Source organism: Anolis sagrei, chromosome 1 (assembly GCF_037176765.1).
Source record: "Anolis sagrei isolate rAnoSag1 chromosome 1, rAnoSag1.mat, whole genome shotgun sequence".
NCBI lineage: Eukaryota > Metazoa > Chordata > Lepidosauria > Squamata > Dactyloidae > Anolis > Anolis sagrei.
The window spans coordinates 83,052,568-83,196,746 of NC_090021.1; the positions used below are offsets into that span (position 1 = coordinate 83,052,568).

The 144,179-nt window shown below is 39.6% G+C and overlaps 2 protein-coding genes across 4 annotated transcripts in view; one reads left to right on the top strand and one right to left on the bottom strand.

The window, feature by feature from the left end:
* Window positions 1-6,159: 6,159 nt before the first annotated feature.
* L3MBTL3 (L3MBTL histone methyl-lysine binding protein 3) lies at window positions 6,160-96,834 on the bottom strand. 3 transcript variants are annotated; one of them, XM_067466774.1, is made up of 23 exons: window positions 96,658-96,834; window positions 82,050-82,135; window positions 70,356-70,467; window positions 58,706-58,817; window positions 56,148-56,331; window positions 51,713-51,845; window positions 51,190-51,274; window positions 49,945-50,036; window positions 49,182-49,286; window positions 47,762-47,897; window positions 45,752-45,843; window positions 42,833-42,984; window positions 40,737-40,813; window positions 33,747-33,832; window positions 31,436-31,546; window positions 29,308-29,422; window positions 28,634-28,736; window positions 19,408-19,557; window positions 17,029-17,160; window positions 12,204-12,295; window positions 10,792-10,955; window positions 8,736-8,798; window positions 6,160-6,965 (listed from the first exon to the last, which is right to left on the bottom strand). In XM_067466774.1, exons 3-23 carry the CDS (start codon window positions 70,455-70,457, stop codon window positions 6,822-6,824), a joined length of 2,430 nt encoding a protein of 809 aa, XP_067322875.1. In that variant the 5' UTR covers window positions 70,458-70,467; window positions 82,050-82,135; window positions 96,658-96,834; the 3' UTR covers window positions 6,160-6,821. The 3 variants fall into 3 exon arrangements, with proteins under 3 accessions (XP_067322875.1, XP_067322876.1, XP_067322873.1); XM_067466775.1 differs by lacking the exon at window positions 82,050-82,135 and having other exon boundaries at window positions 56,148-56,298; XM_067466772.1 differs by lacking the exon at window positions 82,050-82,135 and having other exon boundaries at window positions 96,658-96,833.
* Window positions 96,835-140,078: 43,244 nt separating this feature from the next.
* Window positions 140,079-144,179, top strand: part of TMEM244 (transmembrane protein 244) — an 18,685-nt gene continuing 14,584 nt past the window's right edge. Inside the window, exons 1-2 of the mRNA XM_060755063.2 lie at window positions 140,079-140,229; window positions 143,445-143,530. Coding sequence (XP_060611046.2) covers window positions 140,197-140,229; window positions 143,445-143,530 — 119 coding nt within the window. The 5' untranslated portion in view covers window positions 140,079-140,196. The remainder of the gene's footprint in view (window positions 140,230-143,444; window positions 143,531-144,179) is intronic.

Below are 144,179 nucleotides of genomic sequence, written 5' to 3' on the forward strand. Positions count from 1 at the left end.
GTGTTGGATGTATGTGGAGGTATGGGAGATATGGCTCCTTTAAGGAGTAATGATTGGACCTCTTCCCATAAAGTCTGGGAGGGTTGTGTAAGGATGACTTTTCCCACTGGTGGATATTCGTTAAATTCAATCGCATATCCTCTGTCGACTATATCCAGGACCCAGGTGTCAGATGTGATGGACTGCCACTGTGGGAGAAAAGAATGTAATCTGTCAAGGTAGGTGATTGGTTGTGTGGGGGAAGGGGGGGGGGAAGGGGAGAGGTTATGCTAAAAGCGGCGTTTGTTGTTGTTAGAGGGCCTGGTACCACGGTACTGACCTCTAGACGGAAGTGAGGGGCGTCTTGTGGATGCTGCCGGCATAAATGGCCTCTGTCGTCCTCTGTAGAAAGAGTTGTTGTATGGTCTGTTGTAAAATTGGGGGCGATAGTAATAGGAGCCCCAACGTTGTCTTTGATAAGTGTACGGTTGTTGGTCATATTTGTACACTGTTTGTTTCATCTTATGAGAGTGCTCCAATTGTGAGTCAGTCTCAGGGTTAAACAGGCCTGCTTCGTCCATTGGGAGGTTCTCAATGAGAGAGCGTTGAGCCTGTGTAAGAATTGCTGCCCTAAGCCATGCATGGCGGCGAAGGGCTACTGATCCTGCAATAAGTTTTCCAGAAGTATCAGCTGTGTTTTTTGCTAGGTCTTTTTGTAATTTTGCCAATAGAAGGGCTTCCCCATGGAAGGCTTTAGCCAATGGTTGTTCTGCTGGTGGTAGCAGGTCTAGGTATGGGGATATTTTGTTCCAGAGGTAAGTTTGGTATACACTCATATAAACCCCATAATGGGCCATGCGTGCGAAAAGGCATGCTGAGGAATAGAATTTTTTGGCCATAGAGTCTAGTTTTCTCCCTTCCTTGTCAGAAGGGGATGATTGGTTTATTTGTACTGGCTTTGGTTGAGCATCAGTTACCACAGAGTTTGCCTTGGGCATCTTAGAGAGCCATGAGGCTGTGGATAAATCAATACGGTATAAGTTCTCTGCTCTCTTAGGAGTTGCTGGAACCAGGGCTGGTGCAACTCCTGTATTCTTTAGGATTTTCAACAAATATGGAAGAGTGGGCAACACAGTGGATGCAGGTGTTTGTTGTTCAGTGGAGGTGAAGCATGGATCTGTCACAGTGTCTGTGGGCTCAGGAGTGGTGAGGTTTAAGGATCTGGCAAGCCTTATCAATAGTGCTGAGAATTTTTTAAAATCCTCTAAATGTTGAGGGGAAGGATCAGGATCTGGTTGAGGGTCTTGGATGACTGGTGTGTCATCTGTAGCATCCAGTTCAATGGTTTCTGGGTCTAGTTGGGGGGGCATGATTGGATCCAGAGGGAAGGTTTGGGATTCCAAGTCTGCTTGGGGATCCGGAGGGCGAGAGAGTGTAGCTGAGGGAGGGTTACGTGGGGGTTGGGGAAAATTTGGATCCAAGGGGAGGGGAGAGTGGGGTCCTCTGAAGGTATCAGGAGGATGGGGGTAGTAATAGGGATAAAAGGGGAAAGGAGGAGGAGGAGGAGGGTAAAGGTGGTAAGGGTAGCCATGAGGAGGATAAGGCTGTTGGTGCTCTAAAGGCACAGAGCGTGCCTTCTTGGGAGGGGGAAGAGAGGAAGCTTCGGAACGGCGCGGAGCCGGAGAAGGAGAGCGGCGGCGGCGTCCGGCCGCGTGCGCCGAGGTGTTGGGCTGTGCGGGCGAAGGGGATTCGCTCGGATCCGGGGATTGAGGAGGGCTGGGGGAGGGGGGAGGAGAGGCTTGAGAAGGAGGAAGGGGAGGAGGTGAGGTGGAGAGATCCTCCGGAGGCTGCGTCTCAAGCTCCAAGTGTGGAGCTAAAAGCTCCAAAGGAGGGAGGTGGGAGGGGTTTTCCATTTGTAGCATGCTGGGGAGCGGTTCCTGCAGATGCAGAGCGGAACCGGGAAGGAAAGGCACAGTTTGCAACATAGGAGGACTCAAGGGCTGTGTGCCAGTGAGTTGCCGTCCCTTTTTTTGTTTGTTAGCTTTTTCCTTTGTTTTGGAAGACCTCGTGGTCTGTTTTGTTGTTTTAGATTTTTTTCTCGGCGGCTCCTCAATGGGAGCGTCTGCCTGATCTTTGCTCCGCCTATCCCCAGCGTGTGGGGAGGAAGGCTGGGAGGTCTCCTGTATCGGGGAAGATTGGGAAGGAGTGGGAGCCATTTGCGGGGCCAGGGCCCGCTCATAAAGCAGCGCTTTGAGCCTCGCATCCCTGCTCTTGCGCGCTCTGGAGGTGAAGGTTTGGCAAATCTCGCATGTTTGGAGATTGTGGGTTTCTCCTAGGCAAAGGAGACATTTAGAGTGCCTGTCTGCCTCGGGGAGAGTAGCCCCGCAGGCAGAGCAATTTTTAAAAGACAGGGAAGACATGCTAGCCTGAGAGAGTCGTCAGCCGGTCCGAGTCAGGTAAGGAGAGTTTGGAAGGTCAATAAACAGTCCTGGTAAGAAGCCAAAGAAGTCCGATCGCAGAGAGAAAGTCCTAAGATGCTGCCTGTTTGGCGCGGAAAAAGGAACTACCTCTCAGACGCACGCCACGGCCTATATACCGGGGGGGGGGGGGGGGCGGGGGATGGGCGGGGCTTGGGTTGTGTTCAAATAATCATTTTTAAATCATTAAAATCTCTAGAAAGTTCCGGATTGCTGCGCATGCGCGGAGGGATAACCCATAAGTGTGCATTTCACGGAGGACACGAAGAATAAATAAGATTTTACTCCTTCCATGTTCTGCCCCACAGGCATACACTCAGCAAGGTTCATAATCTAACTCCCTTCTTAGTACAAAACTTCTGCTAATCTAGTTGAAAGTAAATGACATTGAGACCAATGATACTAATATGTATATTGTATGCAGGACTAATTTTTGATACTGCAAAATTCTTGATGAAAGTTTTTTACTTTTAAAAAATGCAATATAATACAGTTAAATTGTGTCTATTTTGACAAGTTTAGAACATTTACTATGAAGAGCATGATACCATACATGATTGTGTTAACTGGTTTATACAGAAAAATTGGATGGAAGTGAATAACAGGATCAAGATTTTAGATGCATGATAAAAGATGAGAAATAACAGAACGCCTTAGAAAGAGATCCATAGACTATTTCCATTTGTAAGATTCACTAGCAGGTAATGGATATTATTTTAAGTAATTATTTTGCATTGTATGAAGCAAAGAAGGCCTTTTGAGGAATTTCCCGTGACTTTAGTATTAAATCATGCATTAATGTAATAATCCCATTTTCTCCAGAGTTGCAAAAGTTTCTGAGAAAGAAAGTCCTATTCAAAGGATTCAGAATGGAATTGAATTCTACATATATGGTTTTTAAACTGTCTTGCTGACCTATTTGAATTAGGTTCCATCTCAACCTCCAGCTTTTTACGAATTCAGTTTTTAACACAAAGGGACATTTACAAGAAAATGGCTGAGATTTTGGAAGCATGTACCTAAATCATACAGACTTTGAACTTGGTGAACAATAATTAGTCTTATTCTACCAAAGTCTGAAATAGCACAATGTCTTTCGGAAATGTGCATATAAGCAATTCTGCCTGGTTGTTAAAAGCAGTAAATGGCCTGATACTTAGCTTAATTGGGATATTTTCAGAAGCACATTGAAAAATGGCTCTGTAACTCATCCTAAGCAGAATCTGTGTGGTTTATATTCACTGAAAGGGGAAACGTAATTGTTCATTCTTTAAGTATTTAGAAAAGCAGCATGGGCTTTTGAATAGGGATGCATGGAATTCCTAATAAATTATTGTCAAGTGTAGGCAAAACATCCAAATTATAGAGCCACCACGCACCATTTTAGTGTTTATCTGGTTGAAAATTTCCCCTTATGAACAGGCATGAAGATGGCTGCCATATGTTTATTCTGGCCAGATATTTTTGGAGAAGATTCCCTTTTGATTTGCTGTTGTGAATGTGGAGGTATGTAAAGAGCTAACTATTTGTTGGCCATATTCAGTCCTTTGCGTAACAGTATCTGTAAAACAAGACACAAGTGATGGTGGTTGTTAAATTATTGTAAACATAAGGAAGAAGACATGTTTAGAAGGAAACTCATCCAGTAGAAACAACTGAACTATGCTTAGCAGCTGGGAAACCTATTTCAGTTTTCCAATAAGAAGCCTCTTTTTTCAGCTTGCACTCATGTTCTCATTACTTGGTTTTAAAAAAGCTGTTATTTCTGAGTTCAGCTCTGCCTCTACTGACCTTTCCAAAGGTTGTTATTGCCACTTGTTCCCTAGCAGGCTAAAATCATTAAAGATAATAGTCAATTTGTAAATAATGTTATTTACAAATTTCTATTTACAAATAGAAAAATTGTAGGAGAGACCGTAAGTAAGTAAAAGGCAAAATGGTTGTCTAAAGGTGTTTCCTGCACACTGAAAATATCCTCTTCAGGTAGTTTTTGATGTAATCTAATGAGGTAGAGGTCTTTGTAGATTGCTTTGCTACAGTGCTCCATATTCCAAATCTAATTCAAAGGGTTGAAGGACCATCTTAGAGGAAATGGTGCTGGAAGAGGCAGAAGGAGGGTGTGTTAAAGAACTCACTCTTCCTTCTTCCAACAGGACAATTTTAAGCAGAACTCTATTCAAGGATTGATGAATGCCACCCATAGGTTCTTGATAACATGTTGTTTCCAGATAAAAACATCAAAAATAAAGAGGATGAGGTGGGGTAGTCTTGTCTTGATACTGTCAATCTTAGCTGAAAATTCCTACCAAAGTTTTATGAGGATGATATTGTAATATTCCTTTTGAGTAACACAAGAAATGCCAAGAATTGTATTTCTCTTTGCTTTCCGAAAGCAGGTTAATGTATTAATGTCAGTATCATAAATAAAATATCAATTTCATTTCAATGAATTTGAGTGTTCTCTGTATTAGGAGGTGAAACAGGCTCAACAAAATGATTGCTCTGGGGCCTTGGTTGCTCTCCTGGCCTACTTTCATGTCTTTGGCACTCCATTCCCCATAAGGCTGAACATTAGGCTTCCCTTTTTGGAATCCCACATCTGAGAAGTGAAATGTCAACTACTTCTTTCAGTGAAAATGAAAAGAAATGGAAAATAGTAATAATATACCAATAATATACCAATACCAAGGTAAAAGGAAGAGGGGCCGACCAAGGGCAAGATGGATGGATGGCATCCTTGAAGTGACTGGACTGACCTTGAAGGAGCTGGGGGTGGAGACGGCCGACAGGGAGCTCTGGCGTGGGCTGGTCCATGAGGTCACGAAGAGTCGGAGACGACTGAACGAATGAACAACAACAACATACCAATACGATGACTGTTGAAAATTCCCTTGGAACCAATTCCTGGCTTATCAGACATCATAGGTTTGGTTTATCTTTTCAATAGTTTATATCTCTCCAACTGTTGTGTGATCGGAATATGACTAAAGAAGTCTATGCTCCACATCTGTTGCTACAAATGACATTCAGAAAATACCATAATTGTTTTAGCAAGGGTTATCCAAGGTGTTTCAGTTTTCTAACTATATAAACACACAAGAAAGCAACAGTTTCTTCATTGCAGCATGGGCTGGTTCTTCAGTTTGTAAATAGGTGCCATGTGGGCTGAATTGTATCCTTGGCAAACGCCACACTAGTCACAGGTAGTGCCTAAACCAGTGTTCCATATGTGCATGTTATTCCTGTCCCCAGAAGGCAGCTTTAAAGTCTCAGGGGTGCTACCAACATGTTTGTGGGAAGAAAAGAAAAGTGACTATGCAAGCAGTGAGTCAATTAAGTTGCTTTGCCAAATCTCCAGTAGATCTAAATCAATAAACAGAATGCTAAGTGAACATCAGTGGCTGTGATCCTGTATTTCTAGATGTAGCAATGATAAAAGAGCTCCGTTGCTTTAGCTACATCTTTCAATGCTGCTGACCCAAACTGATTTCAAACAAGGCAGCTTGCTGACAAAAAGGTTAAAATTATTGAGAATGTACTATATATTCAACAGATGTATGCATTCCCCATGAAACTCATTCTTTTTCAAACTGAAAGGTGAAGATACTCCTTCTTTCATACATTCACTTTTAATTTTCTTCTGTTTTAACAAACTGGGTCTACTATAATGCAACATAAAATAGTTGTTACCTAAGACATTAAATTTCATTTTTGGTAGTTTGTTTAATAATTCCATAGTAAATATGCTGGTGGAGGTATGCATTCAGATTTTTTTAACCATGCAAAATAAAAAATACAAAATGATAGCATTAATTTCTGGAAATGTTTTTTGTACAATAGTAATAATCAGACTCATAGTCCATAGCAAAGTCTTCACTTTGAGATGCTGTGCAAAATGTAACAGTTAACAATCTCCATTAACTAACTACAGCCCACTAATTTTTAAATTGTGAACAAATTATTATGAAAATGGAAAAATGATACAAAGGAATTCATTAAACTGAATTAAGTAAATTAACAAAGTATACATTCTGTGACATCTTAGAAAAAACTAGTATTTCCGTAATTTTAACGTGTTACCTTAGTGGTTTCCCAATCAAATTAAGGATGGCTAGCTGTAGAAAATTAGAGCCATCAGGTTTGGTAAACATTAACTACACTCTGTTTCATGAGCATCTTACTAAAAGTTTAAGCACTTCTCAGAAGTGTTCAGATTGCCAGGTTCTTGGAGAATATCAACATTTCACCCATTCCAACTTCTTTCCTGTCCCTGGAGAGTTCTGTAATGATCCCTTTTGTATCTCTGTGCTTTGAAAAAATCATGAACTGCAGTGAAGAGGGGCCTGTCCCATATCCACTTCTCCATCAGAGTTCATTATGAGAGTTCTTGTCAGCTGCCTTGAACATGAGAATTGAGTTGAAGATTTTTAGTGCTGGTCCCAGTTTAATGCTCATTATTTTGACTATATCTGCTTGGGTCATTAGCAAGAAAGCTTCTCCATCAATTTGCTAAAGAAGGAAAGAAAGAAAGTAAGAAAGAAAGAAAGAAGAAAGAGGACTATTAATATTTTAAAGCATTTAAGAATATACAAACTCCATCTTAATGACTGAAGGAGAGCCAAAATGGCAAGCTTGAACTCAAGATTATTTTAATTACAGAACATTTTAGATCCAAATCTCTCTGGTGTACAGCAATCTAACAACTGTAAAAATGGTATCATGCAAATGTTTTTGACTAACTGTCACACAGCTGGACATAGGGCCCTATCACATGACATTGTTATAGTGCTATACTTAACTGCCACGTCTAACATTCGGTGAGATTCTGGTGTCTGGGTTTTGTGATGCACTGAGCCCCTTTGGATGACAAGTTGTAATTGGTCCTCTCTAAACTACAAATCCCAGAGTTCCATATGAAGTTGCCATGGCAGTTAAAGTGGAATATAATAGTGTAGTGTGATTAGACCCAAAGTCTACATTTTCCACCCATGTAATATGCATTTAAACCAAATGTCAAGGATTTCCCTCTCCCTTTATGAGGTCTTTTATGTGTAGTATGTTGTGTGTAAGTGACAGCTGTTACTTGTTTCCATGTCATGAGAAATGGCCTATTTGTTCTTCTCAAACCAATGAAGTTATTTAATGCCTTTAAGTTCTGGTGATGTTGGCAGAAAATACTGTTCTCCTAAAAATACTCTTGTCAAGTACAGGTTATTGCCTATAAAGCAACTAAGCCCTATATGCTTCAGGTCCAACCTATCTTCGAGACCGCATATCTCCTTCTATGGTGGGAGCCTTGAGATCTGCTGGGGAGGCCCTTCTCTCGCTCCCACCACCGTCACAGGTGCTGTTGGTGGGGATGAGAGAGAAGTCCTTCTCGATGGTAGCTCCCCGGTTCTGGAATGCCCTCTCTAAGGTTAGATAAGCCCCAAATCTCCAAACCTTCCATTTGAACCTAAAAACATGGTTATTTACCCAGGCCTTTGACCTGGAGTAATGTACTATGGTCATGTGATGACATCAACCATTGCTATTTGGCACTTTAGTTCATGTTTGAAGAAACCCAGTGACCCACAGGTATGACTGTGTTTATATTTTTTTTAAAAAAAAATTTTTATCAATTGGTGCTGTCCATGGTTTGTATTCAGTCAAATTGTGCATTGTTTTGATGATATGTAATTCTATTTTATGTGTGGCACCTTGAGTGCTTTGTCAGCCATCCCGAGTCCCTTCAGGGAGATGGTGGCGGGATACAAATAAAGTTTTATTTATTATTATTATTTGTCAAACTCTGAAAGCATTCCTTTCTCTTTTGCCATCAAGATAAGTAGTGCAAAAACAAGTGCATTCCTAGCCTTTTCCTTGTACCAATCAATTGTTGCCTTTGGAATGCAATCTCTTCTCTTTTTTTTCTAGGAATCATAGAGATGCACTTTCCTGTCAAAATACTCCAAATGTATGATAATTGAATCACTTTTCTATCTATTTCTAAGATGGAAGAAAGAGAGAATTCAGTTCTAGTTCAATTTCAAGATAGCAAAAATTTTATGTTCTGTTCTGTTTCACTAAAAATAACCCTTGATTGGGTTTGCTAGAAATCAGGCTAGGAAAACAGCTTCAGAAAAAAGGTTCAAAGAAATACTGGTTTTAATGTGCTCAAAACAAAATCCCTACTCGGGATGGCAGTATCTTTCCCGTGTCAAATAAGCCCAAGAGATTACACTTTGTACATTAAAAAACTGAACGCTAGCCATCAAAGAATTAATTAATGATACTCACTTCATCTTTGAACACCTTGCCATGTTCCTCGCAGCCAGGCAAACTTCGTATGAACTCTGAAACCTGTTAATCAATTTTGACAATTTTTTTTTTAAAAAGCACAACTGACACAATTCTGCAATCCATTTTGCTCAGGATTTTCCTGAGACTAAGACAAAATGAATAAATTACCAGATATTTACCAGAAATGGCAACTATACTATACCACGAGATAAGCAAACTCATCTAAAGCTCAACACAGATTAATTCTCATGTTTTTTATTCCATCTTAAATCAGAAGTATGTTTCTCATTCTTTCCATATGGATTGACCTTCCATCCATGGAATTTTATTTGAGAAAAGCAGGTTGACTGTAGAGGCAGCTACCTCTACACTATTGGTGAGACACACTCAACCCCTGGAGAGAAAGAATACAGGCCTGATTCATTGCTCTTGTTTCACACCTCTAATTGCCAGGCTTATATTGGGAACATACCAGCAATACCTGTTTCACATCTTGAAAGGCTGCCTGAGGATGATATGAAAACTGCCTTTGCTTTCTATTTTGAGACTCAAACTGTCCACCTAACAAATTACTACAGTATGGTACGTGTATCTTGGGCTGTATATCAGTGGGGTCTCTTACTGGAGACATTGTTTTGAGATGTCACTTCTGGCTTTGTTCTTTGGATCTTTCAGCTGAAGTTAGGGCCACAATTGAGGATCTTCTGTTGGATGCCATCAGAGAGAAACTGGAGCATACCCAAAAAATGGGAACCACTACCAAGAAATATGGTCTCCAACTATTTTCACATCAGTACAAGCATGTTAGTCCCATCATTTTGCTTCAGCCTAGCAGCCTTCACTTAAGAAACAGTTTTCACAGGGTTCTTCCAGATATTCCAAATCCTCTAACAAGTACTGCTCTTTCCACATGAAAAAGAAATCAGATTTAGAGCAGTATCTTTGACTGTATTCCTCATTCCCAATAATATTTCATCCCCGTCTGTTTCAGTTTCTTTACATTGGGATTTAGTAACTTCAAGTTTGTTGACCCTAAGCATTGTGGCAGGCTGAGGAGAAACATGCCTAACATTTCCATTTGTCATACATAATGTCATAAAAAAGACATCACTTTGATTTATGACAGCATTCAACTTTTAAAAAATAACTTGTATTTCTGTCTAGTTGGAACTTAATTATACTTTGTACCAATTTATTCCTTCTGACACTGAAGTCAGATCCATTTATTTGCAGGTTCCAGAATTTGGACTGGGTTGTAACTTTCTGATGATCAACCAGAAGCCACAATCTCGCATGTGTGTACAGATCCAGTGGTTTTGTAAAGCAATTTCCCGTTAGTTGGTCACTGAGAATTTCATATATTCAAGTATTCCTTCTGTATTTAGGATAAATGCATGCAATGGGGAATCAAGACTGCATGGTCTACTCAGCTACCTGCTACCATCCAGAGTAAAACTTATGAAACAGAATATGTAACACTGCCTAAACAGGATCCTGACAAAATCCTATAGCAGTTGCTACATCTGTCTTTCTCAATATGCCCCATCACAAGAATAGGGGTAGACACATCATAACTCTCTCTTCAATAGCTAGAAAATGCTGTGCTGAGAGGTGAATTTCTGTAAGGATTTTGTAGGGAAACACTGGAAGATATAATTTTTATTCCTCCTAATGCCAGACTTTGGCCAATATCAAACATGGACATTATCAAATAGCAATGAAAACATGCAAGAACAATTCATCAACATAATTAATTAGTAGAATCCAATTGTAGACTTTTTTGTTTTTTGAACAGTGTCCAACAGAAGTAAGAACGGGCAATTTTCTCTTTCTGCTACATTCAACATCTCTGAAACCTGTTCTGGAAAGTTGGGAAACCTTTGCAACCTGTATTCAGGGATCTATAAGGGACTTTATGGAGAAGAGAGACATGCTGATGCTGTAGGGTCAGTACAACATTGAGTTCAGGCCATTCTACATGTTACATATTAATGGAAGTATGTCTAAAAAGGCTGAATGTTTTTTGCAGCCTAGTTCTGTTCACAAAACACACCTCATCTGTGCTCCACGTGGAAACTTTACTGGCGGGAATTCCAGCCACAGATGGAAGAAGCTTGCTCTGTTGTTCCCAACGCAAAGGAAAGGATGAGTTTGTCAACTTGGAAGACAAAATTACTGCTTGAGAATGGGAACCTCTGTTATTGAAATTCTTGGCATCTGTAAACAAAAACAATCCCAAAATAAACAAATTTTAAATGCCGTACAGAAATATTGCTGGCCACACCTGTAAAACAAGTTTGTACTTTCAGTTTAAAATGATTAGCTTCTGCAATTTTTTTAGCCAATAGTGCCCATTTAAGGAAGCCAAACATCCACACTCTCTAGTTTTTCTTTCTTCTATACAGAATTTATTTCTAATTAATTGTAATCCATTTATATCCCACCCTTTATTTCATTACTGAACTCAAGGTGGCAAAACATTTGGTGACTGTAGACTATTAATGTTTGACAAATCACCCATAACTTGTGTATTTTATTATATCGTGATTTGTAAACTACCATTACAATGTATTGCAATGTATGAATAATTATACTTTTCATATTTTGATATTTATTTATTATATTTATTTATACCCTGCTTTATCTCCCCAAAGGGGACTCAAAGCAGCTTGACATAAAAGCATTAGTATACAATTTAAAATATATAAATATACAAACATTAAAACAGAATCAAACACAAACAACACTTAAAAATTCAGTTAAAATCCATCAAAACATATTCAAAGTTGAAATAAGTGGAAGAAAGGCACCAAATATTAGACCAACTGCTTGTTGCAACTAGAGTACAGTGGGTACTTGGTGTCCACTGGGGTTTGGTTTCAGGACCCACAGTGGATAGCAAAATCTATGGATACGCAAAGCCCATTATATTCAGTGGTGTAGTGAAATGATGTCCCTTATCTAAAATGACAAAAACTTAAATGAGTGCTGGAGAGAGTTTGTGAAATAGCGGAAGGCTACAGCAGGGTATGTCTACACATTGGTGTAGTGCTTGGCTTACACCAAAATCAAGTTTTGCTTTTTAGATCCTCCAGTGGTTCGATCCCCAAATACTTTGGGCCGTGGTTGGTTGATTCTATGGATACAGAACCTGTAGATATTGACAGCCGGCTACAAACCTACTGAATCAACAAAACTGAAGCGGTTCAACAGATCTACTCTACTATTTGGGACCCATAACTGGATTTGGGTTGGGTTTCTATGTTTTTCTCTATGTACACAGCCACACTGAAGTACTGAAGTTAGCCATTTCTGCGTTATTCTAGGACTGCAATGTATGTGCTTAATTCAGGTAGCCTCTGACTGACTGTACCTACTAATGAGAGATTTTCTAAATGTTAGTTAAAACCCAGATTTTTTAGGTCCTCCCCCACAAAAAACCCCCACCAAACAAAACATAGCTACCTTTGGTTTCATTTAGAGATGGTTCTTCACTTTCCATCTTTCTTCTTTCATATCCATCTTTCCTAGCAAATTGCTTAGTTGTTGGGCTTCCCCTAAAAGAATACAGGAGTTTCACATTTTAATTAATTAAATAACAATTTTTCTTCTTTATTTCCAGTATTTCTATCCTGTCCTTCTTAACCCCCTGAGGGGGACTTAGGACAGCTTACATTTGGCAACAATTTGATGCCACTTGATAATAATGTGAATACAAAATCTTTCCTATTATTTCTCATATAACTATTCTATTTTAGAGGTACCCTCAACAGGTTGCTTTCATCCCTCAAAGAAATGTATAGAACCCCTATCATGCTACAAACATACAAATAGTTGCTGAACTGTTTTTAGGGCTAGAAAACAAGGCTCTGTGTCTGCTATGGCTGCTAAATGTCACAGTACCATTCTTTTTCAAAGTCATGTAATTAAACAAATACAAGTGCACAGTAATCTGCCATGCTCCATCACTTACAGTATCTGCCTACACACCATGCTATCCACCTATCTATCTAAGAGGAGAAAACTCTGATGATATTGGTCTGTGATTGTTCAAACACTTCTCCAAAGTGAACTCAAAGAAAAGAGTGTCTAGAGACTAGAATTGCTGCCACTTGCTGCCATCAATCATGATTCCCTTTATTTTCAGTGCTTCCTTAAGATTCTGATATATGTCCCCTACAAAGCCAAACAAGCAAAGAAACAAATGCATTGGTACACAACCTAAAAGGAAAATGACCCACTGGGAGCTCTGTGTCCTTCACGTATACTACAGAAAAGCATTAAGTAAATGCACAGAGAGAGCAGAAATTGCCTAATCCATCTCAATGGCAGGGAAGGCAGTCTTACTGCTACTGGTGTCAGACTAATGATATCAAGGCTGCTCATCAATCTTGCTTATGTGAGATTCACAATGAATAGGGAAAAGGATGAACTCAACAAAATGGGACAGAGCTGGGAGTATTTTCAGTACTTGATGCTATTCATTTCACCAACACTTTCATCAAGTTTCACTCTGTCATTTAAAGATTTATATCCTTGGGAAAAATATTGTGTTCCACCCTGTTACTGAAAAGCTACTAAGAAAATATTATCATGATGAGGAAACTAAAGTGAGGCCCACAATACATCTGGCCAAAGATCTGGCACTCCTCTGATTATACAACAGGAACCTAAATGGGATAAGCCAAAGCAGCTTAAGGAATAGATGAAAGAAAGAGGACTACATACTGAACTATCTGTCAGAATTAGAATAATGCTGCCCTTTCCCCTCTCTGCTTACGCAGAAAACTCACTTCCCTCTTACAGACCTTCTCCACCATGGCCATTTAGTGGCCAGGAGAGTGGGGTTGACCTTCAAACATGCACCCAGCTATGTCCTTACAGATACTTCATAATGAAAGCATCCTCCAGGATCCCACATCCCCACCCCAGGAATCCCAACAGTCCTGAAGGATGATTATTGTGTGCTTGGCTATAGGAACATATCTGGATGCTCACTGGGTGCCCCCAACATCCCTGGGTGAAGAAATTACCATGTTGGGGGGAGCCTACAGGACAAAGATTAGTCTCAATGTAGGGCAGTGGTCCCCAGGTGTTTTGGCTTACAACTCTCAGAAATCCCAGCCGGTTTACCAGGTGTTAGGATTTCTGGGAGTTGAAAGCCAAAACAACTGGGGACCCACAGGTTGAGTACTACTGATGTAGGGTGTTTCTTGCATGGTGGAGACATAGATTACCTCCTCCCACCATGACTACAAATGACTATATACAGTTCTAAGGTGTATTTATACCTATGTGTATTACTAACAGAATGCCAGTCAAAGGCCAGACTCTCATTAGTGATATAAGCTCATATATGTCTCCTTTTGGATGGAGCCCAAAATGGTACTCTAGCCCTCTGCACATCATCCAAAACTTTGCTCCACTGCAGCTGTGAATTCTTGCAGCTTTTTACTGTTGGGGAAGGAGAGAGAATGGAAGCTCATCCAATGTTGCTCATGAGGAACAATAAGGTGCACTCCATTAGTGAGCTCCTCCCATTTCCTTCCCCCAATGAGCTGAGACAAGCTGATTTTTCATTATTTGGTTTCCCTTCTTACTTCCTCATCTTTTATGTTGTAAGCAGCAGCTGCTGCTGCCATCCTTCCTGGGGCTTGACAACTGTAAAAGTGGGATAAGTGGATGAGGCCGTCAGACAGAGTTAGAGGACAGTCCCTTGCGCCCCATTAAAGGGAGGTAGACACTCTGCAGGTAGAACATTACACTTTAGGGAAACTAGCATGTCTCCCACCTCGGTATCTTTCTGTCAACAGCCAAAGCATTTGTCTCATGGAAAACACTAAATAAGCCACTACGATAAAGCCTACCAAAGGAAAGAATGAAAATGGGGAAGAAATTTTAACTTTATAATGGGGCCTAAAAATACAACACTTTCAGTAAGAATTTTTGCAGTTAATACAATTCCACTGATAATCAAGGAAAATTCAAATCTTTTTTCCTGGTTATTTTGTTGTCTTTTAAAGGTATACATTAATATTGGAAAGTAAGCTTTTAGATGTCCTAATTATGGTAGAAAAAACAACTGATCTTGATTTTAAGCAATGTAAGTGATTCTTAGCCTCCTGGTGGTGCAGCAGGTTAAACCGCTAACCTGCTGAACTTGATAACCGGAAGGTTGGCGGTTTGAATCCATGGAGCAGGATGAGCTCTTGCTATTAGACCCAGCTTCTGCCAACCTAGCAGTTTGAAAACTTGCAAATGTGAGTAGAACAATAGGTACCGCTTTGGCGGGAAGGTAATGGCGCTCCATGCAGTCATGCTGGCCACATGATCTTGGAGGAGTCTATGGAAGACGCCAGCTCTTCAGCTTAGAAATGGAGATGAGCATCACCCCCCCCCCCCCCCCCAGAGTTGGACATGACTAGACTAAATGTCAGGGGAAGTCTTAACCTTTACTTCTTAAGTGATTCTTAATTAAATAAGAAGTTGCAACCATTCAAACACTACTGTACCAAATGCATGAAATTAACTTTCCCAATCATTGGAATGCATGGCAAACAAATGGTGATCTATCTAGAAATTATTCATGTTATCAAGATTTGCCACTTTTGGAAAAACTTTGGCTCACTTCATCAGATGCAGAAGAGTTATCTCAGAATGGGACATTTACTTGAAAAGTAAATGGAGAAATGCTTAAAAAATAATAATCAAAGTTTCTCAAACTCAGTTCCTAACAGCTGGTAAACTGGCTAGGATTTCGGGGAGCTGAAGTCCAAAAGACCTGGAGGAGCACAGTTTGAGAAACACTGGCTTAAATCAACTAACACAGACTGTAAGTTACCTTAAGACAGGGATCCTCAAACTTTTTAAACAGAGGGCCAGGTCAATCCCTCAAACTGTTGGAGGGCCGGATTATAATTTGGAAAAAAAAACCATGAATGAATTCCTATGCACACTGCACATGTCTTTTTGTAATGCAAAAAACACTTAAGAACAATACAACAATTAAAATGAAGAACAATTTTAACCAATATAAACTTATTAGTATTTTAATGGGAAGTGTAGGCCTGCTTTTGGCTGATGAGATAGGATTGTTGTTGCTTTCAAGTCGTTTCAGACTTAGGTTGACTCTAAATGAGGGCCAGGTAAATAACCTTGGAGGGCCGTATTCAGCCCTCGGGCCTTAGTTTGAATACCCCTGCCTTAAGGCAACTAAACAGAGAAGAATAACGTAACATCACTCAACAGACCATCAATACATTTACTGCAGTTTGTGCAAGGAAAATGTTGATTTTTTAAAAATTACACTACATGGATTAGTCAGCTCAATACTACAATAACGTCTTTGTTGAAACAGAACAACCATTAAGGTTTTGACACATTTAAAATAATTGTTACAGCCTGTACCTTTTTCCATTGCAATTGTAATTTCTTTCCACCTCAGTTTACAATCCCCATCCACCCAAGCATCTGTATATAAATCTGCCAACCTGAGATGACTTTTCATTCATACAATGAAGCAGCACACTAGAAAAAACCATGCTGAATCAAAGACCTACTTTAATCCAGAATTCTTGACAAATAACTACACTTTGAACACTATTGATTAGAAACACTGCAAAACACTGAGAAAATCTATCCTCCTTCCAGAGGATTGCAACATATTATTTACATGGGTCTTCAGGGAATTTAAGCAAAGGATGATGTGTGCATCATTTATATGGCATAATGAATGTAACATTTAAGGGGCCTGAACAAAATACTTAATTCAGAGTAACAGAAGACTTTTCACTGTTTCTCAAACTGTGGGAGCTGATGTCCTCCTCCTCCTCCTCCTCCAACAACAACAACATTATTTATATTCTGCTCTATCTCCCCGGAGGGACTCAGGGCGGATTCCAAACATAAAAGGCAAACATTCAATGCCTGAATACAACAATAATACATCCATAACAACAAAATTTAACAACCCAACATATAAACACAACTAAAAATTAAATAAAAATGCATCTAGTTATTGCAGACATAAGACAAAAACATCAAATATTGAACAAATATTTCAATATTTGGGGGCAGCCACAGAGAAGGCTCATTTCCACCAGCCATGCTTCAGACAGGGGTGGGACCAAGAGGAGGCCTCCTCTGATGACCGCAGTGTCCGAATTGGTCTATAGTGGGAGATGCAGTTTGTCAAATAGTTCAAAACATTTGGAGCAGCACAGTTTGAGAAACCGAAGTTATGAAGATTAGAACAAGAATATTCTACGTTTTAAAATATATGAAACATTACCTGTAGTTCTTTTCTTTGGCATCACATATTAGAGGCTTTTTGCAAATAAGGTTCCCATCTGTGTCTTCTTTTTTTGATGAATGGAGATGAGCTGAAGATTTTGGGCCAATGGAACTAGGACAATTTGTATTACTGTTCAAAAATAACATGACAAATATTTTAAGTCCTATTTTAACTTAAAACCAACTACTGTACAGAAGAACTCTGAGGAAAATGTTGTGTAGTGTTTATTTTTTACTATCCTTAGAGAACAAGAGCTTTTAACTCTTTAGAAAACACTGTTATGTTTAATTAGCACAAATCCAGATATTTCTTTTGGAAATTATTAACTCAACGAATTCAGACAATTCAGAACGTTGGGTGTAAATTACAATTGCGGCATGTGTCTCAATTGTGACTAAGCATATGAATCAGTTACCTAATCATAACTTTTTTGTATTCACAATCACTAGTCAGTCACAATTTTGATACTATTGTTGCAATAGTAACTCACCAATTTACCAGACATCCAAAGCATAGGGAGTAGAATGATCAGATATTTCTATGTAGAGGTTGGGCCAGAAGTTACTTAGTTAAGTATGATAAGCTAATACAGGATTTTGTTCCCATTTGCTAGAAAGGAGTCTTCTTGACTACAAGGTCTACTCTTTATTCCCTTTGGAATAATTAGCCTGTCATCCACATCTTTAGTATAAATGGAGGATTAGACTAGTACACACAGAGAGATAAAGAATTGTTGTCATAATGTGCCTTCACATAGAATCATAGAATCTAAGAGTTGGAAGAGACCTCATGGGCCATCCAGTCCAACCCCCTGCCAAGAAGCAGGAACATCGCATTCAAATAACCCCCAACAGATGGCCATCCAGCCTCTGTTTAAATTGGTGAGTTACATGATCTCTGACTTATAGCAATTCTATCATATATATTTTTCTTGGCAAGATTTATCAATAAGAGGTTTGCCATTGCCTTCCTGTAAGGGAGAGAGAATGTGATCTACCCAAAGACAGCCAGTAGGTTTCCATGACTGAGTGGGGATTCAAATCCTGGTTCCCCATTGTCCTTGTCTAACACTCCAACCATTCCTTGTGTTCCCATTCCTTCTAGGAGTACTTGTAACTTAGATATGGCTGCCTTGGGCAATTTGTGAGGGTTGGTTAATGGTGGCTTTTACCCACCCTTCCCTAATCAACAAGGCAAGGTGATGTGTGCCTTCAAGTCATTTCTGAGTTATGGTGACCTAAGGCAACAGTCAGGAATTTGAACTGTGATTGGGGACTGGTCAAACACTCAATGCACTGTACCACACTGGTTCTTTCTCCCAGTATACTGGCTGGAAGAAAGTGGTAGATAGGAAGAAAAGAACAGAAGGGAATTTAGGAAAAACAGCCTCTTCCCAAGATGTAATTCTGTCATAGGATACTCCAGTCACAAGTAGAGCTGCAATAAAACTACTAATTATACTTCCATTCAAAGAAACTTTTAAAAAAGGGGCAACTTTAGGTTAATTAATTTTAAATTGTAATGTAGACGTGGCTTCTGTGGATTACAATGAAACCTTTCTGGAATGTGCATGCTTTCCATAGCAAACTAAGTTTAAGAAATTGGTCATTAAATGTTGATGTTTACAACTATTACACTAATCAAGTAAAAGATCCCTTCTTTGCATATAATCAAGCATGCAAAGGTATCTGTCTTTGCAACTACATAAATAACATATTGGCTGGCTTTTCATGTAAAACGCATTTCAATCAACTGATCTCCTTATTTTTAACAAAGAATAATGACTATTTAAGGCTATTCCTAACACTCTATCAGCTTTTGTTGATAAGGTTCTTCAGCAGTACAAAAAGGGAAGATGTTTTGCAAACTGAAGTATTCATTCTAAACAATAGATGATTTCTAAAAAGTACATGAATCATTGGCACACCTGTGGTTAGCAAAGGACATCTACATAGCTCATGTTTCTGGGCAAGAAGCCCCATTGTTTAGGGGAGCTGAATGAATGGTAATTGTCAATTCCGCACATGTGCAACTGCAGGGACTTTGAAGTATCCCCATACAGAAAAGCACGTGCCATAGTTATAAGCTGCTCAAAAGAAAAGAAATCCTACTAGGTATTCCCAAATCCTTGGCTGCACGTGCTCAAAATATCTCTCTAGAGTCCAGTCATTTGCCATTAATTCAAAAGAGCTTGAAAGTGTATTAAATTCTAAAGAATGAAATACATTTTAAGAACAAGAATACACAAATTAAAAACAAAATCAATCATAGTCCCCTTAAATGCACAATACCCTAAATAGGCTTGCCCACTGATCCTTCAGGCACAACAAGCTGTATAATGATGCACATCTGTAATTCTGTTAGGGACATAATTACTTGATTAGAGGAGAAGCTGATGTTTCATTTCCTTCTGGCTTTCTGTTCCAATGTGTAGGCGGATTATTCAGAGGCATTTCTCCACTTAAACGGTCTGAAAAGATACGTTCTCTGTTCAGATTTATCTCAGAATATGGGCAGCTGATAGCACTGAAACAATGAAACAAGATAAGATACACAAGGAGACAATATTAGATACTGAAAGAATGTCCTAGCCTGACTAAACACGATAACGATAACAACAACAACAACAACTTTATTCTTATATCCTGCTACCATCTCCCCAAAGGGACTCGTGGTGGCTTACATGGGGACCAAGGCCAACAAAAACAGAATAATATATAACACAATTAAAATACATTACATTTCAATAATTAAAACAATACATTTGAACAGTAGTCCAGTGCTTCTGATGAGAGACCAGCAATTATTTCCCCCCCATGGATTGGGGACTGGCCAATTGAGTAAAACTGTTTTTCTTGCTCTCCTGGAAACTGGTTGCCGGTCCACCTCCAAGCAAAATTCAAAGTTCCGGTCTTGGCCTATTAAATCCTATATGGTTCCAGCCCAGCTTACTTGTTCGATCATATTTCCCTCTATGTCCCATCTCACAGTTTAAGATCATCCGGGGAGGCCCTGCTCTTGGTCCTGCCAGCCTCGCAAATGCATTTGTGGGGACAAGAGACAGGGCCTTCTCGGTGATGGCCTCCCGCCCAGTGAGATAAGGTTGACTCCATCCCTCCTCTCTTTCAGGAAGAAATTGAAATCACCAGGCTTTTGGACAACAGGCATAACAGCTCTTTGGATATAGAACTGGACTGGAATGGTTATATGGCTGATAATAATGTTTTTAAACTGTTTTAATTAAGGTTTTATCTATTGTTTTTAAATTGTTGTTATGTTGTTGTATTTACTATATTTTGCGGCATCAAATTGTTGCTGATTGTAAGCTGTCCTGAGTCCCCCTCCGGGAGTTGAGAAGGACAGGATAGAAATGCCGGAAATTGCTAGAGATGGGCAGCCAATGGCTCAGGGACCTCACTTTGAGTAGCAATCAACCTGGAATTTGGTACTAACCATGAACACACACAAGTAAAACTTTGTAGTAGCATTTTATTAATAGAATAGTGTCAACTAAATCTAAGTGAACAAGTTTCTCACTGATCAAATTAACTGGGATTCATAATATAAAAACAATTAGTTTATTTTTTCTAATTCGGAAGATATACAGTTGTTCTAGAAATGCTTAGTGCACAAATAGTTTCTTTAGTTCCATTGCTAAGAGAAATTACAAAGTGTATTCTGTGATAAAAGCCAAACTCCCCTTTGTCAGCTATACAATAAGAACACTCCAAAAGTGCACTACAAAGTATGCCTTTTAGATAGTATGCCAACCGTAATGAAATTATATATTGCAACACACTACGGAAATAGCTCAGTGAATGAAGTAGATGCATTCCTAGGCTTTGTTTTTTTAAACAGAGGCAGAAATAACATAGGAAAAATATTCCTACCCACTAAAAAGGAGTTCAACGTGTTTAAAAAAGCTTTGTATTCAGAACTTAACATATGCTAGATAAGTAAAAACAGTTTGAACTTTCTATAGACCACTTGAAGGCTTCTTTCCAAAATGCATCAAGAGAGCTCTGCCTCGCTTTTTTCTTTGATCATTCAGCACAGCAGTGCAGCACTCTAAAGCAATGAGCACAGCTCTCCTCACCATACAGCTTTCATCCGTCAGGATCCTTTTGTGTTTAAACCTTTTATGCTCAAACAGGAAATCACCTGAATTTTATTTCACTAGCCTAAATTTGTCTGTATGATTTAAATTTTGATGGCCAAACTTACAAATCTACACTGTTTTCCCATATCTGCTGGAAAAAGCTTATCTGCTCTCCATGTCTCTTTTGCCATCTGGTTCATGCCTTTAGGAAAGCACACACTGCTACAGTAGAATCCTCCTTTTTCACAGATCACACAGGTATGTGTGGAGTAAACTGAGGTTCTGGAATGTCAAAAGCCTTGTTTACTACAGACACATTTGTTATGTACAACCAGATACTGAAAGTCACTTGCCTTGCGTGGGGAGATTGGGGCTGTCAAACACATTCCTACTGGGTTGTTAGTACAGCTGCTGCTTAGGAAAAAAGAAGAAGGAGCTCTTTCTTGCTAACAAGGTAGCAGTGCTTTCCACCTGCAGCAAGTGTTCATTATTTTTCCTTAGCTTGTTTTCCCCCTTATTGGCTTGCAGATGTTGTTCTCTAACATCCTTCCTGATGTTGCTATCAAACTACCAGTAAGATGGCAGAAAAGGAGGACAAGATATATGCAGAACACGAAGGGTGGCTGTGAAGACTGGCTGGCTTTTTTCTTCCCATTGATCAAGAGCTCTGCTGTGAAGTCTTGGCTCTGCCTTCTCCTCTCCTTTGCTTTAGTTCCCCGTTTTCCTATAGTGTAGTTACCTTTCTTTGTATTAGCATGTGGGTGGAGCATAACACATCCCTCAGAGGCCTGGCTCAGTTGGTTTATTTCATTTCCTATATAGAGCTCCCTTGCTGGGCTCTTTTTTCTATAGTGAAGAGGCCTGGACATTGTCTGGAAATCCTAGGCCTAGCAATCCAACAGGCATTCTTAGCACTACTCCTATTACTGCTACTGCTGTTGCCTTAGCAGTATTTATACCAACAGTCCAAAGGATAATTGAAGCTTTTGGTTAGCTTAAGCATCACAGAAGAGAAGATTAAGGCAGTTTTTAACCCTTGCTTTGGCACCAGAGTCAAAAGTGACTTTAAAGACCCCAGAAAGATGCCTGCAAACAGCGAATTCTCATTTTGTAATGTATTGCTTTAAGTTATCCTATTGTTTTAAATCCCGGGTGGAGTTAACCCTTTATTCATCTTGTTTCAGTAAACTCATTTGGTTATCCTTTCACCTTGCCTCAAAGTGCCTCTGTCTGCTAAGGGTTTTAATCTTAACAGAAGGTATCAGATAGCCCCCTAATAAAGTCAGACAATATAGTTTTCCCCAAAGGCTCGGGCATTCCATCACATCTGTTAATGGGATGCATTATTATTCTGTGCCCCAAACCCTTTCTAAAAAGGAGCAAAAAGTATTGTTAACTGAAGCACATCTGTAATTGTTGTAATTCAATATTCCTTATTTCCACAAGGCAGAATTCTTGCATTATGTGATGTTTCACTGCTTCCTCATGTTCACTGTAGAAAAGGATGAATCTGTTAGGAGAACAGTGCATTCTGCCCCACTGTGAGCACCTGTTCCTGTCCTACAGGATGCAGTTCAAAAACTCACAGAACTTTAGTTTGAGAAAAGGCAACCAACTCCATGTTTCACTCCATGCAAAAAAATATTTTAACTTTTTCTGTACTGCCCTTTCAGCAGCATTTTCAAGCATTAGGGTGTGATTGGCTGACAAGGACGCTGCTCTTCTCTACCTGTCTCACCTTTCATCCTGACAGCTATCCTGTTGTGATATCAAGTTGAGCATGAGATTAAAACGCAGAAGACATATTCACGCTGCTTGCACAGTTATAGTGAAATAAGAGTAGGAAGAGTTGAACAGTCTAAAGGACTAGGGAACATTTCCCTGCAAAAGTTAAGTTACTTTATACTTTCAATATTAATGCTAGCTTTCATAGGACACTTTACTGGTGCAACGTTGGATGGAATCTGGCTTCCCTGGAGGAACTGAAAACATTTTCTTGAAAGTATGTGATAGCTTACATTTAAGAATGTATGTGGGGGGAGAAGGGGATGAAAGAAGTTATATTTTTTAAAGTACAACAATTATTATAAATGAAAATAACTTAATTAGGAACTGAAATTGGCATCCTACTTCACATACTTCCCAGGTGCCACACAATTTATTTAAAATTACCTTTTCAAATTTTGACAGGAACACAGACATATTACCATCAATGGAGTGCACAAAATGAAGTTCATAACCACTCCACCAGACACAAGAGAAAAGTATATTAAAACGAGTCTCTTTTTTCTTGTCAATAGGCTGAACACTTGCTGTGAAATAGAATTACGTTTTTCCTTTTTATTTTATCTATTTTTTGTCCATGGCCTGTCTTTCTATAATAAAATGTAAAGAAAAAAAGAACTCCGCAGATTTCACCTGCTGTTTCTTTTTCAGAATTGTAGCTATCTTTTCATGTACTATTCTACATTTATCAGTCATTGTGACTGATTGCTTTTAATAACACAAACCAAACTGTACTTTGAGAGGAGCATTAAGATACTAAAATGACAAATGTAAGGAAGGCACTTTCTTCCTGACTTGTCAGCCCAGTCTACTTTACTTACCATATATAATCATGTCTAAGTTGAGAAATTATTTGACAAAAAATTATCCGCAATGCTAAAATTTGAAGGTAGTGGCAAGAAGAACATCCACTCCGTTGTCTCTTCCTTGACCAAAATGGAGAAGAAAGGCAGCCCTCCCTACTTCACCTTGCTTTTTGGCTCATGCAATGTTCATCAATGTTCAACAATCTGGGGAATGGGTTGTTGTAGATTTTTTGGGCTGGCCACGTTCTAGAAGCATTTTCTCTTGATGTTTTGCCTGCATCTGTGGCAAACATCCTCAGAGGTTGTGAGGTCTGTTAGAAACTAGGAAAATTGGGTTTATATATCTGTGGAAAGTCCAGAGTGGGAGAAAGTCTGTTGGAGGTAGGTGTGAATGTTTCAATTGGCCACCTTGATTAGTATTTGATGGCTTGACAGTTCTTAGGTGTGGCTTGTTACTGCCTGGGAGAATGTTTTGTTGAGGGGTGATTAGGTGTTACTGATTGTTTCTTGTCTGAAATTCCCCTGTGCTTAAGTTTAGTTGTTAGCAAAAAAAAAAATTGGCTGCACAGTTACAAACCCATATTGGGCTCACTACACACTACATCAAGGACTCTGTTAACTATTAGAGTTAACAAATGACATTCTCCTGTTTTTCATTATCTTCTTGTACTAAACAGATATGCCCATTATTGCCATTCGTATACAGTATGTTATTTCATTAGAACTCTTGATTCCAGTATTAAAAGACAACCCAGATATAATGGGGCAAAATTTGGCACAGATAATAGCTAATTTACTGCAGTATCTAATTTCTTTAAATACTATTGCAACTAGGCTTAGCATATAATATAATATTAGCTCAGTGATACAAAGAAAATTAATCCGACTTTTGAAATTAAAACAATTAAAATATTAAGTACTCTGGATTTCAAATTTGTAAGAATTTGAATAATATTTTACCCTGTAACTAAAATCTGATAATTAGGGGGATTAAATGTGATATAAGTAAGTGGAATAAATTAACATGATATGTTAAGTAGAATACATTAAACTCATCTGTCATCCCAGGTGAAGACAGCAGCAGGGGATTCCTGCACTGGCATGAGATGGGATAAGGTGACTCTTAGAATTCTTCCCAACTCTATTATTCTAAGAACTTATTAGTTAACGTATCCTTTAATTAATAACATTGCTATAGATTTGAAATAATTAAGGGCTGAATCTTTCTTTCCACTAACCTAGTCAATTCTTCTCTCTACTAACCCAGGACTTTTCATCTTGTATTAAATAAAGATGTCCACTATCTCCAGTCCTATACATTATTTCTTGGTTCCAGAATTAAGAGATAACTCAGATGAAATGGGGGCAAATAATTGAGCCACCATCATGTTCTCTAATTTTTACACAAATCTTGACCAGAGTTAACCTCAAGTTTCTCGCACTCTGGAAACAAGCACACTTCGCTGTGCTTTCTTCCCTTGTTGGTGAGCCCTGGCAGGTTTATGTGGCAGCATTTTAAATTTTTCCTCATTCAAAAGTGTTAGTGTGCTAGGGGAATTGTGGGAAATGAAATGGTGGCTAGAGTCTGCTTCCTGGTGCTGTTTAGGTGACTGAGCTGAAGAAAAAGAAAGCTGAGGAGACCCAATGCAGATGACAAGAGTGCCATGCCAGAGGTATATGTTATCTCAGTCCTTAGCTTCAGCCTATGACATGAGACAACTTCAACAACTTCTCAAATATCGTAGTCCATAATGTTGTGGTGCCAATGCAAATATGTTGTGCTGGCAGTTCTGACAAACTAAGCTGCAGTTTTTTGAGTTACACATTGTAGTCAGCATCCAACTAGACACCTGCATTATTGGAAGAAGCCTGTCTAGAGGGAGACAATTTTTTCCTCTCTAAACAGTTCTTGCACGCTAACAATAGGATGCTCCCCTTCTTTCCTTCCTTTTTAGTTCCATGTAAAACATGACTCTGGAACAGGCATGGGCAAACTTCAGCCCTCCAGGTGTTTTGGACTTCAATTCCCACAATTCGGAATAGTGGGAGTTGGAGTCCATAAAAACCTGGAGGGTCGAAGTTTGCCCATGCCTGCTTTGGAGAGTTCCTCATTTTCCTGGAACAGATAGTGAGACTGGCAGGGCCTTTCCCTAGATATGCTGACAGACCTCTTTCATTAGTGAGAGCACTGAAGCGGATCCCAGACTGTAATTCTAACAGCGCGATCTTATACTTATTTACATAGAAGTAAACACAGCATTTAAAGATGCTCCTGGTTTAGAAACAAAGGCTGAAAGGATTAAGTGGTACAGTCTGTATCAAAATTACAATATATGCTACACAAAAAAGGGTTCAACCAATTAAAAAAGAAACAACTGCATCCATACACAACTTGTGTTCATTTGAATAAGTTCCACACAGAAAAGAAATCCCCAGTGGACTGTGCAGTTTTATTCACATTCTGTCTTAATATTTCAACACTTGCAACTTAACTTTGCCCCACTTTTTCGTGAAACATCACACAAAAGCACAATATAGAAAAGGACGGTGCATGGATCTTTGAGTGCAGAAAGGTGCTACAGTTAGAAAGTCAACTTTTTATAACACCCAGAACACTATTTCTTACATAAGTGCACAAGACACTGAGCGATTCATTTGTATCTCAGTCTGAAACACCTTTTTGCCACTGCAGAATCCTGAAGCCTTAAGATTTACATTTTAAAAGATGCTCATTTTAACCCTGTCATAATTAATCACTGGAGGTTTCATTCAGCTCAAACAATATGCCAACACAAAATGACCAAGCTACCTGCTCTCAGACATTTTTTTCTAACAAGCTAAATGCACTGTCAAAATAAAATTCCACAAACCACATTTAAGTACAATTTCAGCTGAGATGAAAGAATCAGTGGACTGAAACCTGACATAGATAATTACAAGAAGTTCCCGGGTTACAAACACCTGAGTTACAAATGACTCACAGTTAAGAATGGGAGTGAGACAACAGGAAATGAGAAAAAACTATCCCTCAAAAGGAAAATTCACTCCTGAAAGAGTTATCATGGGGAAATGGTATCTGCACTGAAGTTTTATCACCAATCCTTGTTTCCACAAGGCACAAGGGTTTAACCCCTTGCTCCAATGGGGCTCCATGAAGAGATAATAAGACTATTCTTAATAAGTAAATTACTATTTTTTGTAGATATCTACTAGGCTTATTTTTGTTAGGCTAATTAAGAACAGTCTATATCAAGAGATAATAATAAGGACTATTCTTAATAAGCCTAGCCAAACTAAGCCTAGCAAAAATCTACAAAAATTAGTACTCTACAGTAAAGATTAAACAGAGGCAATTCAATAACTGGTCAGTTGGGAGAAATTTTTGTTTGTTATATGTGACTCCATATAAAGATGGAGGCTACAGCAGATGAGAGCCTCTACTTCCATTTCTGTGAGGCAGGACAAGTTTTATTAAACTGCCAACACCCATAGGATTAATAATACCTCCAAGCGTGTAGATATGAGATCAGGTCTGCATTTGTGGAGAAGGATAATTCCTACGTGTCCCTGATAAAGAAATTAGTCTTGAACGCTGAAGGGAGAATAAAACTGTAAACACTGTAGAGTAACAGAGGGTGTGTTTTTAATAGCTTTCTATATCTGGGATTTTGTTGTTCACAGGCATTTTTAGAAAGAGGATGGAGAAAGCTTGCTATAGTGGCCTTAGTAAAAATATATACATTGGGTTGCTGTGAGTTTTCCGGGCTGCATGGCCCTATTCCAAAAGCATTCTCACCTGACATTTTGCCCACATGTATGGCAGGCATCCTCAGAGGTTGTGCGGTCTGTTGGAAACTAGGCTAATGAGGTTAATATATCTGTGGAATGTCCAGGGTGGGAGAAAGAACTCTTGTCTGTTTGAGGCAAGTGTGAATGTTGCAATTTGCCACCTTGATTAGCATTGAACAACCTTGCAGCTTCAAGGCCTGGCTGCTTCCTGTCAGGGGGAATCCTTTGTTGGGACGTGTTAGCTGGCCTTGATTGTTTCTTGTCTGGAATTCCCCTGTTTTCTGAGTATTGTTCTTTATTTACTGTCCTGATTTTAGAGTTTTTTAATACTGGTAGCCAGATTTTGTTCATTTTTATGGTTTCCTCCTTTCTGTTGAAATTGTCCACATGCTTGTGGGTTTCAATGGCTTCTCTGTATAGTATGACATGGTGTTTGTTAGAGTGGTACAGCATTTCTGTGTTCTTGAACAATATACAATGTTTAGAATTTTTTTGTGCAACTAAAATTCAAGGACAAACGAACTACAGTGGCATTAGTAGATATACTCATGGTTCCCAATCTGTGGTCCATGGACTACCAGTGGTCCGCAAGAACTCACTACATTACTACACCGTTTCAACAAGAGCGATTGGTCTTGCAAAACCCTCTTATGGTGCAGAGGCTTATTAAATAAGGTTTTCTATGGGCGAGCAGATGTCGACTAATGGATGGCATATGTTCTGTATCAGAAACTAAAGCTGATGTGGTCTATCCATGCAATTTTCTGAATCAGTACCCCAAATAGCCAAACCAAATCTAAAGTTGTCTAAAAACCGATTTGTAACCCTTTTGGTACTAATGTTGGAGAGTGGTCCCTGGCCAAAGTGGTCCCTGGTCAACAAAAGATTGGGAACCACTGAGATATACACATATATATTCTAGACACATTGTCTAGAATTGAGCTACATAAGTAACCTTTAAAGCTATTCACACCATGGAAGCTACAGATAGTTTGTTTTGTTTGAAGTGCTCACCCCCTAAATATTTAGGTATCCCATTCTTTTTCTTCCTCACAGCAGCCTCTTTTCTTATAAGTATCAATTAAATGAAGTCAATGTGGCAGTCTAACTGGGCAATACATACCTGTGGTGGCCCATGTGCCTGGCTCTTTTTATATGTCCAATTCCTTTGCAACCTGCTGTAGGGCATATTCCTTGTTCTAAAGCTTCTACTAATTCCAAGGGACCTGTTCAAATAAAATGAGAGGTAAAACATACAGCTATTTTACATTATTGAGAACAGAAGACATATGTGTCACACTGAGTCAAACAAAAATAAAATGGTAGTTGTATCAGACCTATTATCTATTTCTGAGCAACTGAGATCAAGTATACTTACATACTAAGAAGTGTTTTTTTCCCCAGCAAATGCATATCCATTAAATTGTAATGACTAGTATTATTTCGTACAGTAGTTTTCTGATATTTAGGAATCTAGATGCAGTTCTTTTCAGAGGCTATTAAATGTTTATCACTTCTTCTATTTTCTGCTCTTTATATCTTTTTCTATTTTGCACATCCAAAACACACACATTCACATGGACATAGAGCTAGATGACGGCTAGTCGAGACTACTTGTGATTGCCAACATTTCTCAACAAGCTCTTCAGAGATGCTGCAAACATTCACTCTATGAACTAGTAACCAATATAGATCTGCTGTGCCACATCAACCAGCCAATGCAGAGACACCATATAAACAAAATTGCAATTTATTATTTTCTTCTTCTATTTTTTACTATGTAACAATGCATCTTACTGAGAGGAGGCTGAAGAGGATGTCCAGTTTTTCCACACCAGCCTGCAGGATGGATATCAGGGCTGTCGGCATCAATCCAGTAATCATAAATACTATCCCAGCCATCGAAGTGAATCTGGAGCAGAAAGGAATAGCATGCTAAGTGTTATTTCCATGTTATGTCTAAGAGTCTCTGCTTTAGTTAGGAGAGCGGGAGATAAAAAGCTGATGGAAAAGGAGCAGGGGGCTAATGGTACTAATAAAAAAGAATGTGGACTCCTGCTTAGTTGGACCGGCATGCAGGATGAAACTCATTGTGCTATCTCAACAAAGCATAAACACCAAATGATGCAAACCGAGCTGGAAGCTCCATCTGTGATAATTACAACTCCTCTTATGCTATCTTTATTGAAATAAAAAAATCAAATTTATACTAATGAAAACTAATTAATTAAAGCCTTCATTCATAAGTACACACTGAATCCAGAAAAGTTCCTGAGCAACTAGACCTCAGAATTTATACGGCAGTGATTCTCAACCTGTGGGTCTCCAGATGTTTTGGCCTTCAACTCTCAGAAATCCTAACAGCTGGTAAACTGGCTGGGATTTTTGGGAGTTGTAGGCCAAAATACCTGGGGACCCACAGGCTGAGAACCACTGCCTAATGGGAAAAGATGCTCAACTTTTTATATAAGTGGACATATGCTCTTAAAGGTTATAATAACTTCTCTGAAATGGGTGATCTGAAGATTACGATATAAATATATCAAAAACAAAGTATCAAATATTTTGATCCTGAAAGTGCTGTATTGTGCGTGCTACACAACTATTAACCACCTAGTAAATACTCTGTAAGCTAAAGAGCTTTGTAATCAATAGGTGGAATATGAAAAGATAATTTTTCATTACTTGAGGCACCTAGATCTGAATTTCAAAATCTCTTCTTACTCCTGAAGGCTTGTCACCATATGGGGCAATGCAAAGGCTGGAGACTGCTACCTCTACCTCTCAGCAGTGGTAGAAAGGGGGCACTTTATCGCAGGATCAGAGGTTTTAACCCTTTCTCTATGGAAACTGATATGGGAGAAGGAAGGCAAGTCAAGTGAATGTGTGTGTGTGTTTGTAGGAAAAGAGACAAGGATGCATGTTTGTGCACAGACATGAAAAAGATAAACAGAAAGTGTCAGCACATGTAGCCTACAGATTTGCCCGCTCCCTCCCTGATATGAAGCCATGCATTGAAGAAGCAACAACTGCTGACAAAGTTCCCCTTGATGACATAAAACTGCTGTAGCTCTGGTTTCAGTTTATTAAATAATATGCTAATTCTCAGCGTCTTCTATCAAAGCACAGCTGGAGATTACAGTAGAAAGACAGAATCTGAGCTGACAGTTACCATATCAGTTGAAAGATTGTAATGGACACAGAGACAACAACTTATGTTTGGATTAACTAGGAGATAAAAAATAAAGTTCCCAAGAAAGAGCGGAGCCCCAACTGCGCTTCCCGTGATTTGTCCTGCTTTACAGATAAGAACAGTCTTGTGATAAAATAAATTTTCTTTCCATTGCAAGCATATTCATTATTATAATAAACGAAGAAAACCGTGCCTAGTAGAATTCCTTGGTAGAACTATTTTTGCCCATTCCAAGTGAAGCATTATATATAAAAACATTGCCTCTTAGTCATGATTTCAAAGAAGTTTATAAAAAAAATAAAACACACAACTCCAAACATAAAACAAGCAAGTGTGAAGTACTATTAAAACCTGAGAGGTGAAAAGACTTAATGTTGTAAAATACTTTAAAATACCTTATGTGCTTCCTAGCTTCAGATTTAGTATTTATCAGTATTTAGAGGAAGATAATGTGGGTCCACCTTAAAAGACTAACATTACTATTTCTCAGCTAACAGAATGGAACTGAATTTAGAAGTGCTTCTTAATTTAACACTATTTAATCCACATGGCATGACATTTTAGGTAGATTTTATCTTTTCAAAGGACTGTGTACCAGAAGAGTTCATGTATGATCAAGGACTCTTGTGCTTGCAGGTTTGTTCATTCAATTTAACAGAAGGGTAGTGGTTCGGTATATATCGATTCCTGTTTTAAAAGGCAGATAAAGAAGAAAAAGCAAATCTCAATTACTTTAATTCTGTGGTCATCAGTATCTGCTATGGTGGCTACCCTGATTAATACAGGATTCCTCTTGTCAACTACTTCAAGTTTCATATTCTTCTGAAATCCATGACATGGTTTCTACAACAGAAAAAGATAATTTTAGTTTGTTTTATGGTTTTGGATACCACCTTTCTCCTCAGAAGCAACTAAGAAAACACAATGAAAATAACACATACTCTACCCTATGTACACCAGTGTTTTCCCCCCCACAAACAGCATATGGGTTTCCCTAATGCTGTAAAGCAGGCCTGCACAACCTGCAGCCTTCCAGGTGTTTTCGATTTCAGCTCCCAGAATCCCTGAGTATTGGAACAGCAGGCTAGGGCTTCTGGGAGTTGGAGGCCCAAACATCTGGAGGACTGCAGGTTGTGCAGGCCTGCTGTAAAGGATGCATAATGCCTTATCAGCAATATAATTCTGTAAGTAATGTGTTGAGATCATGCGAACTCTATGTCTCTCCTTGAAGGGGATACATAATATGTATGCCTATATGAGTGTATATGTTAAAATAGCCTAAAACCCGAACAGAGAGCTTGTTAATTCTCCCATCATAAACATCATGGGATTATAAAATTGAAAAATACCTAACTGCAGTGATGATGCTAATTCTGTTTGGACTTTACTGTTGATCAGCAATTGTGAGCCCAAGTAATCCAAGGGTAATGAAAAGGATCTCCAAAGAGATACAATTTTAGTGGGCAGACTGCAGGGAAAAGCTCAATCCATTAGTCTAAATAAGCTTGTCCACTTCACAGCACCTTCCCAATGCCAATGCTGCTAAAACATATCCCAATTAGAGGACAAAAAAGGAGGCAAGTGCATTTTTGTGGGTGGTAAGAATGAACTTCTTCATCAGAGGTTTTGTTAACTGTACTTGAAGAAAGATAAACCTTGTTGCTTTGGATGACTGGAACGGAATATGGATTACGAGATTGGTTTATGATTCCACGATGAGACGGCGCGGATGATTTAGTGTAATTGTATTATTGTTGTATTATTGATAGTTATGTTGATACTTTGTTGTGATATTGCCTTATTGTAAACTGTTTTTTATATGTTGTACACTGCCGTGAGTCGCCCTAGGGCTGAGAACGGCGGTCAACAAATGCAGTAAATAAATAAATAAATAAATAAATTTACTATAAGCAGAAGATATGATACAGAAGTCCATCATGCAATTTAAAAAAACTTGTCATCATATTTTAAAATGTAAACACAAAATTTGTCGTAAATAATAACTATGAAAATATTTGACAAAATGTATGTAAGTATGCTAGTACTGCAATGCATTTCTGAACTGTTACAGCTTGATATATGAGGTGGAGTACAGTGTCATTTGGCTCTAACCCAGGTCTGGGCAACCTTCAGTCATGCAGGTGTTTTGGACTTCAACTCCCACAATCCCTAACAGCCTGCTGTTAGGAATTGTAAGAGTTAAAGACCAAAATACCTGCAGGGCCAAAGTTTGCCCAGGCCTGCTTTAACCAAACAATAAGCTGAAATGCTTCCAAATGACATGTTTTGGGGATACAACTTCTTTGCCATCCCTGTGTGAGGAGGACGAGGGAGAAGTAAGTTAGAAGCCAGTTGGGTCCTGAAGTCTGGACTCAGGTCACAACTTAAGATCCTGGCAGACTGTATAGCTTCATCCTTCCTTCCTTAGGCAAAGGAGGAGCAGAATAATTAAGATAAAGCTTCAAGACCATGATGGCCATCCTCCCAACCATCTCTTTTGAGGGAGTTTCCCAAAGGCATAACTGACTGGTCTATGTTGAAAGGAGACTGTTGGGCTTTGATATGATGTTTTTTAATATTCTAGTAGTCCATTACTTTGGGTATCTACAGTTCCCTTATGCATTCTCTTTTCTCCTTATATGGTTTATAAGAGACCAATATGAGTGAAAGAGAAGGAAAATGAAAATCAATCACGTTTAAATACAGTATTCCACTCTTCCTTTCAAGAAACAGCAATCGAAGAAAGGGAATGAGTTATGTATAAAAGCAAGCATTTCATTCCTGGTTCAATTGCTCATGTTTATGTTTGCATAAGCAACTGAAGAAACAGATGGCTCTCATCAGGGGATGGATTTGGCTGGAAGGACTACAGCTGTTGACCCCTAAAATAAATACCATGAAAGATATATCTGACGTGATGGCATACAAATGCAGCAATAGGCAAATGAGCAGCCATCAGACCTAAGTCCAGACGGGAAAGGGAAGGTACTGATCACAGGGTCTGCATCAATGGTAGCTAATCAACCACGGATATGTTTCTTACCACTTTAAAAGCCCGGGCAGGTGCAGGCAAAGAACTGGTTTCTTCCAAATATTTCTCCCATGAAAAATGCTTGGGATGTGGATAATCTAAAAGGTAGAATCATATATGCAATAGACATATCATCCAACATGTATTTCCCAGAAGTAGCTGTGTTAGTCTCTTGCAGCATAAAAAGGATGAAAAGAGGGGGAGGAGGGGTAATGGTAGCAGCATCTTTCTGGTCTTTAGTTTTGCATGAGTGTTTTTAGATATAAACCCAAGCTCATGCAAAAATAAAAACCGAGGCTTCAAGGTCTAACTACATTCTACATCCAGAGCTAGTTATTACTGTAATTTCAAAACAACAGTAAGTGTGATTTGTATTCTTCTCTTCCCATATAAAGTAACAGGGTATGTGATTCTACTTGTGGCAAGAGCAACAGGTACCAAGACCCATCCCTTGGGACTCTGATACCTCATACTTCCATTTTCTTTTCTGAATAGTAGATGTATGAAGATGGTAGACTACCAGCAAGTATTTGTCTTGTAAAACAGTTGCCCAGGGGCACTCTGTAGTCGGAGCAGGAGAAGCATCAGCACCTGAAAAGGTGAGATGAGACAGATCCCCCTCCTCAGACCAAACTACTGTGTCTTGGTGCAGCTGCACTCAAAAACATACACACTGAGTGAGGATGGGCCTTAGAAAGCACATATGTCCTCACATTGGGTGTGTGTGTGGGGGGACGGGGGACACTAAGGTTTGCTATCTCTTCTACATTGGGTGTCAACAAGAAGTAGGAAAAGTAGGAGGCCTTATAATAAATATAGGCAGAGCAAAATATAGTTCACTCCAAAACCTCCAAAAAAAATAATGAGGCTGAACCCATTATTATAAGACTTATGGAGTCAAATTATCACAGAAATCATCATCATCATCATCATCATCATCATCATCATCATCATCTTTAATTACTTATTAATCGCTCTCCATCCGAGATGCTCCAGGCAATTTACACTGCAGAAGTTATACAGGATAAAACACATACATACAAATATTAAAATTAACATGGGTCAAATGCTCTAGTAAAAAGCCAGGTCTTAAGTGCTAGGATTCCCATGGTGAATTTTGACAAGCAAAAAACCAATACCCAAAGGCATGATCTTAACATTTTACACAGCTATATACTGTATATAGTCGAGTGTAAGTCAAGTTTTTCAACCCCTTTTTTTAGGCTGAAACAGCCCTCCTCGGCTTACATTTGAATAAAGGTTATTTATTATTTTACTCTATTTATTATTGTTACTATTACATTTATTATTTAACTCTACTATTGTTATTACATGTATTATTTAACTTTTATTATTATTATATTTATTATTTTTCTCTATTTATTATTATTAAATTTATTATTTTATCTATTTTATTATTATTAAATTTATTATTTTACTCTATTATTTTTATTGTTTTTGTTACATTTATTATTTTACTCTCATTACGATTTTCTAATATGTAAGCACATTTACACTGAAGAAGGTGAGAATAATGGTTTAATCAGAGTTGGACAGTCTTCTCTTAAATTACAGTTTTATGTAAATATTCAAAAACATTTTATCTTACTGATGCCTCAATTAATGTAATTTTATTGGTATTTTTGAAATTTACCTGTAGCTGTTATATTTTCCACCCTCGGCTTATACTCAAGTCAACAGGTTTTCCCAGTTTTTTTGTGGTAAAAATAGGTGCCTCATCTTACATTTGGGTCAGCTTATAGGAGTATATGGTACTCATTTCCAATGATTAAGAGTTATGTATTGATTTTAAATTTAGACAACTGCTTGCCCTGCCAGCAATCTAAGACCCCATCTACACTGCCATATAAAATCCAGATTTTCTGCTTTTAATTGGATTATATGGCAGTGTAGACTCATATAATCCCGTTCTAAGCAGATCATGGGGACATGAGAGAAGCCTCCTCGCAGGATTGCAAGACATCCGGGCGTCCCCTGGGCAACGTCTTCGTAGACGGCCGATTCTCTCAACCCAGAAGCAACCAGAGACGACTTGAAGCATGCAAACAAGGAAGCAAAACAACCAACGGTCCTTTTCAGGACCAACCATGACAATAATCGCAATCAACATCGAAGGCATGTCAGCTGCCAAAGAACAACTGCTCTATGAACTGTGCCGAGATAAGAAATGTGACGTGCTGTGTGTCCAAGAAACACACAGGGATGAACGACAGAAACGACCCAAAGTTCCAGGAATGATCCTAGTAGCGGAAAGACCACATGCGCAGTATGGAAGTGCTGTCTTTGTCAAACCAGGCCTCCAAGTCAGCAGTGCCCACAACACTGAAGAAAACAATATCGAGGTGATAACAGTAGAGCTTAATAACATCACCATCACCTCTGTGTACAAGCCCCCAAATGAAGATTTCTGCTTCTCTTCCCCCGAGAACTTTGACAGGCACCAAAGGGCGGTAGTAATTGGTGACTTCAACAGCCATAGCCATGTATGGGGCTATGCCCAAGAGGACAGAAATGGAGAGGCTGTCCTGTCCTGGTCTGAACTGCACAAACTATCACTCATCCATGATAGCAAGCTCCCACCATCCTACAACAGCGGGAGATGGCACCGAGGTTATAACCCAGACCTCTTATTTGTGAGCGACAGCATCATACAGCAATGCACCAAATCAGTGGGACCACCAATCCCAAACACACAGCACCGACCAATAATATGCCAACTGTTCCCAACAATAAGGCCTCAGGAAGTTCGGTTTAAACGAAGATACAACTTCAGAAAGGCAGATTGGACTAAATTCTCAGACATGTTAGACGACATGATCACATCGGTCGCGCCAATCCCTGAGGAATACGAACATTTTATTGAAATAGTGAAAACCTGCTCACGGGCCTCTATACCGAGAGGCTGCAGAACCCACTACCTCCAGGGCATTACTCCTGAAACAGCTGCCTTGTTGGAAAACTATTACAGGCTCCACAACGAAGACCCATTTAGTGAGCAGACTCTTCAGGCAGCGCAGAGCATTGTGTCCTCCATCTCTGAAGCCAAGAAAGAACAGTGGATCAAGTTGATCACAGAGGTCGACATGGGCAGGAGCAGCCAGAAGGCGTGGAGGCTGCTGAGACGGCTGAGCAACGATCCCTCACAAACTAATACCCATGCCAACATAAAGGCAGATCAGACAGCACACCAACTCTTGAAGAATGGGAAACCCAACCTTGCCACCAAAGTAGGAAAGAAACCAATAGCCAGACAACCAGAGATTGAGAACAACAACCTCCATGAACCCTTTACATCTACTGAATTGGACATGGCTCTCAACAAATGTAAGAATGGCAAAGCAGCTGGCTTGGATGATCTACGGATGGAACAAATCAAGAACTTTGGTCCAAAAGCAAGGTGCTGGCTGCTGGAGCTGATGAACAACTGCACTGCATCCTGTCAGATCCCCAAAATCTGGAGGAAAGCAAGAGTCATCGCCATCTTGAAGCCAGGCAAAGACCGTAATGACCCAAAAAGCTACAGACCAATCTCCCTGTTGTGCCACCTCTACAAAGTTCTGGAGAGACTTATTTTGCATAGAATTATGGAAAATATAGACCCCTGTCTGATCCCACAGCAAGCTGGCTTCAGAAAAGGCAAAAGCTGCACATCGCAAGTGCTGAACCTGACCCAGCACATAGAAGATGGCTTTGAAAGGCAGCAGATCACAGGAGCTGTCTTCATAGACTTGTCAGCAGCCTATGATACTGTGAACCACCGCCTCCTCCTGAGAAAAATGTATAATATCACAAAGGACTACCACCTCACCCGCCTCATAGGAAACCTGCTACAAAACAGGAGCTTCTTTGTTGAGTTCCAGGGCCAGAGAAGCAGATGGCGGAAACAGAAGAACGGCCTGCCTCAGGGGAGCGTGCTCGCTCCATCCATGTTCAACATCTACACAAATGACCAGCCACTGCCAGAAGGGACAGAGAGTTTCATCTATGCTGATGATCGTGCCACTACCACTCAAGCAGGGAGCTTTGAGATGGTAGAACAGAAGCTCTCCGAAGCTCTAGGTGCTCTTACTGCCTATTACAGGGAAAACCAGCTGATCCCTAATCCATCTAAAACACAGACATGCGCCTTTCACCTTAAGAACAGACAAGCATCCCGAGCCCTGAGGATTACCTGGGAAGGAATCCCACTGGAGCATTGCAGCGCACCCAAATACCTGGGAGTCACTTTGGACCGCGCTCTGACCTACAAGAAGCACTGCCTGAACATCAAACAAAAAGTGGGCGCTAGAAACAACATCATACGAAAGCTGACTGGCACAACCTGGGGATCACAACCAGACACAGTGAAGACATCTGCCCTTGCGTTATGCTACTCTGCTGCTGAGTATGCATGCCCAGTGTGGAACACATCTCATCACACTAAAACAGTGGATGTGGCTCTTAATGAGACATGCCGCATTATCACGGGATGTCTGCGCCCCACACCACTGGAGAAATTACACTGCTTAGCCGGTATTGCACCATCTGACATCCGCCGGGAAGTAGCAGCCAATAGTGAAAGGACCAAGGCAGAGACATCTCCAGCTCATCCCGTTTGGGTATCAGCCAGCACGTCAACGACTTAAATCAAGACATAGTTTTCTTAGATCTACAGAGACACTCGCTGGAACACCCCAGCAAGCGAGAGTCCAAAAGTGGCAGGCCCAAACCCAGCACCTCAATTCATGGGTGATACCAGATGAGAGACTCCCCCCTGGGCACTCAGAAGACTGGGCGACTTGGAAGGCGCTGAACAGATTGCGCTCTGGCACCACGAGATGCAGAGCCAATCTTAAGAAATGGGGCTACAGGGTGGAATCCTCGGCATGCGAGTGCGGAGAAGAACAAACCACTGACCACCTGCTGCAATGCAACCTGAGCCCTGCCACATGCACGATGGAGGACCTTCTTGCGGCAACCCCAGAGGCACTCCAAGTGGCCAGATACTGGTCAAAGGACATTTAACCAAATACCAAATTTACAAAATCTGTGTGGTTTTTTTGTTTCTTTCTTTTTTTTCTTTTTAATCTCTGTGTTTGTTTTGCTCTGTTAGAATTGTAATACAATGGTTGCTGATGACACGATAAATAAATAGCAGATCATGTGGATTATCTGTGTTTATAATCTGAATTGTATGGCAGTATAGAAGAGGCCTTGCTAAAATCACTCTGAACATAATTTTCCATATTGTACAGAGACACCATTGCTTTGTATCATGGAGATAAAACACTATCAATGTTAGGAAGCCAATCTGAACCTTTCCTGTTTATAAATCCCTTCTGTTAAAATATAACAGCCTTCAAGTCTCTTTTGGGTGACTCATACTATGGCAGAGAATTAAACCATTGCTTTGTGTGGGCTATTTTATTGAGTTTGCTACCAAGAACTACAATTAATTCACTGACAGGTTAAATATTTATGGCACATTAAAGGTTGTCCTATGAGCATATTTGCATGCCCCAGTTTCATCCCACGAAGTATTACTCATGATTTCCACATATTATTGCTTTCCATTTCCTGGTTATTGCTCCTTTCCATGATGATTTTTTTCCATGATAATCTTTACCATTTATTCACTTATCTTTCTTCATGTGATCTCATTCATCTACATGCAGCACATAGCTAAAATTAAATGCCACCTATTGAGCAATCCTAAATTCCTTGATAATGCTTTCATAAAATCTTATTTGCTAGCTGGCATAAGATATTATTTGCTCCCTTCAACCATCACAACCTCATTCTTAAATTAAGACATGAAACATGCTCTTTGGCATCTCATTATGGTGCCAATAAGAAATCTCATTATAGTTTCTTAATTTTTACAGTTATTTATCAAAACACTCCTTTATCACTGAATCTCATGGTGGTCTAGAAGTAAAATGTAAGTAATTTACAATACTTTCTGGTTTAAAACATTACATTAATTTAAACACAATACATTAGAAGAGTTTATAAGGTTAAACCATGTGTACATGTACAATTTGAAAAGCAAATGAAGTCCTGTTATAATTTGGCATGCGAAATAAATCAAATCTGGTAAGCATTTGGACTTTGAATGTGAATGGGGTGCCATAGCAAAAAAGGTCCTCTTCCACGTCTTCCCACAATGTGTTGCTCCTGTTGCTCTGACGAACAGGTAAATGTAAGATGGGTACATATAGGGAGAGGCTTTCCTTCAAATATCAAGGTCCCAAGCCATTTAGGACACTGAGGCCCCTTCTACACTGCCATACAAAATCCAGATTTTCTGCTTTAAACGGGATTATAATCCAGTTCAAAGCAGATAATGTGGATTATTTGTTTTGATAATATGGATTGTATGACAGTGCAGAAGGGGCCTGAATATCATCACTGTTTGAATTCAAACTGGAAGACAAATGTCAGCCAGTGAAGTTCCTTTAAAACCAGTATTCAGTGCTGGTCAAATAATAATCTCGTCAGCAATCTAGTAATCTAGTCAGTTTCTGCATTTTGCACAAGCTGCAGATTTAAAATAATCTACAAGGGTACATAGAGTACAATACAGAAATCTAGATAGGAAGTTACCAGTGTTTGGGGGGGGGGGGAGGGTGTGTGTGGCCACAGTGGCTATCCCTGTCCAGGGAAGGCTACAGCTGGTGAACCAACTGAAACCTACGTAAAGGATTCTGTGCTATGGCTGACTTGGGTATCCCGTGACAAAGATAGATGTAATAATTCACCCAAATTGAGGAAACAGGAGTGCAATCCTACTCAGGCTATAAAATTGCCCAAGCCCCAACCCAAGAATCACGAATGCACCTGTCTTACCGGAATTGACCTTCATCCAGGGTTTTAAAGCATTCAGTCACACAGCCCAGCTGGCTCAGAAAAGACCCAGAGCTTGGTTTAATGACCATACTGATGAGACTGCATTTTAAAATTTCTAGTACCTTATAATTATTTTAATACAAAAAAGTGTACCTGGAGGGGTTATAAGTGTCTTCCTGTGTTCCTTGCACCATCCAACTGGATGAATATGGGGACTAGCTGCTTCACACCTGCAAATAAAATATTTTGTAAAGATTATTGGGTTTTCAAAATGTCCTAGGCACTACTATGGCCATAACTCCAAAAATACATTCTTAAGGTTGATGCCTATAAAGTGCACCTCCATGTTTAACTAAAAGGGAAGAACTTTTAACTATTGAAGGGTGGATGGTGAATGTTTACCTTTCCAACAGTAGAGTTTTAGCAACAGGAAAAATACTGATAAAGGGTCATCTACACTGTACAATAAATACAGTATGATAACACCAACTGCCATGGTTCAGTGCTATTGAAGATGGGATTTGTAGTTTTGTGAAGCACTAGCACTTTCTGCAGAGAATGCTAAAAAGCCTATTACTATTATTAATTTATTTGTATCCTGCAGTTATCTCTGTGATTGAGACACAAAGAGGCTCCGTAAAACTACAACTTCCATGATCCTCTTCACTGAGTCATGGCAGTTAAAGTTGTGTCAAACTATGTGAATTAATTCTACAGTGTACGTTTACCTTAGTTTTAAACCTGGATCAATCTTAATTGTAACTTGTATTTCATCTAAAGCATCCTATGGTCAATGGGACATACATGAACAGCTGGGTTGCCTGCTAAAAGGAAACAAGCTACAGTATGTAATGCCTTCTCGAAGTGAATTCATTTGACTAAATATAGGACAGACCTTAAACATTCTAATCCTTATTCTTGCTTTGGCTGTATTAAAATTATGTTTACTCAGTACAGGCATCTGAATAGATATTTACAAGCTTGGGTAGAGATTACATTGCTATTTGTTGTTATTGTTTTGTTGAAGATATTTTCAGGAAAGTGAAAATAACTCTATGGAGAGGCAGGGAATAATTATTTTAAAAGTACAGTAATAAAATATGCATGCTAAAATATTAAAATACCCCACACGACCCCAATAAAAGTCCCAATAATGTTACTAGGAATGCTTAATGAACTGTAGTTTGAAGACGATAATATAATATCTAGTTCTTAACTTTTTTCTTCTCAGAATTAGCAACAATACCAAGAGCCAACACATTTTCCTACAGAATGCTTAAAACTGGGAATAATTACTTAAATAGCAGTACCCTAAAAGTTAAATTTAAAAATAATAGGCAACAATCATACAATGGCAAAAATAATAATAATAATTTCAATCTGTGTATCTTCTCCATTGCTCTGTTGCCACTTTCATTTATTTTTGCTCAGTAAAACCAGTCAATGCACAAATCATCTTATAGCCCCATCTAGTGTTCAGATGTAAAACTCACAATCAACACATACCTTATGCTAAATTACTGTAAAATGACAACCCACTCCTTCCCCCAAGTTAACACTGCAGCTTGTTATACAGTATTTTATGTGATTTATATTTACTCATTGGACATGTATCTCTTATGAGTAAAAACCAAGCATATAACACACATTTCCAAACTAAGCATGAAGTGAACGGGAGATGGAGAAAATGGGGTTTCTAGTTTTCCTTTTAGCCAATCTTGCACTTCCCTGCTGGCTTCAGAGGAAGGTGCTTCATTGCCTCCATAATCAGCCTAGAAATGCTATGTAGGGCTCCTGGGAGGAAATCCTGTGCATGGAATTTGTGCTGACATAATGATTAGGAGAGTGGTTAAATACCAAACTACTTAAATTAACTTGTTACGTGCCTTCTTATTCATTTCTGAATTATGGTGACCTGAAGGTAACTCCATCACAGGATTTTATTGCCAAGATTTTATTGCCTTCGTCTTTGGATGAGAAAGTGTGACTTGATCCAACACCGGCTTCCTTGCTGTATTTTCTTTCCCAGTCATGCAAACCTGCCCTCAATTTATTCGTAAGTCCAACTTATACACAGCTATATACTGTATATATATGGCACTCATAGCTCCCCTAGCAACCACTCGCCCCTTAAGAAAAGTCTTCCCTCACCCTTGAACACCAACGTCTAGGCTTGAAATGTCAGCCTAGTTCTGTTGCCCAATTTAGGCACAGCATGCAGACAAAGAAGTTATTTTCAAAAGCCATACCAATAGTCATAGCTTTCATCCCAATTGTCAAAATGAACCAGGAAACGGCTGTCCACGATGTCAGTTACCGTAGCAACACATATGAACGCAGGGTTTTTTCTGTCTACGGCTTCCAGCTTCATTCCCACCCGGAATCCTGATGGAATCACCGTCTAATCAAATAAAGGTTTTAAAAAGTAATTGTGAGATCATTTTATTTAACTGCATGGAGTAATGTGACATCAGACATCATCTTTAAAATGCAGATTTAGAATAAATTAAATATCATAAATTCTGCTATTTATAACATCAGGTTGCTTACCAGTGTTCATGGTATTAAAAAAACAAGTTCCACAACATTTTGGAAATACTACAATTATGTTCATCACTAAACAAAGATGAAAGAAATGTCCTGACTAGTTTAAAAGGTAAAGGTTTCTCCTTGACATTAAGACCACTCATGTCCAACTCTGGGTGTATGTGTGTGTGTGTGCTCATCTCCATTTCTAAGCCAAAGACACCTCCAAAGTCATATGGCCGGCATGACTGCATGGAGTGCCATTACCCTCCCACTGGAGCGGTACCTATTGATCTACTCACATTTATTATGTTTTCAGACTGCTAGGTTGGCAGAAGCTGGGGCTAACAGCAGGAGCTCACTCCGCTCCCCAGATTCAAACCACCGACCTTCTGGTCAGCATGTTCAGCTGCTAACCGTTTTATCCTGCCATGTCACTGGGGTCAGTTTAGTAAACTCCTAACTAGTTTAGTAAGCCATAAAAATATACCTTGCCTAGTATAGTATGCCATAAAAATGAGATGTTCTGCCTAGCTGTATAGTACTAAGAAAATAGACAGGACCACAGAAACCATCTGGATACTACAGGAAGAGGTTGCTCTTTGGGTGCATATACCCCAAGCATGGGCAAACATCAGCCCTACAGGTGTTTTGGACTTCAACTCCTACAACTCCTAACAGCCAGTATGCTCACTGGGATTTCTAGGAGTTGAAGTCCAAAACACCTGGAGGGCAAAAGCTTGTCCATGCTTGATCTACAATGTAGATTGACACTACTTTGTACTGCCATGACTCAATGCTATATAATCCTGGGATTGGTAGTTTGGTGAGGCACCAGCACTCTTTGGTAGAGAAGGTGGAAAAGTTCATAAAACTACAACTCACTTGATTCTATAACGTTGAGCCATGGCAAACTACATCCTTAGTTACTGCTACCTTGGACCTGTTTCACCTGCAGGACCCTGTTCTTTATAAAACCGTAGTCCTGGCTCAACAGAAACTGTCCATCATTCTGCAGAAAACTTACTGACCAGAAGGCTGGCAGTTCAAAGCTGCAGGTCAGGGTGAGCTCCCACTGTTAGCCCTAGCTTCTGTCAACCTAGCAGTTCAAAAACATGCAAAATGTGAGTAGATCAATAGGTACCACCTTGGTGGGAAGGTAAAAGGCATCCCATGCAGCCATGCTGGCAACACGATCAGGAGATGTCTACGGACAACAGACTCCTCAGCATGGAAAAGTAACAAGAGCACCTCCTCATGGCTGGAGTTGAGCACCGTCTCCAGACGCTGGAGATGAAAAGGGAGAAGCCTTGCATTTGTCTGTCATTGTTATTCACTGTATAAAAGGCATTGAATATTTGCCTATGCATGTGTATAATGTAATCTGAGTCCCCTCGGGGAAATAGAGTGGAATATAAATAAAGTGCATTATTATTATTATTATTATTATTATTATTATTATTATTACTATTATTATTATTATTAGAGTTTGTTTTTCATAGGAAAGAGGTGGTGAATAGATTCAGGGAGCAGCCATCAGAGTCAAACAGGGCAGTGGGAAATTTGAAGAGAAGAGACAATGACAAAGCCATGAAACAGGTGAGGTGGAGCGGGAATGGTCTATTGTGACTCCATCTCACTATAAATATGCCCTATTCCACAACCTGCAGATATGTGTAGTGCCTAAAGGTGGATCGTTAGGGCAGAATAAATATTCTATTGGTGTACCACCCGACAATTGGCAGATAAAGTGGTGTCAAAGTGTATTAATTCTACAGTGAAAATAGTATGCCAATAGTCTCAATAGTCCCCCTTTCTGAGATTAGCTAGGGTAGGCTCAGAGCTTATGTTTATTAACAAGGAGAAGAAGCAGTAGCAGCAGGCGTAATTCTAATATTCTATGTGATATAACTGCACTATAATAAACAGCAATACTCAGTAGATGTGCCACCATTCCTCATTTAGGGAATTATTTCCCATGTTTTAGCTCTGAGGAGCATGGTATGGTGGTTTAAGCTCTGGATTATGACTGGAGACAAGAGTTTGAATCTCCACTTGGCCACAAAAAGGCTGTTCTATGACTATGTACAGGAACTCCTGGTGGCGCAGCAGATTAAACCACTGAACTGCTGAATTTGTTGATTGAAAAGTTGGCAGTTCAAATCTGGGGAGCGGGATGAGCTCCTGCTATTAGGCCCAGCTTCTGCCAACCTAGCTGTTCCAAAACATGCACGTGTGAGTATATCAATACTCACATTTGTAGATCAGCGGAAAGGTAATGACGCTCCATGCAGTCATGCTGGCCACATGACCTTGGAGGTGTCTACAGACAACACCAGCTCTTTGGCTTAGAAATGGCGATGAGCACCACCCCCTAGAGGCGGATACGACTGGACGTAATGTCAAGGGAAAACCTTGACCTATGACTTTGGACATTCCAGGCTAAGAAGTAGGCAGTGGCAAACTCTTTTCTAAACAAATTTTGCCAAGAAAACCTTGTTACAGAGTTGCTGTAAATCAGAAACAACTTAGAGGCACACAACAAGAAGTTGAGATTTATTTTAACTAAGATCAAGGACAACAGCAAATTATAAGAAAGCTACTGACAATAAAGTAGCCAAGTACAGCGAAAGAAAACTTACTGTGTTTTGGTTTTCAAATAAGGATTTAGGAGCAGCTTGAGCCTTGCATTTCTTCAGGTATGCAGGCCAATTAAATTCATCTTCTTTATATCCTGAAGAAGCCCGTGAAAGAAAAAGAAAGAAGATAAAATATTCATTAATTCTGAGATGAAGTTATGTCAACTGCAGCCACCTCTGTTAAAACTCATTTTCACTATCTGCCAAATCATCCATTGCCAGTATAAGCTGGAAAAACTTCCTAAAAAAAACTTCCTGTTTTTGGAAACTTAATTGTCAGCAGTATTCTAATTTAGAATGCAAGAACAGTAATTAACTAACAGCTTCTCCTAAAGCGGTCCAGAGGTACAGATACTAAAACTAAACCATCTGCTTCTCTTCAAAAGCTTACAAGTATCCATTTTCTAGTAGACACAGAATATCTGCAGACAACATACACTTATGAATTGTATTTAACTCTTGCAACCAACAAAACAAAGGTATTTTATTGATCAGCCTATTGCCTTATCAACACATATACAATATAAACACAACATACAGTGCAACCAACAAGACGCAGTGTTTGGGAAGAAAAAATAGGCCAAAATCCTTCAAACAACTTATCAAGTTTGGTTTGTAGTCCTAATACAAAGAGGCCATTTAATTATTTTATTATGTCATTATAATCATCATAAAGAAATCAGAAGAGGCTGGAACCAAGTAGCACCATTATGAGTTTTTGGGGATATCAATTCACTTCCACAAATGTGCTGAAGCTGTATGCTATAAAGCACACAGGTATCTCTTTGAACACTACAACCACCAGTAGCGCATGATGTAAATAAGGAAATGCTTCATTCCAGTGGTGGAATCCCTGTTTGTAACTGCAAAAATGGTTCTCATGAAAGAAGAACTGACTAATATAAAGAAAATAAATAGGAAGAGAGGCTGTATGAATACATGGTTGATTAACACCAAAGCAGAGTTTGATGAAAGAAACACAGCAAAACATGTCCAAGGTGAAAGGTGGCCAAGACAGATGAAGTCATTCCTCCTCAGGCCCATGAGCCCTCTTGGGTTGCTTCTACATTGTACAATTAACAAAGTTTGACACCATTTTAACAGCCATGGCTCAATGCTATGGAATCCTGAGATTTGTAGTTTAATGAGAGAGTGAAAGCTATAAAAACTTGCAAAACTACAGTTCCCGTGATTCCATTGCATCGAGCCATGGTAATTAAAGTGGCTTAAAACTGCATTAATTCTACAATGTAAATGCGCCCTTGGACAAGGCGGGCTGTTCCACAGAGGTCAATAACAAAAGGGGATAATTACTCCAACTGAGTTGAGAACATGTGTTTCTATAGTGTAAAACAATAACAATAATACTGTCTCCTGTAAAAAAAAAACCCCAAAAAAACCCCGAGAACACATTTTTAAAAACAGAAAACTCATACAATCAGCAATAAGCACTAAGCCATTATTAAAACTAGGAATAACAATAATTAACAACATTAAAAAAATTTTAAGAGATAACTCAAAAATAAGTGTTGTGCTCTGTTTCCTAAAAGTAGGGAGAAGTAGTGATAGACTGAACCTCCAAAGGAAGCGAGTTCCACTGTTTTGGAGTTACATGAGAAAAAAGTCCTCTCATAGTTCGCTGTGAGTAATGATGTCTTCAAAAGGGATTTCTAGCTGGTATTAACAGCATGACAGGTTCATAACCCCTTAGATGGCTAGGCCCAAATCCATTTAGGGCTTTAAAAGATAAAACGATATCAGCATGAAATGCTTCTATCCCAGGAAAAAGACAGGGTACAAATAAAATACCATTAAAATAAAATATTGATTGTAGATGAATGCAGACCTTGCAATACTGGAATAACAGTGTTCCCATGGTTTGAACTATTCAGCAGTTTACCTGCTATATTTTTAACATGCTCTTTGTGGATGGTCTAGATGTAATCAAGGCATGGATAACCATTTTCAAATGTACTCATGCTACCATGATTTTTTTAAAACAGAACATATTACCTTTTGGTGGATGAAGCTTGTGCCCTGTTTTCTCACACCATCCCACTGGGTGAATGTCAGAAGAGTCAGCATTCAGCCAAAAATCATAACAATCTGGGTATTCATCAAAGTGAAGTCTAATTCTGTAACCAAGTGTCTAATAACAAAGAGGGAAGCAAAGCACAGCAAAGTGAAGCATAGACATGAGTCAACGTAGACTAAGAAGCAGACTTACGTATAAACACAAAATTTTAATCTGTGTTATAGATGGGATCAGAACTAAGAAATTCTAGATATACTACTACAGTTTATCACACAGTGACAACTTCTTTCATTATTGAGAAAAGGGAATCAATGAAAGGCATGCTGTTTAGGTAAGAGAAAACAGCAAGGCCATGGTGTAGTACGTATTCAGATGTGTCCACCAGTCACCCCATAAATATTTTTCAGCTAAATATGGACATACAATTTAAAAGAACTCTTTACTGAATGATATGTTGGGGGACGGGAGAACCTGAAACAGCCATTTTTTTTTCCTGAACAGGCCATGAAATGACCAGAAGTAACACGCCAATAATCTGGAGATGTGGTTCTCCAGATACTGGGGCATACGGATCCCCCGTTTTAGACTTTACAGTATTTCTTTCAGGTATAATTGTCCCAATATGGATCTGTCTTTCTTTTTCACAACAGAAGAGCCATTAAGTGATGCTGAATGACAGTGAGAAAAGGGTAAAAGCTAATTACAGAAGACACAGTTGAAATTATCAAATATACTATCATAAATGTGGTAATGGCCACCAATTTAAATGTCCTTAAAAAAGGATATTAATCAAATTAAAAGAAAACAATGCTACCCATCTTAACAGAATTGGAGGGAGGTCACCTCTGAATGCAAACAGGTAGCCAACAGGAGAGCTTTTGGCCTCATGTGCTTCTTGTGAGCCTTTTAAGGGTATCTCTTTGGCCACTATTAGAAACAGCAAATTGGTGTAGCTAAGTCTCTGTTCTTGTCTTGCAAGGCTTTGTTCTTTCTTGCAAGGCATTTATCTTCCCTCAATCACACTCTCAATTGCTTGATAGGGAACTTTCCTTAACTATCATCACTATCATCATCATAATCATCATCATTATCTATTTATTTATATAGCTCAATCACTGTACATGGCATTTTACAAATAAAAGGACAACAAAACTGTTCTCTGCTCTCAGATTACGAATTGAATTAAGCCACAATACAAAAAGGAAAGGAAATAGCAGCGTGGAAGGGACGAAGGCACATACTGCTTCTTCTTTTTTCCCTTTGAGACCACAGCTGTGGCAGTTGGAATGGAGGGTCTTTCATCTGGGCCTAGGCATGTTGAAATTGCACCTCCTTCTCTTTCTGAGTTCAATACAAATTAGAATTTACCTCTATTTAAGACTAATGTTCGGTACTTACCTCAGCCACTGTAAGGACACAATACATTGACTGGTGCTCCGGATCCACCCCTTCCAGCTTCATTCCCACTTTGAATCCATTTTTGTTGTAAGGGAGGGATTGATACTAGAAGGAAAATACCAGTTTTGTCATTTCAACATGAACACAGAAAGATGGGTGGATATTCCAATATGAATTGCAAAGCTTGAATAGAGTCTTTACTTATGTATTTAAAGCCAGCCATAAGTATACACATCTGGAGAACTAAAAGGTGGGGAATACGTATTGGAATTATGTAACATTTAAAAATATGGTGGGATGACATATCTTTTCGAGGAACAGATTGCAAACAGGTCTCTAGTTTTCTGCAAGATCTTACTAGTCCCTGGAAAATTTACAATGAATGAATGCTGACAAAACTTCTCCCTTTACAACATTGTGAAAGTTGAAGTCCAAAACACCTGGAGGGTCTAAGTTTATCCATGTCTGGGTTAAAAAAATGCAGTCCAATGGATTCTGCCTCATATGGGAACAGCTGTCAAGTTCCATAAGGAAGATAAGTATTAAGTTCATTTTTAACCACACCTTCTATTTAGAGGTCAGCAGAACTCATGAGGCTCTCCAGATGTTGCTGGACTTCAACATTCTTTACCACTGCTATGCTTAGTACAATGGACCGGGTTGGCAATAAAACAATATATATGATTCAATGATTAAGTGCCACAATACATGATTTAAGTTTCCTGTAAGAAGCAGTCTGTTAGGATTTCAAAAAATATTGTACCTCCTTAAAAATCTTAAGCGGTGCTGCTATTGCCTTCTCTTCTTCCAAATATGAAGGCCAACTCCATGCTTTCTTAGCCTTTGACATTAACGCTGGAATTATAAATTAAATGACTTAAATAAATCAGGAAACATCACAGCTTTGCATGTTATTTAAGCAAAATATTTTAGTATACAAAGAAACTGGCTGGGTGACTTTGAACAAGTCACACACACAGCCAGAGAAGAAGGCAATGGCTAGCCTCTTCTGAACAAGTAATGCCAAGAAAAGTGTGTGAAAGGTTCACATAGGTAAAAAATAGGAACTCTCAATGGCCCAATGGGTTAAACCCTTGTGCCGGCAGGACTGCTGACTGAAAGGTTGGTGGTTCGAATCCAGGGCGTGGGGTGTTAGCTCCTGTCTGTTAGCCCCAGCTTCTCATTTGGGGACATAAGAGAAGCCTCCCACGGGATGGTAAAACATCCAGGTGTCCCCTGGGCAATGTCCTTGCAGATGGCCCATTTCTCTCACACCAGAAGCGACTTTTAGTTTTTCAAGTTGCTCCTGACATGAAAAAAAGGTTTTAAATGACTTGAAAACAAGAACAGCAACAGCTGCACCAATAATTTCATTAGTCTTGTTTATCATTGATTTTAGTGCTGCTGCATTAAAGGTAACTATACTATCTCTGGCTTGCCGATCATAACAGAGCACTAGTTAGTTGACCAGCAATTCCTAATGTTTTTCCTTCAAGAAACTATTTTGCTATTAATGCAGTATATCAACTCTGCTACTTCATGTATCTCCTTTTTTATTTAATTTCTTGTTATATACATTTTTCTTATTTTCTGCCATGTGGCTTAGATTTGAAGTTACCCACCCGCCCCCCGCATACACACCAAAGGGACACAAAGCAAGGTCTCCTTGTTGCTTTTGAAATATATGCTTTCAAAATTTATCTGTATGACCTTAACATGTGCTAAAATAAATTCTTGCTTGCATTCAAAAGAGTTAATTATCATAATCTCATTTATATGTCAACTTTAAAGTTCCCCTGTGGAATAGCATAACAAAACCAAAGCATAAAGGAAGTTATTCAGTCAAATGATAAAAAAGGAAGTACATGAAGAACAATGTTTTGCAGACTTTCATTTTACAAATTACAAAGACCTTGCTGTACACAGCACTATCATTTGCTTTCATGAGATAAGTAATGAGCCTCTGAGAAAGTGATGAAAACTGGGAGAGGGTCAAATACAAACTTACTCTCTTTTAGAACGGCCATGTCTCTTTTCCTCTTCCGCGTGGCTCTCTGGGAGACTCTTAGTACCCTCCCTTCAGGGTTCTCCTCCTAAATTGCAAAATTAAAGCGTAAATAATATTTAAATAACTTCATAAAGACAATTTTACTGCACTTTTAAAAACTGTTCATTACTTAAAGGTTTGACTCAAATAATCTGTAAAACCTCCAAGGTACTCTGTGCATGTTTATTTTGAAGTAAATCTCTACGGGTGTACATCTACGAGAACTATTTTAAAGGGTTCAGCCTTAATAATCCATGTGCTTACACAAAAGCTGTACGGAGTAAATATAACAATAATGATATGGTTCCTGAAATGAGCAGTTTTGACAAAGACCAATCATTCAATATTTCCAAAACACATATGTTTTTAAAATTTGGAACTTTTAGACAAGTCTATGCAAGTAAGCGGTTGTTTTTTAATTTTATTTTAAGGTAGCAACTGCAAATAATTTGACCTGTAACACCATTAGATTCATCATACTAACTGTTTCCTTGTCCTTTTTGTTTCTGTCTTCTATACATTCCAATTTGGGAGGCAATTTGATTTTCCTTTTTTGAGCATTCTTAGAAGAGTCTTCATCATTGAATTCTGATATGTCTTTGTCTTCCTTTTGCTCTCTAGAAAGAGAAAAACCATGTCATCAATTTATTCCACTGTCAAAAATAAAAAAGCAGTGACATTCAAGAAAAAAATTAAATAAAAGCCAAGATTAATCATTACAAGTACTACAAATGCCAATATGTGATATCGTATATAATAGGGGAGACAGACTCTAGATTGGGATCTACTAGTAGATCTCTGGGTAACCCTCTACCACAAATCTGTCAATTCCTGTGAGAAAACACAGAAAGAAAAATGTTAGCAGAACCTGATTATGCCTGTTTAAAATTTTGCTTTGCTTTTTCTCTTCAAAAGCAACTCTTGCAGTGTTCTAAGACTTTGGGGGACCCTGAAGGAAAAATAAAACTTAGCTAAAAAATATTTATGATCTTAAATGCAACTATAACAATAACTTGACACAGTGTAAAACTACAGAAACACCAAAAAATCAGAGGTTAAGAAAAATCCCTTTAAAACTAATTGCAAAAAGCAAAACAAAACACAGGAGGTGTATGAGCATGCAAGAAGGATTCACTGGTGAAGATTTGTGCTGTATTTGTTATCAAAACCATCCTGTACTGATATGAATCAACAGGCTCAGTTTCTACTGTAAATTCAATATTTGTTCTGTAGTAATATGCATATAATTAGTTGCTGTAACAATTAAATGCAATATGCTAGAGTCAACCCAAGAAAATATCCTGAAATGTTTTGAGATGAGGCTTGCACACACAGCATAAACCTGTTTGCTTTGAAAGAGAAATATTTGGTTTGCTTTACATACATACAAACAAAGGCAATAATCACAATCAATCCCTCATTTGAATATTACTGTACACACTTAGGCCCACTTAAAATTTTATATTTGATTATTCATTTAATATCTGCCATGGTTCTTTCCCATCGAGGGATCCAAAGCAGCTTACAAAATCTGTATATATAATAAAGAAGAGTGTTTGTTTGTATCGGACAGAGGAAATGCGGCGGGAGGAATATGTGGCAGCGTTCTGATTGGCTGCCGCTGTGGTGCTATTTGCATATGGTCTCTGATTGGCCAGCTTCAATAGGAGCCCCTGGTGGAGAAGAGGGTTCATGGCAGAAACGGGGCATGACAGAAGGAAATTTGCATATGGACTCTGATTGGCCAGCCTCAAATCCAACATTCCGAGATGAGAAAGAGAGGAAAGGAAAGGCCGGGGGCTGGGTCAGAACACTCCCAATACAGACCGAAATAGGCACACAGAGCCCCCATCACCCACTCTACATCCTACTGCAGTTTGGGGGAGGATGAACCATGGATGATGGGACTTGCAGTACCACCACTCACATTCTGAGACCGCTGTTAACCTCATCCAATGACTGATCAGGACCAAACTTCACACAGAGACCTCTCATGACCCACTGTACATCCTGGTGTGGTTTGGCCGGGGATGGACCGTGGATTATGGGACTTGCAGTACCATTGCTCAATTCTTCAGACCACTGCAACCCTCATCCAATTACCGATAAATACCAAACTTGGCATACTGAGTCTCCATGACGCACTCTACATCCAGGTGCAGTTTGAAGGAGGATGCACCATGAACGATGGGACTTACAATACCTAAACTCCTTCCTAAGACCATTACAACTGCCAACGATGATGGATCAGGACCACAATTTACACTGAGAGCCTGCATGACCCACTCTACATCCTGGTGCGGTTTGGAAGAATTTGGCAATGGATGATGGGACTTGCAATCATTTCACTCACTTCCTGAGATCACTGCGACCCTCGCCAATGACTGATCAAGACCAAACTTGGCAAACAGAGTCCCCATGACCCACTCTACATCCTGGTGCACTTTCGAGGAGGACAGACCATGGATGATGGGACCTCCACTCCCTTCCCAAGACTGCTGCAACCCTCATCTAATGTCCAAACAAAACCAAACTTGGCACACAGAGCCCCCATGACCCACTCTACATCCTAATATGGTTTGGAGTAGGGCATGCCATGGATGATGGGACTTGAAGTACCTCTACTCGCTTTCCAAGACTGCTGCGACCCTCAGCAATGACTGAACAACACCAAACTTGGCACATAGACCTCTCATGACCCACTTTATGCCCTGGTGTCATTTGGAAAAATTTGGAGATGGATGATGGGACTTGCAGTACCTTCACTCACTTCCTGAAACCACTGCGACCCTCATCCAATGACTGATAAAGACCAAATTTGGCACACTGAGCCCCCATGACCCACTCTATATCCTGCTGCTGTTTGGAGGAGGGTGGACCATGGATGATGGGACTTCAAGTTCCTTCACTCACTTCCTGAAAACAATGCAGCCATTATCCAATGACCAATAAAGACCAAATTTGGCATACAGAGCCCCCATGACCCACTCTACATCCTGCTGCAGGTTGAAGGAGGATGGACTTTGGATGATGGGACTTGCAGTATCTTCACTCACTTCCTGAAAACAATGCAGCCGTTATCCAATGACCAATAAAGACCAATTTTGGCATACAGAACCGCCATTACCCACTTTCTCTAATAACCCGGGCAGCGCCGGGTCCCCAAGCTAGTATAAAATAAAATGTAGTAAAATATGTACTTCTTGGTGGCTGCCCTTCAACTCTGGAACTCCCTGCCCAGGTAAGCCAGAATGGCCCCTTCCCTGCTGTCCTTCCGATGGCAGGCTAAAACCTTTTTATTCAGCCAGGCATTTAAAGATGTAGATGTTTAAGTCAGGGGGTACTATGGTTTCATTTGCTTTTAACATTTTAATTTAAATTGTTTATTTAAATATTAATGATGTTTAATATTGTTTTAATATTTGTATATTGTATATTTTCAGTTGTATTGTAATACTTCTAATTGTAAGCTGCTTTGAGTCTTGGTATGGAGAGAGAAGGCAGGATATAAATAAACATAATAATAATAATAATAATAATAATAATATATTGTTTTAAACAATTAAAAGCATGTGGAAATACACTTAAAACATAAAGGAAAATTAGATTGTACTACTCTGCCATAATTAAAATAAGTAAAATGAACAGACCTTAACCTACTGGCAGAAAGACAACAGGGAGCTGCCTAATAAGACTTAGCATGGAAAAGTGATCCACAATCTAGGAGTTTCTTTTCTTTCTGTTACTCAGAAATGGACTGGTAACTAAAGCAGCTATTTCAATAGGGACAGTGTGTGGTGTATGCTGGATCAGCCCCATTATTGGTCAAAAAGGCATCCCCTTAGCTGCTGTGAAGGAAGGAGGGAATCCCAATTGTCCAAAGCACTAAACCTTACCATTCTCTTTTGCCCTGTGTGTCACAGTGGTCTACAGCCCCAGTGCATGTCCTACCTGCAGCAATGTTGGCCATGGTGCTGGGGTGATGAGGGATGAGTGAAGGAATTGCCCCTCTTCTCCCCCCTTTTACCCCAGGTCACTCCAGTTAACATCACTGCAATGTTTGACTGGTAGGACCCTTCTTGCGGCCAGAGATTGCCATGGCATGGAGGGCAGAAGGGGCTGCCTGAGCCTGAGAAACACAGGATGGTAGTCGGAACATTTGCAACTGATTCTATTACAGAACTGAGCCAACTGTTCAGACAGGCAAATAGTTATGCAATGATCCGAATTTTGGGCCAAAAATTGGATTATCCCTTTAGTTTACATGAAGCAAATGCTCATTAAAGTGGCCTTGTTCTACATTACCCTGGATCGGCTCTGTGCGGTATTTATTTGTTTAGTTATTTATACTTTATTGACCGACCTGGCTACAATTCATCCTAAGTTGTCAGTGTAGATTTGTCCAAAGCTGTGGACCTGAGAGCCTAGCATAGCCTGAATCTCACTTCCTGAACACATTGTTGACCAGAAGCAAGTACTGGTAATGGCTGGGAAACATTATTTCCGGGGGGGGGGGGGGGGGGGGGCAAACATCAATACTATGTGATGCATATCACAAAGGTCCAGTGATGTAAATCATTGTATTTTCTTCCTCTCTAGAGAGTAAGGCTAAAACAGTGATAAATAGGCTATAAAAATAAAATATGGGTTGCAATTTTAAGCTCAGCTGATTTCACCATGAAAGGAACTCTTTTTTTCCTTATGGCCTTAATATTCTCTTATATTGCACTAATAATTGAACTTGCTGTCATATTATTTTCAGCATATTTATTTATTTATTTATTTATTTATTTAAAACATTTATATTTCGCCCTTCTCACCTTGCAGGGGACTCAGGGCGGAGCACATCATATATATGGCAAACATTCAATGCTGGGACATAAAACCATAAATATAATATATATAGCAACTATGCTTACCTGTTTTTAATTTGATGGGTACACTTAGGGCTACAAGCTTTGTCCCCAGCTGCATACTCCACTGTAGTTCCAGAATTAAAACAATTTTCATAGAAATGAAGTCCATCTACCTCCTTCAGTTTTGACGACACATCTGTCTTCTCTGAGAAGGCTACATAGTGGAAAGAGCAGTGGGTCTTTGGGACTGTGTATAAGTGAAAAATATCAGACATTGTTGTACATCATGTGTAACAAGCAAAATGTGCCAGTACATGCTATATATTTTCCAAGCTTTTCTAAACTCACTTATGCTCATTTTTACTGCTATGAAAAAAGGCTCAAGGGCTTTGCAGCAGCTATTGATACAGTTAAAGCAGTGTTATTGGCTTTAGCTGAGACAGTTCACTCAACAGCATTACAGCTGTTTTTACCACTTACATTTATTATTTTTATACAGTGGTTTACTATTTTTATAACAGCGGAGTACCCAATAGTATATGGCTAGTTAAATAGCCACCAGACTGGTAATAGCTCAATGGACTGTAAGTATACTATTTTAATTTTTATGTCTTAAGGTTTATGTTTTTTAACTGTTCTAATTGCTGTTTTGTATTTTATGATGCGGCATCAAATTGTTGCCAATTTGAAGCTGCCCTGAGTCCCCCTAGGGGTTGAGAAGGGTAGGGTAAAAGTGTTCGAAATAAATAATAAAATAATAATCAATTTGTGAACAGGATTAGCATGAAAGGTATCGGGCTGGATTCAGACCAGTGATCAAAGTTCAACACCAGAGTTTCCACTGGAGCACGAAGAGATATTCCTAGTGATTTCATTTCCCCCTTAAACCTTCTTGCGTCCTCCTACCCAAAAAAGATGCTCCATAAAGTTGCCAGATCTTCCCAAACAGTGTGCAGGGGACTATAGCAGAGATATATTTTAATAGAGGTTTTTTTTTCTTGGAGCTTGGCTAACTAAATGACCTAACACCGAAATATCAGAGGAAAACTTTGGAACACTAACATTTAGTTTTCAAGACAGCAATTAGATCTAAAGTACTTTCTATAGTTACACTAATATGTGGTCATGACTCAGGTTTACCAAATGACCATATACTGGAGAGACCAGAATTTTAATCGAACTCTAGAGCTGTTCTCTTAGGCCCCTTCCACAAAGCTGTATAAACTCTACATTGAACTGGATTACATGACAGTGTGGACTCAGATAATCCTGTTAAAAGCAGATATTGTGGATTATCTGCCTTGATATTTTGGGTTATATGTCTGGGTGGAAGTGCCTTTAGGCTTAATTCATACTTCCAAGAAGGCTAGGGCATTTTTTGTTGAAATTTCATAATACACACGAACCTAAATACTCTAAAACAGTGGTTCTCACCCTGTGGATCCCCAGGTACCTACAACTCCCAGAAATCCCAGCCAGTTTACCAGTTGTTAGGATTTCTGGCAATTGAAGGCCAAAACATCTGGGGACCCACAGGTTGAGAACCACTGCTCTAAAGGCACCAGATTCTATCTGACATTGGATAGGAAGTAAAGTCTGGTTAGTCCTTGGATGGCATATCACCAAGGAATACCAGTTGCTACTGGCCATCTGTCAGAGGAAAGAACTGAACTACTTCTAGAAACTACTACCTGCCTAATAAAACCCTGTGAAATTCATGTATATGTTGACTTGAAGACATATATATATATGCCCACAGAGTCCACATTCCCTATCTTACACATTGATTCTGTTTAATATTTCTTATTTTCTATACTGTTGTTTGTTTTCTTGTACAGACACAGTGCTAAAAATAAGGTAAAGGTTTCCCCTTGACATTAAGTCTAGTTGTGTCCAACTCTGGGGGTGGTGCTCATCTCCATTTCTGAGCTGGCGTTGTCTGTAGACGCTGGGGTTAACAACCTGAGCTCACCCTGTTCCTTGGCAAGCATCCTCAGAGGTTGTGAGCTCTGTTGGAAACTATACAAGTGGGATTTATATATCTGTCCAGGGTGGGAGAAAAAACTCTTCTCTGCTTGAGGAGAGCATGAATGTTGCAATTGACCACCTTGATTAGCATTTTATTGCCTTGTAGCTTCAGAGTCTGGCTGATTGCTGCATGGGGGACTCCTTTGAAGCCATTGAAATCCACAAGCATGTGGACAATTTCAACGGAAAGGGGGAATCCATGAAAATGAACAAAATCTAGCTCCCAGGATTTTTTTTAAAAAAAAAACCTCTAAAATCAGGACAGTAAATAAAGAGCAACACTCAAAAAACAGGGGGATTCAATCAGGGCCAGCGAACACCAGGCAGCATTCAGCCAGGCTTTGAAGCTACAAGGCACTTAAATGCTAATCAAGGTGGCCAATTACAACATTCACGCTCGTGGGAAATTTGAATTCTGGTCTTCTGGCATCCTGTCCAACACAAATCACTACACCATGCTGACTTTCCGAATTGACTTACACATGACTAGAATTAATGGAGATTAAATAAATTCTGTTCTCTCTTACACAACTAGTTAACTTTGCTATAACTATGAGATAATTGCACAAAAATAATTAAATCAACTCCCTGACCTTCTTGAGCAGTTGGCACCATCCAGGTTGTGGTAGCTGTTGCCTTTTTAACATTTTCCATCTCTGTTTCATCAGTGATCACTTCCAGGGCACCAAATTCATTCACACGAAACTGATTTTTTTAAAAAGAAAACGTAAAAATTTCAAAAAATTATGTCTTCAATGTACCCAAATTGAGTTTTTCATATGTTATACATACATTGTGCATCTAATTCCTACTTACAGCAGTACTTACCACATGCTTTTTACAAGAAATCCTAACATTTTCCATACATTTCTCTTACTGTGATATGTGTCATATCTATACACAGAATACATTCTGAACTCGGAAATAGTTGGCCAGTCACCATTTTTAGCAAAGCCTATAATACACTTTCATGAAGCTGTTTCTTTCCATCTGTTGACATTCCTGTCTGTTTATACATGAAAGGGTGCAGCTGAGGGTCATTTCACTGTGAAATACATTGGGAACCAAGAAAATGTTTTGAAAGGCTCAATAAAGTGCCTGGTCTTCCAATGCCTACTCAATACTGATGTGTAGGGAAGTATATGAATACAGAGAAAGAAAAACCAGGTACAATTAAATGGCAATAATTTAGGTAAAATAAAATGTACAAAGGAAATAACGTAGCACACCACTACCATCTAGTGGTCATTATGAAAACACAACCACGAAATTCCAGCAAAAATACGGTATGTTTGAAGGTGAACATTAAGTGTGGATTCTAAATGGAGAAAATAGCAAAAGCCACATAAATCCTTTTGTATCAGAATTCCAATGTTCATACACAATGGACATTATGTAAGATTGGATGTAACAAGCACATTTGGAAATAATCAGTCAGCATAACAAATACATGGAAACATGTAAATAAATGCTTTTGCAAAGTTAGTGCTTTTAAAATTTTCCACACCTTGATGTGGAGTCAAGTCATCCATCCATCATTGTTTTGAGTTGTCTGCATAGATCCTTGTCTATCTTCCCTTCTCAATGAGGCTTATATTCTAAGCTAGCCCATTTGCAGTGACATACCCTCGTAAAGTATTGTATATCTATCCAGAAACTATAATGCAATGAAAAACATATCCTAATGCATTTTGGCAATTAATAATAATAATAATAATAATAATAATAATAATAAACTTTATTCTTATATCCCCCCTCATCTCCCTGAAGGGACTCTGGGCAGTTTACATGGGTACCAAGCCCCATATAAACAAAATTAAAAATTGGCACCAAAATACATTGCTTTACAATAAATTAAACACATAAAGAAAAAACATACAAAACATCATAAAAACATAAACTCATCAACAATAATAACCAGTAGTCAAGCACAGTGGGCATGTTCAGAGCTGAAACGCTGGGGCAAGGGCTTGTGCAATATACTACAAGGGTGGGCTGATAATAAAGTGCAAAAGCAGATATTAAGTTAGGGCTAGAAGGGCCAAGTCGATTGTTGAACCAACTAATCAAAGGTACAATGGAACAACCAAGTTTTCAGGTCTTTCCGGAAGGTAGACAGAGTGGGCTCTAATCTCTCTGGGGAGGGAGTTCCTGAGCCTGGGGGCCACCATCAAGAAGGCCCTCTCCTAGTATTTATAACCCTTTTGATTTCTGAGTATACTGTACTTCTGAGTAAACTTCAGATTTCTACTTCGTAACAGAGGGGGAGAGAGTCGTGCTTGCTTGTGAATTATTTCCAGTCAAACACAAACTAAAATATCAGAAAATAATGACAAATTATATTCTTCAATACTTCATAAATCCAGCTTTCTCTCATCTCACTAACTTCTGTGTCCCCACTTTTTCTTCTGGGTTTATATAGGCTCAAACTGCAGTAAGAGCAAAGAGAGGGAAGCATGCTAGAGCCCAAACTTAATCAAAAGAGTAGGCATTGCTCACCAAACTCCCTATTTCCAGTAGAGCACAATTCAAAGTGACGGCTTTAGCCTATAAAGCCCTAAACGGCTCCAGCCCAGCTTACCTGTCTGAACATATCTCTCGCTATGAACCATCTCAGAAGTGATTGTCTGGGGAGGCCCTGCTCTCAATCTCACTCCCCTCGCAAGCGCGACTTATGAGGATGAAAGACAGGACCTTCTTAGTGGTGGCTCCTTGGCTATGGAACTCCGTCCCCAGGAAAATTAGATCAGCTCCCTCCTTCCTGACCTTCAGGAAGAAAGTTAAAACCTAGTTGTGGGACCATTTGCACAATGATTGTATTTTTATATGTATTCTAGGCACTGAATTGTGCCTTTGCTTTGAGCCACCCTGAGTCCTCTTCAGGGTGAGAAGGGCAGGATATAAATGTAGTAAATAAATAAATATTTTATGAAAGGAGGAGAGGAGCAGGTGTAAACAAAAACACAGGAACTATGGTTTATTTAAAATAAAGTGGCAGGGCAGAGTAAATGAAACAGGCCTGACAGATACACTTATTACCTCTCTAAGCAGGGCATCGGAACCAATAATTGAGTGAGACATAGGGGAACATGTAGTTCTCAGGTATTGCATAGAGAAGATAACAGCCCAAATACAGCTATAAGCCTTCAATCTCAGTCACACTTCCTTAGCTGCGGAGATGTTCCTACAAGAAAGCTATGTAGATGTTGCAGTGTGTCAGAGCAGAAAGCTGCCCCTATATTCTCCTGCACTGCAAATGCTGTGTCCAACTAGGCATTTCTGTTAGATATCTGATTGCTTTAGAATGTCATTACAATGGTGTCGCTTTTTTGCACCACTCTATTAGCAAATGATTAGGATAAGCTTCCTATCCCTAATCGAGCTTTTTCTGGTTTGGTTCTCCCCAGTTTTTTCTTTCTGTTATTGTCCTGATGATCAAAAGATTTCTTAAAACTGACTTTCTTACCTCACCACCACACTCAAAGGTTTTGTGTTTCTATTGCTATTTACTATCTATTTCTATTACATACACCTGCTCATTCATGGGCATAAATGTTCTTAACCACATCACTCTACGCAGCTGATGAAAGAAATGTAGTAAACTCAGACTACAAGAGCTTATGCTACACACATCTTTCTCTTGGGGTGCATCTACAGTGTAGAACGAATAAATACCATGGGAGTTGTAGTTTTACAATAGTGGTTCCCAAGCTGTCGTCCCTGGACCACCAGTGGTCTGCAAGAACGAAAACATGGTCTGTGGCCTCACCATTATTACACTGTTGCCTTGAACGACACGGAAGTGAGAGTGACTTGTCTTGTGAAACCCTCTTATACTGCTGAAACAATGGGGATGGCAGGAAGGGAGAGGCTGACTACCCACGAAAGATTACTACTACCACATCAGCTCTAGATTATTAAACATGGTTTTCTGTGGGCAAGCAGATGGCGACTACTGGATGGCATATGTTCCGTATAGGAAATTAGAGCTGATGTGGTCTATCCAATGCAATTTTCTGAATTAGCATCCCAAATAACCAAGCCGACTCTAAAGTTGACCAAAAACTGATTTGTAACCCTAATGGTACTAATGTTGGAGAGTGATCCCTGGTCAAAGTGGTCCCTGGTCCAAAGAAAAAAAGTTGGGAATCACTGTTTTACAAGGTCATTAGCCTTCTCTGTGCAAGACTACTGGTGCCTTACCAAATTACAACTTTCAAAATTTCCTAGCAGTGCACTATGGCAGTTAAAGTGGTGTCAGATTGCATTAATTCTACAATACAGAAGTAGCCTCAGTTGCCAAGTGCATGCTGATCCAGGCTTAACCAGACTAACACTGGTATGTATGAATTCTACTTAAATTCTAAGTGTATTTCTTTTACATTTGGTGCTGTTTGTTGGGGGGTTTTTTCTGGAAAATAAAAAAAAATCCAAAGAGCACAAAGCATATTTGCCCCACATTAGACAATGTTACAGGATAATAAATTGTAAATGATATTGCATTAACGTTAAGATTTTCAAAACAGAAATGTGGAATAATTTAAGTTTAATGGTAGATTTGTCTGTGGTTACCCTGCCATACCATTAATTTTCCCATGTGTTCTTTCTAAAACTTCCTGGCTGTGTCTATTTTTGCAATGATTTTTAAAATTAGCGCATTGGCTTGTTTGGATGTAATAGCCAAATACTAGACCAATTTGTAATTCTACTTTGACAATATAGCACTTGAGAAAACACAAGACCTAAAATATTTCATATACTGCCATTCTGCCAGGAAGCAATTTTAAATTACTACAGCTTGTCCAATTTGAAGGAAGCACTTGAATCTGAAGGTGATAGAGATTGTGTACACCCGTTAAAGTGATTCAAAAACCCAGGGCATTTCACATTTATATATGCTCTTCAGCTTTGAAGATATCAACTCTTCCAAGTCCTCAACACAGTGCAAAGCAATTGTAAAGCACTGAAGTGTTTCTGATTTGAACAGGCTGCCAAATAGAAAAGTTCCAAGGCTTGAAAACCTTTGTTAGTGTCCAGTTCTCTACCAAACTGTAAGTCAGTCTGCTTCACTATTTTCTATTTTATGTTCACCTCGTTGTACATTTGATTAATAATTTGAATCAAAGAGCAGCATGCAATGTTACAAACAAACCTGGATAATGAACAGGTTTGGAAGAACTGCAATTGTATTGCAGACAAGCAGCAAACTGGAAAAATTGCTCAAGGCAATGTATAAAATTGCTTACTATAAATAACACAACCTTCAATATTAAAAACAAGAAATGTAATCTGCATTCCTGTTGGAAAATTTTGGAAGAAAAAATTAAAGAACACTGTTTCAGTGAATCTATTTACTAATAAGAAAACGCTACAATGAAAAAACCCTTTTTTCAATATTGAAGGTGCTTTTAATGTATTTTGGGTGCTGAAAAATGTTATCCTATGAATTTCATAACTAATTGTAATACAAATTTCATTAAGTCACATCTGACAACACAGAAATATTAAAACATATTGTTAAAAAACATGTGATAGAGCAAGTCTGAGGTCATTTCTGAATTTAGGATGCCAGATTCCTATAAAACCAACATACATTTTTCAAAAAAGTTTTTATGACCCTCAGTTCTGCAGGCCAGTGTAAGCATTATGGATGGCTCTTTTCTATGCTGCTTATTTTCTTAGGACTGGGAAGAAACTGCCTATCAAACAAAGAGTGGTTAGTGACATGGGCTCTATGGATTTCTTGGATATCCTAGAATATGTGCCTTGGTGGCCATATTGCAACTATGTGTAATCACATCTCCCTGTTTTATTTTTATGCTTAATTCCTTCATTGTAGGTTTTCTGCTGTTACTAACCATGATGTGTTTGTACCCATTTCAAGGCATTGAATGTTTGCCTTTTTAATGTGTAAACCACCCTGAGTCCCTCTGGGGAGAGAAAGCGGTCTAGAAGAAATAAAGTTTTATTATGATTATCCAAAGTAATCTTTTCTAGAAAAAATAACTGACCAAGCCGGGATTCAAATCACACAGGCTACCTTTGGCATCTTTTCCTTTTTATGATTCCACTGAACATTTCCAGGGCATATTTCAAAGGGTGGTTAGAGGATTCATTGCAGGAGCACCTTCTCTCCCCCCCCCCCCCCATGCTTTCTTTAAATGAAGAACTCAAGAATGTTACAGGTAAAGTTCTCATAAATTCTTAACAAAGAAGCCACTGACATCATTAAGAGATTATTTGATGGAGAAAACACACTTCCCTGAGCATTTCAGGTAAGAAAAAAGATAGCAAAAGCAAAGGAGCAAGGTAATACATGCAGTCCCCAAGTTACAAACAAGATAGGTTCTCTAGGTTTGTTTTTAAGTTGGATTCGTGTGTAAGTCGGAATAGGTACTTTTTAAATGTGTGTGGGAGGGGGGGGGGAGTTTTAGATCCTTCCCATGGGGAAGGGTCAGCTCCCCTGCTTGTTTTGCTGTCTCTTTCCCTTTTCCAGGAGATTTCACGTCACTTTCTGCCTCTGAGATAATGGGATTTTGAAAAAATTGGCTTGTTGAGGAAATAAGGATTGGTGAGAAAGCTTCAGCTGAGCCACAGTTTTCCCATGATAACTCTCCCAGGTGTGAATGAATGTCCCTTCCTAGAGTGGATTTCTCTCACTCCCTGTTGTCTCACCCCTGTTATTAACTATGAGTTGTGTGTTAGTTGGATGTTTGTAACTCGGGAACTGTCCATATAGAGGTAATATTGTCTCTACCCCACGCTTTTTTAAGACTGTATGGATAAGTCCAGGGCAATTGCATAATATTTATAGCTTTGTCCATATCTTGCTACTTTGCATCTGTTACTGAAGGTCAAATATGGATCTGACTGTAAGATACAGTATGTAGTAGCTATTTTTTCTTCCTCAGCTATTAGTAGTTCCTGGCTCTTGGCAAATGGATGTCAGATACATTGCACTAGAAGCTGTCATTTGTGGAAACATATTAAACTAGCACACAATGAGCCTATTAGAGAAAGGAAGCCTGAGAATCCACAATTATAGCTGTCCTGTGAAATCAGTACACACACACACACACACATATCTCATATAGGAAAGCCCTAAAATTTGTTTTCAAATCACTTGCAAGCAACCAAACAGAAACTGTTTTATTCTCATATGCTTCTCACCACAGTATTTTTGGTTGCCATGGTGTGTTTGAAGATAATTCTAAACTCCTGATCTTTTTTACATCTTTGAGTTATTTAAGGCTTGACATGATTTCCATGTCTGCTTTTCTCCACCACTGATTGTGAAAAACATTGCAAACACATACTCTTGCCAGCACAATCACAACCAACATGGGGATAATGAAAAGACAGAATTGCTACTATTTCTCATTCAAGATGGTTGCATGAGGAAATCTTGGCTCCTGGAACGAACTAGAATCAGCTCAAGTCCATAGGAAGTCAGTTACAGCACCTTCCGTGCAATGCAATCAAGATAAATGACACTGCACTCCACACAACTTTTATTAGAATTATAGTCCTTGCCTTGGCTATCTAGGCTGCTTAAACTTATAATCAAAATGATGAGTAGCCTTTTTTGAAGTAGCAGGCCTCTCTCAAATCTCACTATTTAAAAGAGGGAGAATTCAATGGCCTGTAAGGTACTTTTCCCCTTGCCAAACATCCTGTCTAATCAAGACCTGAGGGTGGCCTTGGTCTAACCTGGTTCACAAGGAGGCCACTGCTCTGCTTTTGTCACTTTCTTTCTGTTTGAATAAGGTTGCCACTCTTTTTCCTTCTCCTCTTAGAGATGTGTGTGGGAAGCAGTTTCAGTGCCAGATTTAGCGTATCTTTCAAAAAGCCAAAGACCTTCCAAAAATGCAGGCAACATAACACCAGCCTTTGACATATTTCAGGTCATTACTGTTAAAATTTCTAAGAAGTATGGGCTCGCTGGAAAAAAGAGGGGGATTTGCATAAGGCCCAAATCCTACACTTTACTATCCTTGATATATCCATGGAAGAACTTGGAGATAAATCTGACATGTCTCATAGCTTAATGTCCTTGAATTCTTTCCAATTTTGGCTGAGCTTATCATGTGGAAGGTTTAGCACAGGAACAAGATGCTGTTCCTTGCTTTGAATCATGTAATCAATCAACCAAGAGGGCATAGTTTGAAGGCTGTTCTGTACAGCTTGCCTGTTAGCAGTGCTTTGCAAACCTGATACATTCCAGACACAGAAAAGACTACAGATACACTGTCTCACTTCCAGGAAGAAATGTTTTATACACTGCCCCCCAACACAAACTGCAATCTGAACCTGTTTCCAAAAAAACACTGGACACTTTGGAATATTCTACAATATAGGAAGCATTGAACTCTGTTTCACAATTCACATTTTGTTCCTGTTCATTTGCGATCATTGGGTCTTTCCCCTTTGCAGCACACTATGGGAGGCTGGGCAGATGGGACTGTAGCCTTGAATGAAGCCTCGCGTCCCAAACTATGAGCATCCACTTATCAGCAAGACCCTGGCTTTGCTACCCTTGGGGCTTACTTGATGCTCTGAGGGCTACAGATGTGTGGCAATAGGTCTCTCATCCACAGCTAGATTTGAGAAACCAAATCACATTCTCTGTTTTAGTTAGACTGAGACAACAACTGCCCACAATCAGCTGGTCCCTCCAGATCAACAGAACCAGAGAAAGTGTCTGATACAAAACGTAGGTCTGCGACCCAACACTCTTACTCTTCTTCTCCTATATGATGTTTAACATCTTTGCTTGATTAAAAAAAAAAACAGTGGAAGTTCAAAAGCTGGCATGAAGTGCACAATTTTTTTATTTCGCTGTTTGGTCAACATGGCTATCGCTGAATATATTTGATATAGTAACAAAGGGATCAGATGAGCTCTGCCAGTGGATGTGGATTACACCTGCTGTCCAGAAATTAGTTGCCATCATTGCACCTTATTTATTTATTTAAAACATTTATATTCCGCCCTTCTTACCCCGAAGGAGACTCAGCACAGCATATATATGGCAAACATTCAATGCCAGGACAAGAATTCATATACGCATACATAAACATTAAAAACATTTACCATTATTTTCCGGCCTATAAGACAACTGGGTGTATAAAACAACCCCGAACTTTTCCAGTTAAAATATAGAGTTTGGAATATAAGACCACCCCTCTTCCAACGCACACCGAATAAAAATTTTAAAAGCATCAGATTTGATTTCAATATGGTAATTTTCCTATTACTGTACCTCCTTCTCTGCCTCTCAGATCTCGCACATGCGCACCTGCACCGCTTCACTACAGTCGTCAGGAGCGAGATCTGAGAGGCTGGGAAGGAAGTACAGTAATAGAATACAAGGGCAGCCCAGACAGGTAAAAGAGATGTGTTTTTCTGGGCCCAGAGCCACTCTATCTGCAGCTTGCTCTGCCCTTCACTTACACCTTCCTGGTGAGGCACCCCTTCACCTCCCCATTTGGACCGCATTAGGTCCACGAATCCTGATGAATGGATTTTCTTCTACTGTACTTGTACAGCATCACCCTTAATACTTTCATACAGTCGCTGCATACGGCAGGGACGCGGCCACTACCATTTTTGAGCTCCCCCCCCCCCCTCCACCATATGAGGCAACCACAGATTCTCCAATCCGGATTGGAAGTTTCAGCACCTGCTCTATAAGACGACTACCTGTGTATAAGATGACTCCCGGCGTAAAAGACGACCCCTGACTTTTGAGAAGATTTTCTTGGGTTAAAAAGTAGTCTTATATGCAAGAAAATACGGTTTCTCAATATTAAAATACACCATTTAAAACCGCCCTGGTCATCTGCATCGAACCTAACTGGCCTGGTAACCTTTCCGATTGCTGCTTTACTGCCCTTGAATTCCTAAGAGGTGATTCCCCCCCCCCCCCATGCTTATAAGATTACAATGTATGCAAAGTCTAGGAAATGACCTCATAGTGCTCTGTCTCTCCCTGTTCAGTATTAGGCTTATTGTTTTAGGATTAGTACATTGTCTTGGATGGGGTCTGTTTTCCAAGCTGATGTTCATCCTCATCCAGGTTGAAGATGCTAATCTTCCCTTTAGTTTCAGTTTATAATAATAATAATAATCATCATCATCATCATCATCATCTTTATTTATATTCCATCCTATCTCCCTGAAGGGACTCAGGGCGAATTCCAGACATAAAAGGCAAACATTTAATGATGCCTGAACATAACAACAATACACCCATAATAGCGAAAATTAACAGCCCAACATATAAAAGTAAATTATAACTTAACAACTAGAATTACATAAAAATGCAAACTATTATATCAGATATTAAACAAAACATCAACATCAAACAGAAGCATCAATTTCCCAAAGCAAACAGAGTTCCTTGGGGGAAAATTAGACTGATCATTGCTCAATATATCTATTGAGGTAATGGGGTGAACAGGACACAAAATTTTGAACTCGGAAACATATATCTATCTGTGGCCATATCATTGTCTATTAAGTGAGAACCTGTGCTTCATCAACTGGATGGGGATCATATCTTGATCTCAAGTAATATATTAGTATCAATGTGACTGACTGATGGGTTGTTATGGGGGAAGCTGCATATCATGGCTGTATCATGGCATGGAAAGAATTATTATTTCACTGTGCATACAGTATCTAATGTCACTAATGCTGCCCTGAGTCGCATTCGAGCTGAAAAGGGTGGGATACAAGTGTGATAAATAAATAAATAAATAAACAAACAAACAAACAAACAAATAAATGCTGTTAGGGCTGGTTCAGGCCTTCTGCTTTTTTTTTTGCTGTCCACAATGCAGCTTTTTCTGAGCTTTTGTAGACATTCTTGGCTTGATATTCTCAAGTAGGAAAGTCAATATAGCCAGGAGGGCAGCAGGACAGTAGACATTTTCTTAAAGAAGCTAAAGGTTGTTTGGTGCAGAACTCATTTTCTTCCATCAGCCTGTATTTTTCTACTCTGGCAGAGTTTCTCTTTTAGACCAGGGCTGTGGCATTTGCATGACATGTACTGCAACCCTCCCATTTGGCTGAAGTTTGTGCTATCTACCTCTTGTATCACCTGGGGTACTAAGGCAGATGAGCTGACATTGGAGATGCTACCACAGGCAGAAATGAGGTTGGTGACAGCTGACAATGGGGTGTGTTCAGTAGCAGAACACATTTTAGTATTTTCTCTGGGTCAGAAAAAAACCTTTCTCCAAGGCTTTTAACTGTTTTTTTTTTTTTTTGTTTTCAACTTCTAGCTTTATCATAAAGTTTTACTGCTGATTTTACAACACCTTTTTCTGCTTTTGTTATTTTATTGCTGTTTACTACTTCATTATTAATGTTCTGTTACCTTTTACTGAATTCATTTTGTAATTGTTATATTATTTTCTCCAGGCCAATATGTATGTCTGAAAATCTTTTTAATAAAAACAAATATTTATCTTTATGCAATATTAGATTGTCATTCTTTCCAGACGAGTGGGATGGAAAAATTTCCAGTGGTATATTTTGCCATAGTTTATTTTTCCACATTATAATACACACACTTATGTTTGTGCAAAATTCTCAAGAGTTGTTATAATGCCATCAGTTGTGTTAGATGAGCTCAATTTAAGACAGTTCTAGTTATTCTTCTAAGGACATGGAATATACAATGGGGAACTGAGAAATGAAATATTCTACTGGGTTGTTGTAGGTTTTTTCGGGCTGTATGGCCATGTTCTAGAGGCATTTTCTCCTGACGTTTCGGCTGCATCTATGGCAAGCATCCTCAGAGGTAGTGAGGATGCTTGCCATAGATGCAAGTGAAATGTCAGGAGAGAATGCCTCTAGAACATGGCCATATAGCCCGAAAAAACCTACAACAACCCAGTGATTCTGGCCATGAAAGCCTTTGACAATACATTGAAATATTCTACTACCATAATCTCCACATAACGCTTTTAATGTGTTTGAATGTAAACATTTAAACCACCTGTAGTAAATCAGGTAACATTATTTATAACACTGTAGAATGTTCCTACTTTTTCCAGTTGTATTTTTTTTCTGGAAAACCCATACCACTGGTTCTCTCTCTAGGCTAAGTTACTTTTTTGAACTGCAAAGCCAACAATGCTGGTTGGATACTCTGGGAGTTGTAGAAAGTCCTAGTCTCTGCTTTAATGATTAAATTGCCAATTAAAAACATATTTAAAAATACAAAAATATTACCTTTAGATCACTTCCAGGTAGGGTACCAATCCCATCCTTCCAGTCCATTACACTAAACACGTCAAAATCTTGTCCACTTCCACTTGAAGCTGGTTCAGTCATGGTGATTATACTGTAAAATAAGAAGCATAAGGAAAATGTTTTCACTAATCCAATTGCACATTACGATGCTTCTTCTTCACCACTATACTTTCCATGGTTTTCACAATACTTGCCTGCCCCTCAATAATTATAATGCTTTGTATCATAATCAAGAGTTTGGAGATGCCTTGTTAGAAGAAAATCTCACTGCAATTGAGCTCTCCAGAGCCCATTAGAGTGCATGCTGAGCAGAGTGGCGATTGGGGGTGAAGGGAAGAAATGTGATTTATTGTTGAAACCACAAAGTTTGTCTTGTTACAAGGGTCTCAAGATAGAGCACAGGTGGGGATGTCTCTCTACTAGTATAATCACTTCATACATCATTTTACCACCATATTAATTTGTATGTGTACCAGTGTTTTCCAAACTGGTCATTTTCAGATGTTTTGGGACTAGTCCCAAATAAACTAGATCTACTGAATTTATAGTATTTACCTAAGTCAGCAGGAGATTCAATAGGTAAATCTCCACTGGAACTTGCTGCTGCATTTAAACCTTGGCCTACCAAGTACATCAGTCTTTGTAACAACAACAAAAGGTTTAAAGGCGCTGTTATCACCTCAAGATTAGTGGACAGTTTATAGCACCATTATACAAACAAAACTGCCAGACACTTATTTTTGGAACTGCTTCAGGTGATACACAGCGTTGTTGAGATCCTAGGCATATATAAAATCCAACTATTTCCCAGATCTGTGTCCATCCTTAAATTAAACATAAGGGATTCTTGTAAGTTTGAAACAGAAGTAAAGAACAAAATAGCAGTTACTTATGAACTTTATTTGGGACAAACTAAAACATCTAAAAAACACAATTTTGGGAAAAGCTGGAATACAGGTTTGCAGCAATCTCTGCTATGTGCTGTTCAAGATTTCGATTGCACCAATGAGTGTGAAAGCAAAGAAAATAATCCCTGGTTCACATTTTTTGAAAAATGATGCTAGGCACTACTCAAATCTGTCTTCAAGTGAAGTATATCTGGTACAACATATAAAATTAATTTGCAGCTCAGTTCATACGCAACTGCTATATCGTTCTGTACTCCTGTTTCATACTTAACAAGGATCACTTATGTTTAATTTAAGGATGAAGACAGATCTGGGTAATTGTAGGATTCTATATCTGGCTGGGATTTCAACAACTCAGTGTATTCATCTAAAGCAATTCCACAAATAAGTACCTGGCAATTTTGTTTGTATAATGCTGTTCTGAACTGTCCAATAATTCTCAAGTGATAATGAAGAGCTTAAAAAATATGGTGCTTTCAGAATAATGGCATGTGGCTGGCTACTACATCCGGCCAATTTAATGCTTTTAGGATGCTACTGCTTTTGAATTCGTGAAACAAGTATTAGCAAAACAACAGAACATGTGAAGAATGTTAATATTTCCTGGTGTATATTATGAAACAGTAAACAAATCTCCATCTTATTTTTCTGCATAATCAGCAGGTTATACAATTGCTTTATTTATAGCAAACTAAGATTTGCTGCCTATTTAACACTATTATAAATTATATGTGCTGTAAGCAGAAGCCATTACTATGAACAAGTTTCATCAACCTTTCATTTGGGTGTATTCTGCTGGATTTATTTTAGCTATGAAAACTTTTTTTGGGGGGGGGGGGGAAGAAATATACCTTCACTTGATATTATGACGATAATTTAAAGTGAAAATATTTTTAAATATATATTTTTTCACAAGTCCCCCTGATCAGGACCACAATCTGGCCCCAAGGCAAGTACTGGCTTGAACAAACATAATATGAAAAACCACTGGACTAGAACTTTCCAAACTGTGTCACAACATGCTAGTGTGTCGACTGCAGTGTGTACGTGGGTCACATAAATGTAAAGAGAAACTTCTGAGTTTATGTGAAATAAGCAATAAAACACATATTTTAAAGAATATAAAAAAGGGTTTCATGAGAGCTATTGTGTTCCCATACATTTAATTATTACAATTTATGTACATGTCCATATCTTTTATAAGGGGTTTGAATTCCTGTGTCACAAAATGATGCATGTCTCTGGGGCAGACCAAACATTAAAAAGAGTGAGGTAGTTGCTCTCTCAGTTCACTTTCTAATTAGCTTGGAAAGTTACTTTTTGAAACCATCTGCTATTTATTTATGCATTATTAAGTCTTTTTCCACATATGTTGCAATTGATGTTGTAAAACAATTTAGTTCCTTTACATTGTTTGCTTCTTTTTTAAAAAGAAAAACAAACCTTAAAGTTTGCTAAACAAATGCTTCAGAAATTGGAAACTTTCAGCATAAACAAACCTTCCAACATTTCATAGAACATGTGTGGCTGAGCAGTATCAGTGTGGTATATCTAGCAAAGGGTAAAAAACACACATGCTAGAAGAAGATGCAACAGCTGTCTTTTGCACGGGTCTAGTAGGGGAGGCGGGATCCTACAACATTGATCCCATCAACGTTGCCATATAATGAAGCTTGAACTGTATTATAGGGCTTTAGCACAGCGGGTTAAATCGCCAGCTGCAGAAAATCTTGCCGGTCGAAAGGTTGACATTTCAAGCCTGGTTGGAGTCAGCCCAGCTTCTGCTCATTAGCAGTTCAAAAACAGCAATGTGAGTACATAATTAGGTACCTCTTTGGTGGGGAGGTAATAAAGGCGCTATGCGGACATGCTAGCAATTCAATTGGGAGAGCATCTAAGGACAACAAAGCTCCTTGGCATGGAAGATGAAGCATCAGTACCCCCACCCCCCAATCCGAACCCGATGGCTAGAGTCGAGCACAGCCTCCAGATGTCCAAGATGGAAAAGCTGAGAAGCCTTTACCTCTGTTTATGTACTGCCTGTCTTTGCTAATTGTATGACGGCATTGAATGTTTGCCATATATGTGTACTGTAATTCCCCTCGGGGAGACAGAGCGGAATATAAATAAAGCATATTATTATTATTGTTGTCAGTGTAGACTCATATAATGCAAACTGAACTGCATTGAACTGGATTAGATTTACACTGCCATATAATCCAATTCAATCTGCATTATAATGGCTATGTAGATGGGTCCTAAAACTAATTTAAACTGGATTAAAACCACTTGATTTAAATGGCATTATCATCTACAACAATTTGTTACAGTTTTATATTGTTTTTATATTGCTTTCAATTGTGTTGTTATTTGTTTTATCTGATGTTTTAATTGGTTAAAGTGTTTTATGTGTGTGTTTTAATTATAATCTTGGGCGTGTCCCTTGTAAGCCACCCGAGTCCCCTAGGTATAAAAATAAAGTTGTTGTTATTATTATTATTATTATTATTATTATTATTATTAAACTGTCATGGTTCTATGCTATTAACTTGTGGAATATATAGTTTTGTATGCTCATATTCACAATTTATAACCAGCCTGAAATTTTCATCTAACATATTAGTTATTACCGGGCCCTCTTTTAAGAACAGTTTGTAACACAACCTGACAACATTGGCCCACTAACCAACTAGGCACTACTTTTTAAGTTCCTGTTTCAGTGCTACTGCATTTTCCCAGCATTCAGAAAACAGTATATTATTGCCAGGATAAGTCAATTCTTCGTTCTTACAGAAGGTCCACTGCAATATCAAGTGCTGTAATAGAGCATCTAGTCAGTAGTGTCAATAATACAGCTGAGCAAAATTCCTATTTGGATATACTATTATCATCTTCCCAACAGCATGACTAAACCTGCCAAAAGAAAATGAACTGGCACAGGAATTCAGTAATCTGAAGGTAAAATGGGAAGAAAGCTCTCTCATATATCTTCCCATGGCACACTTTCTTTCTTTCTCTCTCTCTCTCTCACACACATATATATACAAAGAGAATTCATTTTTAGACTCTTCATGGCTAAACTAAAAGGCATCATAAAAGAGGTAGACTATGCTAGGTATTCACCAGCTCAAGGAAGCGAGCACTTATCTAGCTTTTTTTAAAAGATAAGAGATGAAAGAGTAACATAGCTAAACTATGACATCAGAGCTATCACTCCAACCTGTTATTCTTGATTATGACTTGTAGGACTATCCCAAAACGCTAAAATGATATAGGAGAAAACTTGGAACTAAGCATAAGGGTGCTTCCACCTAACCACATAGCCCAGACTGTCAAGGCAGATAATCCACAATATCTGCTTTGAACTGGACTATCTGAGTCCACACTACCATATAATCCAGTTCAATGTGGATTTTATACAGCTGTGTGGAAGAGGCCTAGATCATGAGTGGTCAAACTATGGTTCAAGAACCCGCATGCAGCTCTTTGATATACAATGTGTGGCTCACAGAAACAGGTTGTTGAGCTCCTTCTTGCATTACACGTCCTATAAAAGGTAAATGGAACTAAAAGAAAACCTTTCAAATTTTATAATTGTTTACCAGGTAGAAAGAGAGAGTCACATGGGATAAAATGTATTTTTAATGTTCATGATGTGTACAACTGAGTATGGGATTAAAGAAATTTTGGGATTAGCAACTATTATAGATGAATTGAGCTGCAGAATCAGCAATAATACAAATTGGGACTGGTAATATTAGTTTAGCTTGCATTTACATGATTGTGTGGTTTGTGGCTGGATCTACACTACCATATAATGCAGTTTCAAATAGCAGATTAACTGCATTGAATTGGATTATGACTCCACACTGCCAATTAACCTGTATTTCGAAACTGCACTATATGGCAGGGTAGACTCAGCTTGTATTGCTGGCAGCAAATTTAGGCCCCATATACACTGCTATCTAATGCAATTTCAGAATGGAAATTAACTGCATTGAACTGGATGGCAGTCTAGACTCATATAATCCAGTTCAGTGCAGTTCAATCTGTATTATATTCATCTACACTGACCATATAATGCAGTTCAAACTGCACTATATGGCAGTATAGATGAGGTGTTAGTGGGGATTAGTGGTTTCATTTCTTTAGAAGTGCCTGTATTTTTGTGAGATGGTATCTGATTAAAATATTCCTAATTTCATTAACATTTTTCTCCATATGCCGACCACACATATACTAAGACAAATATCATTTAAACATCTCTGGTTTCATCTATTTTGAAATTTGGCAATCACATTTAATATTAATGAAATGCAAAATGGCATGTTTTTCTTAGGGCCCTTCTACACTGCCATAAAATCCAGATTATCATATCAGATAAACCACATTATCTGCTTTGAACTGGATTATCTAAGTGTACATTGTCATATAATCCAGTTCAAAGTAGATAAGCTGGATTTTATACAGCTGAGTAGAATTGCTCTATAGTAAATATAGTTAAAGCACTAATTAAATAGAATTTTGAAAACAATTCTGTGATTACTGAAAGCAAAACACCCTAGATTGATGTAACAGGTATCTAGCAACTATTTGCCTAGAGCAGAAAGTTGTCTCTATCTTTATTCTTGCCATCTTGCAGTCATGTGAATCCCCAAATTTTGGGTTTCACTTTTTAAGATTAATTCGACCGAAGAATGAAACATCTGCTTTCACAGTGAGCATGCAGTTCTGCAATTGAATGCCCATATCAGATGCAAAGACATGCTTTTTCAGATGTAAATTGTGTCATTACATATTTTTAATTCATATTTATCCACCTATTGGATTTATTGGGTCCTAGAATACAATCTAAACAGGCTTGTTTCCAATATTGTTTCCTATACAGAACAATAGAATGTAGAAATGTACGATATATGTTATAGCCAAACACATGAAAGCTGATATTTCTTTTTTTTAAGTTAACACATTGTCAGAAAAATAATTGCCTTGACTAAACCTTCACATATATCTTCTCTTGGAGCTCACTGTATTTGACAAAGGGGAAAAAACTCTTTTTGTGGGCTTGAATACAGAGAAGATGAAAGAATGTGGAGATTTAGATCTAAGCGCTCCTGTTACACACATAGGAAGAAAAACTAGCTAATGAAAGAAGTGCCTATAAATAGCAAATAACATAAAATATTTTTCAAAGAGTGTAGATACTATTGAGATAAAACCACATACTGCAATCATATACTCAAGATGTGTGTGATGGCACAGTCAATGGAACACGTAAGATTTCAGCCTACACATATTGTATAAAATAATTAAACCATTTTGTTCCTTAAGTACAGTAATGCACAGCTTTCCCAGAAATGTTCTGTGCTGTTATATGAACAGTCATGAAAAAATTATAGGCAATACTGTTAAGCTTCAATGGAAATAGTAAAAGCAGAGTATTTTCAGCTTTGGGAGGATATGGGACTTTAGGACTGTGTTTTACAATATGGTATTAAGAACTGAGAACCTGATTTCACCTTCATTCAAACTGTTAGTAGCTATCAAATAAAAAATAGCAATCACAAATATATGTTCATCAGACAATGTTAGGTAATTACTGGAAAGTGTGAAACAGACATCAAATTTCAAGCCTACAGAGAATTCTTGTATTATTATTATTATTATTATTATTTTGCATCACCTTAAACAATATTTCAATGGATGCAATTTGTGCGTTCAGCTGTGAAAATTCCATTCCTGTATTTTAGACAGAAATCCTGGGTGTTTCTGCAATGATAATCAATAACTAATACAAGCTATTAGCAGGAAAGAGGGTCCATTCTTATTTTGGTCTTCTGCCCAAACCTCACCGACCACAATCAATGTTAAATTAATTTTATGGGAGAAGGGGAGGATACATCCAGAAATTATTTCTAGAAGAGTCCAACTTGGAAAGTATAACAGCCCCAACTGGAAGAATGAGAAGACTCTACTTAGATGGATGAACCAGGATAATCTATTTAGATTAAACTGTAAATCATTCTAATCAGTGCAAGAGCCAGGCAGATAAATAGGTAGTACTGTTGCTATCCACAAAAATAATTGGATCTTTTTACCGTTACAACCACAGGATTCCACTTCATCTGCCTTGCCTGCATCCTATGGAAACCAAAGGCACACTGACACTATCACAAATATAGTTGCCATGGCAATATCCTATGGAATCCTAGGATTTGTATTAAATGAGGTCCTAGAGCTCTATAGCAGGGAATTCTAAACTGCTAATGCCAGAATCCCATGAGATGTTGTCATAGCAGTTAAACAACAACAACAACAACAACAACAACAACTTAATTTTTGTATCCCGTCTCCATCTCCCAGAAGGACAAGCCCAATCAACATAGTTAACATAGGGTTGTTTTAGGTTTTCGGGCCATATAGCCATGTTCTAGAAGCATTCTTTTCTGACATTTCACCTGCATTTATACCAGGCATCCTCAGAGGTTGTGAGGATGCCTGCCATAGATGCAGGTGAAATGTCAGGAGAAAATGCTTCTAGAACATGGCCATACAGCCCGAAAAACCTACAAAAATCCAGTGATTCCAGCCATGAAAGCCTTCGACAATACATAGTTAACATAGTTAATAAAGTTCATAAAACAACATCATAAAATAATATAAAAAGCAACATCATAACAAAGTATAAAGTTGAATAGAATAATAGAGTTGGAAGAGACCACATGGCCCATTAGCCTAACCCCCCGCCATGCAGGAAAACCACAATCAAAACACCCTCGGCAGGTAGTCATCCAGCCTCTGTTTAAAAGCCTCCAAATAAGGAGTCTCCTCCATACTCTGAGGCAGAGAGTTCCACTGCTGAACAGCTCTTACAGTCCAGAAGTTCTTCCTAATGTTTAGGTGGAATCTCCTTTCCTGTAAATTGAACCCATTGCTCTGCATTCTCGTTTCCAGGGCAGCAGAACACAAGCCTGCTCCCTCTTCCTTATGACAGCCTTTCAAATGTTTAAACTTGGCTAATATGTCTCCTCTCAACCTTCTCGTCTGCAGGCTAAACATTACTTTAACAGATTTAGCCCTAGATTTCATGATAGCTAAGATAGTACTATCCAAGAGTGTGTGTTTGGTTCAGAGCATGTTTCCAGCTCCATTTTATCTCTGGGGGAAACCAACATGTCTATTTTTTTGTCACAGTCACATCATCACATGCTTAAATATATCATTATTATCTATACCAGTGGTTACCAACCTTTTTTTGACCAGGGACCACTTTGATCAGGGACCACTCTCCAACATTCGTACCAAAAGGGTTACAAATCGGTTTTTGGTCAATTTTAGATTCGGTTTGGTTAATTGGGCTGCTTATTCAGAAAATTGCATTGGATAGAGCACATCAGCTCTAGTTTCTGATACAAAACATGCCATCCAGTGGTCACAATCTGCTCGCCCACAAAAAAATCATATTTAATAAGCCTCGGGACTATAAGAGGGTTTTACGAGATCAGTCACTCTTGTTGCAATACTGTAGTAACAGTGAGGCTACGGACCATATTTTAGTTCTTACGGACCACGGTCCATGGACCACAGGTTGGGAACCACTGCTCTACACAAATCATAGTTTGGGTTTATGTTGCTACAAGTTCTACAAAAGTAATCTCTTACATTATATCAATGATTTGCAGCTGAGTAGTTTCTAGATAGCTTTGTCAGTTTCTAATGTTGTGTTTGGTCCCATCTACACTGCCATATAATCCAGTTTCATAATGCAATTTAACTGCATTGGACTGCATTATATGAGTCCACACTACCATATAATGCAGTTAAACTGAATTATGAAACTGAATTATGAAACTGTGTAGGGGGGGGGGGGTCTTGGTCAAATATTCCTACCAATGTCTTGGAACACTTATTTAGAGCTTACTTTGCAACTAACACATTATTAATTTGGTACATTTTAATAACTAAGTTTGTAAACATTTGAATAACCTTAATCCTCACTTTATCTCTCTGGTTCTCAACTGCCTAACATTACACATTAAGGACGTAAATAATATTCACAAATTTTCTCATTCTTGACAAGAAGACATGATAACACATCAGGAATCTCACATACTGAATCATTTCTCTCATTTTGAGATTTTCTGTGGAAAATTTGTTTAAACAAATGAAAACATTTTTGCACAAAAACAAGTCTCCCACACAAAAAGTCTTACTGAAAGTCCTGAAACTTGAAAAAAAATATCAAAATGTGCAAAGGCACTCATGATACATGCTGCTATGTGCTATGCATTATATTTTATTAACACACACACAGTCAGACATACTATGATCTTCACAGCTCTTATCTTGTGATTTTAAACATTTACAATCCATCACCAACAAAGGCGAAAGTGTGTTATAACCAATAACACCAGATATAAAAGTCTAGTCACGTCCGACTCTGGGGGGTGGTGCTCATCTCCATTTCTAAACCGAAGAGCAGGCATTGTCCATAGACACCTCCAAGGTCATGTGGCCAGCATGACTGCAAGGAACACCTTTACCTTCCCACCAGAGTGGTACCTATTGATCTACTCACGTTTACATATTTTCGAACTGCTATGTTGACAGAAGCTGGGCCTAACAGCAGGAGCTCACCCTGCCTCCCCCTCCCCCCCCGCCAGATTTGAATCGCTGACCTTTTGGCCAGCAAGTTCAGTAGCTGAGTGATTTAACCTGCTGCACCACTGGGGACTCCTTAACACCAGATATACTGTATACCAAATCCAGATGCCTTCATATGCTGAAATATAACCATATAACACTGCCCACTTAATTTTTTTCAATATTTCATCATATAGCTATATATAGTGTGGGATTAATGGATTCAAAACTTGAATGACATTTTATTTTCTTTATATGCCGCCCTATTATTAACTCTCTAAACCTGACTTTTGTGGTTTTAAATTTTAGAGTATTGATATACTTAAATACTTTTCCATATATGGTGCTCGTACCACTCAAAATACCATAATGTGTCAAGAGTCAAACAACAGCTATAACTGCCCCAACAGTTAAAATTTGATGATGGCTTAAAACTCAAAGGGATACTAAACACAAAACTTGGAATTTAATTTAAAACACAATCTAATATATGTCTATTCGGAGCTAAGTTTTGATGAGTTCTAAGTTGCATGGTATAGATTTGGATCTAAAGACTGCCATTTATTTATAAGCAAGCTCCCCTAAACGCCACAGGCCTACATTTTTGCAAAGAACCACGTTGTACACAGAATCCATTATTGTGGTTGACACAGCCAACAGAGAAGTTATACCTCACAGATGTAAACTATTTTATCTCAGGATATATCAACACTGAAGGTTGCTCCACTTTATTCTGGTACTATTTTGACTCTTTGCTTTACAAACACATTTATCTTTCATATAGTCTCCCTTGCACAAATGCCATTTATTATATATATATATTCACTGCATCCATACGCTATACGTTTTTGTTAGATGAGGAAATTTATTTAGAATTGCTCAGGCTGACATTGATAGTTTTCCTTCTGATTGGCTTGAACCAAATAAATGTTTGACTGGTAGTACTTGCAATTGTTAACATTTTTCATACCAAATTCCATGTATAATGTAACAAAAAGAGCAATTTCCCCAAAACAGAAGATGTTTGCCTATCGATTCTGATACCACATAAGTCTAAACCTAAAGCCTACTTAAGATTAATTCATAAATATGCATTCTGGAGAAAAATATAGTGAAATTCAGTGTCTGTGTGTTCACATGATTGATGGATCAGGCCCAAAACCTTACTACAATCCTTGCTTGTGGCCATTTAGATAACATGATAGGTTTAGTGACAGTTATCAAGCATGCAAATCTGTAGAGGAAGATAGAGAATAAAACTTTAAATTACAGTACAGATATACAGATGTACTCCTTCAGAATACACACAAGGCTGAATTAAGATTTTTAAATTAGGATTACAGGAGGTCCTCGAGTTACAAACATGTGATTTACATATGACTCCTAGTGACAAACAGGAATAAAAACAGCAGAAAGTAAGTGGAAATCTACCCCCCCCCCCCCCGAAGGAAAATTCAATCCTATGAGAGTTGTTCATGGGAAAAAGTGTCTCCATTGAAGCTTTATTGCCAATCCTTGTTTCTATGATAAACCAGTATTTTCAAAATCCAAGTGTCACAGGAACGTGAACAGGGGCACAGACAGCAAAACAAATATTACAGGGTGTTAACACTTCCCTATGCTATGGGCCCCCTTGATAGCACAGTGGGTTAAACCATTGAGCTGCTGAACTTGTTGACCGAATCCGGGGAGCAGAGTGAACTCCCACTGTTAGGCCCAGCTTCTGCCAACCTAGCAGTTCAAAAACATCCAAATGTGAGTAGATCAATATGTACCAATTCTACAGGAAGGGAACGGTGCTCCATGCAGTCATGCCGGCCACACAACCTAGGAGGTGTCTTTGGACAACGCCAACACTTTGACTTAGAAATGGAGATGAGCACCATTCCCCAGAGTTGGGCACAATTAGACTTAATGTCAGGGGAACTCTTTACCTTTATCTATGCTATACAAAACTAAAAAAATGGCTGGAGTTACACTTTAAAAAAACTGAACCTTTTCCATACAAATTCAATTTAAGAAGAAACTTACAGTACCTATCTTGTTCTTAACCTGGAAACTGCCTGTATAATAAAAAATATGACCTACTGCAACTATTGTAGAAAAGGACACATCAGCATACCTGCAAAACTAGGAGTGTGTGGAGAGGGATATCCCCAGAAAGGAACAGCAGCAAGTTCTGAGAGAATGCCAAATCTAGTCCTTTTCCTGTAAACCACAAAGCAACCTCAAATCACTCATTTACATTTCTATTCTAGGTAGAAACACCTCATAGTACAAAAAACATCTCACAGTACAAAAATCCTGCTTATGCCCATTTGGAGAGAGCGTTTCAGGAGAAAGTATGGGCTGCCCGGTAGGGCCACAGAACATACACAATCCCCGTTTACCTGTAATAAAAAGCGCAACATAATAAAGAGTCCATAATAGCACACAAGGCATTCCTTTGAGGACACATTTTTCTGTTCCATCAATATTTTACAGTGCATGATAAAAGACATCAAATTGAGAAATTAAAGTTATGATTGCAAAACAGTTTTGAGAGATCCACTCATTTCAGGCGGAAACCTACCGTATTCAGTTCAATTAATGTATGCAGGCAGAACGCCATTCTCTCCAATAAAGGAATCCATACACCCCATACTCAGACAACTCGGTGCCCTATTCACATGCACGCAAACAAATTAAGTTTCCCTAGACGAGTGGTTCCCAACCTCTGATCTTCCAGGTGTTTTGGACTTCAGCTCCCACAATTCCGAACATCTGGTAAACTGACTGGTATTTCTGTGAGTAGAAATCCAAAACAACTGGAGGACCAAAGGTTGGGTGGGAACCACTGCCCTAGACATATACACTGATCCATAACTTCCCACACATAAACAAACCCTGCCTACTAATTTCAGGTTGTACTGATTTTTCCTGGCTATGGCCCCATCTACACTGACCATATAATGCAGTTTCAAACTCTACTGGGCATGTTCCTTGATGCTTCTCTAGACCAGTGGTTCCGAAACTGTATTCCTAAAATGCCACAGTCATCATAGGGATTCCACGAAAAATCTTTTTTTTTAAAAAAAAGCCCATGCCAGAACATGAAGATTTTATTGAACTTCAATGTACCTTTGCATTCAAAACAAAATTTGAATCTCTTTATTTCCAAACCTACTCCATTATACAAAACACCAAGGAATAGGAGTAGATGAAAGAAGGAAGACCTCTGCGGGTTCACAATGCTGAGGGACAGTTAGGCTTCCACAGGAAAACCAAAAACAGAGGTCCCTTATACACTGCCATATAAAATCCAGATTATCTGCTTTGAACTAGATTATATGGTAGTGTAGACTCATATAATCCAGTTCAAAGCACATAATGTCAATTATCTGATTTGATAATCTGGATTATACAGCTGTGTAGAAGGGCCTAAATTAGGGTTTCATGGGGGGTGAATCTTATCAAAAAAGTTTATGAACCTCAGAGGATGCTTGCCGTAAATGTGGGCGAAACAAGGCAATTAAATGATAATGCTAATCAAGGTAGACAATTTCAACATTTACGCTTGCCTCAAGCAGACAAGAGTTTTTTCTCCCACCCTGGACAGATATATAAACCCCACTTGCATAGTTTCCAGCAGACCTCATAACCTCTGAAAATGCATGCTATAGATGTGGGTGAAACGTCAGGAGGGAATGCTTCTGGAACATGGCCATACAGCCTGGAAAACTCATAGCAACCCAGTTATGAACCATTGCTGTAGATGACGGCTTCTTAAACTTTTCCACTTACGTGAACCCAGGTATATAGACATATAAAAGAGGTATAAAATATAACATTAACTGATAACAAATTAGCAACAGGTTTATTTTCCTTTTTTGAGAAGTGAGATGCCTGGTTCAGTTGCACTGTCTGAATCATTATAATCCAGTCTTGGATGTACAAACACAATTGTTGGCCAATTTTATACAGAATTGCTTTCCTTTGTTTTATTCTTTTGGTAATGATTTCTGGATCAAAGAAGGAAAGTGGAAGAGCAGGATAAATTCAGTCACAGTGCACAAGAGGGCTACAATGGTTGGTTCGTGATTTTTCTCCCCCCCCCCCCCCCCCGCCCAATGTAGCAAATCAATTGCCATAAGAAATTTGCCCCAATCTAAGGAAAGAGCTGAACATAGATTTTGTCTGTAAACATATTGATTTGGTTACAATAAATTTTCAGTGTAGTCCAGCTACCTGGAAATTCAGTGAAACACAGCAAACTACCAGATCCCTCAAGCAATTGGCAGACCCACTCAAGGAGCTTTTCTCAGCAGGTCACTTCTGCGATTGCTATATCATTCAGTTCAAAGTGTGGTGGAGTCTCCTCCTTTGGGGGTTATAAATCAGGGGTTGGATAGTCATCTGTCAGGTGTGCTTTGACTGTGTATTCCTGGATGGTAAGGGATGGCATGGGCGTCTCTACACAGGGCACACGGGCGTGGTCAGAAACATTGTGAAATGCTCCTGTGCATCATGTAAATGCCACCAGAGCAGATTTTCGACCACTTTGGGATATATGGCCCATGTAGATGTGTCCCATGATTCTATGGGTACATCTACAATGTAGAATGACTGCAGTTTGGTACTTTAACTACCATGGGCCAATATTATGGAATCTTGGGAGTTATAGTTTGGTGAAGCGCTGGCACTCTTTAGTCTTCTCTTTTACAGAGAAGACTTAAGTAAAACTACATGTCCAATGATTTCATAGTATTGAACCATGGCAGTTACAGTGGTATCAAACTGAAATTCTACAGTGTAGATGTGCTTCTGTACTATTAGCACTGTGAGCAGTGCAATAAGAGTCTATAAATTAATATGACGACGACTCAGACTGGCCCTGGAATATGATCTGGCTCATGTGATTTTAACTGATGTTTTAATGCTATGTTTTGATTGGTTTGGTTCTAATGCTTTTGTTTATTTACCAATGTATGTGTATATGTGGTATCGAATTGATGCCTTTGTAAGGCCACCCTGAGTTCCCTTCAGGGTTGAGAAAGGTGGGATATAAGTGTGGTAAATAAATAAATAAAATAGTATTGGAATTAACTATTTTAAAAAGGAATTGAGGAAAATTCTCCAACCCAAATTAAGAGTAGCAATCCTTGCCAGATTATAAATTACACTGTCGCATCTCCTCTGGTCATGGGTTACTTTCTGCCATATTGGTTTGACATCCAGTTTAGTCTGATATATCTACATACTTTTCCTATGTACTACTTACTCACAAGTAAATTGCAGGAATAAATTTAAAAGTAATAATTTTAAGATTGACATCATTTCCCGTATTTGAGATTAACATCATTACCTGTATTACTTCAGTGGTCACAGACTTGCTCTTCACAAGTATTAAAATATCCAAAATACACATTTATTAGGACCACCAGCAGGCACAAAAACCATTTTGTTTGCTTTAGAAATACACTGACTTCTTTGTCAAGCAAAGTACCATAGGTCTCTATGCTGTTTGTTTGAGATGTTACAGGGAGGTCTTAATTCAGAAATATTAAATGAGATAGTGTATTGTTTATCCTTTTCCTGACTTCATTTATCACCTGTTTTGATAATTGATGATGATTTAGTGGAAATAAATTCTCACTATCAATCAGAAACCTGTTTTGTCAACATGCACCAGGAGAGGTTGTTCAATTAAGCTGAAGAACAGCTTACGCACCAGACCCTTAGATACAGCACAACAAACACTACAGGACACTCGATTCTTTTTCCTAAAAAAAGATCAAAACTTCAAATGTATAGTTCAGTATCAAAGTGATTAAATGAAGCTGACTTTAAAATGACAACTCTGCTATAAATACCAACTAAATACATCTCCAAACCTCCAAACATATATGTCACAAATAGATGGAAAAGCTTTTTTAATGCTATTTGCTTGATTTATTTAACAGTGTATCATAGAAAGCAACTGATACAGTGCCCATTGAAGACCATCCGTATTCCTAAGTACTGGCAACAACTAAGATGAACAAAGATGTGTCCACTAAAAAACAAAGGGGAAAAAATCGCTTTATTATATATCTTCAGCACTGGGAATTTTTTTTTTCTTACCGGTCTATGAAATACTCTCTCTCTACCAACTGCACAAGAATTTCAAGAAGGCTGATAAATGGAAGAACTAGAACTTTCAAACTGCTAGGCGCATTTACAGAAGCTGTACATGTATTGGTGTGGGTTTTTCCTTTCCCCACACTATCAAGAATGGCAAAACAATCAAAGCAAAACATGTCAAGCATTATTTATTTACAAAATTATTTATGCTTCCCCGTTAGTGTCCTGGAAGCCCCTATAGTTGTTCTCAATCTGTGGGTCCCCCCCCCCCAGGTGTTTTGGTCTACAACTCCCAGAAACCCCAGCCAGTTTACCAGCTGTTCAGATTTCTGGGAGTTGAAGGCCATTACTTCTGGGGACCCACATGTTGAGAACCACCTTTTACCAATAATCTCAGGTTGCGAACCACTGCCCTATAGAAACCAATAATTCATCATTTTAAAATAGGGAGGGTGGGAGGATCACATATCCTTCCAGATGTTCTTGGATTGTGACTCCCTGAATTCTTGACCACTGGCTACTCACTGGATGACTTGCAGTCCCACAATATTTGGTATAGTGCCTGACTCCTGCTCATGCCTTGAAACAATGCTATAAGAAACAAGAACTCAAGGGAAACAGAAAACTATTTTGAAAAAGTATCAGAGTAAAGGAGGGAGAGTTCAAAACTTTATCAAAATAAATAACATTCAAAATAATTCAAATGCTGAGCACAGCAAAATAGTTTTAGCAGCCTGACTGAACTAAAAAATATGGCCAATCACCTCCCTAAGGTAATGGCAGGGAGAAGCAGAAAACAGCTTTAACATCCAGGAAACACAACTGTTCAAAATCTCAATAGACTTCTTGACGCAGCCAAGTCCCATAGTTAGGATGCTGAAACAGAAAAAGCTTTGGCACATGTGACCACTAAACTAGATATTTGGTTGTGGGAAATAAAATAAGCCTCTGAAGCAGAACGTAAACTATAGGCACTTTTGCACAGGATGAATTCCAGGTATCCCAAGTGTGTAGTTTTTCATAGGAAAGAACAGCATCATGGATCAGACTTTGAGAAAAGGCACAGGATTGGTATGATATGGTCAAGAAAGTGCACAACAGAAAGCAATTTGACCACTAAATTTTATTTTATCTGCAGTTTCTAAAGACTCTTCAAGAATTGGTCATAGCAGAAACTAAGGGCCCTTCCAGACAGCCTCATAACAAGGAAGTGCAGCAAAAATCGTGGTACCTAACAGCAAGTCCAAACACAGAGCTTGTCAGTCCTGGTAAACGCTCTCCTGGCATCCTGACACATTAGTTTATAGATTTCAGAAATCTGCAAGATGGATGGGGGACATCTGCTGGAAATTTACTTTTAATTTTTTTAATTGACTCTCTTGAGATCTGCTGGACTGTATAAGCCCTGATGTGGATATCTGAATGTGCACACACAAGCAGATTTCTTGTCATTAGATCTCACCCTCCTGCTACCTTTACCTTTTCCCTTGTGAACCCCGTTTCCCTTTGGGGTCAGTTGCCTGCCATGCTGGTGCCAACTATATAAATTCAAGCTTTTTTCATAAATGTGAGAACAAAGAAATGCTTTCAGAGAGTTCTCATGGGAATTGTTTTCCATTTGTGCTTCCATTTAGCCACCTGTGTGTCCATAGCTCCATTTGTTTACAGCCCTCATCAGCTGTTTTGGGATTTTAAAATGCACACATGCGCTGGAGCAGTCCACACTGGTGTATAGGAACAAAGTCACATCCTTTATTTGAGTGCAGAGATATCTAGTGATGTGAATATGCACATTTTCCAGCCAAAATTTGATTTCAAGCACATCTTTTAACATGTGTTTTTCAGCCGTTAATGCAATCCAGCACACATTTTTGGCAAACATCATTTGACCCCCACCCCCCTTTATCCTGGTTTCTTCCGCATTTTAGGGCCTATGTGGAAGAGCAATTAGTAAGGTGGCTAAGGCAAAAATCACTCTGGACAGATCCACCTTCTGCAGGGGGGTGTATTTGATGCAGTGGCCAAAGCTAGGCAAAGGTTCTTCAGGCAATAGCAGCCCCTTGAGTCACCAGAAGAACTATCAGGGTTGCAGAAAATCTGAACTTTCAATGGAAATGCAACCACATCCAAACAGGCCACACTAACAACCCCAGATTAGTTGTCTATTGGGAAACAGTATTTAAACTGATGCTCAACTTCTCAGCCCGCATCCAGTTAATGAATGTCCACACTAAAATTCAAAGACTTCAACAGATTTCCTTGATATCAACATAAACACAAAAGACAGAACTAGATATATTGTACTAGAGCCCCCGGTGGCGCAGTGTGTTAAAGCACTGAGCTGCTGAGCTTGTTGATCGAAAGGTCGCAGGTTTGATTCCGGGGAGCGGCGTGAGCTTCTGCTATTAGCCCTAGCTTCTGCCAACCTAGGTAAAGGTAAAGGTAAAGGTAGTCCCCTGACATTAAGTCCAGTCATGTCTGACTCTAGCAGTTCGAAAACATGCAAATGTGAGTAGATCAATAGGTACCGCTCCGACGGGAAGGTAACGGTGCTCCATGCAGTCATGCCGGCCACATGACCTTGGAGGTGTCTACGGACAACGCTGGCTCTTCGGCTTAGAAATGGAGATGAGCACCACACCCCAGAGTCAGACATGACTGGACTTAATGTCAGGGGACTACCTTTACCTTTACTACAGAATAGCAATGGCACACAAGCCCCAAACTCCAGCCTTTCTTCATGTAAGTGATTAAAAAGAATAGGAAAAGGAGTCCACAAAATCTGAAGACACCAAATGGCAAAAATGCTAAACCACAGATCCCCAGGCGCAGGTTCCAGGAGAGCTTCATCAGCAAGACTGAGGCCTCATCTAGACAGCCATATAAATCCAGATTATCTGCTTTGAACTGGATTATATGGCAGTGTAGACTAATATAATCTTGTTTAAACCAGATTCTGGTTTTTATCTGGCAGTCTATATAGGGCCTGATGTAACATCATGTGCAACATAAATTACTGAGTATGTTCAAGTGCAATCATGCTCTCATTTCCTTTTCTGCTCACAGTTACCATCTGTTTTCACTATTTTATTCAAAAGATAGAAATAACCAAAATTCTGTAAAAGATAATCATATTCTGTTCAATTTAACACCAAAACAGGTCTGAACTTCAAAGAGAAAAAGACTATGGGCTTTATCACACAAACTGCTAATGTGCAATTACTGGCCAGCAAAGAACTAGGGCTGTCCAAACACGGAAAAAATTGTTTCTAAACTCGATTCGTTTTTAGGGGTTTTTTGCGTTTCATTATTTAAAAGAATTCCGAAACTTTCCTTTAAAAAAGTTCAATATTTACGAAATTTCGGAAATCATAAAACAATTACGAAACAATTACGAATCGATTACGAATCAATTCGTTAATGGCGGCCGCGATCGCGCAATACGCTAAAAAAACTTCTGAAGCTTCCCTCTCCCTCTGTTGTTGACTGTTGGTGTGATAATTATATTTTTTTTCACTGAGAAAACAAACAGCAACCCTAAAACTTGCACCAGACATGCGGAAATAATAACGAAATATTTACGAATCAATAACGAATCAATAACGACTCAATAACGAAACAATTTCGAAACAATTACAAAACGAATTGGAAAAATTTGTTTCGTTTTTTAGTTGCTCCTGAATGGTTCAATATCGCTTCGTTATTTTAAAAAAAACACGAATTTTTAACGAATTACGAAATTACGAAATGAAACCGCCCAGCCCTACAAAGAACATATTCAGTTTTTCCCTAGTAGGCTCTTTGCAGTCAAGATGTTTTGAGAAGACTGGCTTGTAAAGTCACCTCCTGTTACAAGGTTCTGCAACGTCCTTAAAGACACCAAGAACCTTCATTACTATTCTAAAATACAATATCCCCTTACTCACTAAAAGCAAATACACTATGCTTATGTAATAATGGCAGTAAGGAGCAATTTCACTGTCACGCAACAAGCTTCAAAGAGGACTCAATCCCATATGCAAACAGTTTATTGGACTCTCCCTCCATCAATGCCCTAGCTGTCTCCCTCACCACCTCGCTGTCCTAAGAACTTCTGCATTCCAATACAGATATTGATACACTCAGAATACAATCCGAATATGTTCTCTTTCCAAACACAAGTCTTTTTCAAAGTCCTTGCCCAGTTTAAAGGGGAAAGTAGCTGATGAATTCCATGTATCTTACAATTATTTGAGTAAGCACAATCTAGGCTGGGACTACAATGAGAGGTGACATATATATTTGGTGAGTTGGGTAGGGAAAAGGGTATTTTGCCATCTGAGCTCCTTGTAATATCTAGATAAGTATTTATGACATTTCCTCCTCTATCCACCAAGCTAATTGTTACCTGGTTACCTGAATCTTCTCCACACACACCGTATATGCATAAGCCAGGTATTTCAGCCCTTTTTTAAGGCTGAAAAAGCCCCCCTCGGCTTATACTCGAGTCAATGTTATTATCCTGTTATTATTATTACAATTATTATTATTATTATTATTATTATTATTATTATTAGGTTAAGGTAAATGTTTTCCCCTGACATTAAGTCCAGTTGTGTCCGACTCTGGGGGCTGGTGCTCTGCTCATCTCCATTTCTAAGCCAAAGAGCCAGTGTTGTCCATAGACACCTCCAAGGTCATGTGGCCGGCATGACTGCATGGAGCACCATTATTATTATTATTATTACATTTACATTATTTTACTCTATTATTATTAGATTTATTCTTTTACCACTATTATTACATTTATTATTTTATTACTATTATATTTCCATTATTTTAATCTATTATTACTTTTATTACTTTTATTATTTTACTCTATTATTATTGGATGGATACGTAAGCACATTTACATTGAAGGTTAGAATAATGGTTTGATCAGAGTTGGACAGTCTTAGTTTAAATTACAGTTTTATGTAAATATTTAATCTACTGATGCTTCAATTAATGAAATTTAATTGGTATCTATTATTATTTTGAAATTTACCAGTGGTTGCTGCATTTCCCACCCTCAGCTTATACTTGCGTCAATACATTTTCCCAGTTTTTTGTGGCAAAATTAGGTGCCTTGACTTATATTTGGGTCGGCTTATACTCAAATATATACAGTATTTACTCCTAGATTGCAAAACACACACAAACGCAACCTTTTTCAAGTCTGCAAATGTATTCTCATATTATTTCAGGAATCATTCAAAACCTGTGGTTTTTAATCCCACAAATCATGCTGGAGGGCTTTCAAACTTTTGACATCCACAGAGTAAAAAAGGCCAAGCCCAACTGCACACTGTATTATTCAAAATGAACTTTATAGCCTTTAGAATTTAAATGACCCTTCTTCCACTTTATGAATGCCGACCTTGATACAAGCTAGCAAACAATCAATTCCATGTTAGAAGAAGCTTCAGTAAGGCACAACAGGTGCTTGGCCAAATCCTTTAGTTATATCTCTTCAGAGGAACTGCTGTCTATTTAAACACAACCAAATAACACTGCCTTCAAACAAAAGACTAAAAAGAAAAGTGAAACTGACCAATCTAAGGTTAGTGTTGAACTGAAATGGAAACAGAATGAACAAAATCATGCAACATTCATAGCTATCAGATTGTTCAATATGTTGAATACTAACAAGAAAAAGTTGAATCTCTTAATATTCAGTGTATCTCCATTCTTTCCTTTCTGTTTTCACATTTCATATGTATAAGAAAATGATGAGACTAAGGCTGAAGGGGAAACAGAGGCATGTCTTAAAATCACAGCACACATTCAGCATCCCTTCGCCAGAATTCTGAAATTCAAAACCCTCCAAAATCTGAAACCATCCACATATGATTGAGATAATTAAAGTTTTCATTTAAGTTTTCATTGTCGGTTATTTTTGTCTGTTATTAAGTTTATGGAGCCCCTGGTGGCGCAGTGGGTTAACGCGCGGGGCTGCTGAGCTTGTGACTAAAAGGTTGCAGGTTCGAAGCCGGGGAGCAGCATGAGCTTCCACTGTCAGCCCCAGCTTCTGCCAACCTAGCAGTTCGAAAACATGCAAATTTGAGTAGAGCAATAGGTACCGCTCTGGCGGGAAGGTAACGGCGCTCCATGCAGTCATGGCAGCCACATGACCTTGGAGGAGTCTATGGACAATGCCAGCTCTTCAGCTTAGAAATGGAGATGAGCACCACACCCCAGAGTTGGACACGACTGGACTTCATGTCAGGGGAAAACCTTTACCTATTAAGTTTAAAGTTAGGTTGCTTTTATATTGCTTGATGTGCGTGTTTTGGTGTAATTTGTTTGTATGTTTTTCCTTTTTGGCATTGAATGTTTGCCTCCCTCCTCTCCTTCAAAAAGCTTTTAAAAACAAATATATGCAATTTAGTTTATGGAGAGAAGGAGGATCAAGTACATCTATTTGCACCATACCTAGCTGCTAGCATCCACCCAGATAACCTGCTGTTTTCCATCTCTCCAACAATTTTAACCTAATTTTTTGAGATTTTAAATGATATTTTAAGGATTTAATATGTTAGTAATTATGTGGATTACATTATGTTTTATTTCACTTAGGTAAAAGGTAAAGGTTTCCCCTTGACATTAAGTGTAGTCGTGTCCGACTCCGGGGTGGTGGTGCTCATCTCCATTTCTAAGACGAAGAGCTGGTGTTGTCTGTAGACGCCTCCAAAGGTGATGTGGCCGGCATGGCTGCATGGGGTGTCGCTACCTTTCCACCGAAGCGGTACCTAATGATCTACTCACATTTGCATGTTTTTGAACTGCTGGGTTGGCAGAAGCTGGGGCTAACAGTGGGAGCTCACCCCACTCCCTGGATTCGAACCACCGACCTTTCGGCCAGCAAGTTCAGCAGCTCAGTGGTTTAACCTGCTGTGCCACCGGGGGTTCCTTATGTTGGTCCATAATTTACTCAGTTGTTCTTGATTAGTTTATTGATTTGTTTATATATCACTCTCGGTATTGAATGTTTGCCATTGTGTATTTTGTTGTGAGCCACCCTGATTCCCTTCGGGGAGATAGAGTGGGCTTTAAATAAAGTTTTGTTTCATTTCGTATCTGTTGGAAACCGCCCTGAGTCCCTTTGGGGAGATAGGGCAGTCTACAAATAAATTATTATTATTATTATTTATATAGATTGTATTAATTTTAACTCAGCTGATTTTAAGTTTTTTAAGGTCTGAATATGTTGCAAGGCATTGAATACTTGCCATATGTAAGCCCTCTTGAATCCCATTGGTGGGTAGAGAAAGGCGGGGTATAAATAGAGTAAATCAATAGTTCCTGGATGAGGCTGGGGCAAATTTTGGCCCTCCGGGTGTTTTGGACTTCAATACCCACAGTTCTTAATAGCTGGAATTGTGGGAGCTGAAGTCCAAAACACCTGGAGGGAGGGCCTAAGTTTGCCCATGCCTGCTCGACCCTGAAGTCATTGCAAATAGCTGCAAATAAACTTGAAAAGAGGAGGGCGCACGGTGTGAACTTTCCTCCCCAGGGTGGATGCCTCCCTTCCACCAGTAGGGGTCCCTCCTTGGCCAGTTTTGGAGTATTATACACCATGTCGATTGCACTTGAAAGTTTCCTGGAGAAATACTCAATAATATCCTTTGGATATGTTTTTAAAAAAACCCTTGCAATTATTTAAAAAGAAACCAGGAAAAGCGGGGGGGGGGGGGGGTCGGGATTGGAGAAGCGTCGCTGCTCTTTACAGGAAACTTTACAGGAAAGCACCCTGAATGTAAACCGTGCTCTAGGCGTCAGGGACCTCTCCACTTTGCCTTTTTTTTTTGGGGGGGGGGGTGAAATAACCCCTATTCTTTCTGGAGTCTCCCGGAGAGGGCGGGTAGGAGAGAAAGGTGCCTCCTCCTCCTCCTCCTCTGCCTTGCGAGAAAAAGCGAGAAGCCGGCTGTTGGGCGAAAAGGAAGTTGCATAATGAAAGAAAGAGAGAGGAGCCTCTTCTTGTTGTTGTTTATTCGCGGCATCCCGTTTTTTCAGCCCAGGAAGCGAGCTCACAACAAACCCTGACAAACTCCCACTATCACAAGAAGGTGGGTTCCTTTAGGAAGGGGAAACCGTGCTAATGGGCGGCCCCTTGGACGCATTTTAACGCGCCTCTCCAGAATTACACTAGAGAGACAAAGAAGGCGTCTCTCTCTCTCTGTTTTCCAAGCCTGGTGAAAGAATTATAGAATCAGAGTTGGAAGAGACCTCGTGAGCCATCCACTCCAACCCCATCCTGCCAAGAAGCAGGAAAATTGCAATCAAAGCACCCCCGGCAGATGGCCATCCAGCCTCTGTTTAAAAGCTTCCAAAGAAGAAGCCTCCACCGCACTTCTGGGGAAAAGTCCCCTTTGGGAGAGGGCTGTGTTGTCCCAACTTTGTGAAGGGACCCCTTTCCAGCTTCTTCCTTTCTTCCTGGACACATTGACCCTCTCAAAGATATGGATCTGGGGTCTTCCAGAATCCTATTGGGTCGCTTTGGGAAAGGGCTCCCTTTGGAGAGAGTCCTCGCTCTTCCCAAACTTGAGTGAAGGAAACCCTTCGAGAGTCTCTCCCCCCCCCCCCGAACATATTTGAGCCTGTGCCTCTCCAGCCTCCTCTCTAGGGGAGGAAATACAATAAGAAAGGACAGTGGCATCAAACTACAAAGAAAGAGATTCCATCTGAACATGAGAAAGAACTTCCTGACTGTGAAAGCCGTCCAGCAGTGGAACTCTCTGCCCCGGAATGTGGAAGCTTTTAAGCAGAGGCTGGATGGCCATCTGTCGGGTATGCTTTGAATGCTGTTTTCCTGCTTCTTGGCAGCGGGTTGGACTGGATGGCCCATGAGGTTCTCTTCCAACTTTACGATTCTAAGCAGGGAAGCGGAAAGATTCTGGAAGGTGGTCCCCCTTTTTGGAGACGGCTCCCTTTCCCAACTTTTTTCTCCCCCAACTGTCGCGCGTGGCTTTTCCCCGTCCTCCCTCCGCCTGAGTGTGGGGGGGTGGGGAGGCTTGAAGGGCTGCCTTCCACCCAAACCCACGCTCCTGAGATAGAGATACAGATATATGCACGCAGCAGGAAGGCCTGGCTTGGTTTCCAGGCGCGCTCCGTCCGCACCCGCGGCGAGCGCCTTCTTCCCCCCTTCTCCTTCTCCCTCCCCTCCAAAAGGAGAACAAGTGTCGCCCAAAACGCACTGTAAACCATTGTTGGAGTGGCCTGCCTCGTGGGGGAGGGGCACTTCTGTGGGCTTCACACGAGAGAGGGAAAGAGAGGCGGAAAAAGAAGAAAAAGAGAGAGAAAGAAACCCCTTTGCGCGCGCACGCACATCTCCAGGAAAGAAGAGAAAAAGGAAAGGAGGAGGAGGAAGGAGTTGCTGCTGCCAGGCTTTGCAAGCTTTGCGAGCCGCGCTTTCTCCTCCGCTCCGCGCCCACCGAGGGGGTCTGCCTCTACTTTAGAATGGAGAGCCAGAGGGAGCCCAGGGAGGGAATCCATGCCGGGGAATCCGGGGGGAGAGAGAGAGAGAGAGAGTGCCGAGGAGCGCCTCCCGTCTCGGCGCGCGCGCGCTCGCGCGTGTGTGCAAAGTTTGCCCAAAATGGCGGAATTGGGGGGAGCTCCGTATGATCCTGGTGTGTGTGTGTGTGTGCGTGTCCGTATATAATAATAATAAATGGGCAAGGCATTGGAGGGAGGCACACACAAGGCACCGAGGGAGAAAGGCAACGTAGGGAAAAGGAAAGGAAAGAAGGAAAAGAAAGAAAGAAGGCGCTTGTTTGGAAATGCAAGAGAGCAATAATCCCCGGCAAGCGCAGCAGCGGCGGCGGCGGCGCACAGGCCTTTTTTCCCCCTCTTTCTCCTCCTCCTCCTCCTTTCCCAAAACGCAAACGCATGCAACCGGTACAAGGGAAGGGGAGAAAGTCCACCTCCCTTCGGCCTTCCCTTGGCTTCCTTGCCCGCACCCCCCTTTTTCTTCCTTTCCACCCAAACCCAACGCCCCCCAGCCTTGCCTGCCGCAGCAGAGACCCCAAACGACACAAGGCTCTGGCTTAGCTGCGCCTTCCTGTCTCCCCCCTCCCCCCCCCAAAAAACGCCTCCTTAGAAGTGTCAAAGGAAATCAAAGGAAAAGAGGCGTTTTTCTAGTCTTTTCTCCCTCCCCCTCCCCCATTGAGGGGTTTTGGGGGGTCTGGGAAAGGGAAAGAGAAGAGGCTGAGGAATGAATGCGCCCCCCAGCCTTGCCTCCCTCCCCCAGCCCCCCCAAACCCCTCCTTTGGGGGTCTGAGCGCCGCTCAAAGCCCTCTTTTCCGCCTCTCTTTTGTTCCTCCTCTTTTGCCGCTTCCTCCCCCGCCACGACCCACCCGCGGGGCCACTTTCTCCCTCCACTTGGGCAGAGGTTGTGGAGGAATGCAGGCCCCTCTTTCCTCGTCCTTCCCAGCCTCCCTTTCCCCCTCCTTTTCTTCCCACCCAAAGGCGGTGCGCGCTCGCTCGCTCTCCCTTGCTCGCTTTCTCCCTTTCTTTTTCCCCCTCCAACTTTCATCCCTTTCCAACCCACCCTCCCCACCTCCCTCAAAAGGTCGCCCCCCTACCCTTCCCCCAGGCGGTTCCTTACCCACCCCAAAATCTCTCTTTCTCTTTCTTTCTGTCTTTCTCTCCGTCTTTCTTTTTTCCTCTATTTTCCTCCGTCTCTCGAGTAAGTCCTGACAAATATGGTCCAGGGCTGCGGGCGCCACTGAGCATGCGCCCGCGGAGTCAGGGCTGGGAAAAGGGGAAACTGCTGCTTTCTGCTGCTGCTGCTGGAGACGGAGGCTGGGCGCTGCTTGCTTTGGCCTCTCCGCGGCAAGAGGCGCCCAGGGTCTCCCGCCTGCCTTCCTTCCTGCCTGCCTTCCTCTTGCCTTCTTTTCTGTGCCTCGGCCTGGCATCCCAAGCCAGAGCGCCCCTTCTCCCATCTTCAGGGAGCACCTCCGCCAACGCGGAGAGAATAATAAAAGGAGGCAAGGGCCAGGCTTGGGGGTCTCTGATATCCTTAGCGACCCCCTCTTCTCCCTCTTTCTTTCTGCATTCTTGTTATTAGTACTAGTCACTTCCAGGGAATGAAAAGGATGGGCACGTCTACACTCTCCGCTTTGGTCAGTTCTGAACCTGCATAGGTGGAAGTGATTTGGGTGTGAACACCAGCCTTTCTACACTGGCCATTCAAGGCAGTTTCAAACCAGCATTGGAGAAAGTGGTTTTGTTGCAAAGTTGATGATGACATAGGAACCCTGAACGGTTCTGGCCTTGCTTACCTATCTGAAGGTATCACCTGCTATGAACCATCCTGAAGTCTAAGATCGAGGGGAGAGGCCCTGCTCTCAGTTCCACCATCCTCGCAAGCACGAATTGTGGAGACAAGAGACAGGGCTTTCCCAGTGGTGGCCCCTTGCCTGTGGGACTCTCTACCCCAGGGATCCTCAAACTAAGGCCCAAGGGTCGAATATGGCCCTCCAAGGTCCTTTACTCAGCCCTCGCTCAGGGTCAACCTAAGTCTGAAACGACTTGAAAGCATGCAACTGCAACAATCCTATCTCATCAGCCAAAAGCAGGCCCACATTTCCCACTGAAATATATTTGTTAAAATTGTTCTCATTTTATTGTTTTTAAGTGTTTTTTTGCACTACAAATAAGATATGTGTAGTGTGCATAGGCATTCATTCATACTTTTTTCAAATTACAATCCGGCCCTCCAACAGTTTGTGGGACTGTGACCTGGCCCTCTGTTTAAAAAGTTTGAGGACCCCTGCTCTACCAAGTGACATTAGACTGGCCCCCTCCCTCTTGTCCTTTCGAATGGCAAGAGGGAGGGGGCTAATTTCATGTAACACAAGCTTTACTGGATACTGCTCCATTTTGAAATCCACTTTGGTTTAATTTTTAAGCCCATATATCAGGGTGAGGGTAGTGTCGTACTTCTAATGGTGTGGCTGCAGCTCCCACGCATCCTATCTAGCAGATGCAAAGATGAGAGATCATGGGTGTTTCAGTCCACCAGTGTCTGTAGGGCTTCCTGTTCTCCATGCCTACCTTTGAGCCAAAGAACCCTTCCTCTCTCCCATTGTATATTCTGACATCATCTCAGATCTTTCTTACATGCCTGCCTTTGAACACAGTGAGCATACTAGGCCTTTCTTGTTGGTGACACCACACATTTGTCAGCCAGAGTAAATCGGGCCTATCTTTGGAAGAGCCCCTAAATATGCATTTAATTATTATTTATTTATTTATTTATTTATTTTATTTATTTTATTTCAGGCACTTCTACCCTGCCCTTCTCAACTCCCTAGGGGGGGGACTCAGGGCAGCTTACAACCGGCACAATTCGATGCCAACAATTCAACAGATAAAATACATAACAGCAATAACCGCAGTAGTTAAAACATTCAAATTAATGCAATAACAACTAAAAGCCAGTCTAGTGGCCAACGTTCACGGGGTTCTAAAATCCTTAAGTCCATTCAGCATTACCATAGTCCTTTCCAGATTCTGGTCGTCATTACCTTCCACTACCTTTCCACTATCTGCAAAGGTAGTGAACACACAAAAATACTGTGGAACTTTCAAATCCAGACTGACAAAGTTTTGGAACACAATACACCAGACATCACGATTGTGGAAAAGAAAAAAAAGCTTGCATTATTGATGTCTCCATACTGGATGACAGTCGCATTGAGGAAAAACAACAGGAAAAACTCAGCCATTATCAGGACCTCAAACTGCAAAGGCTGTGCCATACACCAGTACAGGCCTTTCCAGTGGTCATCGGCACAATGGGTGCTATGACAAAAGACCTTAGTCGGCATTTGGAAACAATAAACATTGACAAAATCACGATCTGTCAACTGCAAAAGGCCACCTTACTTGGATCTGCGCGCATAAATAAAAAATGTATCACACAGTCCCTGACGCTTGGGAAGTGTTCGACTTGTGATTTTGTGATATGAAATCCAGTATATATATCTTGTTTGCTGTGACATACTGTATTTTTGTGTCAACAAAATAATAATACACTTCATTTATATTCCGGTTTATCTCCCCGACATACAATGCACAGTTAAGGTAAAGGCCTTCCCTTTTTTCCATCTTCAGCGTCTGGAGGCGATGCTCAACTTCTGGCCATGGGGAGGTGCTCTTGTTCCATTTTCGATGCCGAAGGAACCTGCTGTCATGGAAAATGAAAGGACATCTGTGATCATTTGCCGGCATATTTGCATGGGGTGCCCTTTTACCTTCCCGCCGAGGTGATATCTTTTGATGTACTAGCATTTCATGCATTTGAACTGCTAGGTTGGCAGGAGCTAGGACTGACAGTCAGAAGCTCACCCCAACTCTCAGCTCCGAACTGTTGACCTTCTGTTCAGCAGCCTTTTCTGCAGCTAGCGACTTTAACCACTGTGCTACCACGGCCCTTTTTTATTCTCAAGGGCCTGAGCCCATCAATTTTATGAGCCTGTACTGGGGAAAATCATTCTAATGTGTGATTTATGGCACTTTCATGCAGTTTTATGAATGTTGTAAGCCACTTGAGAGGTTATCCCTGTCATTTTTATAACATCTTTATTAAACAACAAAGAAAAATATATAAAATTATATAAAGAAAAATTGCATAAACACAAACTACATTATAAAACGATTGCTATAAAAAATGTCTGCTACAGACAAAAGACAATTACAAAAACTAAACTACACACAAACAACAAAAAGGAGAAAGAAAAAAAAGAACATGTTTACCAGTAACCCGTTGATGGTTATAATTGATTCTTTATTCTATTTTGTTATAACGTAAACATGCTTCTGCTTGTTTATTAATATCTACTATTGTCAAGTGCTAGTACCGATAACCTCCCCCAATAATTTCGCAAAAATATTATTGGTTGTCAATCCTGTTTAAAAATCTTTAATATTTTCTTTAATCAAAGCCATCAATTTGTCAATTTCTTCCAAGTCATAAGATTTCAAAAGCCAGTCTTGTGACAAAATGGTTGTGTATTTCCACATCTGAGCATACAGCAGTCTAACAGGTATAGCCATATATCGAAATATTCTTCCATATCTTTTGTCACATTGATCCTCCTTTAGTCCCTTCCAGCATGAAGAGTTCTGGTTTCAACTGAATTTTAAGTTTCAAAATGTCATTCGTTTGATCCCATACATCAATAAAAATATTTTTGCTTTATCATATATCCACTGCATGGACTATTACCCTCCAAGCAAATGCACATACAGGAAATACTCCCATATAAATAATACATTATAACAAAGAATAACTTAAGTACCCTAAACGCACCAAATTGTAGCTGATCCTGAAAGCTAAGCAGGTCCAGGCATGGTGCATATTTGGATGGGAAACTGCTGATGAATAGCAGGTGCTTATAGCTATATTTCAAACGAAGGACTGGATGGCCCATGAGGTCTCTTCCAACTCTATTTTAAATTGGAGCCCCCAGTGGCGCAAAGGATTAAACCCTTGTGCCGGCAGGACTGGTGACTGAAAGGTCGGTGGTTCGAATTTGGAGAGCGGTTGAGCTTCCATCTGTCAGCTCCAGCTTCTCATGTGGGGACATGAGAAAAGCCTCTCACAGGATGGTAAAACTTTTCATTTATATTTTTAAACTATTAGTTGTAAGATAATAACATACATTTCCAAGATTTTAGTCATTTCTCAGTACATTTGCACAGCAACCTACTTTCTGCAGCCAACACACTAATGTGTCACAACACACCGTTTGGGAAGTTCTGGATTAGATTGGTAACCCTGGCTCCTGCTCCAGGCAAGACTTCCTCTTAAAAAAACTATGAAATTAATGGGGTCACAGATGCACAGGTGTAATAAAAGATAACAAATTAAATGTGTTTAGTTAATGAAGCCATATTAAATCATTTTTTAGCCTTTCCCTTCATTTGTTATGTTAGAATGAAGTTTCTTTGGTTAGACAGTGCATTCATTTCTTCTGCATTTTACCACATGTTAACCAACGTCAGGAATGAACACGTTAAACAGAATTCTCTGCCACTAAACACCCTGCATGTTAGCAGCTTTAAACCCACCTTTTATAGTTTTATCTGCTAAAATCACACTTGCTTTCCAAGGACATATTTTCTGTGTAAGCCCTTAACCACTGCACTCTAACCTTGCAACACTTTTTCACCCAGTACTACAGAGTCCAGTAGCATCTAACTACAGCAGCTTATTTACAGCTAGCATATACACAAGGGAAAAGCGGCATTCCCGAAAAGCAGTAGAAAATGTGCTATCCAATAGCAGTAGTCCATATATACAGAGTTCAATAGTCCATAAAAGCAAGGTACATGGAATCCAGGAAATCAAGATCATAGGCATGAATCCATAAGCATGAAAACAGTAGCTTTTCCAAGGCAAAACTCTTAACAAGATCATAGGCAAACACAGGAGATAAGATTCACAAGCATTAGAGCTGATCCAGGAACTTGCTTCTAGGACAACGTTATCTGCTCTGGAGATTCTAAAAAAACATCACTTAATTTAAGCTCAGGCCCTACCTAGAAGGTCTGAGGTCATCTCTTTTACACCTCAGTTTGGAAGACTTCTCACGGAATTTCATGGACTTCTCAGAGTCTTCTGACCATCTAATTAATCTATCCTTCACTCATTCTGTCTGGAGGCCCAGTCTGATCTCATGGGTAAACTCCTCATCCCTTGAAGGCCAATTCCCATGAGAAAAGGAATCTCATACATTCTCTGTAACTGCCAGCCCTTCTCTCTGATCTAAGGCCTGCACTTCAGCCTGTGTTTCAGCCGGATCACACACAGACTCGGCGAAAAAACCATCATCCCCCCGCCCTCCATCCTCTGAGGATTGCCCAGCATCCTGCTACTATCCTGCTCCAACATTAAAATGCAACTATTTTGTTGCTTTCTTCTCAGTCTGAAGTCACTACAAAATGAACCCCCTTCACAGTTCCAATTTTATATAATGAATGTGTCTTGTGAAATCCCACCAATTCACACCCTAATCATGAAACAAAATACAATATACTGTACTTAAAAAAAAGTTCACCAGACATCGCATATACATGCCGAACACTTTCAATGACAAATTAAAAAAACAAAAATTTACAGAAAATAGTAATATGTATGTTCAGCTCAGAAAAATGATTCTGTAAATTAGTACTCATATTGCAATGGAAATAGCTGGTTTTTACAGGTATAAGTACATATATTCTACACATTATAACTTCTATAAAAGGCTTGAGGAATATTTGACCCTGCATATACTTCAGATGACAACTCCCACATTTCTTATCATTGCCCATATTGGCGGGGGCTTCTGGGAAATGGAGTCTAGAATATCTGACATTCATAAACTCATCCTGGGAACTCTAGGATTGTAGAACCTCTGCTTCAGAAGCTTGGTTTATAGGAGTCTGGAAATGAGTGTGGTATACTCTCACATCAGCGCACATCAATGATGTATGTTCATTGATACTCTACAAATGAAAAACTGGAAATAATGTGTGAGTTCTTCAGTGTTTTATAAAACCAGTCTGGGGCAGAGGTTGGGCTTGATTGAAAAAATGTTCAATTCTAGGCGTCAGATTACATGAATTATTGATTGAGAGAACATATTTTATTTGTGTGTGAATTTCATAGGATTTTCTTAAACAAGAAATATTCCAAGGTTGTTTTGTGAGTTCCTTACTCTAAGATATAGCTCACAGCATTTATTGGTGGTCTCCCACCCAAGTACTAACCAGGGCTGACACTGCGTAACTTCCAAGCTATGATAGGAATTTTTACTTTTTATTTACGCAAGTATTTAGTTTTATTTTTTGCTACAGGAGCTTCTCACTGCTAAAGTAGAAGTTATTGCTATTGTTATTCACTGAGCTGGAGTTAATAGCCATGTAAACACATTTAAAAGGATTTAAATAGTGTTATTATCAACAAAATTACTGGACGGGTGTGTTTATAGGTTGAGTGATTGAAGACACAGATGCAGATGGAATTACACGAGGAATCTGAAAGGGTTAACAGCCTGAACAATTAATCAGGGTTTCAGGTTTCAATTGGTAGTCTTCTATACTTGCTTTAGGCAATTTTCAAAGAGGTAGCATTGAAGATTTTTGCAACATAAAAAGTCAGAAAAGTGGGGGAGGAAACATGGGACAGCACCTTTAAGACATAGAAGATTACTGCACAAGGTTTTAAGAGTTTGTTGTGTTATTGCAAATCCATCTTCACAGAGAGCTGGAACACATCTGGTTAGCCCCTCTTGTAATTGCGTGATCCTGCAGAAAGTAATTTCATTCAGCTGTCAGCTTAATGCACCAGTTCGTAGAAATCTCCTTCCAACCTGTACATTGTCTGTCATTGACCATGCTCCCACTTTCTCCCAGAAGAACTGCGTGATTCCGAGATTTGAGGTTTTCTTTTGAGGGGTCACCATTTTATGGTATTTCAGCTGTGCGGTAATGCCTTTCTTGGTTTTCCAAGGTCCTCTTCAACTGCTTCTGATTTATTACTTCACTGTCAACACTGGAAGAAATTGTTTTCTGCAGGCTATTAATGAGTGATCCCTGTATATAGAAAGGGACAACGATTTGAAAACTGGTTTGAAATGAGATTGAGATGGCATTGTATAAGCAGAAGCATCTCTACTTATGGTTTGGAAGTTGGTAAAATGACCTCAAACCTCATGTAATCATCTCTTAACGGGTTTTTATTTTTTCTTGAGCTTTTTGGATATAAACCTATTTCTTCAGATAGTGAATGCCATCTCATGTCCCCAGATTGCATAAACCTGGGGAGTATGGGCGAACAAATTGAAATTGAATCCAGACAAGACAGAGGTACTCCTGGTCAGTCGCAAGGCCGAACAGGGTATAGGGTTACAGCCTGTGTTGGATGGGGCCGCACTCCCCTTGAAGGCGCAGGTTCGCAGCTTGGGTGTGACCCTGGACTCATCGCTGAGCCTGGAACCCCAGGTTTCGGCGGTGACTAGGGGAGCATTTGCACAGCTAAAGATTGTGCGCCAGCTGCGCCCGTACCTTGGGAAGTCTGACTTGGCCACGGTAGTCCACGCTCTGGTTACATCCCGTTTAGACTACTGCAACGCTCTCTACGTGGGGTTGCCTTTGAAGACAGCTCGGAAGCTCCAACTAGTCCAACATTCAGCAGCCATGATTTTAACAGGAGCGGAGCGCAGGGAGCATACAACCCCCCTGTTGCGCCAACTCCACTGGCTACCGATCTGCTACCGGGCTGAATTCAAAGTGCTGGCGTTGGCCTTTAAAGCCCTAAACGGTTCCGGCCCAAGCTACCTATCCGACCGCATCTCTGCCTATGAACCCATCAGGACTTTGAGATCTTCCGGGGAGACCCTGCTCTCGATCCCGCCTGCTTCTCAAGCTCGGCTGGCGGGGACAAGAGATAGGGCCTTCTTGGTGGTGGCTCCTCAGCTGTGGAACGCCCTTCCTACGGACATTAGACTAGCACCATCTCTAATGGTATTCTGAAAAAAAGTGAAGACCTGGCTGTTTGAGCAGGCATTCCAATAATTAGTGCAATGATTGGTTAATGAACACTGGAATGGAACAATGGATGATGAATCTGGAACATGTTTTTGATGACGAGACGACAGTGAATGGGTATTGTAGTAACTGTTTATTAATTGTGTAATGTGTTAGGTTGTTAACTGTTTCTATACTGTAGCACTGAATTTTTGCTGTTCGTATTTGTTGTGAACCGCTGTGAGTCACCTTTGGGCTGAGAACAGCGGTATATAAGTAAGGTAAATAAATAAAAATAAATAAATATGGGATCACTTTGTAAACAGTTGTGCATTAAGAAATGTCATTAAGAAATGCAATTAAGAAATGCCATTAAGAAATTTTTGCAGGGAAGAGTACAAAGGCCAACCATTCCATCAACCACCTTTGTCCATATTGTTGGCCTCTGTAACCCAGTGTACTGCCTCAGAAAATGTGGGTTTGGAATGGTAGGGGTAGATCTCTAACTTAGCGTTAGGGTACTCAGTCTACTCTTCTCGAGTAAAAGACCATAAGGGCCTTTGCTTATACCTCGACTTATATGAGATCTCTCTCCGTAGAAGGGGCTCTTACTGGGTACGATACCCCGAAATATTCCCTCTGTTGTCCACACAACAAAAAAGAAAGAGAAAAAAAAGGGGGGAGGGGGAGGGGGGGAGCGCACAGAGATTTCCCCTTACAGTATATATTGAGGAGGAGGGGGGGGGATGAATAGGTTTTGTTCGATGAAGAGGGGTGAGGGAAGACTATATATTTTCATCTCTTTCTGTTTTTATTATGACCTTTCCTTCTTTGGATTCTCTTTGTAATTATTCCTGTTTTCGGTTTCCCTCTCTGTGTTGCATTCTCCTCTAAGGTCTCTCTCCTTTATTCTTTGTCGCCTAAAACTCTTCGAGATTTGCTCTGTTAAGGAGTAGACATTCTTTATAAATTATAAATTATATATTATATTATTCATTGTAGATCTTCTTTATCTAGCCTCCCTCTTGCCCATCCCTTTCACCCTGGTTTCCCTCCCCTTCCCTCTTATGTCCCTAAAATTACAAATTTTTCAGTTTGTTATGATATATTATAACTTAACATACAGAGAACTAAACAAAGCATAAAAGTCCTTCAGAAATTTCGTGGTTATACAGTCTGTCAGAGAAACACTGCGACACACATTTTAAGAGACTGCAAAATGTGTCTTACTTTACTTCCTGTTTATTTGTCCTTTCTCTCGTCTCTCTCTTCCTCGTTCCGTCCTCATTCCTTTTCTCCCTCCTCCTTGGATCTTCCTGGGGTGTCTTTCTTTCTCGTTTTTCCCTCCTAAATGTCCGATTAGCTGGTTCTTACTAGTCTTTCCTTCTTCTTCTTTTTCTTGTTTCCTCTTGTTCACTACCCTCCCGCCAGATACCGCGCTCTTCTGCGTGATTTGCGGGCTTGCACGTCCTCTCGCGTCCCTCTCGTGTTCCACCTCGTCTTCTCGCGCGATTTTGTCGTCCCTCACCAACTCTCATGCGCACGTCGGGCCTTAGAGCGTAAAGGACGCGCTGCTCAGCTGCCGGTGCGGTTTGTGTTGATCTCTCCAATTTACTCTGGCTTAATTGGGAGGCTTATTTGCGAAGATTGAGTAGGTAATTTTCTTATTAACTTTCTCATTAAGTCCAATGCTCTCCAGCGGCTTCTTCTGTTATTGCGTTCTCAGCTCCTCGGGGAGGGGGAGGGGGAGGGAGGCTCGAGGCTCGAGGAGTCCAAAGAGTAAAGTAAAGTAAAGTGGAGAAGTACTAAACTCCAAACTGTCGGTCCCGGTCAAGCAGTCTTTCAAAGTCTTCCAAATCTTCCAAGTCTCCCAAATAAACCCAAGTCTGCCCAAGTAATCATCCAGGGATATTCAGAAAATCAAGGGAACCGTCCCAGGTTCGATACTTTAATATCTTGATACCTCGGACCTCGGATCTCGTTGAGTTCTTACTGGTCGATATTCTTTGTTCTTATTCCTCTTTTGTAGATGCTCCCATTGTTCCGTGTCTTGTAGTGCCAGATGTAGAATGGGTAGTTTTGTACTCACAGTACTCCCAGTACTATATAGTTTGTCCCATCAGTGCAAAAATGTGGATGACGCCAAAGTGCCGGAGCCTGCTTATTCAGCGGCCGGCTCGCAATTTCGGCGGCCCGCTACCCTGCGAGGGTCACTGCCGGATCTTACAGCCCCCCACCCTTGAGGGGTGAGAGGGTTTAGACCGTCGGCTGACACCTCTGTGGGTTTGCGCCCTTCCCAGCCTCCATCCACTGGGTAGGGGGGAGCCTATAGCTCACCAGGACCAGCCAGAAAGCTGAGGTTTGAGGAGCTCTCAAAACCTCCGTCTTGCTGCCATGAAACCACACCGGAATTACAGACTCTTCTGACAAGGCAAGAAAACAGACTAGGGACTGCCACCTAAGGAAAATAAAGATGACAACCCCCAGAAATAAGGGAGATAGAGGAGAAAAAGGAGATAAAGACAAAGATAAAGAAGGGGAAAAGAAATTAACACAACAACCTGCAGTCACAAACAAAAACTTCAGTATCAGAAGAATCCATGATGAAAGAAATACTAAAGGGAATTCAAGGAATTTCTGCAAAGCAAGATGCTCACCAAGAGGATTTGAAAAAACTATCTGAGAAACAAGACGCACACCAAGAAGAACTTAAGAAACTGAGAAAGGAGATGACAGAAGAATTAAACACGATGAAAAAAGAAATCCACATGATCCAACAAGAAATGAAAGATCTTAAGAAGGAAAAGCAGGACATGGCTCGTAAACAAGAACAATGTGAAAAAAAATTGGAGGAACTGGCAGGCAAGAGCACATTACTAGAACGGCAGCAGGAGAGATTAGAAGCGAATGAACTTGAATTCCAGCTGAGATATAGAAATATCGTAGAGGAACCGCAAGAAGATATAAGAAAAATTGTGATAGAATTAACAGCGAAATTAATGGAACGCCCAGAGGAGGAGCTGGAAAACCAGATTGACCGAGTACACCGCATCTCCACCAACTACGCAAAGAGGAATAAAGTAGATAGAGATGTCATAGTCCATCTCACGAAGAAAACGACCAGAGATGGTATCCTCAAAAAGAACAATCAGGGCCAAGCTCTATATAAAGGGAAAAGAATAGCCATTTTGAAGGAAGTACCCTCTTCTATCCTCCTAAAGAGAAAGAAATACCTCTTCTTGACGGAGGAATTAAAGAAATTAAACATAAGATTTCGCTGGGAGAGATCAGAAGGGGTAATGGTATCATACGGAGGAGAACGCTTCTGGCTGACATCGGAGGAAAAAGCGCAAGATTTCTACAAGAGATTAAAAAAGGAAACAGAGAACCATTCATTTGAAGACCATAAACAAGGAGTCAAAAGGGCAAGACTATCATCGCCAGGAGGAACATCATACAATAAAGAGCTGAAGGGTTGGGATCCGGATGCAAAAGAAGGGAAGAACATGGAGAAGGACATCGATAGAAATAATGATGGAGTGGAACATTAAATGCTTATCAAATAACATCAATGGTATAAACTCCCCCAATAAGAGAAAGAAGCTATTTAACAACCTAAAGAAAGGAGACTATGATATAATCTCGCTCCAAGAGACTCACATTTCCCAGAAACACATGGCACACCTCACCCAGAAAGGTTTCAAAACATTTGTCTCCTCAGCTCCTGAGAAAAAAAGAGGAGTAGCGACTTATGTGAGAGAATCTATAATAGCTAACCAGGCATTTAAAGATACAGAGGGTAGAATATTAGGGGTCACCGTGGAAAAAGGAGGGATAAATCTACTTATTTGTAATGTGTATGTGCCAAATGAGGCAAAAAGCAAATTTGTAAATAAACTAAAAGGTTTTTTGATGGAACAGGAGTATGATGACCTCATTCTTTTGGGGGATTTCAACGGTGTCCTAGATACGATTCTGGACAAAAGCGCAAGAGATAATAACACGAAGAAAGATAAAGGAGGAAAAATCCCAGCTAGCCTTCTCAAACTGCAAGAGGACCTAGGTCTACAGGACGTATGGAGAACGCACAATAAAGGCGTGAGGGACTATACATACTTCTCGGACAGGCATAAGAGATGGACGAGAATCGATATGGTCTGGGCCACTAAAACACTACTGGGGAGGGTCAGCAAAATTAGAATTCTACCACGTTATCATTCTGACCACTGCCCTATAGAAATGATAATAAACCATAAAAAAGACAGAAAAAGATGGAGGTTAAGTGAACATCTATTGAGATCTGAGGAGGATATCAAGATGAATAAAGACCTACTCGCAGAATTTTTCCGATTAAACGATACGGAGAACATGGCAAAGGATATCATATGGGACACCAGCAAAGCATATATGAGAGGCCTATTCATACAGCAAAATAATAGGAAATACAAACAGAAAAAGCAGAAAGAGAAAGACCTAAATGACAAAATAGAAAACTTAGAGAAAGAGCTTAAAAAACAACCTAGGAAAGAGAAAATCAAACTAGAGCTACAGATGTTGACTAAACAAAAAGAACACCTAGAATTGGAACAAATGGCAAGAAACCTAGCCTTCGTAAAACAAGATCACTTCCAGAACGGGAACAAAGCTGGTAAATGGTTATCGAAGAAAATCAAAAAGAAAAAATGCGAGCAGAACATCACCCAAATTGTAGACGGAGATAAGGTATACACAAAAAATGAAGAGATAATCACTCAGTTCCACAAATTCTATAAGAAACTGTATAGAAAAGAACCGATAAGTAGAGAAAAATTAACGAATATCTGAGTAAACAAAAAATAGCAAGACTGTCGGACCTACAAAGAGAAGCCCTAAATAAAGACATCACGGCTGAGGAGATAGAGCAGGTAATAAAGAAACTTAATCCCAGAAAGGCACCAGGACCGGATGGGTTGACCATGGTTTACTATAAGAAATTAAAAGATATCATAATACCGCAATTGAAAAGTATAATGAATGAAATCCTACAATCTGGAAGAATGCCAAACACTTGGAAGGAGGCCAGCATAGCAATGATCCATAAAGAACACACAGATCCCTTCAATGTTAAGAACTACAGGCCGATTTCGCTGCTAAACAGCGATTACAAAATCTTTACATCAATTTTAGCAGACCGACTAAAAACGCTGTTAACATCATGGATCAAAGAGGAGCAAACGGTAAACGATAAAAACAATAAGGAGAAATTGCAGAACATCTCAGGAATTAAAATAACAGGGGAAACCAAATATCTAGGGACAACAATAGCAACAAACAACGCCCATTTAGTAAAAAACAATTACGAAAAGAAATGGAAAGAAATAAAGAAGAAAATTAACTCCTGGAACTCGTTAAATCTTTCCTTACTAGGCAGGATTGCCACAATAAAAATGAATGTTCTACCAGATGTCTTATTCCTGTTTCAATCATTACCGGTTCTAAAATCAAAAACCCTTCTTAAAAACTGGCAGAAAGAAATCTCCAAATTTATTTGGAAAGGTAAAAAACAACGAATAAACCACAAAAACATGATTGATGACAGGAAAAGGGGGGGCTTGTCTCTCCCCGACTTACAACTCTACTATGAAGCAGCATCACTAAGGTGGATAAAGGATTGGGTGACCCTGAACAAACGCAAAATACTAACCCTGGAGGGTTTTGACTTACACCAAGGCTGGCATGGCTACTTATGGAGAGGCAAAGCAGAAAAGGAGAAGTGTTTCAAAAACCACCCAAGCAGAGCTGCACTTTTAAAAGTCTGGGATAGATACAAAGACAGACTCTATAGCAGAACTCCCCTCTGGTTCTCCCCTAATGAAGCCCAACATCTGAGAGATCTGCCCAGAGAAAAATGGCTTACCTACGCCCAGCTTCTGAAAAAAGATTCTCAAGAAATGAAATTAAAATCCCAGGAAGAACTTAAACAACTTGACAAATCCATCTCCTGGTTTCAATATCAGCAAATAGAGAATTATAGAATTGACGCTAAAAAGGGATTCCAGGCACAAGAAACCTTCTGGGATAAAATAATAAAGCTCGAGACCAAGTTGATTAAAAGAACATATCAACAATTGCTGACTTGGGCAACGGAAACAGAACAAGTCAAACAAAATATGACCCAGTGGTCTAGAGATATAGGTAGACCGATAAATATGTCAGAGTGGGAAGAGGTCTGGCGCCAAAAAATTAAATACACATATTCAACTGAGATGAAAGAAAACTGGTATAAGTCATTTTATAGATGGTACTACACACCCGACAGGATATCTAAGTTTAGCAAAGGGAAGGTCAAAAATACATGTTGGAAATGTGGGAGAAACAAAGGAAGCTACATTCACACATGGTGGAAATGTAGAAAAATAAAAATTTTCTGGCAAGAAGTCAATAAAGCGATACAGGCAATATTAGGGGAAAAAATAAAACTTAAACCAGAAGCGATGTTACTGGGAATCATAGACCCCCTCCAAAATAAGAATTCAGACAAACTGTTCTTCTATTTCACCACCGCGGCCAGAACAGTCCTAGCTAAGGTCTGGAAATCTATAGAAATCCCCACAATAGACCAATGGGTATTAAAAGTATGGGACATAATGAATATGGATATCTTAACCTACAAAATATCTCAGAACATACCTAAACCACCAAAAACTAATTGGAAAAGTTTCATAGACTATATTAAAAGATCTAACAAAGAAGTTAATATCAGTATGGAATAACGAAAAATCTCAAGGGAACGATGTTAACTATCCGACGCATGACAGAATAAAAGACAGGCTATTGCCCACTATGAAGATAACTGTCCAAAGCATCCTGGAAGTACTTTTAATGTCACTAGGGGTATTATAGGGTGGTGGGTGTCGGTGGAATCGGGATTCACAAACTGCCTCCTCCCCCCCGGCAACTCAACCCCAAGATTCAAAACACCACATTGCTTCCACTATCTAGAATCAGCGAGTCCAAACCCTCACCTCCCCGCGCACCCGGTTCCCCTACCCCCTATACCTTACCATTGCCCCCAAAATCGCTGAAGGAGAGGTGAAAGGGGGGAACTGAAAGGGGAAAAGGAAAAAGAAGAGACAAACGAAAACATAAAAAAAAAGAGAGATAAGGATAGAAACAGTACATGATATGTACTAGCAGAAATAAATATCCAACATAAGAAAAGGAAGAAAAGAAGATTAACCCTTCTCGAAAGTGTAAGAAAGTAAAATAGTGGAAAGCTGGATTAATTAAGGGGGGAGAAACAGGGGGGACAACCTAGAATAAGAAAGATATGTATATGCGCTAATTCGATGTCATGCACGAGAACCTTGTTATGTTTAGTGTTACTTTGTTTGTCTTGTCTGTCATTCGCACATGTACCTCGTTAAATGTTTATTATATGTTTATTATCAACACAAAATCAATAAAACAAATTAAAAAAAAAAGAGAGGAGCAAACGGGATTTCTGCCTAATAGGAGAATGAAGGACAACGTCAGGAATATTTTGGACATTATTGAATACCACGAAGCCCACAATCAAAAAGAACTGGCTATCCTATCGGTCGACGCCGAAAAGGCGTTCGACAATCTTAACTGGAACTTTTTCAAATCAATTCTTAAAGAAATGGACGCTGGATTCAAATTTTTAAATGCAGTAAACGCCATTTACGAAGAACAAACGGCTATTATAAAGATCAATGGACAGGAATCAGAGAGTCTCAAAATAGAAAAAGGCACGAGACAGGGCTGTCCTCTATCGCCTCTCTTCTTCATTCTGGCTCTAGAAATACTGCTAAATGAGATCAGAGAGGATACCAGATTGAAAGGAATAAACATTCAGAAGGAAACTTACAAACTCAGGGCGTTCGCTGACGACCTGATTTGCACCATACAAGATCCCCTAGAAAACATCAACCTCTGGATCGAGAAGATAGAGGAATATGGTAAGGTCTCCGGTCTTAAAATCAACAAATCGAAATCCATGATTCTAACAAAAAACATATCAAAGGAAAGGAAGGAGAAGCTGATAAAAATTACGGGATTGCAGATAACATCAAAATTAAAATACCTTGGGATTTGCATAACAGCAAAAAACTCGCAGTTACTTAAAAATAACTACGAGGTGAAGTGGAAAGAAATAAAGGAAAATCTGAAGAACTGGCAGCATATGAAGCTTTCCTTGCTGGGCAGAATTTCGGTTATCAAGTCAAATGTACTTCCGAAACTGTTACACCTTTTTCAAAACCTTCCAATAATCAGAAAAAAGCAGATATTCACAGATTGGAATAAGGACATCTCAAAATTTATTTGGAACAACAAAAAACCCAGAATCAACTTTACAAATATGACTGACGAAAGGAAGCGTGGAGGCCTGGGCTTGCCAAACTTTAAGATATATTTTGAGGCATGTTGCATGGAGTGGATCACAGATTGGATCCTATTAAAAAACAAAAAACTCCTAGTATTAGAAGGCCACGATCTTAGAACTGGGTGGCACGCCTACCTGTGGAATAACAAGGCAAAGGTGGAAAAAAATTTCCGAAACCACTTAATTCGGGCGGCCCTATTGAAAGTATGGGACCAATATAAAGGTAGGATGTACCCCAAGACACCCCTATGGTTGTCTTCCCTGGAAGCTCATCAGAGGAAGGAATTGGGCTGGAGAACATGGCCAACGTACAAAGACATAACAACAAGAGAGAAAAAGGAAATTAAAATCAAATCACAGGAAGCACTGAAAGAACAACTTGGGGATATTACATGGCTCCAATACTGGCAATTAAAAGAATATTTCAAGATAGACAACCAGATGGGCTTCATGGAAAATCAAACGGCCTGGGACAGACTTCTAGAAAACCCCAAAAAACTCATAACAAAAGCGTACAAACTATTACTCGACTGGGAAACGGAGGAAGAGCGAGTCAAAGAATACATGATTAAATGGGCTAGATCAATTGGGAGATCAATATCGCTAGAAGAATGGAGCTCAATCTGGAATAGAAAAATGAAACTCACATACTCTTACGACTTCAGAGAACATTGGTTTAAAATGATATACCGTTGGTATTTAACACCGGTCAAACTAGCAAAATTTTCCAAAAACATGTGCGATAAATGTTGGAAATGCGGAGTAGAGGAAGGGACCTTCCACCATATGTGGTGGTCCTGCAAAAAGATAAAAGTATACTGGAAAACAATCCAAGAAAACTGCCAAAAAATCTTTAAAAAGAACATCCCCCTGAAGCCAGAATACTTTTTATTAGGATTAACTGAGGAGAGGTGGGACAAAGATACGGAGAAAATGTTTGTATATCTGATAACAGCAGCCCGCATACTCCTAGCTAAAGTCTGGAGACTAGGAGAAATTCCGTCAGAGGGAGAATGGATAGAGAGGATAATAGACATAATGAACATGGACCATCTGACGTATATCCTCGCGGCCTCACGTAACGCACCCAAAACAACAACAGACTGGACCCCAGTCAAGGAGTGGCTTAGGGTAAGGAAGATAAAACTATCAGTCTACTAATTCCCTATAACATAGAAACCAGGTCTACTAATCATCATTACAAAACGGGTACACCAACCAGAAAATTAGATATGTGAAAAGTTACCCTGTAAGAGAAACCTCAATGAAAAATTAAGGAACATAATAGGGAAAAAGATAAGCAGGATAAGACGTAATATAGACACATGATACATGACAGAATAATCACGCAATAGCTACACTAACATTCAAAGAACATTTAAATAGGAATTTGTAGATGCGTTGGATACAGTGGATGTGGAAAGAAAATAAAATAAAGAATGACAAATAAGCAGGAAAAGGGGGAGGTCACCCCCCTCAAAAATTGCCAGAATAGAAGGGAAAGGAAGTCAGATGTTGAGGCTACTAGCCTCTCTTTGTCTTTTTAAAATGTCCTTAGATAGGTAATTTATATGTGTATATGTGTTACCAGTCTACTATTATACCATGAGATTTAGAACTTAGTACCAATGTACGTTATATTTGTCTATTAGTCTTTGTGTTGTCTTGTCCGTCTCGTAGTACATGTCTCTTGTAACTTTTGTCACTTTTTCTATCTTTTATATTGTAATAAAAAATTTAATTAAAAAAAAAAGAAAATGTGGGTTTGGGAAAAGTTAATTTGCCAGTCTACCTGTTTTGTCTCAGAACCGGCACAACTGTTTACATGGGCCGAAAGAAGAGAGAATTCGGAGAGAATTCAGAGCAGCCTGTGATTTTGGTTAACGTGGTTCTAGGCTGCATTAATGTGGCCTTGGCCTGCATTAACCTGAATCAGCTCTGTGGTTTAGACACCACAGAGCAGATTCATCTACCTTTCATGATAACTGATCAGTATAGATATGCCTATGGTAGTTAAAGTGGGGTTGTTATATTTCATATCCTCAAAAAGGGGGAACTTAATATGCATGTTATGCACATTAAACAAATTATGTATTTTATTAACCTGCATTTTCCTATGCAGATTATGTAAGTTCCACACATCAATAGTTGCATTTTTATAGGACTATTTTTAGTTCAATCTTTTTATAGTACACGCTATTCTGAAAAAGGTAATAGAGTAATGTATACTGTGCTGGAATTGGAATAGAGAGACCCAGGTTCAAATCCTTCGTTGGTCATGGAATTTACTTTTGATCTTGGCCAATCACTACTTCACAGCAAATCGCATTTACAGTGATATGGGGATTAATAGCGGAATAGGAACTATGTAAAGTGGTCATGGAATTTCCTGATGGCATAAACAGCAACAACCTTATGTCACATTCCGGCACAGTTAATGCTATTGCATTCCCATCAAATTGTTGTTTTGACATCAGTAAAAGGTATCTATGTAAATACTACAGGTAGCCTTTGAAAGTCCTTAGATTTCCTCTATCTGATTCAGAGGGAAATCTAAGGACAAACTATACCTCCTCCTCTTGCACTTTCCCTCGCCTTTTACCTACTTCTCTTGCTCTTTGCACCCTTCCACCCTATCATCCTCTCTTTCCATCTTCTCTCTGTTGATTCATCTCATGCCTTCACAATGCTTCCCACCTGTGCGTTCCCCTCTCTTTTCCCCTCACACCTTTGCAATGTCTTCACCTCTGGAAAGATGGAGGTGTGGTAGAAAGAACAGACCCGATAATGGAGCAGGTGAGAGGCTGAACAGCACAGGCTGAAATTAACTATTTTTGAGAGAGAGTGATGCTAGTAACATTGGGCTGTGTTGGTGATGCTTATGGAGTACAGGATATGTGGAAGAATATCTGCCTAGAAGGTTAGGCAAACTACTCTCAGACTTGGCTTCCCAGCTGCAAAATGGAACAGGGCAGTTAAGTATTTTGCTTATCAAAAGAGATATTGCTCTAGATGTCTAATGAAAAATGTAACATTTCTAACTGCAGTAGTTGGTGCTTTGTCAATGCCAAGTTGGGGGGGGGGGGGCTTTACAACTTGCCTTGTGCACCTGTGTCTATGTGAATCAAAAACTGGAGCTGCTGTCAGCGTTGTAACTCGCTGAATGCTTTCTGCCATTTCAAAAAACATATTCTAAACTGACATAATGGTGGCATATGTGTATTTTAAAGAGTATATATATTCATGATTTGCTTTACAAATAAATTTCCACAGACACTTTAAAAACATTTGCAATCTGTTCTGGAAACTGGAAGAAAAGGAGGAGGAAGAAAGCTGGCAATGACACTGCAACATCCAATCAGCACTCTATCCTTTCCCCCCTCCAACATGCTAGAAGTTGCAGAACATAGTGACTGAGAGTCATTATAATAGGCTTTCTAGGAGGTGAAGATCTTTTGTAGTCATGGGTGACACATTTACAATTTTACAAGTAAGAAAAGCCAAGTCCTTTCCTTATACCAATTCTCACTTCTAAATGTCCTCACAGAGACATTGTTTCTTCCACCAAAAGCTCCAAATCCAAACTTAAGCTAAGCTGATGTTGGTGCCATTAAGAAATATTTGCAGGGAAGACTACAAAGGCCAACCATTCCATCAGCCACCTTTGTCCGTTTTATTGGCCTCTATAACTGAGTGTACTGCCTCAGAAAATGTGGGTTTGGGGAAAGTTAATTTGCCAGTCCACCTTCATAGTGAGAACTGACGTTATAGGTGTGGTGAGAAGATCAGGGGGATTAAAAGAACTGTAGTGGAAAATATCAGTAGAGGTGGGCAAGTTACCTTTCAGAGAAGCAAAGCTTAGAAAAAATACTTTTGGAGATTAGAGCTCCCATAGCTAATAATTATTTTTAAATCTCTTGTCCGAAAAACAAAAATCTTTTGTGGACAAATATGCTTTGTCTCATCCACAAATTCTTAATCTGTTTTTGAATTTTAACTTTCTGAGGTACAAAATCTGAGAGCTAAGGTACAGGGTTTTTTTTTCATGTTAGGAGAGACTTGAGAAACTGCAAGTCGCTTCTGATGCAAAAGAATTGACCATCTGCAAGAACCTTGCCCAGGTGACACCTGGATGTTTTACCATCCTGTGAGAGGCTTCTCTTATGTCTCTGCATAAGAAGCTGGAGCTGACAGATGGGAGCTCACCCCACTCCCCGGATTCCAACCACCAACCTTTTGGTCAGTAGTCCTGCCAGCACAAAGGTTTAACCCATTGCTCCACCAGGAGCTCCAAGATACAGGTTAAGCATCCCTTATGCAGAATTATAAAATACTCCAAAATCCAAAATTGTCCACATGGGTACTTGTGGTAGTGTTTTCTGATGTTTCAATGTACAATTTGTTAAAATATTGTGCGTAACATTATTTCCAGGCTATGAGTATAAAGTGTATATGAATCATGAATGAATTTTGTGCTTACAGTTGGATTCCATCTCCAAGGTACCTTTTGATGTGTATATATGGAGGTACAGGTATTCCAAAATCTGAAATCTAAAACACTTTTTGTCTGTACTTCCTTGCCTTCCACTAGCTTCGGTCCTTAGCAGCTTCTGTTTGTAACTAGCAAGCTGAAAATAGGCAGAGTCTTCTCTCCCACCTGCTAAGTATTCATGGTTAGGCTAGTAATGTTAAAACAGCGAGAGGGCTGAGTTCACATTAACACCTCCTTTACTTAGTGATCTTCATTGTGACTAAGTTTTAGAGTCCTTCCTCTAATCAAAACAACCCATAGACATTCTTGAAACACAGATTATGTTTCATTTGAAGAGTTTTAAAATATAATTTTGATAAGTGTTTTTTTTTTCTTAAAGTGTGGTTACATCAATGAGATGTATTCTGCTTTCAGTGTAACGAATGACTAATATTTGATAGAGTGGGAGTCAGGAATAGTGACAAAATGAAAGTTGAAACAGAACCAAAAAAGGATGGAAACTGGTAATTAGTTGACTGTCGTGATATCAGAAATAAACGCCTCCTATCACAAATTCTTCATGAAGAGATATTTCAGAGGGAAATTGCATCATGATTATTACAATGTGGGGAAGGAGACTCGTGGGTCACCATTATCCCAGGGAGAAGCGCAACAGAGTTCTTGCGACCTTGGAGAAGGTAGGAAGTGGTAGGCGCCATGGCAGTCCCCTCGGTCTTAAGGTCCTGCTGATCAATGCCAGATCCATTAATGGTAAGACCTCTGCCATCCAGGACCTGATTCTGGATGAGAGAGCGGATCTGGCATGCATCACGGAAACCTGGCTGGATGAGCTGGGGGGAGTAAATCTCACCCAGCTGTGCCCACCGGGTTTTGGGGTGCATCAGCAGGCCAGACAAGGGGGGCGGGGAGGAGGGGTCGCAGTGGTTTTTTGGCAATCCATCGCCGTGACCAGATGCGCTGTACCGCAAGCTCCTGGGTTTGAGTGTGTCCACCTGAGGGTGGGGAACTGTGACAGTGTGGGGTTTCTGCTGGTGTACCGTCCACCCCGCGACCCAGTAGTTTCCCTGTCTGAGCTAGCAGAGGTGGTCTCTAATTCGGCCCTGGTCTCCCAGCGCTTGGTGGTGTTGGGAGATTTTAACATTCATGCTGAGACCTCTTTGTCTGGCGCAGCTCAGGATTTTATGGCCGCTATGACGACCATAGGACTGTCACAAATTATATCAGGACCCACCCATCAGGCTGGACATACTCTTGACCTAGTTTTTGTGGCGGACAGTGGAATGATCAGAGTGGAAGAACAAAACATCCTCCCAGTGTCATGGTCTGATCACTATCTGGTCAGCTTTAGGCTTGCTGCGACCACCAACCTTCGCAGGGGTGGAGGACAAATTAAGATGGTCCGCCCCAGGAGACTGATGGATCTGGATGGATTCCTGAGGAATCTTGGGGTTCTTCCTGCCATGGAACCTGGCGATCCTGTTGACGCCTTGGTCGATCTTTACAATAGGGAGATGTCCAGGGTGATAGACACGATCACTCCTGAACGCCCCGTCTCGTTGCGTCATGATAGGCCGTCTCCTGGTTTACCGAGGAGTTAGCTGCGATGAAGCACACGAGAAGGGGGCTAGAGCGCAAGTGGAGGAAATCTCGGGACGTGTCTGATCAAGCACGGGCTAAGGTCTCTCTTAAGGCATACTCTGTGGCTATACGGGCGGCCAGGGAATCTTTCATGACCGCCCGGATAGCGTCTGCAGCAAATAGGTCATCAGAGCTGTTTCGGGTTGTCGGGGAGCTCCTTCACCCACCTGTGGTGGACGAGATCTCTGACGACCCAGCAGCTCGGTGTTGCGATTTCGCACACCATTTTGCAGGCAAGGTTGCCCAGATACGTCTTGAGCTCGACTCTAATTTCATCGCAGGGCCAGAGGAGGTGACTGAGGCATCTGCTTGTCCAATTTTGTGGGATTCTTTTCGGCTTGTTCTTCCTGAGACCATGGAGGAGGTTCTTGGGGCTGTGAGGGCGACCACTTTGGCTCTAGACCCTTGCCCATCCTGGCTCATTAAATCTGCCAAGGAGGGGCTGGTTGATTGGTTTGTGTTGATCATTAATGCATCGTTGGAGCAAGGGATTTTTCCATCTAACTTGAAACAGGCTGTGGTTCGTCTACTCCTAAAAAAGTCGTCCCTTGACTCTACGGTGCTGAACAATTACAGACCGATCTCCAACCTTCCTTTTTTGGGTAAGGTGCTGGAGCGGGTGGTCGCCCTCCAGCTCCAGGGCTTCCTGGATGACATCAATTACCTGGATCGGGCACAGTCTGGTTTCAGGCCAGGTCATGGCACCGAGACAGCCTTGGTCGCCTTGGTGGATGACCTCCGTAGAGGACTGGACAGGGGGAGTGTAACCCTGCTGGTCCTCTTGGACATCTCAGCGGCTTTCGATACCATCGATCATGGTATCCTTCTGGGTCGGCTCTCTGGGATGGGTCTTGGGGGCACCGTCCTGTTGTGGCTCCGGTCCTTCCTGGAGGGACGAACCCAGATGGTGAAGCTGGGAGATGCCTGCTCGGACCCCTGGCCTTTGACCTGTGGGGTCCCGCAAGGCTCTATTTTATCTCCCATGCTTTTTAACATCTACATGAAACCGCTGGGAGAGGTCATCCGGAGTTTTGGAGTTGGGTGCCATATCTACGCAGATGACACACAACTCTACTACTCTTTTCCACCTAATTCCAAGGAGGCCTCTCGGGTGCTAGACGAGTGCCTGGCCGCTGTGTCCATCTGGATGAGGACGAACAAGCTGAAGATCAATCCCGACAAGACAGAGGTCCTCCTGGTCGATCGCAAACCAGACCGGGGTATAGGGTGGCAACCTGTGTTGGACGGGGTTACACTCCCCCTGAAGCCACAGTCCGCAGCTTGGGAGTCCTCCTGGACTCATCACTCACGCTTGAGGCTCAGGTGTCAGCGGTGGCCGGGAGGGCTTTTGCACAACTAAGACTTGTGCGCCAGCTGCGCCCGTACCTCGCTAAAGCTGATCTGACTGGGGTGGTCCATGCCTTAGTCACCTCCAGACTGGATTACTGCAATGCGCTCTACGTGGGGCTGCCCTTGAAAACGGCTCGGAAATTCCAATTGGTCCAACGGGCAGCAGCCAGGATGTTAACGGGGGCCCATTACAGAGAGAGGTCAACCCTCCTGTTTAAGGAGCTCCATTGGCTGCCGTTTATTTTCCGAGCAGGTGCTTACCTACAAAGCCCTGAACGGTTTGGGACCACCCTACCTGCGTGACCGCATCACAGTCTACGAACCCACACGTTCACTCCGGTCATCAGGAGAGGCCCTGCTCATGATCCCACCCGCGTCGCAGGCGCGTTTGGTGGGGACGCGGGACAGGGCCTTCTCTGTGGTGGCTCCCCGCCTCTGGAATGCCCTCCCAAAAGATCTCAGACAGGCCCCTACTTTGGCGGTTTTCAGAAAGAACCTGAAAACTTGGCTGTTCCAATGTGCCTTCTCAGATTAGGAACCCCACTAACAAAGCCCAGAAGCACTTTAGTAGAGTCAAGATAACCTTCACCGCACACTGCACTTATATTTTAATCCCATATCCCTCCGACACTTCAGCACTTTTAACCCTGTACTCCACTCCGGCAGGCTCAGTTTTTAATAATGTCCTGTTGTATTGCTATTGTTATTGTTTTCTGCTTTAACTGTTTTATTTGCTATGTATTGTATTGTTGTATTGTGTTGGGCTCCGGCCTGTTGTAAGCCGCATCGAATCCCTTGGGAGATGCTAGCGGGGTACAAATAAAGTAATAATAATAATAATAATAATAATAATAATAATATTTCGATGGTGATCACACTGGCCAATTGCAACATTCACACTTGCCTCAAACAGACAAGAGTTCTTTCTCCCACCCTGGACATTCCACAGATATATAAACCCCACTCGCCTAGTTTACAACAGGCCTCACAACCTCTGAGGATGCCAGCCATAGATGTGGGTGAAACTTCAGGAAATAATGCTTCTGGAACATGGCCATACAGCAACCCACTGTTCTTATTTTTGTTTTTCCCCAACAAGTAATCCACCAACTCTACTAAAATTCCAGGAAAATATGAGTAAATAGGTAAGTCACAGAGAAATGCTAACAGGCATTTTAAAAAGAATTTACTGTGTTCTTTACATCCTTTGAATACTCCATGTAAAAACACACTGTCATGAATATTGCTGATTTCTGATATGTACTTATTTTGATTTTATTTCATTTTATGCTATTAATAGGCCAGTAAAAGCAAAGTATTACGTGCACTCCGTCTCCTGTTATTGCAGCACTATAAAGGGGGATTTCTGTTTCAGCTATATCTGCAAAGCATCTCTTTAGAATTATGAAAGAAGCCCTAGATGTGCAAACTCTAAAAATGTGAAGGTATATCTTATATGACAGATGGAGATATTACTGCATAGCAGGAGGTGGGTGTCAGAACTGTGCACCACTGCAGTTTCAACAAGTGTCTAGCTTTTTGTTTTTTAAAAATAACCATCCAAAGGTATTAGACTATCTATGATAAACTTATGGGCTAGGTATAAGTCTGATTCTGGGAAGGAAAGGCAGCTGTTGGAAAGCAGAACGGCATATGCTGGTTTCTCCAATAGCTTTTGTTGCTTCGAGAATTAAACTCTCACCTTGTATTTCCTCTCCAGGTCTAAAAAATCTCACAACTGCTGTGCATTAAGAATCAATCCTATTGTCTGCAATACCAGAAAATAAGGGTTTAGGCTATGGGTATTAACAACAGTTCAGCAGCATAACAGTATTAAAATTGTAACTTGTGACACTGCTGAAGTATCACAAATGAAAGGTCCTTTTTTGGCTAGATTTATTGAAGTTGAGGTATGCTTATGCTCAGTATGAAGTAGAGTTAAAATGCCAATGTAACATATGGTGCTTAAGCTGTTACTCTGTTATCCAGCAAATTTCTATGCTATGGCTAAGAAGCTTCTATAACATCTACTCAAAAATGAGTTCCGCTCAGTATAGAACTTTTTTTTCCCAATGCTAATTGCAAGTCTTTCAGTTACAGCTTTAGCCCATTTTATTTCCTACTGTTAACTGGAAGTGAGGAATGAAGAATGAAGACCTTCCAAATGCATACCCGTAACGATCCTGACTTGGCAGAACCAGCCTCAATTAATTCCCAGTTGTCTTACTTTCTCACCCGGTTTTAAAATATCCCAATTTCTATTTCCTTCTGCCATTTTCTCTCTGTATCTTTACTTCAAATTTAAGTGAGAATATGGGCAATTCTGCACTTAATGCAGCTCCGACCATTCTGGTTTGCTGCCATGTGATTGAGATGTTCTATTATGTACGTAAGGTAGAGCAAGGTTCATCCTAAATCCAGCAAACACAATCAGAAATCTGGTTTTACTTTCCCTGAAAGTATAAGTCAAAATTACTAGCAGAGCAAAAGAGAGAGCTTTAATAAAATAAAAGCAACATCACATGCTTGAGATGGTCAAAGTTGCTCATGGGGAAGAACAGCACACAAATAGGACCTCAACACACAAGGGCAATTCAGCATCCTAGGACGCTTCTGCCCTGCTTGACCCACTGAGCCTCATGCTGCTGATCACATGATGTAGCCTCACTTCTGATGTGACTCTGTGAGTGAACTGGGGTGGCAGCATCGTAGGACACTGCATCGCCAACACAGGGAGGCTCCCCATATTCCATTTGGAACAACAGGGCTACCACAGGGGGGTAGCCACATGGCAATGCTTCCCCACATGGAATGGGGAAGCATCGGCTGGCAGCAAAGCAAGGCATTGGATGTCGGGATTGCCCCGCTGTCACCATGTAAGCTGGGAAATCAGAACACTGGAAATCACCGATGTGATGAGGTCCTAAGGCCCCTTCCACACTTCTCTATATCCCAGGATTTGATCCCATATTATCTGCTTTAAACTGGATTATATGAATCTCCATTACCAGAAAACATGGGATAGGCAGATAATCTGGGTAAGATCTTGAGATATAAGACAGTGTGGAAGGGCCTTATGAGAGACTGTAATTTTGCTAATGTTGTGGGATTGCAAATCCAAGTGGATCCAGCCAGCACAGCGGGCGGTGAAGCATGACAGCAGTTATGATTTCCAACCCTACTGTAGTCTTGAGGAATAGGAGTGGGAGAAAGATAAAAATCAAAATGCAACAGAAACAAATAGTGATATTAGTTGTAACAATTTTGTTTAGAAGAGAAGATTTACACAACGATAAAAAGTCTTCTTCCAATAACAGCTGGAGTTATTTTTTTATTTATCTGTATCTCGCTTCCCCTCCAAAAATGGAACTCAAAGTGGCTATATTCAACAATACAACTAAAAGTACATATTATAATAGATTAAACAATTTACAGTAGCAAAACAATTGTAAATAAAAGAATGAATGCAACTTAAAAAGTTTAACCTCCAGACTAGATTAACTTCTCTGAATGAGATTGTGATTAAAAGGGCAAGAAAGAACCCTTCCCCCCCCCCCACCCCCCGTGGCACCAATGGCTGCTCTGGCCAGAGCAAAGACAGAGGAGAGCAGAAGACATTTCCATCTTGTCTTTACTAATAATATAATATAGTATATTGTGTATACATATAATATTTATAATATTATAATGTAATACAATATAATACTAGTAATAATAATACAATATTATAATTATATATTTACATTACATGTAATATTACTAATAATATCACAATACAATGGTATGGTGGAATATAGTGGTGTATAGTACTGATGTTGTGCTGTGCTAATAATATAATATATTGTATGAAAATATATATTGTAAGCCACTCTTGAGTCCCCTTCAGGGTGAGAAGGGCAGCATATAAATGCCGTTAATAAAATAATAAATAAATAAGTGAAAAGCAAACAGCACAAGCAGTTAAAATAGCAGACTTTAAACAAGCAAAGGTGATAATGCAGATCTATCTGGAACCTAATATTAAAGATGCATTTAAGCAAATTCAATAAATCACAAATTACATAAATCACTAAACAATTTGTCAAAATTACTGAGGCTGTAATCATATGCCCACTTACTTGGAGTAACATCCATTGAACCCAGAGAGATTTCTTCAGCGTGGAGATGTATAGCATTGTGCTCTAATATTTCTTTCATCAAGCAAGATCAATGTTATAGTATTCTGCAGTTCTCGACTAGCACATTTAAAGAGTTTGTTGTCATTCTCTGTTACAGCTTGCAAAAAGAAATAGAAATAAAACCTAATAAAATTCTATTTGTGAAAAGTTTCATAAAGTTCTTGCACTGCACAACCTGGAGACGTTTTCCTAACACAATGTTTTCTTAAAAATCTTGGAAAATGTTTTAGATATGAAGCTTTTTTTTAGAAGATTAATGAGAAATGATTAAGTTTCTTGTTGATAATCCCCAAAATGTGAGTAGAATATGTTTACTTCTATATCCTATAGCACCTAGTATGCTTTGGCAGTCCCCAATCCAAGCACTAACTAGGGTTGACCCTGCTTAGCTTCCAAGATTAGACATGATCTAGTGCATGTAAGAATACTTATGCCTTCTGGAGGAAATGGTGGTATTCCTGAATGAAACCAGAGTATCCCACTGAAATATGTGAAAATCTCAATGACAGCCTGTAGGAGTGTTTCAAATGATCATAAGAGAGAACATAGGTAGATGTCAGCTACTGACATTCTATTTAAAATGGTACTGAATTTAAAATAAAATATGACTGTTCTCTTCCTTTTTATTATATTTACTTACTGAGCTCTCGTTTTCTACTGAGTAGAACATTACATCAATATAACATTGGTTGCACAAAGATGGTATAAGAATTCTTCTTCTTCTTCTTCTTCATGCCCTGCTTTCTCTCTCCTGAAGGAAACCCAAAGTGGTTTAACATAAAAGCATTAAAATGAAATTTAAAATATACAAATATGCAAACATTAAAAGAGAATTAAATGTAAACAGTATAAAATTTCAGTTAAAAAGCATTAAAACATATTCAAAGTAAGAATTAATATAAATGTTATTTTTGGTAAATTTAAACTATTACACTTGGCAATTTTAATTTTATGTTATTCAATTTTATTAATTTGAACAAAGAAGCTTTCTTTAAAGTTGGATGACGATTCTTGTTCAAAGGAATAATATTCAAACTTTAAATATTAAAATGAGAAAATGTCTGGCCGTTAACAATCCTGAAGAACAATACTTATTATTTCAAAATCATTATGAAGTAGTCTGGAAAGAAATTAATAGAGACATAGAGGAATGGGAAAAATTAAATTTATCCTTGGGTGGAGAAATGCAGTAATAAAAGCGAATATTTTTTCCAAGACACTTATTTTTCTTCCCCGTCAATGACAGAAATAAATTTCCAGATTTGTTTGATAGGTAAGGAAACACTCAATAAAATGTAAATGTTTACGGTCCAGCTTACCTGTCCAAACACATCTCTCTTGATGAGCCAGTTAGAACACTAAGATCTGCCAAGGAGGTCCTGTTCTTGGTCCTGCCACCTTCACAGGTGTGATTGGTGAGGATGAGAGACAGGGCCTTCTCAATGGTAGCCTCTGGGCTGTGGAACTCTCTTCCCAGTGAGATTAGATCAACCCCACTCCCTCCTAGCATTTCGGAAACAACTTTTTTTAATGTCAGGAGCGACTTGAGAAACTGCAAGTCACTTCTGGTGTGAGAAAATTTGCTGTCTGCAAGGACGTTGCCCAGGGGATGCCCAGATGTTTGATGTTTTACCATCCTTGTGGGAGGCTTCTCTCATGTCCCTGCAGGGAGCTCAAGCCACTTTTCCTGGATTCGAACTACTGACCTGTCGTCAGTAGGCTTGCCGGCACAAGGCTTTAACCCATTGTGCCACCGGGGACTCCATGGAAACAACTTAAGACCTTGCTATTCAAGCAGGCATTCGGTGAATGACAGAAAAATTGAAATATGGACAACCTGGGATTGATGCATTGTCTGTTTTATGTTGTATCTGTGATTGTTGTTTTATTGTTTTATAGTTTTAATGGTTTTAATCTATTGTGATATGTTGTGGATTTGATATGTGATGTTTATACACATGTGAGGCATTGAGTTTTGCCAGTGATAATGTTTTGAACCGCTTTGAGTCCCCCTAGGATGAGAAAAATGGTATATAAATGCAATAAATAAATGTGCATACCAATCTTTCTCTATTTTAGAATGCCAACATATTATAAATATAACACTGCATGGTGCTAAGGAAAAGGGTGGTCTGGGTATTCCTAACATACAGTTGTATTATAAGGTCTGCTATTTTCTGTGGTTGAAAGAATAGATATTGCTTAGAGATGAGAAACTTGAAGGTCATGATTCAACATTTGGTTGGCATGGTTATCTCAGAATGATAAAGTTAAGGCATATTTTGAATTTTAAAATATTGAATTAGAAAGGTTCTTTTATGAGATTGGGCTAAACGCAACCAGAGACATTTTCTAAGGCAATACAATAGAATCCCTGTGTCTGTGGGACCAGTACCCATGGTTTCATATATCCACTCCTGACAAAATATGTTCTGTCTAGGTATTTTCTAGGGCCTCCAGCTCTAGAAGTCCTTCATTTCAATAGTGTTCAGTATTCTCTACAATTTTGTATATCCACACAAAGTTTGTGAAGATATTCCCTGCAGATATGGGGGTTAAACTGTACCAGACACAAAGAAGGAAATTAAGAAAATTAAATTGGAAAAATACAGAGAAATACAAATTTTATGTGGAAATGGTTCAGGACACCAGCTCAACTGTAAAATATGGGAATAGGGCTAAACCCAGTATGTTGGCATTCTAAAATAGAGAAAGATTGGTATATGCACATGTGGTGGGAATGTCTAAATGTAACAACTTTTTGGGAAAAGATAAATAAAAATGGATAAATTATTCAAAATACCAATCCAGGTAAACATGGATTTTATGTTAATGACAGTAATAGGGAACAAAAAGATGGTTGCAAAGAATCAAGATTTATTCAAGGCAATGGTCCTAGCAGGAAAGATAATAATAGCCTGGGAATTGAGAGATGAAAAAAAATTGGAACAGCTATTTGAAGAAGTACAATAGGACATAATAGCATATGTAGTTCGGGAAGATACACATGATAAAACAGAAGAAATTCACGAGAAATGGGAAATTTATATGAAATGGATAGAAGATGGTGAAGTCAGTATTGATACTGACAAAGATTAAGAAAACTGTGTTCATGGTTAAAGATAAAGATATAAAGGAAAACAGGGTGAGGGGTGGGGAAGGGAGGGTGAAGGGGTGGGGGAGAGAAAAATAAAAAATGTAATGAGAAGAATTAACTTTGTAAAGAAGGTGAACAGATAATATAGAAATACTCCAATATCTAGAATGTATACATACAACAGTTGTTAATTATCTACGCACAGATTGTGTTACTATGGATGTATAGGAGACTCAGGGTGGAGCACAACATATATACAACAAACATTCAATGCTGGGACATAAAACTATACATTTGCAGAAACATTAAAATCACTTATATCCACTTTAAAATCAGTTGGTTAAAAGCCATCTCAGGACACCATTCTCCTCATTGCACTGCCCCAAAGGCTTGGTCCCACAGCCAGATCTTTACTCTATACAGGTCTGTACGCTATATATAGGCTGTACCAGACACCTCATTACAGGAAGCCTTTTTCAGAAAAGAATGGGTTAAAAATTAGAGTTGGCTGTACTTTTTTTTTTATAATTTCAATAAGACAGCTGAGAGTTTAAATTAAAAGAAATGCTCCTTTAGGAAGGCAAATAATTTAATTAGTTTGCTTATATGAAACTTAAGGATAGGCTAAATCAAGAGAAGAGAGATATGATCATGACCTTGTAATTTAATTAAAAATGTGTCTAAGGGCATACCACTTAGGTTGGTGTGGATTCATGGCATCCAAACATCGCACAGGGCTGATCTGGGGTAATGCAAAACCAGGTCAACTTTCTGCAGCGTTTCTTTGTGTTAACCACAGGGATAGTCCAATTTCTAGGCCAGAATATGAACTAGCCCCTCAACTTAAGGCCTGAACTTAAGAACAGAACTGTTCACATGGGATAGCAGCCACTGTTTCTTCTTGACCTCTGTGTTATGGTAGTCTCTGGCCGCAGAGTGGTTCTTACCTGTTGACCATTGCCTATAGTGATGTTGGCTGGAGCAACAGGTGCTGTGGGAAAAGAAGGGGAGTTCTTCCTCTCCCACTTCCCTGCACCCCAGCTGACATCACTGCAGACGATGGCTGACAGGTAGGATTCATGTCATGTCTGGGATGTTATGGAGGGTGGTAGAGAACAGTTAGGATGGTTGTTCAGTGACAATGAATCCTGTTGGATGCTGCTTGATGGTTGTGATTACCTCCCACCTCTGCAGTGACTGGGAGCAGGGCCGTAGCCAGAAAAAAAAATTCGGGAGGGGTTGAAATTTGGGGGGGGGGGTTGAAACCTGCCTCCTAGCTCACGTTGAAGCAAAGAGCACAGCAGGGGGCAGAGCAGCCTTCAATAGCCTGCAGCTCCGCCCCTGTCAACCACCTCCACCAAGTCTGGCCTCCTTAATGAGAGCATTCAACACACACACCCCACAATGACAGTAATAATAATAATAATAATAATAATAATAATAATAATAATAATCCTTTATTTGTACCCTGCTACCATCTCCCGGAGGACTCGGTGCGGCTTACAAGAGGCCGAGCCCAAATACAACAGTAAAAACAACAACAACAATACAGCAAAATAACTCAAAAACAAGGCAATAACATTAACAACACACCATGACGCAATTAAAATCTGTGGCAGGGCCAAATGTAATAATTAAAATTAAAAAGTGCTGGGCATGACCAGGTGAAAAGGGTAGGTGTTTGGAGGGGGATGGGCATGCAGTTATCCTGGCTGGGGCTTGCCTGATGTCCTAAGGGAGAGAGTTCCAGAGTCGAGGGGCCACCACCGAGAAAGTCCTATCCCTCGTCCCCACCAATTGCACTTGTGATGTAGGTGGGATCATGAGTAGGGCCTCTCCAGATGAATGAAGAGATCATGTGGGTTTGTACACAGAGATGCGGTCACGCAGGTAGGCGGGTCCCAAACAGTGTGAATAAATTGTCAATATTTGCCTGAGATAGTGCTTGCAGTTCTGGAGGGACTCTTAATTTTTTGCATCTCATAAACTTAGCAGGGGGATATGGTTAACCAGTTAAAATTAGGTTGAACCCCTAACCCCCCAAAAATGTTTCAGATTTTTTAAAAAACCTGGTTTACTCATGAATTTTAACTGGTTAACCATATCGCTACAGGCCTGACTGGGAGAGTCCCTGTGTGACCCATACTGGGGAAGATCCAGTGTATGTCTCACTTGATTGGCCCAGGATGTCTGGGTCAGTGTAGATAGTCTCCTAAGGTATCTAACAGAAATAAGCTATTTAGGTAAAAGTAAAAGTAAAGGTTTTTCCTTGACATTAAGTTTAGTCATGTCCAGGGTGGTGCTTATCTCCATTTCTAAGCTGAAGAGCCAGTGTTGTCCATAGATGCCTCCTAGGTCATGTGGCCAGCATGACTGACTGGAGCACCCTTACTTTCCCGCAGAAGCGGCACCTATTGATCTACTCACATTTTCATGTTTCTGAACTGGTAGGTTGGCAGAATCCATAAGATTTAAAAGGTAGATTTTGTAATATCACCAGAAAGGTATTTTCTGAGCATTACAGATAGCAAACAATTGAACAGTAAATAACAATTACTTTTTTGAAATATTGAGCAAGAATATTGTTTGCTCAAAACTGGAAATGGACTGAAGCACCAATGATGAAATAATGGATTGTTAAAATTGCTGTGCTATCCTAAATTGACACACTAATCTTGGTAAGGATTAGACAATTGAAGATTTTTTGAAATATGTGGAAATATGGCTTTTTGAGCAATAAGAAACATAATGATGGGATAATCTGTGGTTATGGTTAGTTTGGTTACTAGTAATTCTAGTAGGATTATTTAGTAGGGCTGGGCGGTTTCGTTTTGTTAATTCGTAATTCGTTAATATTTCGTTAATTTTTTCAATTACAAAACGATAACGAACCATTCTGGAGCAATTATTAAAAAAAACGAATTTTCAAAAACGTTTTGTAAATGCTTCGTATTTCGATATTGTATTCGTTTCGTTATTGTTTTGAGGTCGTTTCGTTATTATTTCCGCATGTCTGGGCCAGTTTTATGGTTTAATTAGTGAAAAAAAATTATAATATCACACCAACAGTCAACAACAGAGGGAGAGGGAAGCTTCAGAAGGTTTTGGAGGTTTTTTAGCGTATTTCGCGGTCGCGTCCGCCATTAACGAATCGATTCATTATTGTTTCAGAAATCGATTCGTTAATTTTTTACCATTTACGAAATTTCGTAAATATCGAACTTTTTAAAAGGAAAATTTTGTAATTATTTTAAATATCAAGACAAAAAAAAAACCCAAATACAAATCGATTTTAGAAACAAACTTTTCCGTTGTTACCCAGGCCTATTATTTAGTTGAAACCATAATGTTTTATTCTGTTTTTTCCCCCTTTTATTATAGTTTAGATTGGGGGTGAGAGCCCTTTTATGTTTTAATCAATTAGGATTCAACGTTTTACTTAGTGTCCAATGTTTTAGTTTAGTTTTAGTTTTATTCTTTTTTTTCCTTTTGGCTTCTTTTCTTCTTTATTTTTTAATGTATATTATTTTGAGTGTGAGCTAGATTGTTTGGGTTAAAATTAATATATAAATAAATTAAAAAACTGTACATCTAGCTACACTACTTACACTTAGATGAATTAAAAACAGAGAAGTGAACAGGTTAGTGGGAATCTGCAGGCAAGAGATTCCATAATATGGCATCATAGTCTAGAAAACCCTAGGCCATGGAAAGTCAACAATGGTCCTCTAGAAGTTTTTGGACTGCACCTACCATAATCCCTTTTTGTTGACGACACTGACTGGGACCAAGGGCAGTTGTAAACCAAATCCATCTGAAAGCCATTGTCCACCCTGCCTAGAACACATGATGTACTAACTTTCTAGAACAGGAATAGGGAAAAATATTGCCTCTGTGCCAAATGATGCTAGGAGTCTGATGATCATAATGCCAAGGGCGGGTATCGTGGATCTAATTCTCATTCAGCCTTAAAGATCAATGCAAGGTATTACTGGAAAGAATACTGGTTTAGTACTGTATTCAGCTATAAAACTTTGTGGGTGACTTTGAATTACCCACGGTCTCTTAGCCGAAAATATGCTACAGTATTGTTGTTAACATTAAAATAGACAAACACGAGCATACATCATAATGAATTTGGTGGTGAAGAGTTGATGTACACATACAATATTTTTATAACTAGAGAAATGACAGAATGGGTTTATGTCTGATTATTGATTTTGCTTGTGCCTTTTTGGCTAGAAAGAAGTCACGTTAGCAGTGGTTCTCAACCTGTGGGTCTCCAGATGTTTTGGCCTTTAACACAGGTTGAGAACCACTGTGTTAAGGCATGACATATCCAGTAAGGAAAAAATAGCACTGACTGTAGACAGTCAAAACCTTTTTTTCTGTGACTATTATTAAAAAGGTACAATTTGCTTTAGGGTAACTTTGGGAAATTACTCTAACATTATTTTTAAAAGAGTACATTCCTTCTCCTCTACTTGCAAAAGGGAATTCTTTCCTCTGATGGGAATAAATGATTGATTCTAAATAGTTAAAAGGAAGTACTCATTTACAGAGAACATCATTAAAGTGTGGAATTCATGGTCATAATATGTTGTGATGGTTGCCATCTTGGGCAGCTTTAAAGGGAGATAAGTAAATTCACAGAGAATGCAGTCACCAGTGGTTACTGTGCTTAATTAAAACGTAGTCCCACACAACTAAAACCTGTATATCTGTTGCAGGGAAACTGAGACAGAGGGTGCTATTGCACTTCTTTTCTTCTGAGACACTCGGCTGGCCATTGTGTTAACAGATGGGTCAGATTGGCCCGAGATCTATTCCAACATGGTTCTTCTTTTGTTCTAAATGTTTGAAATTGCTTCACTCCCTATGAGAAGTGTGATGCTAGTAGCTGGTGGCTCCCATGCTGCTAGGACAGTGAACTGGGTTTCAAATCTGAACATTGGTCCAGAGCACTGAACCAATTCAGCAATTAGACTTCTGTACCTAGAGGGTAGCTCTTTTAAAGTATGGACTGAATATTTGGAGCAGGCGCACCACTCCAGGAATAAGGAAGGTAGCACATGTTATGTTGTATTACAAAATCTACCTCCTATCCTGACATCAGTCTGATCCACTGGGTTGAGTAGACATGTACGAGATTTAGCTGTACTGTTGAAATCCTAAATACAGTTACCTAGCAGTAAGCCACACTGAATACATTGCAACTCTAAAAAATTCTGTATAATTTACAGAGCATGAATTTTGTGGATATTGACAAGTTCATATTCCTGTGTATCGTTTCATCCTTCAAACTCTATGCTCCATGGATGCCTTGCAAATTACTTCACAGTAAGTCCATTTTGCAAATTAATTCACAGTAAGAACTCTATAAATTGCAGCCAAGAGCATTCATGAGCCTCAGTTATTGGCAAAGCTAATTAATATATGCTGACTTGGGACACGTCATACTGATTGGTCATTCTGAGTCCAGAGAGTGCACTCACACGGCAAAGTATGACAACCACAGACAAAAGAATGGATTCTCTTGTTATTCATGTGCAGGCATTTAGTGGCAGTTCGCTGTCTCTTCCTGGTACGATTTGGTTGCCACAATGAAAATACAGAGCAAAGGTCCAAATAAAGACAAGCCCTTCTATGGAAATATTTAATTGAGAAGGCTAGACTTTTATTCTGTTAACAATCTAGATTTGTAGAGAAAAGGACTAAAGAGGTCATATATGAAATTGTGCTGATATATATCCAGGGCAATAGTCAGCCATAAATTCTGCTACCTGAGCCAAAGAATTGAAAATGGTTAGCCTTTCTGAATCCACAGTGCTGAGTGGCTCCATTTGAAGATATAGAAGACCCAGCGGTCCTTTTTGTGCAAAACAGCACAGATAGATGCTTAAGAAATATTATACATTTTAGAAAATATTTCCTCAAACTGCTATTTTCCAGATGTCTTGGGTTACAATTCCTACGGATGTTGTAGCAGTTGATATAGCCCAACACATTTGGAGGATATCAGGTTGAAGTAAGCTTCTACAGGATACAGTGCTACTGACCCAGCCTTTCTGTTACTGTAATCCTGGGCTTTCGTTCTTTATCACCAACCCTGCATCTTATTTATGCCAGAGAAATTACTCTAGTATGAGAAGATCAAGTTTTCTTTTCCTCTGAATGTAGAATAAGGTATGACAAGTTCAATAACTTTGAGAAAATATGACATGACCCGTGCGCCTGTTTTGATATTTAAGGTGGCATTTTACATTATAGTTTGTAATCCTCAACTTTAGAGCTTGTTTTACACCTGTATTAGCACATTCTAGTTAACTCCCATTGCCCTGTCACTTACTCGGGCACATGACTGATTGATCCTAAGCAAATTGCTTAGGAAATATGTCACACCTAGAGCAATGATAGCTATATTCTTGAAAATGTATGCATATTTATGAATCCCCCAGTTTGTGAATATTTGGTGGCACAGATTCCTCTATAATGTATTCATTTGGAAGGAGATTTGAACATAAGAGATGTATAGGTCAAACTGAATAAAACACTGTTTACCCAGTCAGCAACTGCAAAAAGGATTTTAAAAGCAGTAGATGTGGGCCCTTTATTCTGATGAGATTTGACCTAAAAGGCTCCATACAGCTCAGGACTGGGATACCTGAAGGACCTTATCCTCCTGTATTAGCCTGCCTAGGTTTGAGATCTTATGGGTAGTTCCTTCTCTCTGTTCCACCACCCACGCAGATACACCTGCTGGTGGTAACATGACTGCTGCACACCCATTGTCCTCTACTTGTGAAGAGAGCTTAGTTTCATCACACTCCTTAGATAAGCAAATAGCTAGCAAGAATGTGACTCACATTCCCAGATGCTGTTTGAATCGCTCCCTAAAGTAAACTAGCAAGAAATATTAAACTTAGTACAGACTTTTGGATCTAAAATATGAAATAGGTTGTAAATGTGTATGTAAATGTGTATGATGAGGTTCATTTAATTTTTAATTACTTATTTGTTCAGTTAGTCATAAGTTTATATTGATGCTATTTTATTTATTGATTTGATTTGGTTGTTTATTATGGCATTGAATGTTTGCCACTTTTTGCCTGGAAACCTCCCTCAATTCCCACAGGGAGATAGGGCAGGTTACAAACAAAGTTGTTGTTGTTGTTGTTGTTGTTGTTGTTGTTGTTGTTGTTATACAACAATCTGAAGTCAAGATGATAGTCCATGATAGACAAGGGGGGAAGCAACCAACCGCAACTGCCACCTTGGAAAAAATTATACGTACAGCAGTCTGACCAGAAGATTACCAATGCATGTCGCTATTCAGGAAAAGTAGTATCTAGCAGCCAAAGTAGTCCTCAGACTTTGGGCCCTTCCACACAGCCCTATATCCCAGAATATCAAGGTAGAAAATCCCACATTATCTGAGTGTGGACACAGATCACCCAATTCAAAGCAGATATTGTGGTATTTTCTGCCTTGATTTTCTGAAACGGCACATACATACACATGCACTGTATCTTGGAGTGGGGAAGCATGGCTTGACATGAGCCAAAAAAAGGCTGCATTGCTCTGGGACAGATGCAATAATAATCCACGTAGTGATGTCAACAGACTTGACCTGCCCAGAAAATCAGGAGGCAGAGGTCTTCTGCAACTGAAAGAAACTGCAACAGAAGAGAAACATGCACTGGCAGATTATGTGAAAGACAGTCAAGAACCAACATTGATGGAAGTCAATAATAGAAAACTGCTTCAAGTGCAAAAAACAAAGAATGAGTACTGTAAAAATACCACGCAGAGCTGAAGAGAAAACTGGCAGAAGAAGGCTCTCCATGGACAGTTTCTGGGGGAAAAAAGTTGTGGGAACAAAACAAAGTATGGATCGTTTATGTTGCAATCCCAGGTGACAGCAGAATTGATGAGAAGCAACTGGAAAAGCTTACACAATATGAGGATTTAAAGACAGAACTGCAAAGACTCTGGCACAAGCTAGTAAAGGTGGTCCCAGTGGTGATCAGCACACTGGATGCAGTGCCCAAAGACCATTGCCTGCACTTAAAAGCAGTCGGCGCTGACAAAATTACCATCTGTCAGCTGCAAAAGGTCACCCTACTCAGATCTGCATGCGTTATTTGATGATACTTCACGCAGCCCTAGACACTTGGGAAGTTTCCGACATGTGTTCAAATACAAAAGCCAATATAGTGATCTTGTTTGCTGTGTATCTTGTTATGTATCACATAATAATAATAATAACTTTATTACCCAGTCTCTCCTTGTGGTTTGAGGTAGGATACAACATAGCCCCGTTCTACACTACCATATAATCCGGATTATCAAAGCAGATTATCCTTATGTTCTGCTTTGAGTCCACACTACCATATATTCCAGTTCAAAGCAAATAATCTGGATTTTATATGGCAATGTAGAAGCTGCAGTTAACACTATTAAAATGCAAATAACAAAATACACACAAGACCAACACCAATAAAATGCAAGTGAAAATTCACAATGTAAAAAAATTAACTGGGCAGTAATGAATACTACCATAGCCTAAGACCGAAGTAACATGCCGGTGTGCAAACAATCAAAATCAGTATAACAGAGGCCCTACCTACACTGCCATATAAAATCCAAATTATCTGATTTGATAATATGGATTATATGGAAGTGTAGATCCGGCCAGAGATTAAAAAAATAAGCAAAAAACATATGATATGAACAAAATGTGCTGGTACTCTTGCTGGGTTGTTTGTTTGTTTGTTTGTTTGTCTTTCGGTAAAGCAATGTGTAAACAACCAAATGTCATCTTTAATGGGCCGAATTCTCTCCTGGGCTGACATTTTGTGGAAATGCACCAAGAAAGCGGGTGATGTAATATGTCTACTTGCTTGACTGCACGAGTTACTCCTGACTGTCACTGGGTTGTATGTATCCTTTTTTCAATGAATTCGCCCTCTAGTGGCAGCTCTTTTGCACACAAGTAAAAATAAATTTACTCGAAGACTGTTTCACGATCATTGTATAAAATAATATTCAGCAACAAATTTGCTCCTCTATCAGTGCAGCAACAAATTTAACATCATTTCTGTATCCATGTAATCATTTCATTTTTGAATAGATTCTTTCTGAAGCAAGCTGTTTTCAACAAACATGTTTTGCCTCAGTCCAATGAAATAAAGCAGTCAGAGATTATAGGGCCAAAGTCCTAGGGCTTTTTAAATACCAGGGGATATGGCATCAGCTACCAAGCCCCTTAGATTGTCCAGTTCCTTCTGAACTTAAGCATAGTCTTTACAATAGCAGTGAGGTGAACTGACCCCCCCCCCCCCATAAGAATGCACTTATATATCAAAAGTCTGTTGAGGTGACTTGATCTTGATCAGGCTAAACTATACTCTCATAACTCTCTCCCTTTTCTGGGACAGTCGCAATCCTACACTTTCCCACATTTCATCTGATTTAAAAGGTCCCAGATATTCTCCCACATTTCCCATATGTCCTAATATCATGTCCATTGCTGCAAACTGAGATTAAAGTGCAAAAATAGTTTACAGTGAACTCGGAGCCTATCTACACTGGCAGATAATCCAGCGTATAGGGTGTATTAGCCTGGCATGTCCAAATGACATACCAGGCTAATGCAGTCTAACCTGGAATAAATTTGTTAATCCAGGTTTATTCTGCGTTAAAAAATACGGATCTTCCAGGAAGACGGTTTACGATCCTTGTGTGGACATTTGGCTTCTCTATTTGTTTTATCCTCCTAATGTTTGCACCACTGTTGGACTATCAACTTGACCTCAGACCATTAATCAATGCTCTGCTAATATTTGGGTTTGCGGTTTCTGACATATGGAGGTGTGGGAACCATTTTCTGGGATCATTAGTATTTGCGATCCATGGAAGTGTCCTCACGGGCAGCCCAGGGAGGTGGGATGGCAGTCCCACCCTCTCCCCCTTGTCCATCATTTCACCCCCAAAACAGCAGAAGAAACCTCCTTATCAAGGCACAAGGCTTCCTATAGCTCCATGGTGCTCATAAATGATGCCGTTGAGTTTTGGAGAGGGAAGTAGGACTGCCTCTTTAAAGCTTTGTGGTGTCAAATGGTATCTTTCTCATACTCTTTTCTGTAACTGTGCAAAGGTAGTTTCTTGCACTATGCACTATGACTCCAAAATTTAGTGAAGGACTATTTGCTGGCCATAATAAAGGTAAAGGTTTCTCCTTGACACTAAGTCTAGTCATGTCTGACTCTAGGAGGTGGTGCTCATCTCCATTTCTAAGCCAAGGAGCCAGCGTTGTCCATAGATGCCTCTAATGTCATGTGGCTGGCTCAGATTTGCAGATTTGCTCAGATTTGCATGTTTTTGAACTGCTAGGTTGGCAGAAGCTGGGGCTAACAGTGCTCACCCCACTCACCTGAGTTCAGCAGCTCAGTGGTTTAACCCGCTGCACCACTGGAGGCACGCACTGGCCATATTGCTCATGAATTCAACCGTGATGAACACAGACAGTCTGCTATTTTCATATCACCTTTTCAGAACCAGTCTCCCTCCAATGATCCAAAACATTTCTGAGAAATGGGAGCCCTGAAGACAGCTTGCCTACAAGATAAATTCTGATTCCTTATTTTCTAACTATGCCCTCTAATGATAGCTCAAATAGAAAGGCTTCATTGTTACAGGGAACACTTTTTATTGGAATAGTCACACTGCTCACCAGCAGTTACATCTTAACCTAATTTTAGTCACAACTGGTGGGAATTCTTCTTATAATTGTAAGCTAGCACACCAAATGTGTAGCCAACTTCAGTACAAATCCCAAAGCATTTCAAAAATGACTTAAAGCTGTCAAAAAGCAACAACAATAATTGAGACTCTTTCATTCAAATTCAGAAACAGAAATACTGTAATCCTCTGTCACTGACTCTTGAAGTTGTTCCACCCAAATCAATAGTGTAACTTCAAAATACTCTAGTTTTGGATTGCAGCCGAAAATGGCTGTTTTTATTCTGCCTATCTAAGCTTTCCTGAGAGTTTGTTTCATAATTATGAATTCTCAGAAGGCAATTTATTTAAATCAAAATGGAAGGCATTCCTGCTAACAGGCAGCAGCTATCCTAATTAAACATCTATGAACAAAGGTTAGGAAAGATTGACCAGAAAATATTGGAAATGCTTACATACTTGGAAAGTAAGTAGCCAGAAGAAGCATGCAGAAATATAGTCAGTTTCATTGTAATCTTAGTTCCCAGATTAAATGAAGAATAATGAAAATATACAGTCTGCTAAATGAGAGCTGTGAGAGCTGTTCAGCAGTCAAATTCTCTGCCCTGGAGTGTGGCGGAGGCACCTTCTTTGGAAGCTTTTAAACAGAGGCTGGATGGCCATCTGTCAGGGGTGTTTTGAATGTGATTTTCCTGCTTCTTGGCAGAATGGGGTTGGACTGGATGGCCCATGAGGTCTCTTCCTGCTCTATGATTTTATGACACATCTGAAATCCAAAGAATGACATTTTCTTGCTGAAAATTAGAGTTATTTGCTGTCCCAGACACAACAACGTGTCTCCCTATAATGTTTAACATCAAAAATATCATTTTTTGAGAATCAAAAGTGGACTTCCAGCCACTTTGGGGTTTTTGTTTTCTTTTGCTTATGATTTCATTTGTTTTAAGCTGCCCTGAGTCCTTTTGGAGAGGGGGCGGGATATAAATAAAGTTTTCTTTATCTTCATCATCATCATCGACCTGATGCAATATGTTCTAAGGGTTTCTGATGTATATATCTATTTTTTTAAAAGCAAACAGCAAATAATATTTGTTACCCACTTCCAACTTTGACCTCGGGGCAGGGGAAAGAGAAAGCTCAGAAACTTAGCAGCTTTATATGTGCAGTAGTAGCTGTTCCTATTTTTAGTTATAGTTTTAGCAGGGGTTTGTGCATCGGGTCAGGAAATATATGTACCTGAGATTTTGCAGAGCCCCGATCTATCAGCCACATAGACATTATCACAATAGGCAGATCAATGGTCTGTATCAGCATAAAACAACTTTATTTATGGTAAGTGGGGTGATTACATTGGATTTTTGATTTGCAGTTGTGATCAGTATTGGTGAAGTAGTGTAACCTCTGTGAACTAATGTGAAAGAATGCAGTTCAAAGAGAGAGGGAATGAGAAGCACAAGTTACCTGCAATCTCTTAACAGCACAGAGAACAAGATCTGTTTTAGCTGAGCAGTTTGGAGACGTAATGAGCAGCTCAGGATTGTCTAGTTGGACTTCAGCAGCTTAGAGTTGGCTCACAGATGGCTTTTGCCCCAGTTTGCTTTAATCCAATAATGCTATTCTGTTCTGTCTCATACTGCACACCCAGAAGTGCTTTGGAAGTGAAAAATAATAATAAGGGGCTTCTTCCAGCTGATATTGATGTAAGAAATGTAACTGCATCACTGCTCTTTTGCTCATCATGTGTACATGGCTCTCAAGATCAAAATTGCTGAGACTAAGGTAAAGAAAATCAAGTCGGCGCTGAACTCAAGGTCATTTTATAGAATTACCGTGTGCGAGATGCAGCAGGTATTTGGAAGAACCTCCTTTGGCTCTTTAAAAAGCATCAAATTAAAAATGGGAGGTGCTATTGGGAAAGCATTTAAAGTGTTGATAAGACAAGTTGGGGAAAATGTCAGCAACAAGGAGGATTTTGCAAAAGTTTAACTAGCCAAATAGTGTCTTAGAAATATTTGTTAATAGCCTTTTCCCATGAGCTCCTAAAGCATAATTAATTACTGTTTTTATTCTACCCAGAAATAGTATAAAGTCCTTTAAACTGCAAGAATTGGAGTAGCTCTCATTATTTAAACAGAACAGCCCAAGAAGGAATAGGTTTAAGACTTGTGAACTACGGTTTCCATGTGTGTGTGTGCATAGTTTCTACAGGAAACTATATTTTTTGAAAGCTCCAGATTCTTGAAACATACATATTTAGATTTGGGAGCAAAGTGTGGAATGACATGAATAGGCTTACCAGTAATCCCGAATTTAAGTGCTGTCTTGGATCATATTCAAAGCATTTGGCAAACAGCTGAAAGAGTCTTCTACATTCAGTTAGAGAGGGTTTGCTTCTTTATATATTTCTTTCTTTTTTTCTTTCTCCATCCTTCTTTAGTATACTTTAAAATAGAAAAGAAAAATGGGTAACAACCCTTCAAATGTTCTGATTTTGAAGGGATAGTTTTGATTAATCTTCTGTCATCCCACTTTTTCACCTGCTTTAAAAATGTGCTAAGTATCTCTTTCCTCCTCCCACTGTACGCCTTTGTCCTAAGTTTATTTCAATCATTGCAAGTTGAGTCCATAGCGCAAAATTAGTTTGCATTCAGGCCCCTTCCACACAGCTGTATAAAATCCACATTGAACTGGATTATATGGCAGTATGGTCTCTATTGTGCAGGCATCGAATTGTGCCTTTTGTAAGCCGCCCTGAGTCCCCCCTCGGGGGTTGAGAAGGGCGGGGTAGAAGTACACGAAAAAAATAAATAAATAATGACCCATTTCAAGGAAGATATTGTGGATTATCTGCCTTGATATTCTGGGTTATTTGGCTGTGTGGGCCCTCAGATAACACAGCAGAAGAGAGGAAGGGCTGAGTTAGCTCAGGCTGGATCTACATTGCCACATAATTCAGTTTGTGAATCCAGATTATCTGATTTGAACTTGATAACATGAGTGTACCCTGCCATATAATTCAGTTCAAAGCAGTTAATCTGGATTCAGAAACTGGATTATATGGCATTGTAGATGGGGTCTCAGGCAAAATAAAACTGTTTGCAGCCTCCTCTTGCTTGTGTGTTCTTCATTATTAACCTTTGCCATCTTGGCCACACTTTGATGTTGTTTGACCACACATTTCCTAGTTTTCATTTGTTAAATGCTGAAGAGTATTCCCATTGATGGTGTTGAACTGAAATTCCCAGTATTTCTCACATTAGCTCTGCTGGCTAGGGCTGCTGGGAATTGTGGGTCATCATCAGTTGGAGGGCCATGCACATCTCACCGCTGCTTTAAAACCCTGGTTCCCAAACATTCTACATCAGAGGAGTTAAGGTAATTGTGTAACATTGTCATATGTTCTCTAAGCACTTGCCATTCTAGCTGGGGGCTTCTGGGTGTTCAAAATATCTGGAAGACAGATTCTCTCCAAGCGATTCTTATGTTTCTAGAGTTATATCATCTCTTACTGTTAAGAAATTCTTCCTAATGTTTAGGTTGAATCTCTTAAATCCATTGCTCCATGTTCTGGTCACTGCAGCAGCAGAAAGGACGTCAACTCCATCTTCAATATGATATCCTTTCAAATAATTAAACATGTCTATCATGCCAGCTCTTAACTTCTTTTTCAGACTAAACATACCTAGCTCCCTAAGCCACTCCTCATATGGCATGGTTACCAGACATTTTATGGTTTTGGTTGCCTTTCTCTAGACACGTTTCAGCTTGTCAATACCCTTCTTGAATTGTGGTGCCCAGAACTGGACACCGTATTCCAGGTGAGGTCTGATCAAAGCAAAATAGAGTGGGACTATGACTTCACCTGATCTAGACACTATACTTCTATTGTTGCTGCTTAGAATTGCGCTGGCTTTTTTTAGCTGATGCATCACACTATTGACTCATGTACAGCATGTCATCTGTTTAGTCTTCTAAATTTCTCTCATATATACAGTTTCAAACCAGGTGCCACACATCCTGTATGTATCTGAACATTTCATTCTTCTGTCTAAATGTACCTTATATTTCTGGTAGCAATTCATTTTCTAAATAAAATTGAAATGTGAGGGCAGGAGATACACTATAGTATATTACTGGATTTGGGGCTTTGGTTAATTTCCAAAAGCAGCAATGAGTCACTGCATAGGTGCATACAGACGAATGCAATATATTTAATTGTATACAGTGTTCATTTGTTTTACAAAGTGGTTTATGATGTGATCTCTTGGTTAGTCAGTCCATAGATCTTGCTCGTCCAGATGGTGCAAAATATATTCAGTTTGTAAACATTCAGCAAAGCAAGGGACTGATAACCCTAATTCTTAGTTTCCTTTTGGAAAAATCCTGCCCAGTCTGAGACATTATCAATCATTTTTTGTAAGCAGTCATCAAAATATAACCAAATTCTTGAAAGTTATTTTTTAAAAATTGACTAGCATATTTTTGGTATTCCCTTACTATAAAATGTACATTATTTTAAAAAGTAATTGTTAACGTTATTGTTACTTAAAAATAATTGTTTGCATTTTGTTTCCTTAAAAGCTACTTGAAAATACCATAGGCTGCTAATTAAACATATCTGAATAGTGAGGCTATATAGTGAGGCTATATAGACACACTGTAACACAGTTACATGGCAAAAGAAGTTAAGAGAACTCATTATGTAATTTTGCTCTTTTAGATGTTTCTATGGGTAGCAGTCCCTCCATCTGGAATCTTCTGTTTATTTTGATATGCACAGACAGGTGCACATTTTAGTTAGGAAAATATTTACAGTAATTTCTTTCCTCGCTGTTTTAACTGACACAATTTAGCTATTTTTTATACCTGAGAGGCAAAACAGCAATATCATAAGTTGTTTTATTTCTAGGAAAAAAAATGATTTTGGGAGGGGGGGGGAGGGATTGAAAAGGACATGGCTATAAATCAAGTTACATTTACTTTTTACTTTACAGGTTGTTTTGCTGAATCTGCTTATATGTGTGATCATATTCTACTTGGTGTATTATGTGGTCCTTTGCATTTGTTTCACAACATTCAGGTGAGAATACATTTAGAATAACTATGTATAAATGAATTGATACAAGTATAGCAAAAGGTTTGCAATATTATGTTGCTGCAGAATAAGCCCTCACATATTTTGGGTGGGATTTTTAGGCAAAATCCCACCATGGATGCTAAATATGTATATGTATGCTTAACTGACTGAGCTGTGTGAAAACCTCAAAATCTTAAATGTCTGTTAGACAGAAAAAATTAAAATACTAAATCATCTTAGCAAGTCAACAAAGGTATAAAGGAAATCAACACAGATTCTAAATAATTTATTATTATTATATTTATTTATATCTCTTTTTCTCTCCATACGAAGACTCAAAGCAGCTCACAACTAAAACAGTTCAATACAACTTAAAATATATAAATATACAAATTTGGAAACAGGATTAAGCAATGTTAATATTGAAATAATCCAGGTTAAAATTATAAATGCATATAAAATCATATCACAAAATTGCAGCAGCCCCTGACGGTCCTAAACACATTTATCTTTAAAAGCCCGTCTGAATAAAAAAGTTGTAGTCTGCTGCCGGAAGAACAGCAGGGAGGGAGCCATTCTGGCTTCTTGGGCAGGAAGTTCCAGAGTTGAGGGGCAGCCACTGAGAAGGAAGGTCAGCTCTCTCATTCCCATC

What these genes read in the sequence shown, in the direction of transcription:
- L3MBTL3 (XM_067466774.1), bottom strand. Translation starts at nt 70,457, where the DNA reads ATGACTGAACCAGCTTCAAGTGGAAGTGGACAAGATTTTGACGTGTTT. An exon ending in CGCTTAAGATTTTTAAGGAG is followed by an intron (nt 49,287 to 49,944) that starts GTACAATATTTT and finishes TTTTCCTTCTAG; the next exon opens with TATCAATCCCTCCCTTACAA. An exon ending in GCAAGGTGTTCAAAGATGAA is followed by an intron (nt 6,966 to 8,735) that starts GTGAGTATCATT and finishes TTCCTTCTTTAG; the next exon opens with CAAATTGATGGAGAAGCTTT.